The 127,105-nt window shown below is 37.5% G+C and overlaps 16 protein-coding genes and 3 long non-coding RNA genes across 53 annotated transcripts; 6 read left to right on the forward strand and 13 right to left on the reverse strand.

Annotated features, from left to right (window-relative positions):
• The first annotated feature begins 1,916 nt into the window (after positions 1-1,916).
• On the forward strand, positions 1,917-4,393 carry LOC116187005 (exosome complex component RRP42). Its single transcript, XM_031515574.1, has 8 exons — positions 1,917-2,138; positions 2,342-2,468; positions 2,580-2,636; positions 2,748-2,840; positions 3,168-3,246; positions 3,337-3,461; positions 3,752-3,895; positions 3,992-4,393. Exons 2-8 carry the CDS (start codon positions 2,343-2,345, stop codon positions 4,229-4,231), a joined length of 864 nt encoding a protein of 287 aa, XP_031371434.1. The 5' UTR covers positions 1,917-2,138; position 2,342; the 3' UTR covers positions 4,232-4,393.
• Positions 4,394-5,442: 1,049 nt separating this feature from the next.
• LOC116188318 (phosphoglucan phosphatase LSF2, chloroplastic) lies at positions 5,443-7,845 on the forward strand. 2 transcript variants are annotated; one of them, XM_031517593.1, is made up of 5 exons: positions 5,443-5,902; positions 6,456-6,661; positions 6,760-6,930; positions 7,056-7,269; positions 7,545-7,845. In XM_031517593.1, exons 1-4 carry the CDS (start codon positions 5,584-5,586, stop codon positions 7,254-7,256), a joined length of 897 nt encoding a protein of 298 aa, XP_031373453.1. In that variant the 5' UTR covers positions 5,443-5,583; the 3' UTR covers positions 7,257-7,269; positions 7,545-7,845. The 2 variants fall into 2 exon arrangements, with proteins under 2 accessions (XP_031373453.1, XP_031373454.1); XM_031517594.1 differs by having other exon boundaries at positions 5,448-5,857; positions 7,545-7,833.
• A 94-nt stretch (positions 7,846-7,939) lies between these two features.
• Positions 7,940-12,003, reverse strand: LOC116188317. Of its 3 annotated transcripts, XM_031517589.1 has the most exons (13): positions 11,765-12,003; positions 11,492-11,656; positions 10,522-10,617; positions 10,297-10,434; positions 10,131-10,199; positions 9,959-10,055; positions 9,762-9,864; positions 9,215-9,425; positions 8,967-9,080; positions 8,734-8,865; positions 8,545-8,625; positions 8,304-8,420; positions 7,940-8,184 (listed from the first exon to the last, which is right to left on the reverse strand). In XM_031517589.1, exons 1-13 carry the CDS (start codon positions 11,867-11,869, stop codon positions 8,098-8,100), a joined length of 1,515 nt encoding a protein of 504 aa, XP_031373449.1. In that variant the 5' UTR covers positions 11,870-12,003; the 3' UTR covers positions 7,940-8,097. The 3 variants fall into 3 exon arrangements, with proteins under 3 accessions (XP_031373449.1, XP_031373451.1, XP_031373452.1); XM_031517591.1 differs by lacking the exon at positions 11,492-11,656; XM_031517592.1 differs by lacking the exon at positions 11,765-12,003 and having other exon boundaries at positions 10,522-10,597; positions 11,492-11,628.
• A 3,097-nt stretch (positions 12,004-15,100) lies between these two features.
• LOC116187202 lies at positions 15,101-16,765 on the reverse strand. Its single transcript, XM_031515834.1, has 3 exons — positions 16,350-16,765; positions 15,906-15,969; positions 15,101-15,544 (listed from the first exon to the last, which is right to left on the reverse strand). The coding sequence occupies exons 1-3, from the start codon at positions 16,644-16,646 to the stop codon at positions 15,372-15,374; spliced, it is 534 nt and encodes a 177-aa protein (XP_031371694.1). The 5' UTR covers positions 16,647-16,765; the 3' UTR covers positions 15,101-15,371.
• A 5,048-nt stretch (positions 16,766-21,813) lies between these two features.
• Positions 21,814-27,296, reverse strand: LOC116188635 (potassium transporter 2-like). Of its 2 annotated transcripts, XM_031518111.1 has the most exons (10): positions 26,691-27,296; positions 25,616-25,852; positions 25,301-25,535; positions 24,925-25,170; positions 24,786-24,839; positions 24,193-24,453; positions 24,037-24,089; positions 23,809-23,926; positions 23,449-23,703; positions 21,814-23,263 (listed from the first exon to the last, which is right to left on the reverse strand). In XM_031518111.1, the coding sequence occupies exons 2-10, from the start codon at positions 25,649-25,651 to the stop codon at positions 22,143-22,145; spliced, it is 2,379 nt and encodes a 792-aa protein (XP_031373971.1). In that variant the 5' UTR covers positions 25,652-25,852; positions 26,691-27,296; the 3' UTR covers positions 21,814-22,142. The 2 variants fall into 2 exon arrangements, with proteins under 2 accessions (XP_031373971.1, XP_031373973.1); XM_031518113.1 differs by lacking the exon at positions 26,691-27,296 and having other exon boundaries at positions 25,616-26,065.
• A 5,860-nt stretch (positions 27,297-33,156) lies between these two features.
• On the forward strand, positions 33,157-37,398 carry LOC116187322 (alpha-galactosidase 3). Of its 2 annotated transcripts, none has more exons than XM_031515978.1 (15): positions 33,157-33,559; positions 34,553-34,611; positions 34,988-35,044; positions 35,123-35,157; positions 35,230-35,333; positions 35,420-35,492; positions 35,599-35,657; positions 35,768-35,833; positions 35,921-36,004; positions 36,164-36,228; positions 36,330-36,415; positions 36,510-36,600; positions 36,701-36,759; positions 36,844-36,984; positions 37,119-37,398. In XM_031515978.1, the coding sequence occupies exons 1-15, from the start codon at positions 33,339-33,341 to the stop codon at positions 37,227-37,229; spliced, it is 1,311 nt and encodes a 436-aa protein (XP_031371838.1). In that variant the 5' UTR covers positions 33,157-33,338; the 3' UTR covers positions 37,230-37,398. The 2 variants fall into 2 exon arrangements, with proteins under 2 accessions (XP_031371838.1, XP_031371839.1); XM_031515979.1 differs by having other exon boundaries at positions 33,159-33,559; positions 36,333-36,415; positions 37,119-37,397.
• A 320-nt stretch (positions 37,399-37,718) lies between these two features.
• Positions 37,719-47,730, reverse strand: LOC116187855. 3 transcript variants are annotated; one of them, XM_031516853.1, is made up of 9 exons: positions 47,353-47,730; positions 43,656-43,858; positions 41,787-41,879; positions 41,314-41,496; positions 41,128-41,230; positions 40,595-40,774; positions 39,285-39,814; positions 38,459-38,862; positions 37,719-38,027 (listed from the first exon to the last, which is right to left on the reverse strand). In XM_031516853.1, exons 1-9 carry the CDS (start codon positions 47,525-47,527, stop codon positions 37,967-37,969), a joined length of 1,932 nt encoding a protein of 643 aa, XP_031372713.1. In that variant the 5' UTR covers positions 47,528-47,730; the 3' UTR covers positions 37,719-37,966. The 3 variants fall into 3 exon arrangements, with proteins under 3 accessions (XP_031372713.1, XP_031372714.1, XP_031372712.1); XM_031516854.1 differs by having other exon boundaries at positions 43,656-43,838; positions 47,353-47,729; XM_031516852.1 differs by lacking the exon at positions 47,353-47,730 and adding an exon at positions 45,111-45,690 and having other exon boundaries at positions 43,656-43,838.
• Positions 47,731-48,262: 532 nt separating this feature from the next.
• Positions 48,263-50,638, reverse strand: LOC116187856 (40S ribosomal protein S26-1-like). Its single transcript, XM_031516855.1, has 5 exons — positions 50,482-50,638; positions 50,291-50,383; positions 49,847-49,931; positions 49,628-49,761; positions 48,263-48,769 (listed from the first exon to the last, which is right to left on the reverse strand). The coding sequence occupies exons 1-5, from the start codon at positions 50,482-50,484 to the stop codon at positions 48,698-48,700; spliced, it is 387 nt and encodes a 128-aa protein (XP_031372715.1). The 5' UTR covers positions 50,485-50,638; the 3' UTR covers positions 48,263-48,697.
• A 5,519-nt stretch (positions 50,639-56,157) lies between these two features.
• LOC116187811 (plant intracellular Ras-group-related LRR protein 4-like) lies at positions 56,158-56,671 on the forward strand. The gene is made up of 2 exons (XM_031516758.1): positions 56,158-56,470; positions 56,571-56,671. Exons 1-2 carry the CDS (start codon positions 56,158-56,160, stop codon positions 56,669-56,671), a joined length of 414 nt encoding a protein of 137 aa, XP_031372618.1.
• A 1,142-nt stretch (positions 56,672-57,813) lies between these two features.
• On the reverse strand, positions 57,814-59,921 carry LOC116187983. Its single transcript, XR_004152173.1, has 2 exons — positions 58,546-59,921; positions 57,814-58,385 (listed from the first exon to the last, which is right to left on the reverse strand). It is a non-coding gene; the product is annotated as an uncharacterized LOC116187983 (long non-coding RNA).
• Positions 59,922-60,820: 899 nt separating this feature from the next.
• LOC116187972 (TMV resistance protein N-like) lies at positions 60,821-62,589 on the reverse strand. Its single transcript, XM_031517045.1, has 2 exons — positions 61,973-62,589; positions 60,821-61,740 (listed from the first exon to the last, which is right to left on the reverse strand). The coding sequence occupies exons 1-2, from the start codon at positions 62,452-62,454 to the stop codon at positions 60,945-60,947; spliced, it is 1,278 nt and encodes a 425-aa protein (XP_031372905.1). The 5' UTR covers positions 62,455-62,589; the 3' UTR covers positions 60,821-60,944.
• A 5,166-nt stretch (positions 62,590-67,755) lies between these two features.
• Positions 67,756-69,596, reverse strand: LOC116187973 (TMV resistance protein N-like). The gene is made up of 2 exons (XM_031517046.1): positions 68,871-69,596; positions 67,756-68,646 (listed from the first exon to the last, which is right to left on the reverse strand). Exons 1-2 carry the CDS (start codon positions 69,350-69,352, stop codon positions 67,851-67,853), a joined length of 1,278 nt encoding a protein of 425 aa, XP_031372906.1. The 5' UTR covers positions 69,353-69,596; the 3' UTR covers positions 67,756-67,850.
• Positions 69,597-72,704: 3,108 nt separating this feature from the next.
• Positions 72,705-88,109, reverse strand: LOC116187980 (superoxide dismutase [Mn], mitochondrial-like). Of its 2 annotated transcripts, none has more exons than XM_031517056.1 (5): positions 87,550-88,109; positions 87,360-87,485; positions 74,369-74,425; positions 73,760-73,837; positions 72,705-73,227 (listed from the first exon to the last, which is right to left on the reverse strand). In XM_031517056.1, exons 1-5 carry the CDS (start codon positions 87,649-87,651, stop codon positions 73,096-73,098), a joined length of 495 nt encoding a protein of 164 aa, XP_031372916.1. In that variant the 5' UTR covers positions 87,652-88,109; the 3' UTR covers positions 72,705-73,095. The 2 variants fall into 2 exon arrangements, with proteins under 2 accessions (XP_031372916.1, XP_031372917.1); XM_031517057.1 differs by lacking the exons at positions 72,705-73,227; positions 73,760-73,837; positions 74,369-74,425 and adding exons at positions 85,597-86,026; positions 86,571-86,648; positions 87,098-87,253.
• LOC116187970 (TMV resistance protein N-like) lies at positions 75,292-81,218 on the reverse strand. 7 transcript variants are annotated; one of them, XR_004152171.1, is made up of 9 exons: positions 81,045-81,217; positions 80,417-80,453; positions 79,106-80,186; positions 78,683-78,982; positions 78,353-78,581; positions 76,440-77,018; positions 75,992-76,248; positions 75,791-75,860; positions 75,292-75,563 (listed from the first exon to the last, which is right to left on the reverse strand). XR_004152171.1 is itself a non-coding variant. In XM_031517037.1 (8 exons), exons 1-7 carry the CDS (start codon positions 81,130-81,132, stop codon positions 75,832-75,834), a joined length of 2,343 nt encoding a protein of 780 aa, XP_031372897.1. In that variant the 5' UTR covers positions 81,133-81,218; the 3' UTR covers positions 75,292-75,563; positions 75,791-75,831. The 7 variants fall into 7 exon arrangements, 6 of the variants coding, with proteins under 6 accessions (XP_031372897.1, XP_031372903.1, XP_031372899.1 ...); XM_031517037.1 differs by lacking the exon at positions 75,992-76,248 and having other exon boundaries at positions 81,045-81,218; XM_031517043.1 differs by lacking the exon at positions 75,992-76,248 and having other exon boundaries at positions 76,440-76,877.
• Positions 88,110-90,253: 2,144 nt separating the features above from the next.
• On the reverse strand, positions 90,254-91,774 carry LOC116187812 (leucine-rich repeat protein soc-2 homolog). The gene has a single exon (XM_031516759.1). It carries the CDS (start codon positions 91,772-91,774, stop codon positions 90,254-90,256), a length of 1,521 nt encoding a protein of 506 aa, XP_031372619.1.
• Positions 91,775-93,035: 1,261 nt separating this feature from the next.
• On the forward strand, positions 93,036-97,492 carry LOC116187984. Its single transcript, XR_004152174.1, has 2 exons — positions 93,036-93,105; positions 97,312-97,492. It is a non-coding gene; the product is annotated as an uncharacterized LOC116187984 (long non-coding RNA).
• LOC116187969 (TMV resistance protein N-like) lies at positions 93,838-120,906 on the reverse strand. Of its 19 annotated transcripts, none has more exons than XR_004152166.1 (15): positions 120,109-120,813; positions 118,785-119,925; positions 118,308-118,580; positions 117,978-118,206; positions 115,447-116,743; positions 115,251-115,297; positions 115,040-115,088; positions 114,856-114,958; positions 114,622-114,753; positions 114,421-114,495; positions 114,220-114,289; positions 113,745-113,997; positions 113,319-113,637; positions 112,571-112,648; positions 111,584-112,125 (listed from the first exon to the last, which is right to left on the reverse strand). XR_004152166.1 is itself a non-coding variant. In XM_031517036.1 (7 exons), exons 1-6 carry the CDS (start codon positions 120,594-120,596, stop codon positions 94,384-94,386), a joined length of 4,224 nt encoding a protein of 1,407 aa, XP_031372896.1. In that variant the 5' UTR covers positions 120,597-120,868; the 3' UTR covers positions 93,838-94,242; positions 94,350-94,383. The 19 variants fall into 19 exon arrangements, 1 of the variants encoding a protein (XP_031372896.1); XR_004152164.1 differs by having other exon boundaries at positions 115,251-115,355; XR_004152165.1 differs by having other exon boundaries at positions 115,251-115,331; positions 120,109-120,812.
• LOC116187977 (toll/interleukin-1 receptor-like protein) lies at positions 104,928-108,273 on the reverse strand. 3 transcript variants are annotated; one of them, XM_031517053.1, is made up of 4 exons: positions 107,638-108,273; positions 106,566-107,432; positions 105,659-106,501; positions 104,928-105,215 (listed from the first exon to the last, which is right to left on the reverse strand). In XM_031517053.1, the coding sequence occupies exons 1-2, from the start codon at positions 108,117-108,119 to the stop codon at positions 107,153-107,155; spliced, it is 762 nt and encodes a 253-aa protein (XP_031372913.1). In that variant the 5' UTR covers positions 108,120-108,273; the 3' UTR covers positions 104,928-105,215; positions 105,659-106,501; positions 106,566-107,152. The 3 variants fall into 3 exon arrangements, with proteins under 3 accessions (XP_031372913.1, XP_031372912.1, XP_031372910.1); XM_031517052.1 differs by having other exon boundaries at positions 105,659-105,736; positions 106,271-107,432; XM_031517050.1 differs by having other exon boundaries at positions 105,659-107,432.
• Positions 109,101-109,936, forward strand: LOC116187982. Its single transcript, XR_004152172.1, has 3 exons — positions 109,101-109,174; positions 109,416-109,499; positions 109,831-109,936. It is a non-coding gene; the product is annotated as an uncharacterized LOC116187982 (long non-coding RNA).
• Positions 120,907-127,105: the final 6,199 nt, after the last annotated feature.

Consider the following 127,105-nt stretch of genomic DNA (forward strand, 5'->3'; position numbering starts at 1 on the left):
TTTCTTCCCCCACCTTCAGTGTTTTGATCTGACATCAAGCATGTCTTTTGTCCCTCTTTTTTTCATAAATTTTTCCTTCTCTTTTGGTCATCTCTGAAAAGATAATATTTGGAGCTTTTTATGCATTTTTTTGTGTGTTTATAATTAATAATAAGGGGATAAGAGGTCAGAATCTGTCTGCCATGGAAATAAAAGTGAGCCTTGAGGATTATAATGTTCACTATAAATGACGAAAATCCTACTATATGTACTTGCTCAATTATTATTGCAAGCAACTATATATATCTCATTAATTAGTTTAGCAATAAGATCCAAACTGTAATAAATTATCATAAACTTAGCAAAATAAGAGCATGGTTATCAAATTTACATATGAATAAATAATATGATATTTCTAAAAGAGAAAATGATGGATGTAATAGAAATATAGAGAAAAATATTAAAAAGGAGGACATATCAAAGTTTATGATAAATTCGGAAAAACAAACCCTGAAAAAGAGGAAAAGAAAAAGGGAAAGATGTGACATGTGGCATATTAACTTGGGGATGGACCCATTTTCATTCTTTTAGTATCGATCGACATTTTTGAGGTGGACAATCGGCATAATTTCAAAACGAATTAGCCTATTATATATCAAGAATGAGAACATTCAAAAATTCTATACTTAAGTGTTTCATCTCTCTGAATTGCGCTGTCACAGCTTATGTCTCATCCGAATAATTGCTTATGCATCATGTCTAATAGATAAATAGAACAAAGTGCAAGAGGTTCCTTATGGGAGAATCTTCCAAATGGGAATCTCATTGGTATATGAGAGGCACAGTGCTGACGTCAATAATGGAGAAGATAAACAATTCTTGTATATAAATTATATAGACACTCACCCAAATATACATATATCTATACATGGCAAGGAGATCAAGTTTTAGGCAATTTAGTAAGTGTTACTGTATCTAAGGATTATGTAGATATGAAGTAATTCCTTTTGGACTACTTTTTGTCGGTATATGAATCATTAATTCTGTCTTCGTAGGTCATGGAAATAATCCAAATATTTTGTGGACTATGATTTCTAATTTTCTATAAGATCCAAACATCTGTACTTGTTATAGTTCTGAATGGCCATTGATCAGCATCTGTGAATCCGATGTATCAATATCACATCCCTCGTTTCAATATATTCCAAGATTATTACTACATATATCAAGTGCTCAATTAGAATCACGAATTCATATTCTCATTTTGTGAGAGATTTTTAAGCGGTTAATGGTAATAAATATCGTTGATAACTCAATACAATCCCATAAGCCAAACACTTAAAAATGAGAAAATTTATTGCAAAAGGTAGTAGAGAGCCTCTGTGATATGTTTCCTTCTTATGCTGGTAGTTATTATGCCTTGGTAGGAGATTGCGCCTTGTGAGGGTAGTTATGCATGTCAAAATTATCGAAATTCAGAGAGTGTGACCGTCAATTAATCTAGACCCCTTATTTTTATTTGAAAAATGTCATAGGGTAAAAAAGATTTTCATTCGTTAAAAGTAAGGTAAAAAAATATGATTTCTCACCTTCCTCATTTTGACGATATATGGAAAAAAAGAAGAATGAATAAATAACTGAAAGCCCAACCCATGAAATGTGATCCATATATATTAAATGGAAATGTGGATTAAGAGCCCATCTAAAGTGCCAATGTATTAATGCAATTTGTTTGGGCTTCTCCGTAAAAGTATTTTTTATTATTTATTGATTAAAATACCACGTCAAGTTATGTGGACGAAAAAGTTAACGATAGGACTAAAATGAGCAGACCGTGTAAGTTTACGGGTCATGTCGGAAAACAATATTTGGATAAAAGTGAAAAATAAAGTGAAGATTGAGGACTAAATTTCATGATTTGTATTCTTCATCTGCTGTCGGGTGCCCTAAGCCCCTTTCCCGCCGCTCCCCATCACCCGCGCCGGCTGTCAGCGTCAGCTCTTGATCGCCGTCTCAACACCGACCAGACTACTATAAGCGCAGTCCCTCAGCCCTACTCCTCCTCACCTCACCGAACCGGCGAGCTCCGAGCACCGTCCGTTGGTCACTCTCTTCCTCACCTCACCGACCACCGGCCGGCCCTGAAGCTCCACGACCAGGTTAGACACTCTCCCCCAGCTGTTGCTGTTCTTGCTGGGGACATCCCATGAACGATTTTCAATTTATCTCAATAATATATGTTTTCTCCAATGATTAGAGTTCAATTGTGCGAATAGAATGCAAAAAGGTGGACGCTTGTAGTTCTTGAGAACTATTCTACGAAAGGTTGATAAGAGAGATCTTTGATTTGTTAACTATGCAGTATGACGGGATTATCAGTCGGAGAGAAGCTTTTCATACAGGGCGGCATTGCTCAAGACCTCCGCACCGATGGTCGTAAACGGCTGACTTACCGACCCATTTACGTTGAGACCGGAGTCATTCCTCAGGTAGAGTTAATATCCGGTTTCATGATGCCTTCGCAGTTGCATGTATGTTCTTTGTGTTTACAATTGAATGCCTTTCTCTGATATTAACTTTAATATTTGCAAGCTTGACAGGCTAACGGCTCTGCTCGAGTTCGGTTGGGCGGAACAGATGTTATTGCTAGTGTTAAGGTACTCTTTATTTTCAGAAATTCGAGCAACGTATCGAATCAATGCAATGAAGTCCCATTATTGATGTTGCGAAGCATTCTAGTGATTGCCCACTGATCCATTTGACTGCAGGCTGAAATTGGACGGCCGAGTCCCATGCAACCTGATAAAGGGAAAGTTGCTATATATGTTTCTTGTAGTCCGACTGCTGCTCCAATGTTCGAGGTACTACAATTTCATTATGCTTCTTCGTGCTTCTTTTCTCTGTTTTATCTTTTTGCAAGTTTCTTTATCGATTCCATTTTTATACCAACTAAATCAGTGATACCTTGTACAATAATGATGTGGCTCTAGATGAGAATTATTGCTATGAATTTGCAAATTAGGGAAGTAACACATAATTCTTTGGGTAAGTTTTGTTATCTTCATATTCGACTATATTTTTCTTGTCCAGCATATCCGACTATATTGAATGTGCCTCCATTCTATGTTTCTCTATCTATTGCTTTGATTTCTGGATTTTGATTCTCTATGTTACATCATTGTAAACAGGGAAGAGGGGATGAGGAGTTGTCAGCAGAACTCTCAATTGCTCTCCAACGGTGCCTCTTGGGTGGTAAAAGTGGAGCAGGTCTGAATTTCCCTAGGATTCATAACCGTTATAGCTGTCGCTTCTGGTTCAGTTTTCAACCTTGACCTCTTCTTCATGTATATTTCACAGGAGCTGGGATTGATCTCTCTTCTCTAGTAGTTGTCGAAGGAAAAGTTTGTTGGGATCTTTACATTGATGGTCTCGTTGTCAGTTCAGATGGAAACTTACTAGATGCTCTTGGCGCTGCAGTCAAGGTATTTGAAATTGCTACTGTATTCTCTTCTTTTTGATATGCGAGGTCCCGCTCTGCTACAAGCACTTCAAACTACTACCAAAGTTCAACTGTTTTATCGTTTTTGTTTTTTGTCTGTCATACCTGTGAAGGGGCCGTGCTAATCCTCTGTCATAAAATCGAACATCAAGAGAAGGAACTAGCAAAAAAAGTTAATGCTTAGGCTACTCCATTACTCACCTCACCTTTAATCGCAATCTTGAAGGGAAATGCTCAACTGGAATAATGAGATTGAATTTCTGTATTTCTTAGGCGGCCTTGAGCAATACGGGCATTCCTCGAGTCCAAGTTGCAGCTGATACAACAGGCGAAGATCAGCCTGAAGTCGACATAAGTGACGAGGAATTTCTACAATTTGACACTTCTAATCTTCCTGTCATAGTGACACTAACGAAGGTTAATGATAATTTCATAATCTCCAATAAATTACAATTTGAAGATGTAGGCCCGCTTTTTAGCTGATATCTGCAGTTTCTTTTTTCTCATTTCCAGGTGGGTAGGCATTATATCGTGGATGCCACCTCCGAAGAAGAATCCCAGATGAGCTCTGCAGTTTCAATTTCCATAAACAGGAGAGGGCACACCTGTGGGCTGAGCAAAAGGGGAGGTGCGGGGCTTGACCCCAGTGTTATACTCGACATGATATCCGTGGCAAAACATGTAAGTGAACAGCTGATGAACAAGTTGGATTCTGAGATATCTGCTGCTGAGGCTATTGAAGATGATTCTTAAACTTTTGTATTTAGAATTAGACCTGCTTCTACTTACCGACCCAGTTGCAATGGAGATATGTAGTCTCATCATTCGCTACTCGAGATGAATTTTGTACTCTTCTCTGCAATGTTTGGATTTCCTCTTTTATCATCATATAAGGAAAGAGCACCCGCTTCACTATTTTTTCAAGTGGCGATCGGGTGCAAGAAGAAAAATAGCACGTACAGCTACACAATAGACGGGCAATTTCAGGGCGTAATCAGGTCACGGATTCTACACGTGCTCATATGAGTCCCTAGCCACGAGCATGACATGTAAACCGACTTAATGTGGGAATAAGAGGGGCAGTTTATAGAGTCGGTGGAAGTAATTTATGGCTGATCCAACTCCATAATCTGGCATCTTATCTAATGCCAGGGGTGGAGCTTGGTTGGGGGTGTGTTGGCTTGTTTGGCAGTGGAGAAAGACTATCAGTTCAGTTCCCCTTTTATCTTCAAGGTCTTTACTGATCAGAAGCTCTCCCCCATCCGAAGCCCCTTTGCTCATGTGACGAGTACATGGGCCAGGCTGGTTCGAACTTTAAACTCGGGATGGTGTGGCATCTATGAAATAAACTCGGAATCATCGTCTCGCTTTAAAAGTTAGTAGTAACCCAATTTATTAAATTTCAGCTCGGGCTGTCCAGGTTTATCGTTGAGCTTATAGAGATTCGCGACGTTGCCTACCCCCAACCTATAAAAGATCAAAACCTGTGGGCTGTCTCGTTCTTGTAAAACTGTGAGAAAGAAGGGGGAAGATATTTTAATAGGGCTGGCTCTAAGCAAAAAAAGGGGAAAATATAATATATATTAATAGGGCAACATGTCCCCATCAAATACTGCCCGATTGAAAAGGAACGGCGTCATGATATGTTGGACATGTATTGCCAGCCATCATGATACGTATTACGTTGGACATCACGTGGAGCATAGGGACTTCTGCAGTTCTGCTGATTGCCAAGCCTAACTTACTGTGAATAAATATTTTTTCGGATGAGCCAACATTCGGTGAGTATCTGCTACTTGACCGAGTAAAATTCAATAAAAATATATTTAAGTGATAAACAATATCCACAAATTTACCGAATACTTGCTACTCTATCTCCTTTTTCCTTATGTCTTTGTAAATATACCTACCCCTTTATAACCGAAAAAATATCTAAAAAGAAAATCTCGGACTAAGTTTTTTCATTAAGATATCAGAAAGAAAAACATGGGAAGTGGACAGAGTTAGAGAGAGAGAGGGAGAGGGAGAGAGAGAGAGAGAGGGCGCTATAAAATCTATCATCCCTCTCCCTGGAGAGAGATTTCAGCACCAAGCAGCGCTCAACAATGGCGGCAATTACCAACAGCTGCTCCTACTCCTCCGTCTTCATGTCCCAACTTCAAAAACATTCCCTCGCAATGCCCAGAAGCCATGGCCCAGCTCTCGCTTTCTCGAGAAATCCCCACAAAGCAGGCAGGATCACTAGCAAACTGCCCGAAACCGGGGTTCAGAAGCAGAGCCCCCCTGCCGCGGGTGGCGGCTCCAGGCACAAGATGGACGAGTACAACGTTGCCATGAAGAGGCTCATGAGGAACCCTTATGAGTATCACCATGATCTCGGTCAGCTTCCTCGGGAAAAAAAAAATCGTTTCTTCGGGCATTCGGGTGCTATATCGATTTGACTGTGTTTGTGATGGTGATTTAGATTGAACTGGTGAAGGAAAGTTGGCCTTTTTTGTCTGGTCTGATGATAATGTTCTTGCGGCTTCTTTTGGCTGTACTGTTTCCTTTTACATTCTACTGTAACATCAGACCCTGCAACTATTCGAAAAAGGAGCTTGCTTTATCTACGATGAATAGAACAATAGGCTTTTGTCTGATTAATGTTCTTGCTTAAAATATAGGTAGACAACCGCAAGTACTTGCTCTATCGAGTGGCGATTGTTCTTGCCCTTCCTTTACTTATATCTTAATCCGTTGACATATTGGCTGCAAAGTATGCTCCTCCTTGTAAGGAAGTTAGTTATCCACTCCTTTCATTGTACCTTTCTGCCTTTTTCTTCCGGAATATTAGCGGGACCTTGCTTATTTTGCTTTTCGGGATACTCTACTATATGAAACAATATTCTGTAATTTTTTTTTTTTTGCATTTAGCAAGATAGGAAAAGAAAAATGATTAGGATTAACGAAACTGATGCGCTTTCTGTGATGTGTTCAGGCATGAATTACACACTGATAACTGATAATTTGATCGTGGGCTCGCAGCCTCAGAAACCAGATGATATTGAACACCTCAATCAGGAAGAGAGTGTGGCTTACATATTAAACTTGCAGCAGGATGGGGACATCGAGTATTGGGGAATTGATTTTCAGTCCATTCTGAAGAAATGCCAAGAACTTGGAATCCAGCATATCAGGAGGCCTGTAAGTGCATTTTGGATAAAAGATGTAACTAAGTCATTCATCAGTGGCATATGCCCATCAAATTGAATATATATCTTAATGTTATAAGACGTTCATAGGCGAGAGATTTTGATCCGGACTCCTTGAGAAGTGGTTTGCCGAAAGCCGTCTCTTCATTAGAATGGGCCATCTCTGAGGGGAAAGGAAGAGTTTATGTCCACTGCACCGCTGGACTTGGAAGAGCCCCTGCTGTTGCAATTGCTTACCTCTATTGGTTCTGCGACATGAACGTGAGTCTCGGTCTTCCTCGCTTGTCTATTTGTATATCTTCAACCACTATGCAGTTTTGTATTTACATCTCACTCAGAAGCAAAATGAATTTAGCAACGCTCGGCATCTTATGTGAATGGTGCAGCTGAACAATGCCTATGACATGCTTACTATAAAGAGACCTTGTGGACCTAACAAAAAGGCCATCCGTGGAGCTACATATGATTTGGCTAAGAATGGGTGGAAGGAGCCTTTTGAGAGCCTTCCCGAATATGCTTTCGAAGATATTGCAGATTGGGAGAGGACCTTAATCCAAGACCGAGTTCGATCTCTCCGTGAAACGTGAACTTACTGATAAGGTGAAAATCATCTTACCAGTAGACGTAACACAGCAGCTTTTGTATACATCCTGGCTTCTCTTCCCTGATGTGATGGGCATGATAGGATCTAGAGCCTTCCTGGTTTCAATGATTTTGGGGTTTATGGTCTGAACTTCTGCACGCTTAAGCGTGTTACATGCTTAAAACATTCAGTGCATTATCCAGTATTTATAGATTCTTCTGAAACTGATCCAAATACATTTATAGAGTCGCTCATCATCTGCAGTTCTAACAGTTCAGTGCATGCCCAACAGGTATCGACTTGTTAAGACCCAAAGAATCTAGCAGTTACAGAGGTATACCATACAATAGCAGGACAGTAGGAAGCAAGTGACAGCAGATACTATTTTGAGGGAAAAGGTTCAGTAACAGCAGTTGGAGTGCGAGATCGAAGAGACTGATTATCATTTGTAATAAACAAGCTTATCGGTATTCTTTCCCACATAGGGAGCTTCATTTCATGCCCCATTATACCAAACAATTTTAAATCTGCTACCCTGAAGTTGCAGGCGATGCTTAACAGACATTTTCGCATTATGTTTAGATTTTATGTTCTGGACTGGCAACTCGTTTCCCTTTCATGCAATCAGAGCTTACATCTGCGGAAGTTGTAGCACCATAAGCATTAAACACAAGAACAGTGACTCACTAGCAGCAATTACTTGTTGGTTGAATTGAAAATACAAAATTTTGATCTAATGTGCTCATGTGATCCTTGCATGAAATAAATCGTTTCTATATGTTACATTTTCTTGATGTATATCCATCATTGATGGGTCACAAATGACCCCTAGTGTAAACGGCGAATTAGGAACTTGTAGCATTCTTGAGTCTTGCTAGCTGTTCTTGTCGACGTCCTAAATGAAATGCCGTGATTATCCACATTAAGCAAACCTACAATGTTAACAGGAAAAAAAAATTGAGTTACGATCAGCTACGAAGCTCATACCGAGCAAAAGTTGAACTACAATTTAAGAACTCATCGAAAGACTAAATCATCAAATCGCACACACCGGCAAGGCGTAAAGGGAAACTGCTGAAATTTTTCCATTGAAAGAACTGAAGAGTAATTTAAACATCCCAGCTGCAGTAGCATCACCGAGTCTCTGGACAATGACATCTATGCAAACCTGCCAAATCATGCCAAAGAGAAAATTGTGTTGTCAGTCTAAAAGGAAAAATCTAATAAGTGCTGACTGTTGGTAAGAAGAATAACATGATCTGAATTTACGGGTAAGAAAAGAGATCCATAACCTTAGCTTTGTACTTCTCATCCTGTGAAACAACAGTAAATAGAAGCTCTCTTCCCGGCCTTGTAACAACATATGTGACAACCTGCAGAAATAAGCAGATGCTGCATAGATCTTTCACAAGAATTGACGAACAGTTGAAGGCACTTTCTATTCTTCACATAGAAACGAGGAGCATATTATATTTCAAAACCTTTCTAAGGGTCTCAGAGACAGCAACTGCTACCCACGTGGGCCAAAGTGCAACAGCCACCAAGTTCAACAATGCAACAAAGGGAGCAGAGCAAATAGCCATGGTGACCCCAGCAACAGCAAGAATTCGACCCTGTTAAGGACATAGAAAGTGTGAGATGGGAGCATAGATATACCACCATTTATACTCAGTTGGATCATTTTCCCTATAGAAAAAACAATAAGAGCACTTACTGTTAAAGTCAGTTGCCCGGCAAGTATAAATACGGCGATGAAGCTATTTATCTGGGCAAATAATCTTCTCCGGTCGGTGGAGCTTATTACAGCATTTGCTATCACAGTAACTTTCTGCATAAAAAGAGACAACAAAGATTAAAAAATATAACAAAATCGCAAAAGCATGAACCTTGTCCACAAAGCCTTGCAACTGCTCATGGCCAGAACATTGCATGCATCATGGAGAGAAAAATGTGTTACCTAACCTGGAAATAAAAGAATGACGAAACAACCGCACTCAGCCAGAGGAATAGTGACACATATATCAGGTAGGTGGAGGACATAATAAGCCATAGTCCGTCTAAGATGGCCCAAATTTGAGGCTTTGACTCACGGGCTGGTGATTTGGGAGAAGGCATTTTCGTGCCAGGTGGTGCTTGCCCATCTGCATCCTTTTGTTGATCAGCATCACCTTCACTGAATGCAAACAGAAACGGATTAAAATCAGTCTCAGTTTTTAGGATCGATGGTTTCTTTCTAAGATGGAAAATAACCATAAACCAGTCAAAAGACTCCAAATTGAGATGAGAAAATTAAGCAATGTGAAGGAAAACCCAAAATGCGAAAAACTAAACATCAAGAACAAGATTCAGATTGCAACCCTAATTCTTTTCCCAGGCCCAAATTTTCAACAGAGTATTGGTTTTTTCCTTCTCAAATATGTATTGAGAGTCCCATTATATACTCACAGACCAAAGAATGATGATCATAAATATATAAATCACGAAAATGGATGAACGCATAAAAACATACATGATTGGAGCTAATTCTTCAGGAAGATGAGGTAACTCTTGGTTGATCCCCCTCGATGATTGTGCAGCAAGTTCCAACAAGAGAGCAGCCAATAGAAGTAGATCTGCAGTTTATCCAGTCAATAGTGTACCTTAAAAGAGCAATGGAAATGTAGCATGTTAAAATTCCAGAGTTGGGATCGTGCAAGCTTTACGTACATGGCCCTACCCAAGCCATTAATGTAGCAAACAGGGACCCAAAAAGCTGGCCCAATGTAGCGCCAGCACCAATGAAGCCGAAGAGTCTCGAACCTGACTGAACATAAGAACCACGTAAGATGATGTAAATGTGCCTGCTTCTCAAAACATAAGCTGTGGCAATTATAGAGACCTCATTGTCCATCACATCAATCACTCTTGCCCATGTTGATGAAATAGTGATAAGATTGAGCAAAGCAACCTGTCAGGGTATCCACAAAAGTGGAAAAATGCTCAGATTTTCAACAAAAGGTCACCAAAAACAATGACTAACAATTGCAATAAATTGAAGACTATACCCAAAGGAAAAATCCCATTCTAACAGATATGTAAAACCATCCATAGTTTTGGCCACTAAGTGACGACGATGGACTAGCATGATCAACATCGACTTTTAGATCCGTCTTTATTGAGGAAGAATTAGAAACGGCTAATCCCTTCAAGAAAAACAAAAGGAAGAATCAGCTCCGCGGATATCAATATGAAACTCAAATTGAAAAAATGCTCAGAAGCTCCTATTTTACCTTCATTTGAGATGAAAATCCAGGAGAAGAAGAATTCCATAGCAGAAAGAATATAACCAATGATATACTGAAAAACCTGTGTATCAAAACCAAGGCCTGGAATTTCAAGAAACATCCATTAAAAGACGATATATCAGAGTGAAAAATAAATCCACCAAAGGATCTGCTTACGTGAGATATTAAGCTTGTGAAGAATAACTGGAAGCAACAATTTTATTCAAGTTATAGCATATTCGCTGGCACCTCAGATTCTTCAAAATTATATCTACATTAACTCCCAGAATTGTTTTGTGAATGGAAGATTTTATAGTAAGCTAAGAAGCCTCATTCCCTCACAAAGACTGAAAATACTGTCTGTCGGGATACTCTCTCTCTCTCTCTCTCTCTCTCTCTCTCTAGTTTCATTTAATCTTTTTTCACAAGAAAATGATGAAGATGGAATTGATGGGTCATAAATCAATGCGGATTAACATTAGAATTCAGACTCTAGAGCACAAGAGAGAAGACCGCACAGAAAATATCAGAAGGATGTTGCAAGCAGCTAAACATAATCATACTGCTATGGTTATTGACGACCTGCAGACAACTTAACTTTCTTCAAACACCATCATTGCCAGTTACTATCTTTTGATCAAACTTAAACCAACAATACTAGAAACAACAGAAATTATAAAACAGAAGAGGAAAGGTCATCACACAAGTGGAGTCAACATCAATGATGTACTCCAAATTACTCATGTTAAAAGGTTGAGTCCTTCCGTCATTCATATGATGCTCAAAATATTTCATGCTGGAGTTCCCGACATTCAAAGTCAGCATAACTCGAAGCCCATGTTTACGGGCAAAAGGATCTCACTTTCATATCATATTCAAGTTTCAACATTTTTAGCCATCAGAAATGGGTAATGTGCATGAGTAATAGTAAAGCATCAACATTTGAGGCTCACTCGCAGGACTACAGTGCATTCACCTTGCGTTTAGAGAGATTGGGCAAGGAAAAGATTAGGGTGGAAACCGGGGCGGCGATCAGGGTGAGCACCAAGGACCCGACAAACAGACCCGGGAGATTCGACAGCCCCAGAGAGATTGCCCCTTCATCACGCAGCGGAAGCACCACGAAGTACGCGCTCAAAATCTACCAATCCCCAGGGCGTTTCCAAATCAAGATCACGAAGCTCATGTCCAATCAAATGTTGGGAAACGATCAAGTCAATGGATGGTATCAGATGGAAATTGAACTTACGCAGAAGAAGCAGGAGGAAGAGTGGATGAGCGCAGAGGTCTCTTGCGGGTGTACGGTGACGAAGGCGGAGAGGACCGCGTGCGAGCGAGACCTGCCAATCGCCATTGCCGCTACCGGGTTTCCCTTTTCCTTTCCTCAGCTACTGGTTCTCACTCCCCACCACGGCTCAGATGGAGAGCTCGTGGGAAAATACAATGGTGAATTCTGCCAGTTTGTTTGTTTGTTTGGGGGGGGGGGGGGGGGGGGGGGGGGGGGGGGGGGGGGGCTGCGATTGGCTGCGGGTTTAACTTTTTGGTCAGTCAGTCGGTTCGTCCGAGCTCCGAGCTGCAGGAACGAAGAAGAGGACTTCCTGATGGCGGAAAATAAAAACACCTTTTTAATTTTTTTCCCTTTTTTATTTTCTTTTTTAATTCAGTTATTGCTAAGGAGAATAACTTTAATATTCGATCACCTAAACCGAATTAGCCAGAGTTGTTTGAACTTATGGATACCGGAGTGCATATCCAAAAAATTTCTTTTTAAATTTTTATTTTTATTTTGATATCATCCAAAATGACATCATTTTGATTATTTTATAGGGATTTTTGCGTTACATATCCTATCATTTTATTATTTTTTCAAATCTATAACTTACTTTCAAAATTACTCAAAAAAACTTATGGTTTATATCATGTTTCAAATCCATTCGGGCATCAATTTGTCCATCAATAAAACGTAAGTGAACCTCAAATCTATCAAATAATTTTAATTATTTATCAAATCTATCTCATGATTTTAATTTTTTTTCTAAAATTTATCTCGGGCAAAGAGCTACAGTGACAAGAATGGGCCTTCTTACGTTCCACGTCAGCGATACCGTTAAAAGTTGATACCGGGATAGATTTAGAACAACATATAAATCATGAGACTTTTTTGATAATTTTTAAACTATAAAATAAATTTGTAGAAATGGTCAAATCATGAGATATATGGCGTTAAAACTCATATTTTATATTATCTAGTGACGGTGTTAGTCCAATTGTGTCTCCATATTAGATTTTCGTCACGTCCGTTAACAGCTAGGCTAATCTGACAGAGGAAATCGAAATTTAAAGACTATTTTATTGGCAAAAAATTTTGAGGGACCAAATTATTGGTAGATGAATCTTTAGATGACTAAATTGTTAGTTTTCTCAAATTATTTTTCTTTGAGAAAAGCATACTGGTTCTTTTCAAATCCGATCCAAACAGTCCGAGTTAGTTCTATTTCAATTCTTGGTTCAAAATCAAGTTCATGGGATCTCGATCGACATTGAATTCAAAGAATTCTTATATAGTTTTGAATCTACCAAACTTATCGTTTTCAAGTTAAACTGTCAAACCTATCATTTGCGAGTTGAACCGATATGATATATGATTCTGCAGGCTGACTCACTGGCCTTTCTGAAAGAGTGATTCGAGTGAACATGCTCTGCCTTGGCTCATATCAGGCAACCAAATCTTAGAAATTCGAGAGTGTAACGTCAGGTGGTTGTTCTTTACATGCAGGACATTGCAGTCGAATCGAACTGTGCAGGAGGTGGAGGAGGTGGGAGCATTACGCTTATATGGACTCCTAGCACGGAGTGATTCTAGCAGGCAGTCCGATCCTCATTGTCTCTTCACTTTCAGCCAAGATGATATATGCTGTAGCTGCTGCTAGTTCATATGCTTATGATATATGGTCCCGATAAAATGCTAAATATGAGTACATGAAATTTCAGGTATTCGCATGTCACTGCTAGTCTTTATATTGCAGGAGGATTACACGAAATGAGTTAGCTAACCTATATAGATTATGAGTTAGATAACATAAAGATCGAGCATTATGAGGACTTGAGTGGTCTTGTAACCCAGGAATTGGAGACTGAAGTTGGCTCGAGTAGCTCCTGTGGTCACAATACTGCCGATGAGCATCACGAGCAAGTGTGTAAAGAGATGGCCTTATGAGAGTGCAGATGACAGAAGTTATCACACAACAAACAAAGGAATTCACGGAACAGATAACGGGACTGAAACAGATTATTTCATCGATGGCTGCAAATATTGCACTGTAAGTGGCCCCGCAGCAGGGCTTTCGTCCTGTGGAGGCACATCGGCATGAGCCTCAGCCATGGCCACAGCCTCAGCATCAACCTCCACATGATACTCCCGACCAAGTTCATTGGCCGCAACCCCCAGACAATAATGGAGACTATAGGCACCAGCAAGGGGATAGTGAGTACGACTGCGAGTGGATTCTTTTAGGTGATAATACTTAGGTTTCACTTTTGCACGTCTCGACAATGATGCGCTGTAGATAGATGCTCTGCTTTGTGCATTAGTTTAGTGTTTTTGTGGTCGATTTGCCTCGCCGGGATCCTCTCTTGAACCCTGATTGGCAGACGCCTTCTGATCCTTCTTAACATTGAATCGAGTAGGATATGGTCTCATGTACTATGACCGCTGAAAATGAAGCTGATGGGAGTCTCGACTTTCTGCTATTGATCAATCGATGTGTTACTTTTCCAGATCGGAGCGGAGTATGCTCTGTACTAAGCATTGGTAACCTACCATTATGTGTGAGACAATACTACTACGGGGCATTAATCAATATATCGGTTAATGATTCATCTCAGATCTGATTCACCACAGAGACGCTGATGCTCTTTCTTTGTCAATAAGAATGCTAACTCCTTTTATTATGTCCTATTGATGTCTATTGATCATTTTTAGCCTCTGAGTGGTCAGTTTCCGGAACATTTTTTTGGATAAGTGATTCAAAACTTTCGTTAATAAAAAAGAACAGACACACACTTATTCGAGAAACCATTAAGAACAATAGATACATCACAACTTATAAGCTCGAGCAGCTAGTGAGGTCTCAAGCTTGGCCTCAAGATTAGGAATAGAACACACTAAGCTTTACAAGGCTCACTATTTGCTACAAAAGGGACTTATTTTAAAAAACTTAAAGATTGCACTCCCATCATATTCTCTTCTGTTGCAGTGAAAGAAGAGGATGTGGCTTACATATTAAACTTGCAGCAGGACCGGAATATTGATTACTGGGGAGTTGATCTTTATTACATTCATATGTCTAATGGGATTCTTTTTACATGAAAGCGCTGGTTTTCGTTCTTGTGTTTAGTCCATTGCTGCAAATTCTCTGCCTGGCGTGGCTATGATATGATTATGCAGGCGAACTCATTGACTCTTTCTATTAGTGTACATTCTCTGCCTCGGTTCCCTAATCATACAACTGAGAATCTTTATCAACTCGACTACTAAATGAGATTCGAATCACCTAAAAAACAGATAAGAGAGAACCGGAAATTGTTCAGCCCGGGTCGGGATTTAACAATGTCATTAATTAGGTCAGATTCCTTGGAGCAGAACGGATTAAGAAACGGGATCTCAATTGAAATTTGAACAACTCCCACTATCTGAAATACAAATCCGTTCCAAGATTGTGTTACAAGATTGTACTTGCCACCACCAAATCCGAAATGGAAGAGAAATGTCCAGTCAATTCCTATCAAGTATAGATGTCGAGTGTAAATGAAGACCAATGATGGACAAGAAAACAGTCCTTTCCCGTTTCCTGTAGTCATCTCGAGAAGAGCCTAGTAAAGAAGTTCCCCGACTTGGATTTCTGCTCCAAGCAAGCCACGTGCACGTACCTCCCAAACTTGTCGACTTGCCTCGCCTCTCCCCTCGTGTCTTTCTTGCAGATCTTGCAGGTCTTGTCGACCCAACCCTCCTCGACGTATTGCCCGTCCACTGGATTGCAACAGAAGGGAATTCAGAATCAGTTGTAAGTTAAAAGAAATTACCCTCAATTTTATGCGCGATCTTCTCTGGTAATCCAATCTAAAGTTGCATCATCAATTCATGGGAAGGGACAGGTAAATTTATCATAGATATAGGGTATGTAAACGACTATCCATCCGTCATCATCCAATGGAAAAACTTGCATTAGATGATTGGAAAATAAGACTTCCGAACACCTAAGGTTCCAGATCAAACAGTCCTCAACAAAATTCTGGTGATGGCCAATGCTCTTGATAGTTATATCAAGAAAACATCAAGATGATCTCGAGAATTGTTCGACTAAATAAGAAGATTGTGCATAGTCTATTACCATCAACGTAGGACTTGAAGAAATCCTTGTATGTCCCTCCAATCTTCCTTCTGAGAGCTCCATACTGCAGCAATGCGGCAAAAACCCAAGTCACCAATAGAATAGACAACAGAACCAATGATAGGATTTGGAACTTTAAGGTGCCCCAGCACCGTGTCAGCTCAAAGTCTTGATGTAACCGCAACAACAATCAGTATGATCACGCGCCCAACAACGAAAAAATAACATGCCTACTTTGGCTAAAATATTCCAGCACGTATTCTCTTGTTGTTTAATGAAATTCACCACGATCCAATATATATTTACACACACACACTTATATATATTCCAGCAAGCAGAGCATTAGAAATAAGCTGCTAGTGCCTATGAGGTTTGAGAACCAAAAAAACCTGCTCCATCTATAAGGTTGCATCGACAAACTGAAGAGTCGAGAAAGAAATTCACCTGCTCTCGGGACATTCTGCTGCCGGAACTAGTGGCATCCCTGGCCTCTTCGAGGAGTGCGGCATCCTCCGCCGACCTGACCTGGGAAAAATCAAGAGCCTCCGTCACGCTCCCGAACAGGGACTGCTTCCTCTTATTGGGCTCTCCCTCTTCCTTCTTGTCCTTCTCCATCTTCGCCGAAACCGCAACCCGAGGGACGCAACCCCTGTTGAGCCCACCATAACTAGAGAAGCTCTTTACTGCAGCTCCCCCGAAGCCAGCGTTGGGGGAAGGCAGGGGAAGTGCCCGCATTCCCATGTTTCAGTGTGTCCCGAGAAATGTTATCGTTTTCGTTGATACGAAGGGGAATAACCAGTGAGTTCTTAATATATGTTGCCATGGAAGTGGCTGGAGTGGTGCGGGGAGGAGAAGGGCTTCTGGCCACAGAGACGGGCATGGTGGTGAGTGAAGAAGCTACGTGGCCCATTGAAGACTTGAGAACAATCACAGGAAAGCGTTAGCTTATTGTTCTATTCATGCAAATTCTCAGCCAGTAAATAAATACTTGATTTTTTCCAATGGAGAAAAATAAATAAATAAATATCTTGGCTTTGACTGAAAAAAAATGATAATTATGTCCCTATCAAGATTTTGTCATGATTTTCGGTATTACTAGTAGAAAATGCACTAAAAAGTAAAAACTATGTACAAATTGATACTATATATCCGTTAGTTCTCGAAAAATCTTATATTGCTTGCAAGATATGCACATGTACATGGTGGTCTAAAGGCTGAACTCAGAGGAGTAATGATAATTCACCATATTTGCGCGATTCGCTTCAACAATTAAAATTGTTGACAACTATTTATAGTCTAAATGGCAAGACAAAAGAAGAAATAAAAAGTCTAAACAATACTCCTTATTTATATAATTTTAATATAAAGCCAAATCTATATATCTAAACCTAAAATGCTATCTTCATTTGATCCAACATATATTGTTTTCTAATAATTAACTTGGGTTGATTCAGGTGGTTAGATACAGTTTTCCTTAAATTAAGTCTTGAATTCGAATTTAAATGGGAAAAGACACAATTGAAAAAGTTTTACTTCTTAATCGACCGACCAAACACGAATTTGGATTAGTTGAGCGCATTAGATTTTCGAATATCAGATGATGATGATGATTGAAAATTATATCTTATAATAAAATAGAATAATACCTTCTACAGTTTTTTCTTTTTAGATATAGAGTAAACAATTGATTAATTTGCAGAAACAAAAATATACGCATTTGCACTGTTAAATTACATGCAAAGTCGCGTGCTTTCTAAATTATTTTAGATTTACCGTGCACTTTCAAAATTTTCAATGAAATCACAACATTTCATATTTGCTCTATATCTAGCACACTGTCAATCTCTATCTATTTTTTTCCATCAAAATGCTATCGCAGCAATTCCACATGATTAATTTTTTAAAAGTTTGAAAAAATAAAAAAATGATTAATATTTACTATTTAATAATTTTTAAAAAAGAAACTGTAACGACCCGACCCAATCTACGGGACTGGCCTAGCAACTTGTCTAGCCCAATCACAAACCCAAAATGCTCAAGCGCAAGTTATTAGTAATCCTATACGCAGGTCTTAATTAACCACTTCACTAACTCTTCTCCTACCAATATGGGATTTGGGGTGTTACAGTATCCCCCAATAGAAGGCTTGATGTCCTCATCCAGGACACTTCATCAGGCAGGTAGAATTCTAGAGGTGGCTTCTGCGGTTCAAGAGGTGGCTTCCACCTAGTTCGTCGGGTGTAACACTTTGTCCGCATAGAACTTAGTTCCCACACTCTCGGCTTGTGTACTGCTTTGATACCATTTGTAACCACCCGACCCAATCTAAGGGACTGATCTAGCAACTTGTCAAGCCCAACCACCAGCCCAAAATGCTTAAGCCCAAGTTAGTAATCTCATAGGCGGGTCTTTATTAACCACTTCACTAACTCTTCTCCCATTAATGTGGGATTTTGGGGTGTTACAGAAACCCTAACAATCACCCCCACAAGGACCAAAGGTAGGCGCTTGCCAGGGCTACTACCCTCTCTAGCCACTATTATCAGAAACCTTATCGAACTGGCCGTTGAAATGGTTTGTTTAGGAATCTGGACAGCTGGACCTTGCTCGAGCCGATTCTGCTCAAGGATAGAAGTTGTACAATTAAGCCGGTAATTCTTTAAACCCATATGAACCGGACCGAACTATGGTTTTCTTCTATTAAGAAAAATTAATTGGGTGAAAGGAGACTCAAACCAAGGACCTCTAACTCTCTAATAAATGCATGCATACACCTTAAACCATTTAGGAAAAACCATGTTTTATTCTTTTTGGGCCTTTTTTTTTTGTTACTACAACATAACAAAGGGAGAAAATACTTGAGTAGAATTTTTTTATTCAATATTTTCAATTATTTGACTTAATGTCTAGGTATATTTAATTTATCATCAATTTTGTAATGATGTGTGGATTATTTAATATTTAATTAAGCACGCGGTCCGACCTATCGAACGGTTGGTTGGACCCATAGACCCATGTACACATACCCTGGCCAATGTCCGGTCTTGTTCTAGTAACATTGTCGCTAGTGGCCACTATCCCCTTAGATGAGGTCGGTGGCCAGTCGATAACTTGCCTGGCACCACCCCATAATAAAAAATCCTAATTCTAGACCAAAATTAAGAGGGTATTGGCCTCGTCGATGGCCATCAATCCCCATAAATGAGGTTGTTAGCGATTTTTGAATTTGCCGACGACCTTATTTAATTCTCAGCCAAAATAACAAGGGTGGCGATCTCGTTGGCAGCAACCACTCCTAACAATGAGTTTGCCAGCAAGTTGTGGATTGGTTGGCGACCTCATTCAAGGAAGTGTTGGCTGTTGGCGGTGCCACTACCCCGGCAAGCACCCACCCTTGTACTGGGGGTGGGTGTTTTTTTTTTTAATGTCTTGCACTTTATTTTTTATATATATATTTTTTTATTTTCACAAAAAATTTAGTTACGTGGCAATGCCACATCAGCATTTGACAAAAATAGTTAACAAAAAATTGAGAGCGTGCTAGTTATGGATCAATATAAAAAGTTGTTATTTTACATAATATTTTGAAAAATATGTGCTAAATGTAGAACAAGTTGGAAAGTATGTGACTTTAGATGCAATTTTTTTAGATAAGTATTTTTACATGTAATTTACCCATTTGTAAATTATATTATACTTTGAATTAATTTCAAACTTTAGAATAGAATATAGTTTGGTATATATATATATATGTACGTGTTATACTAACCATATATATGTGTGGGTAAATATGTATAAGCAATTAAGCATCAAGGAAAGTGTCTTAATGCAATGGCATCAGGTGCCGACGCGTAATCAAGAGGTCATCGGTTCAATCTTCACAATGGAATTTATGTACCATTATATTCTATTTTATTTAGGAATGAGTCTTAATGGAATTGTATAAGATGGTGACGCGAAATTAAGAGGTCATCGGTTCAATTTTCACCAGTGAAATTTATGTATCATTATATTTTATTTTATTTCTTTTCATTTTATTTAGGAAAGAGTCTTAGTGCAATAGCATAAGTTGCTAGCGTAAAATCAAGCGGTTCTCAGTTCACTCTTTATCAGTGACATTTACGCACTCTTATACTCTATTTTATTTCTCATCATTTTATTAGGCCTAGGAGCTCTCATGGCTGAAGGTGGTGCCCTGGTGTTTGTTTTATTCTTGCTGAAACTACGACTCTATATATGTGTCTTTGTATAGCCATCTTACCCAAGAGGCACCACTGCGAACACTCCTATTAAAAAATGTCACGTCTATTAATACCGTTCTTTTTGTCAGTTATCTAGTTTGTGTCACGAATTTGTTAGATCCCGTTAAGGTTAAAACAAAGAATAGAAAAGTTCGGAGGGACTGTGACTATATATGACGCCGGACTTCGTCATAAGACGCAAAACTTAATATGATTAGTGCTTATAACCAAGTGCAATGCACTTCCCTAATCAACAACGGACAAAGCTACAAACAGAAAATTTCATTTTGTTATAAATTTTCTTCATCATCTTCTAAGTTTTTTTGGGTAATTATCATTTTCTAAGTTATTTTTAACAAACAAAATAAAAGACGGTTCACACACTTACCCATTTGTTTGAGTCAAATATATGCAGGGATTGAAAGATGTCCGTTTCTGACCAGCAAAAAAAGGGCGAAGGGTTCCATCCCGACCGTTAGTCATTCCATTTCTCCTTTTCCTCTCTTCCCTATTTTCCCAATCGGCAAGTAGAATAGAGGAAGCGGTTACCACACACACATATAAATATATATATATGAATTCATCCATGATCCAATACTGAACATAATATTGATACATAAAATAAGATAATTTATACAACAATACAGTCAGTACAAGTATATAAAATTTTAAATTAAAATTATATTTTATTGTGCACGTAGCTCGAGTAATATTATTGTTTATTAATTAAAACACCTTTCATCAACGTGAGTTGATTTAAACGGTTCAACATTTGTTCCGTTTAATCAAGATTTTGGGTTCGAGTTCTTATGAATGAAGAAAATTCATGCTGAAGAGTTTTACTTCTTAGTGGATAAACCCAACTCGACTAGATTAGTCGGGATCCAATTAAATTTTCGAATATTAGGGTTCATACCTAAAAAATTAAAACACCTTTCTAATATCAAATAAAGAATATGAACCCACACATATTCTGAAGAATAATTATTAATTATGCTTTGATTAGATATTTCAAAAGGAAAAAAAAAAAGATTGCATGGAGCACGGCGTGTAGCGCAGGGTATGATATAGCAAGAATTAAAGGAAAGAAACAACATGTTTATAAAAAAAAAAAAGTAAGAGATAAATAACATTAAATTGAATTAATCGGGACCCATAACCATAAAGGTCCTGAATACCATGATAAAAAAAAAAAAAAAGTAAGAGACAAACCGTTACCCGGTCCATGAACTTTAATTTAGGTTTTCTCTTCATTCTTCTTCGCCGAAAAGAATTTTTGAAGGTAGAAACACAGGAAGACCAACATAAAAGCTTTTACTAACAACGACGAAGCTTTTGTTGGAATGCTCAACGGTCGGATGGACGGCGTTTATTGGTGGCATGTAGAAAAAGAATAGGACAGGGTAGGAGATTACGAAACATAGGGAAACTCCGTGGAGAAAAGAAGTGGACGTAATGTGGGGGAAATGCTTGGAGGGTGAAAATTAAGAAGATTAGAGAGAGGAAAAATGTATAGGTGAGAATGAAGAACAAAGGCCAGAAATGTCGGTCGTTGGCGGTGGCTTGCAATAATGTTTCTTCACATTTACTTTTTCTAAATACCCTTCCAAACTTTTTAAAGTATGCAGTTACATCCCCATGAGTATCTCTTCGATCGTAATCGTTTATAATATAACTATACGTACATTTTCATTTAAGTTAAATCCTCTGCACCAATTCTGCATATGTTTATGGTCTGCAGATGTTGTCATGAGACACTGTCGATCAAAAACTTTCAGCACGTCTTCAGTAATTCAGAAGAATTCGTGTTTTCCAGTTTGATCATGAATTACAGTACCGTAATCGCTACACGCAATATGGATTGATCAGCTATGCCCGACCCTTAATGCGAATCTTGATCTGCACGCTTGAAGTTTATATATACTGGATACCTTGCTTTTGCACCTATCTATAGTAGACATAAGTAACTATTTGATTGTCTACTTTCTCCTCTAGCCTAGACAACATAAACCATCCCGACCTCGAGAAGAGACGCAGGGGGCACCCTGAAAGCCACATCTGGGCCCCGGCAGTTCCTCCTCAGGAAGTTGTATCCTATGTTGATGGCCAGTCTCTTTAGAAGGCTCGACCCCTGCTTTGCCTGGACATGGGAGTGCCCGAGAATGAATGCAGTTCCCGCCTGCTGAGCATTTGATAAGTCCTCCAGCTCTTCTTGCAAGCCCAACTCCATCTCCCTGGGTGTGTCGGTCTCGGAGCTGTCTTCGATGGAGAACCTGACTCTTTTTTGTGCAGTCCTCATAGGTTCCATTTCAATGGCATCTGTCATGCTTCCCACGCTCGAGAAGCCAATGGACACGCTCACTGGCTCTGGGTTCTCGTCTATCTCATACATTGGTGGACCTTTCAGGTCCACCATCCCGATCACTGCCAGCCTAAATTCACTCGAGGACCTGTTTGAGCGAGGTCCTTCATCTTCGGCCCTAGAATTGGCTGCCTGACCATGACTCCATTCGTAACGGATGTAGTCTGCTAGCTTAGCCACGAGCTCGGACTCAAAAGAATTCACGTCCTGATGAACATCACGGTACCCATACCTAACAATGCATCGGTAGGACCGGTGGGTTGCAGGGCCAACGCGGCCGACAAGGTACCGCTCAGCTGGGGGAACATAGGGGACGGGAACGGACTTCACACACACAAAAACAAGGATGCGGTGGAATGCAGGGAGATTGGTCACAAACCGAGAGAAGTTAGCAGGGATCCCTGATGTCAGATCTGTGAAGACTACTCCTATTCCAGGGACTCGTGCAATCCCCAGACTCGGGCCCAAGGCTAGGAGCCATTCTAGAGAGACCTTGTTATGGAGGTCAAACTCATACTTCTTGATTGTGGCATAGTGCCAAACGAACATTATGGTCATCAGGAACAAGGCCAAGAGGATTGGGAGCCAAGCACCTTCAGTGAACTTCGTGAGGGATGCCGAGAAGTAGAGTAGCTCGACAGAGCCAAAGAAGAGGAGGAAGCACAGGGCTACAACAGGCGGTTTGTGCCAACAAAGAATGATCACTAAGGAGGTGAGGCATGTGGTCACTAGCATCACAGTCATCACTGCCAGTCCTGTTGCACATTAAAATCAAGCACTTGATGAGAAAGCTTTTTATCCAGTGATTGAATAGCGGGTCTTCCCGATGATGTGGTAAGACGCGAACAAATAGATATCTATGAATATGAACTTGCATCCTAATTGGCGGGAGGATGACTGCAAATTCTCATGAGCTAGAAATGAGAAACTATAGTGGTACCTGAGGCATTTCCCATGTGTTTGGTGTCCCTAAAACCGATCGTGACAGCAATGCACAGAATCATTAGTATCCAGTTGATCTCCGGAATGTAAATCTGCCCGTGAATCTTGTCTGAGGTGTGAATGACCTTTACTCTCGGGAAGCACCCAAGAGATTGGCTCTGGTTTATAATAGAGAAAGTCCCGCTGATGATCGCTTGGCTTCCAACAACAGAAGCAAGGATTGCCACTATAAGCACGGGCCACCTCACAGTTTCTGCATGAGAAATTTTATCGGTCTCAACCCAGTAAGAATATCATAATGGAATTAGTGCCATACACAATTTCCCAGGCTACATCCAACTTCAATAAGAAGACATACCTGGAACTGAGACGTAGAAGCTGATCTGGTAAATCGTGTGGTGATGCTTTGAGAGGTAAGCGGCTTGACCCATGTAAGCCAATATGAGGGCAGGATAAACGAGAAAGGTGAAAGCAATCTGTGATTTGGAAGTGGCAATTAAGTGCAAGAGTAAATGCGTTCAAAGGACCATTCAGAGGAAACGTGCCAGTATAAAATCCACAAAAAGAGAACAGAGGGTGAATTTACCTGAATAGCAATGTATGAGAAGTGGCCAAGATCAGCAAACATCGCTTCCGAGCCTATGTAAAAGTGTCGGTTTTTATTAATCAGATTAGTTAGAATTTTTTTTTTAAAAAATAAAAATAAAAGGGAGAAATCGATCTTTCAAAGATTTTGGAGTACCTGTTATGCACAACAAAATGCCGCCTAGAGACATCCACCCGCTTATTCTCGTCTTCCTCAGGAACTTGAACATGTAGTATGGGGAAAGAGCCTTATAGACTTGAGGGTTCCACTTGAATATGTTGTATAAGCCAAGGGTACTGATGCAGAGTAACCAAGTCAAAACTATGGGGGCAAAGAAGAATCCAACCCGATGTGTTCCGTAGTGTTGAAGAGCGAAGAGGCACACTAGTATAAAGCATGTAATTGGAATCACAGCATCTGCCAGAGATTGTAAAAGAATTAGTTCGAACAGGTAAGGAAACCTCTTCATGCACATTCTTTCTCTATGGGCAATAAGTGCTACGAGCTTTTTTTCCATGTTCAGTTTCAGAAACAGGAAGAAGCAACATGAAAATCTTGTAAATTGCATATTTTGTTTAAAGCATGTGAACCTTTGTCGGTATTAAATACACTTTCGTGTATGATAACACAGAATTGGAAAAACTTTTCCACAACTAAATGAAGTTCTTGCTTCCTTTTCCACGAATTACCTATGACATCCAAATGTGCAATTATATAATGAACCTCATTGAAAGATAAGAAAAGCTTACACTCGTGGTGGTAATTAGACATGGATAACTCGAGCCCTGAAACTGCAGAAAAAACTACACCAGAGCCAAGGACGAAATTATTTAGAGCTTGCCATAAATTAGCTTTTGGCTTCAATGGAAGGTAAAGCTGAGATAATACCTGAAATAGCTGGAGTGAGCAGCCCATCCCCAATAACCATACAAGTCCCAAGGAGAACCACTATCAGCAAAGCCGTATGCAAGCACTTGTACTTCTCGAGCAACATTTTCACCTTCGAGCTATGTTTATTTTCGGGAGGATGCTCTAGTTTATATGTCGAGAGAGCCTCATCAGACACCTGCCTGTTGGGCAGAAGGCTTACCTTGGCATGTCGACAAATCAACGAATAAAGGGCGAAAGTACCCCCTGCAAATTCAAGCCCACAAAGTGCAGCAGGATGCATTATTTCTTTTATCTTCCAATATGACAAAGCAAACATCTGGGAAACTTCCACAAACCGAACAAATCCTATCACAGTAATTGTCAAATGGCTTACCTTCTCCATTGTCATCGGCGCGGAGCACAATGAAGACGTACTTGAACAGCGGAACCAAAGTGAGAGTCCAGAAGACAAAGGACAGAACGCCAAATATCTCTTCATTGGTCTCAGAATGCTGAATGTCTTCGGCGAATGTGCTCTTGTAGACGTAGAGAGGGGAAATGCTCAGGTCCCCATATACCACGCCAAGGCTCTGATATGCCAACACCAACACTGACCTCCAAGACTCCTTCTGAAAATGCCATTGAGATCGAAACATTAGGAAAGAAAAACCGAATTACTCCGGCAAACAATCGAACCGAACTCACTCACCTTCGTGTTCCAGCACTTCCCATAATCAAGATCCATATTCCGGAGACGAATCAAATTTCACCAGAAGTTTCTGGATGTGGAACAGGGAGACCTGCTGAGAACTTCGCTGGACATTGACGGATATTTCTAGTCCTGCAACTGGAGGGCATGAACAGAAGCGTAGGCCTCATTAACCCACTTTAAACACTCCCACATGACCTCCAAAGTCCCATCACATGCTCACCAATTCCTCTGATTCTTGAAAACGAGAACAAAAGGAGTAAATCAGAAATCAAATTCCCCTCGAGAGCTGGAGATACTGAGCATGAAAAGACATTTAATAAATATGCTGATGAAATGAAAGCCCAATAAATGTCAAAGGGCCCTAAAATTAACTACTCCCTAGTACTTCCATTATTGCACTGCAAGCGCAAAGCTACAGTAGAAGGTGAAGCCCATGCGTTTGAAGAAGAGGGGAGATAAACAGTCATTGGCAAGTAAAAGATTATTATCGAACAATGGCAGTTGGAGCAGCATAATCACGTGACTCAAACGGCAGTTACATTTTGTAAAATAAAAGAACAACCTTTGCTCTTTTCTTTTTGAACAACCTTTGCTCTTTTCACGCCATTAACAGTCATATACCCAAGATTGTTGTCGTCACGTTTTTTTGTTTATTCAGGACTAACAAAGCCCAAAATCAAGAAAAGCTTTCGGGTACCCCCACCTACATCTAGTCTGAGTGGAGCCGTTGTTATTGTTGGGTCATGGTTTTGATGCCAATGGAATTCATTTATGGGCACCCATTTTTCTTTGTTTTCCATTTTTACCAGAAAATGAAAACAAAGAACAGGACTTTATACGAACAGGGATGTGCACATTTAAGTTTACCTTCTTCCAAAATCGTCAAAATCACACCTAACCCGGTGAGACCCTTTCACCCATTCTTTAGCTTCTCTTAGTTGGCAAAGCTTTTTAAAGCTAATGATTATGGATGACTGATTTTGCTAGGAAAAGAAACACTGCCAGAAGGTGAAGTGTTGCCCACAATGCCAAAGTGTAACATAACTCCACGAGTTAGGAGAAGTAGACTTACCAGACAAATCAATCGAGATTCAAAACTCAAGAACAGGAAAAGAGGTGACTGTTGGAGATTGATAGCATCAAGATGAGAACTTTTTCACTTCTTGTGGCCCAAAACAGGAGGTGGGTGGTGAACAGAGGAATCAAGTGGAAGGAGCTCCATGCCCTTCGTTTTTAAATTTTTGGCCTCCATTTTAGCCCTTTTCCCCCCATTAACTATTATCTTCCCACTGAGCCACCCGCTGTTTGTCGTTTTCACCTAGTTGAGCAGAGCAGCCTTTGTCCTGCTGCTTTTTGCCATCTCGCAGTTCTGAGAGAATAAAAAAACCTGACCTTCACACTCACCACCACCATGAACGAACTGCTAATTGAGCTTCAGATTCGACGTCGAATGATCAATCATCAAGAACTGCGTTTTAAGGAAACAATCAAGATCGAAGCTTTACTAGAAAGCTATACCAAAAATCTGAGCTTTATATGCCCAGACTAGATCTCAATAAGGTTTCCTGCAATATAGGCCGCGCGACAACGAGTCGCGTCGGAGGAAGCAAAGAGATATATGAAGGATTAAAATGGGAAGCTTCATGGGATCGGATTTTATATTATTGTCCTTGGAAAAACCAGAGCTTTGTGACTCGTTCATGCATGGAAAGTTAGGGACATGTGATGGATTCGACATGGGGGTTAGGAATGGGAGAGTGATGAGGATTCCTGAGGACAGACGCGATTAATCTAAGCCGGTGATTTTCCCTTTTCTTGGGAATTTGGATATCAAATTATCAATTTTGGATTAATTAAATTAAATAATCAAAGCAAAACAGTACTGTTGCTTGAGGTCTGCAAACACCGACAATGGCGAATGTTGCTCAGTAGAGAGAGAAAAAGGAGGAGAGAATCGCTAAATTGTTATTATTATTATTATTTGTTGGAGAATTTTGAAGAACATGGGCAAGCTATGGACGTGATTCGAGGAAGAAAGATTGGAATTTGGAAGGAATATCTCGATTTGTAATTTTATGAGTGCAGACTGCAGAGATAAAAAATGAATATTTATATGAGGAAAAAGGAAATTAGATATCTTTATTCACGTGTAATGTCCCATGTTATACTTCCAAATAATTTTCATAGGAGGATTAGACCGGGAGTGGACCGGGAGTGTACCCTCCATTCACTTTCGACTCTCGGATTAACATCAAGCAGAAAGATAGAAAAAATTAAAAAAAAAAAAATCTAGCATTAAGTAGATGATCCATAAGATGGTGACTAATTCAGCTTGAATTAACCAACAATAGTTTATTTAAATAGTTTGATATTTGTTTTTCTTAAATAAGATCTCGAATTTAAGTCTTGTGAATGGATTGATTGAGAGAAATTTACCTCTAAATGAACCGATTTTGTTCGAACTAGATTAGTCGGGATTCTGTTGAGCTTCCGAATATTATGGCATACATTAAAAAAATAGGGACCTATTAGATTGATCACCCACTCCAAAAATTAAATTTAAAAAGAAAAGGTAAATTTATATTGAGATAGCATATGAAACGTGCCTGGACGTAGAAGAGAGAGAGGGGTGGAGGGAGTCTTCTATGTTATTAAGCATTTAGCTAGGTGCTTAATTAATGAAATAAAATGGTTTTCCATTAATAGTGATGTTAACGCACTTGAATTCCATTAGCTATTGGTAGCTTTACCAACTGTGGGTTGAGTAAGAAATCCACCGAACCTTAATTATATCCACAATTAATACTTTGCCTTCCGACTGTATAATTACAATCTTACAAGTTCTTACTTATATAATGGCTAACCAAAAGCACATAAAATGAACACACATATTTAATGGCAATATCGCCTCGGCATCACTATCAATATATATATTAGAAACCACAAATATGCTCTTGTTGTTGTGTTGTTGCATGTTGATCGCACGTAGAAAGAAAAACCGGGAGTGAGTTCGTCATAGATAAAGTAGACCGAGCTAGAAAAAGCACGATGACAACCCTCTTTCTCTGAGCCATATATATTTCGACGAGTGATTCTATACAATACGGTGGCAAATCATTTTATATATTTTTTTTATGCATATCTCTACTTTTAGAACTCTAGAATGTGATTTTACATTCTAATTAATGCCCCATAAAGTCAATTTAATGGAAGCTTGAGGTTGTTTCTCAGAGCTATCAATGTCCAGCTAATTTTAAGATGGTACGTCCACTATGAAGGTTGAGGTGATTTATAATGCAACAATCATCTATAAAGGACTCAGAGGAATGCCATCATCTCATAATTAACCTCAATCGATTCGCAACCATATGCATACTGTACAAAAAGATTAGACGATAGTTTAATCACGATATATTGGAACTTGATTGGTCATCGGAAGTGAAGAAATGGATGTGTTATTCCATCAGTAGAGCTCCTGCTCTCACTAGATCTTTTCTTTTTCGGATACATTAATTCGATATCTTAGTACTGTCAATACGCAGAAAAGAGTGAACTGTGAGTCGAACCGTATTCAGTTTTGAAATTGGGTGACTATTTATCAGAATATCGAGTCAAACGAATATTAGTCCACGGCCAAAGGAAGGCGACATAGTCTAGGGACCGTCCTGCAGCCTCAGACCCTAATGAAAATGGGATGACATTATTAATTTTATGATGTATCGTTACTTACCTAACAAGTAATTATTATTTTTCAGCAACCAAAAAAAGGAAAGAAAAAAAGAAAACTTAATGTTATGCTTTCTTATTATATTTCTAACAAATATACGCATATTTCATCATTTCCTCACAAAGAGAAAAAGACTAAAATATATATTTAAGTTAAATTCTTTTTTCACACCTTATTTATCAACAAAATATGTTTTTTTTGTTACAAGAAAGGCTCAAGGCCTAGTACAATCAAAGAAAAATTCTAATTACTAACTAACAACATGAACAAATATATATATATATATATATATATATACATAATATTATATATATGGGAAGCACACAAAAATATATACCAACAAAAGCATAACCTCTCCAACGGAAAAAAAGGAAAATCACATAACGCTAGCTAGATGTATATCCAAGAAGATAATGTATGCTTTTAAAGAGAGCAGGTTACACTTCAGTGACCCATACCGGGACTCGGGACCTCGCCATGCTTTCTGTAAAAGTCGTAGTCCGGTATCCCATACCCGTCATCATCGTCCCCAGCTCCAGCTCCTCCACCAGGATGACTATAATCTTCAACGGAAATACGCCTCACCAACGTCGTTCTTGCTGCTTCGACTTCTTTCACGGAACAAAACACCAAGCACAGAGCAAAGACGAGCAGAACCAGTACAAGACGTGTCTTGCTAATGACAACCTCATCGCTTCTCCTCCAGATCGCCATTCCCATGAACCCAAAAGTAGCTAGCTCCTCTATGCAGGCAGAGATGATCTCTTGAGCAGGAAAGGCTGTTCTAGACCTCCCTCTTCAACATGTATATAGAGATGTGTGTGTGTGCATATATATATATATATATATAAAATAATGTGGTTATTTTTTCGAACATATGAAAGTTAAGGCACGTCATGGGAATTGATATAAAGTGGGCATTATAACGATGGACCCATGCATGCTTTGTGTTTACTTTTATCATGAGGGTTGAAGAGAGTGTGTGTTCTTAATTAATTTTTATGTTTGTGGGAAAGCAATGATTTTCTTGGTGCTTCTTGTCCCTCAAGTCTTTGACCAATCGGTAAAAATGACAAATGTGTACCCATTGCTTTTGCACCTTAGTTTATTTATATAATATTTGTTGTATGCATGCATGCATTGGTTTTGAGGCAAATTCCCATCAATGAATTCAAATTCGATCTTGTCATTCATTGCATAATACAATGCGAGTGTGACAATGATAACATGTTCGTAGATCTCGTGGCAAACTTAAGATATGGATATAGGTACGTATACTTATGTTTCGTAACTAATGGAATGATAATTCTCTATCAACCCCAACAACTTCGTTGGTTAATTTACTTTTTTTACAATCCATTTGAAATTAATTCTCGCCAAAAAAAAATTTTAATTCAATCAATTGTTACTTAATTATGTTGTTTGGAATAGCAATAGATTTGACTGAAATGAATTGAAATATCTTTTTGAAACACATTAGAATTGAAATAAATTATTTTCAAAAGTTTACTGCCAATTGAATTGAATTCAGGCCAAATCTTATTGGTTTTGGCTCGATTTCAAGTTCAATGCTTCTACTTTTTAAGTGATTCTAGTATCATTTTGATCCCAATTTAAATAGCAAAATTCAATGCAATTCTTGCCAATTGAATTGAATTCTTGTACTTTCATGGATACCAAATAGACAGTTAACTCATTCCATTTGTGTGATTGGGATTCTGCACAGTGGTCTTTCTAATAAACTTGATAATCACTTTTGATAAGTCTTAATTAACTTGGATTAAGATATACAAAAGTAATTTACTGGACATTAAGATGATATTATACAACAAGAACTTAAATAAAGTACGGCAATTAATTTAACGCCGACAATTTTTAGGATAAGTTCGAGAAATCCTATAATGATGAAAAAAACAAGAACATGTTTAGTGGGATTTATACTGTGGGTTTGAACTCGATCAAAAGGGTGAAAGGGTGTAGGGTCCCCGCTGCTTGGCGTGGAGAGAGGCTTCGGGAACCAAAGATATGATGAGGACTTCATCACGTCATCATTGCATCCCAAAATTCTTGTTTTACTAAAAGTTATAATTTGAAAAAAAAAATCCTTTCAAAATTTGCTATCATCGATAAGTCTGGCATGTCGATATATGTAGATTATCAATTCACCCTTTAGATGATGTTGTTTAGATTTGTAACCTCAAAAAAAAAAAACTTTTTCATGATCCAAATTAACTTCAACTTGTCTACTTAATTAATGCATTGATCGATTCATCAAAAAAAAATGTATTGATCGATTGGTCAATCTGACTCAGTAGAATGGTATTTGATGTGGAGAAAAATATCCAAGAAGGAACATTCTCTCACCAAGACGAATCTCACTCGTTGTAAGTTGTACAATTTTCTGCAAGCTCTATCTTACTCGCTTAAACTCTTTGCTGAATACTCGTTTTTGTAATCGCTGCTATAAATATCCTGAACCAAGAAAACAGAGGTTAGCTGGGGACTCGGGAAGGTTTCCCCAAGAACCTCCTTCGACGCTCCAGTCAAGAGTGTTTCCTGGTAGAGGAGTGAAATCACAATAACTTTTATGTGTGATGAACCGGTATTTATAATGGGAGGCTGTTCATGACGGGTTGACAACAGTCCACGAGTATCTTCGGAGTCCCAAGGCCCATTGGGCTTGGATGCATGATGCAAGTCAGGTCGACCGACCCTTTCGAAGGAGTCGTCGGGCCTGGTTGGTTCGCCGGCCCTGGCAGGTTAGCTGGGCTTGGATGGTTCTGAAGGATGGGCCGTTTGGATCCCTCAAGGGCTAGTCGGGCCTCTCAGGTTAGTTGGGCCTCCACGGCTCTTCGAGTGGGCTTCTGGGGACAACTAGCTGGCCGCCGAGAGCTCGTCGGTTCCACATGGTTCACCAGGGCTCGCTAGGTTCGCCGGGCTCACCAGGTGCGCCGGCCGTGGTTAGTGTGCTGGTTCGAGGTCGGAGAGAGGTTCATGGTGGGCCTTGTTTGGTTTGTTTAGTGGGCTAGGAGCTACCCTTATCAGTATTGTTGAGCTCATAAGAGAGAATTAATATCATATATCAGAACTTTTCTTGATTTTCAAACATACATGAAATAGGAGAACGGGAGTGAAAATTGAAGGATAAGGGATTTTATTTTTTACATTCTTAATGAGCCAATGGATAAGAACCCGAAAGACAAAGTGGGAAGAGTAATAATAAACATGAAATGGGGCCGACATTGTTTCCGACGTGTATGGTCATCCTCATAGTGTCAACTCCCTCGAAGACTTTAGCTGAACATATTTATTTATTACATATCACATTAAAGAACCTTATACTGGGAATTAACACATTTTTTTCAATTTTCACATCCCTTATAAACCGATGGACGTAAAGAAATAACGCATCGGAATAACATATTAGAAGTTCCCTACCGAGTTAATGTGGTATGGACATTTGTAACGCTCACTTGGGTTAGCAGGGGATCTTGCGCGTTAAATTTCAGTGAACTCAAAAGACATTGTATCGATAATTTTTGTCTTTTTTGCTTGTAAAAAATTATATCGAGAATTAACCTGCATCGAAAGTGCAAATGCGTTCAGTTTACAGGTTCATTGTTTTGCATGCAAAATTATGATGGGTTCAATGTGGTAGACAAGACAACTATGATCGACCCATTAGAGGCCCATTGGAAGCAAATATTGAAGCCCACATGACACTTAATATTATATATTGCATAGAGAAGACTTGTTTCCTCTGCATGGCCTCCTCGTGGAAAATAAGATTCATAAAATCAACTTTGCATGATCCTATGACTGGTGTAATGACCCGACATTGCTGAATGCTGATTTGTCAAGAACCCAGATGGAAATGTTGTCTGTTTGTGCTGGTAAGGGTGTAAATTTACGAGCTTGGGATCTCCTTCTTCTCCAAGGAGTTAGCCTCAGAAAGTAGGAAGTAAGAACCAGAGCACAGGAAAGGAAACATCAATGGCGTCAGGCAGCATTACCGTTTCCTGGGAGCTTCTGCTGGTTTTTGTGTCCATAGCCGCGGCTTCTGTGGTGGTTTCGGGGACGGCAACGGAAGAAGTGCCTCTTATGCGGAGTCATGACGGTGGCGGTTTCAGCAGATCATTCCATCGGATTTTTGATGCTTCCGAGTATGGGATTCTTCAGCTCAAGAACGGGTTGGCTCAGACTCCCCAGATGGGGTCAGCTCTCTCCTTTTCTTGTGACATGTTTGTGAAATGTTGGATTTTTCAGTCCTGGTTGTTGCATGCCGGTCAATGATTGTGATAACTTCAGTTGCTGTCATGTATGTGCTGAGAAATATTATTTCAGACGAAAAAATTAAAAAATGAACCACAGTCTTATATGAGAGTTGAGTCTAAAAACTTATTAACTTAAGCTTTTGGGTTGTTGATAAACTCAAGTTCGTGTAAGCTCAAGTGAGAATTTTACATGGTATCAGAGCGGGTTATGCTTATGCGAGCTAGTGTGAACTCACACCACACCAAGTCTAATGAGAAATTAGGAACTTAGTAGCGGATATTATCTCTAGCCTTAATCTCTTCTCGGATTGGTTTTGCTCGTGAATCCCTAGGAAAGACAATACCCTTGCCCATGACTTGAGCCAATTTGGCTCAAAGTCAAATTTTCATTCTCTTTGTACTTTTGAAAGGTACCCTTACCTAGATCCATCGACCTCTGTACCTTTTTCTAATTAATGAATTATTTTATTTAGCGAAAAAAAAGTCTAGTTTCGAGGTAGTCAAATTGCGCCTCATCTTAGTCTGGTCTAAGTGTGGCCTCATTATCAAGTATCTCCCCTCCTCTCATCCAAGGTGCAAGAAGAAGTTCACCTTGTGATTAAGTCCCAAACACGGAAGTTCAGTCCCGACTCATAATCAGTTCTTGAGGGCAGGTGTTCAAGTCTACGTGGCACGTCTAGGTGAAGGCCACACATTGCCACGTGAGGATGCGTGTTGAGACATATTGTTCCACATAGAAAAATTAAATATAAATCAATGGGTTTATAAGTGATTGAATACTACAACCTATTGGTTTGAACTTTTGGGTTGGAGATGAGCCAAATCCAATGAAATTTTATAGTATGCTATGTCTATGTGGGATCACCCTAGTTGTTGCTTGTGGCTTCTTTGGAAGCAAATTCGGCTTTTCAGTGATTTTGTTGTACTTGGCAGATGGAATAGTTGGAACTTCTTTGGCTGCAACATCAATGAAACAGTGATCAAGGAAACTGGTATCAATATCATTCTCTTCCCCAGGATTTGGCTCTCTTTTGTACTCTGCTCTGCGACTATTTTGTCCTGCCCAGTGATAGAACTGATTCTATAAACTTTGTGCATTGTTCGAATAGGGAGATCACTGACTGAGTGAATTTGAATTCTGATAGTAGATGGTGACAGATTCACATACTGGACTGGTTATGTGCTTTCCTTTTAGTTATATGCTTTCCATTTTATGCAAATCAACGTATTGAGTTGCTTTTTTGGAGCTCAAGGACAGTCATCTGTTCAATTTAGTACTAATCAAAGTAGCGGCCATCACTTTAGAGTAATACCAAACTTCCAATGATTTTGATTCCGTAATAATATTCTAAGTTTTCTTGTCGTCAGCTAATGCGCTTATTTCGACCGGCCTTGCTGACTTGGGCTACGTGTATGTCAATATTGGTATTCTCCTGCTCTTGCAAATTAGGATTCTGTATCTTCCATTCCTATGGTGGTCATCATAATATATGCTCTTTGCAGATGATTGCTGGTCATCTGCAGCACGAGACTCGAAGGTCTGGTTTTAGTTGTCACTGACACTGCCTTTCTTTGTCAGGAGAGTGTACTCATTTAACTTGGTTCTGCAGGGTCGATTGGTTCCTGATCCAGAGACTTTTCCTTCGGGCATAAAAGCCTTAGCTGATTACGTGCATGGGAAATACCTCAAGCTCGGGATTTATTCAGATGCTGGGTAGGATGGGATTTCCAAACTCGAAGTTATCGCTTCAGATGTTAATGAATGAAGATTGTGCTAACTTGCTCGAGTTCTTCTTGAAGGGTCTTTACATGTGAAGTTCGACCAGGTTCCCTCTACCATGAAAATGATGATGCAGAGCTCTTTGCTTCTTGGGTCAGATTTTCTCTTCCTTGTAAAACATCCGGCTGCTTTCCTATTTGCAAATGATCACGTTGTTCATAAGAAGTCCTTTCATCACCAAGTCCGACTACACGTACAGGGGGCAGACTACTTGAAGTACGACAACTGTTACAATCTTGGCATCAGTCCACTGGAAAGGTTTCTCTTCTCCGTCTTTTTTTCTCTCTCTTAAATCCTTAATTTAGGAAGTTGAAACTGATGTTAACGTGTTGATAAACCAAACAAAATTTGGTCAATTGATGCATCAGATATCCACCTATGCGGGAAGCTCTAAATGCGTCTGGACGCACGATCTTCTACTCTATTTGTGAATGGTAACCCATACTCTTCTCTTTATGCCCAAGTTCATATCATAAGTAATGCCAGTGAAAACAAAATCTTTCTTTTCTTTGGTTTTTCAGGGGAGTTGAAGATCCTGCATTATGGGCACGTGATGTCGGGAATAGCTGGCGCACAACTGATGACATCAACGACTCTTGGGTGAGGTAACACTATTCCACGAGTCAGTACCTTGATACCATTGGGCTTGTTGCCGGAATATGAATCCGGGCTAAGAAACTGTAAAACCTACCATTAAGAATGTTCGACATTCAATGAACAATCTAAGTACTGATGCCAACACGTTTTGGCTTCAATTCATTCAGCATGACCAGGATTGCTGATCTGAACGACAAGTGGGCAGACTATGCAGGACCTGGAGGATGGAATGGTAAATAATTCGATCAAGGCCAAATGGCTCACGGATTCATACGAAGGGGTTTAATTGTAAATTCATGAGTTTGTTCTTCTTTCTATTACTTCCTGTCTCAGCAGATCCAGATATGTTGGAAGTGGGCAATGGAGGCATGAGTTATCAGGAATACCGTGCTCATTTCAGTATATGGGCTTTGATGAAGGTCTATTTTTCAGACCTTCTAACTTCTTTTCCTAGCTGTCCTCGTATATATGGCTTTCCTCGTAGTGAGATATTTGTGTCTCGATTATCTGCAGGCCCCCCTTTTAATCGGTTGCGACATCAGAAACATGACAGCAGAGACTTTCGAGCTTTTAAGCAATAAGGAGGTCATTGCAGTGAACCAGGGTAATGCTAAAATTTATTCTCTTCTAATGCGATTTTCCATTTTTTTGGCAGTCTTATCTTTCAAGAGAATATGCAAACGAGAATGTTACATTTCTTGCAGATCCTCTGGGAGTTCAGGGAAGGAAGATTCAACTTTCTGGACCGGAGGGCTGTCATCAGGTTATGACTACTAAATGACTTCCCCTCATACATGGACGCATTCTTCAGATTCACCACTGGGGTTATTCCTGCATTGGGCTTTAGGTATGGGGCGGGCCTTTGTCGGGACATCGGTTGGTGGTCGCTTTATGGAACAGATGCTCAAGAGCCTCAATAATCACGGCTAGATGGGAATCCCTCGGGCTTGAATCTAGCACCAGTGTTTCCATTCAGGATCTGTGGCAGGTAACAGCCGATCGAGGTTGCCAGGAGCTAGCTTGAAATTATTAAAATATGACTAGGTTTCGTTCCGGTTCTTTGGCAAGTAGCTCCATTTGCTGCTCATTATTGTTCTTTCTTTTTTTTCCCCCACATTGCAGCACGAAGAAGTCGCAGAAAATGCAGTATCATCCTTTAGCTCTTGGGTCGAAGCTCATAACTGTCACATGTATATATTCACGCCTTGGTCGATATCTATCTCCGACATATAGAGCTAGTTTCACCAAAGTTTTGGCCTTCATGCAACTTGATCGGGAACCTAGACCAGAAAACTGGTGAAATTCCGGGCAATTTTCAGCCCAGGGCTCTCATTTCAACGTGAAACGAGTATTATATTGAGATTTGCCCAATATTGTCACCCCTCAAACATGTTCGTTTGGTCTTCCAATTTGCGCTTAGAATCGGGTATATATGACCCCAATATTGCCATCTCCTATCTTCCAATTTGCGCTTGGGACGATGGGCGGCAATTCTCGATTTTTAATTTTGGTTTCTAGTTTCTTTTTCTTTTTAGGTAAGAAATTTCAATTTCACATATTATCGAAACCATCACAATAGTCAACGTCTAGATCCAGGGTTCGATCCTCATTGAACTTTGGTCTAGAAATTACTTCAAGTGCCTCGAGGATTAACCGGACACTTGGAAGGAAGAACTCGGTCGAAAAAACTGGGAGTCTCGTGCAAAGACTAAAAGAGTAGGATTCTGAAACCGTTCAACTTTCAATAGGATCCCTCCATTAACGACAAAAGCATGAGTTGCGGAGTTTGCTCACGAAAGATCGCAAAGATCACAGGACAGGTAAATGGAACAGATCTCAACTGGACATTGCTTTCATAAGATCTTCAAAACCCATAGACAAAACCATGGTAACTCAAGTTTCAGATTAACAGTATAGACTACTGTGTTGGTCTTGATTATTCGGTTTCAAGCATCCACCGGAGAGAGCAGTCACTGAGCTAGGGGTGGGAACTCTCCTTCATCTTCGAGCTGGAAAGGCTTTGCTGAAGTGCTGCAGATCATTGAAGAAGCAAAATAAGTTAATACTTCGCTCTCTTGTGGTCGGAGAGACTGGCAAACAAATTTCCAGACTACGAAAACTATTTTCTGGAAAATGGAAAACATGGAAGCTTTTGAATGCATACTTCATGCAGTCCCTCGGCTTCTAGAGAAACGAAAAACCGACTTACTGGAGAATTTCCCAGGCCAAAACAAAGCCCGCAATTGGTTTTAGGAAATTCTTCTGAAGTATCCTTTTTCCCATGACCATTCACTTGTAGAACAAAGAGAATAATGGAAAAAAACAAGTTTGAAATTGCAGTTCTTTATTTACTTAATTCTTCGATAAGATAGTTGGAAAACCCAAAATCTTTGCAGTGTTCGGAAACCAAATGGGCATTATATTCTCCAGTATGTTTCATAAGCTAGAAACCACCAGCTTACCTTTCATCGGCGCTCTCCAGTGATCTGGGTTCTTTCCCCTTCTCTGATGAAGAACTGCTCATCAAGACTTCCCCAGCATTCTGGCACGACACAACTTTCTTTGCAGTCACTGAAGAAGACTGTCCGACTGAAGACTGAAAACTCCCAAAGCAGATGCTTGGTTCCCCAGCTTTCGGAGGCACGACCTCAGATTGATTGGTGCGAGCTTCCACAACAGCATCAGTCTTCTTGAGGCTTGATAGAAGTGGGAACTGTTCTGGTGAGAGATCAAAACAGCCACTCCCTTCACCCTCCTCTTTCTTCGGAGCCTCAATTGCCTCTGCCTCCATAGTTGACAGTTTCCTGGAAGATCCTGAATTTCCAGCCCTAGACCAAATCTGTGTTCTTTTTGGAGGACGGCGGGCCTGGAGATTTCAAAAGCGCAATCAGCTAAGAAAGGAAAACAGAGTAATATCATGGTTTTACAAATGGGACTAGCCGTTTAACTGATTAAAAGTTGGGCCATTGGGTTCAATCGGGTTTTTATTTGGGTCTAATGGAGCTTTTTAGATATATGGATATTCATTCAAACAAGTGAATTTTAAAAATTTAAGAGCAATAAAACCAATTGAAAGCAAGAACATGCAGGTTGCAGAGAAAACTGACGTGAACTGTCAGACCTGAGCAAGCTGACTGGTTCATCTAGTTCACAGGCAGATCCTTTCATAAGGACCAGACACTTTACGGGTCCATCATCAGTTAACCTGATCCATTCAGCCTATTTGGTCCAACATATAAAACTACTATAGGCAACATCAAGGCTTTTGAGATTGATTATTTCCCTTACCGTGACCGGGATGTAAGTTCCAGTCCCTCTTGACCTCCCAAACTCAATGTAGGAGGCAGCTCTTGGAGATTGTGGGTGCTGGAGATGGGGCCTTGGGACAAAGGCATCTGCGCCTCTCCAGGAAGAAGGCGTGGCTCGGCTCTGGAACTGGAGCCTGGAGGAAGGGCTCCATCGTCCATCGTTCTGATTCCTAGGAGATGGCGGTGCAAGAGCTGGTGCGGTAAGAGCAAGTGATGGAAGAGAAGGCGGTTGATCAGAAGATAGTGCATGTTCTTGGCGCTGCTGTCCATGAAGAAAGTCATTATAGTAAGAGTCAAGCTCTCCATTAAGGCTGAAGCGTTCGAACTTCCCAGTCCCAAATACAGGGACAGGAGCATCCACATCCAGCCTCACTCCCCTACCATTCCTGTTGAGAGTGTTGAGGAAAAAAGTCTCAAGCTCTCGAACCATTTGTTCAATTGGGAGCATGAGAATCGTACCAAGCGTTCTGGCCCCATAAGCAAAGGCACATTTAATCCGCATGGCATTGCCTGAGAGAAATATAAGATTATCGTCATATAATGCAAATATAAAATAAAACAATGAGTCAATGACAATCATAAACGTGAGAAAGCCCAGATTAATATTCTCTTGGAAGCATCAATAGAAGGAGAACCAGTACATGTCAGACTCTCTTTACAGCCCAAGTAATCAGCAAAACTGGCAGAGCAAAATTTGTCCTCCTCGTGTTCCCCAGAGCAGAGTCAGTCTCAGAGTACAGTATTAATACTTATCTCGTGGCTCGGTTGGATTATGAGGTCATAACATGTTGCAAATAATACAAACACCCAAGAACATATTCTGATCATTTTATCTTGAATGGTGGGTTATTATATTAATGCATGTTAATGTACAGATTTATCAAAAATAAAGATCAAGCGCAATACTTAGCAAATTGGCTATCTACTCTTAAAAAAATAAAACCATGAGCAATGTCATTAAACAAGATGCCGCAGACATATCAAACATAGAGAGAAGAGAAAACTCCTAGAAGACAAGTTGATTTAGTGAAACAAGGTCAGGCATGAGTAAGATCAACACATATATCCACATTTTCTTTTCAATCTTTTTTCTATCAACGACTTGGAAATTGACTGCCTCACATCAGAATTGGCCTTCGCTTGGGTAAGCCATCATTAATTAGACACGATAATTCACAGCCAATTAAGCTTCAACTTGGTTTCCCTTGGGAGCAAACAGGCAAGCATCATCTTAGTCTTTCGCAGGCACATTATCAAGCAGGTTTAATAGGAAAGAATGGTCATACTTACCCTTACTCACACTGCGTCCCAGATTGTTGTTCTCCTTTAAAGGATCCACTATGTTCAAGTGCTTAACCGGAAACCTCTTGGTTCGGTCATCAGGGTCCGGAACCGAAAACAGCTCTTTACAGCTTCTAAGGAAGTCCTTGCCAAGCAACAGCTGATCAACATTAATATCCGTGGAATCGACTGCACAGTGAAAAACACAGTCAACTGAAATAAAAGTTTATCAATCCCACGGAAATAGCATCATCTATTACCAATATAAAAGCAGGAGCAGTCCCCTCTATATCTCCTTCAAATTCTGAAAGAATTACTGAAAGAAACTTTCAAAATTATTCATAACAGAATTTTCAATAACCAATTAAAATTTTTTGAAAAAAAAACCTCAAATGATTTTAGAAACCAGTTGTTAATCTATCATTTTTCTCTGGCCATTTTTCTCTGCACAATCTAATTTTGAACTTTTATTTGGCCAAGAACATTTGAATATATCAGAAGTGGCCCAGGCTTTTAGATGGATACCAAGGGACTCCACTTACCCACTAGCCCTGGAAGGGATTCTATAGCAATGGGACCATATATGCTGATACAACGACGTTGCCAGTTGAACTTGCTGAAGTAGTCCAAGAACTTGCACAGGACCTGCAGACAATAATACTCCAATCAAAAGCTAGCTCCCAACATTCGGATTTGTAAAGGAAATGTTCATTCTTGAGAATCCCCACCCCTAAAGGACCGCTGACAGATGCATGGAAGAGATTGATGATACACAGGACCATTATTTCCAGCCCATAGGTGGAAATCAGTCCATTTTGAGAGCCAAGTATACGGCCTTCATAGAAGCACCAGGCTTTGACCAACAGAACACTGCGCTTGAAGAGATGCTCTTTCCCTATAAGTCGGTCAACCTGTGGGAAATAATATACGGCAACAGACAAATAATATGAACTAGGATAGAAACACCACCACCATGTTGGTGTGCGTGTGTGCATGCACATGCACATATGAGAGACAAAGAAGGTTGTTTCAGTTATGTGACCTATCCTTGCATATCTTAATTCAGCTTAATTCAGCAAAGCCCCACTAGTCCCCCACACACAACCACCCCCCCAAGAGAAAGAGAAGTGGGGGAGGGGTGATGCGGGAGAAAATTAGTAGCAAAAAATGCTGAATTTAAAACATGGATAGTAGAAAGTACCTGCTCAAGAAAGCAAAGAGCACCAAGTCCAGCAATTTGATTGAAAGAGACGTCAACTGCAATGTTCTTCACGTTTAACTTAACGATCTTAACCTGCCATCCAACATCGTAGATAGAAACAGAGACAGTTTAAGTCCAGCAAATTCATGAGAACTAGACAACATGTGGCTCATGTCTGTCTGACTAGAGAGACACGACAATTAGGGGCTTTGATTGCCAAAAACATGCTTCTCATAAATTTTAAATCAACTTCGATGAGGTGATAGGAAGAGTGAGTTGATGTATGCATGCAATATAGAAAACCAAAAGAATAAATAGGGTATGCATTGATCGTTCCCTTTATATGATTGCATTAACAGAATAGTGTCAATTTTTTCCTGCAACTAGATTTTATTACCTTGAAAACTGATAAATGATAGGTAAGATCTGAATGATAATGCAATTAATACAAGCACGGCAAGCAAAAAGCAAAATACCTTGCTTCAGAGAAATGCAACAAATAGGGGATTGAGAAGATAACAAAAACTAGACTTGATTGTGTGCATAATTTATTTAGCAAAACCAGTTTACACTTGATGATGTTATTTGGATAGGATGTATTATGTACAACAGTTTAATGGAATAAGGATCCCTCATCTGGGATCCCTAGAGCCGTTGGATGACTTAGGTCCCTTAGTATGAAATTACTAGGATTGACAAGTTATTCTGACAACTTTTAAGTAAGAGCTTCCCATTGGCAAGAAGCTGCAGACTAGGAAAGATTAAAAACCAGTCTGACGGAACATTTTGTGTTTAACATGGTAGCAGAAGGCCACTTAATGTCATCAGAACTATTGAGACCATTCCTTGAAAGATGGTAGCCGATGATAGATTTTAGCTAGAAAAGACTAGATTAAAATACAGGTAATAGACAAATAACCTTGATCCCTTGGCTTTGACCAGAAGAGTGATAATAAAGCATAAGGCGGGAAAGATCTCATTCAGGCATATACACGGAGCTTGATTACTGTAAATTCTCCACTGAATATTCACTATTTTGAGAAACCGACTTGATTTCATAGGTTTTATGGTCCGACTCACAGAACTGACCAATAAATTCATGCACTTTGTATAACAATGAAAAATTGTCTGAACGTTTTTCCGCTGAAAGAAGCTTCACTAACAGGCTTTGGCTACATCAACTTGTGACCATTCAAACATCCGAGTTGAAAACGGAAGTAAGACCCTTCTGGAAGCAGATCTTACTGCAATAGACTAGTTAAATAGGAAAATGGATAAGTTGGTAATGGGACTTCATAGTTGCAAGAACTTCAGTAAGGACCAAAGGTTAAGGTATGTGAAGATAGAAAAAACTAGTTTACATGATCTCTCTACATTCTTGGTCTCTTTTGGATCAAGGCTTGTCTCAAAGGTCTTTGTATTCGCAAGTGCTATTTAAAGTTTATTCCCATACCTTTTAATTTCAATCCATAATTTACAAACAAGCATATATAAGCACCCTAAATCCATGACTTCATAAATGCAACATTTAGGTCTGGATAAGCAGATAAATATTGTGCCATGCATGCCAGTCATGAGTTAAAACAAAAACATGTACATAATCCTACAAATTTTAGCATAGACTGTAAGCGTAATAATCATTCTTCTCACAATACAATTCTGTTATCTATTAAAAAGCAGCACTGCCCAAGTTTGGATTGTTTGTGTAATAACAGTTGGAATTCACAAAGAAACATACCAACCTAATCTAAAATTATGGAACCTACTTTTGTTTTCAATGAGCTAAACAATAAAATAATAGAGGAATAAGTGGATCTATCAAAAAGAAAAGAGAAATAAGTGGTACGTTAGGGGTGAATATAGTTAAACCTGTGCATGAATAATTTGGACGTCCTTCATTTTGAACTCGCCATTGATGCTCCCTCTTTCTTCTACCATACTGCACAGTCCTCTGATCAAATCTTCCACCAAGTTCTGATGGCAGAGTACAGTCACATCAATATCTCCGTCAGGAAGATATGTTCTCAATGGGACTGAGCCAAACGCAAAGACCTGCAAAAAGTGCAAACGATCTGCACATTATTTTTTAACTTAATCAAGATAGTGTTACAATTTCCATAATAAGATGAACGTTTATCTGAACAGTCACTTATTTGCATTTAGTGTCAAACCTAGATCTCATATATATTGGGTAACAGGCTCCCTCACAACGATGAAGGCCCATCGCATGGAATCGAGTATATAAAGTGCATATTGACATCAAGAGTGTGGAGGCTCTAATCCAGAAATGATGTCATGTGAAGGGAGAGAAAGAGATTCGGAGAAGCCATGTGTTTTCTTTTATTGACATGTGGATATGCATATTGACATCAAGAGTGGGTAAGCTTTAGATATTGCCATTATATCCCAGTATATTATGCCTACTATAACAGAAATGAATTTGTAACACGACAAAAGGTGATACATGAAAATCACTGTTCAAGCACAAATAGAAGTTATTGCAATTAAGCTAATGAATTAGTTTTCCAGATAAGATAAATACAAATTGTTGTGCCACAAAATAAATGAAGGTTATCTATGTGGTTACCTATGCTTTGACTTTATGGCATTCTATATAAAGCAGGCTAGAACCGGTAACATATATAATCTCCATTTTCAAAAATTTTGGCAAGCATATAAACTGAGTAGTATCATGGGTCGGCATTTCACTTCATTGTACATTTAAAATTGACAGCATTATCAAGATAAATGCCATGACATAAATAATACAGTACAACTTCGTCTAACAAGTTTAAGTCTAAAATTACGTTAACTTCTCATAGGGTTATGATGGATAAGCCTATATCAACTTGATAGCTTGTCTGGATTGAGGGTTATGACGGGTTATGGAGGGGTGGGTTATGGAGGGTTACCCACCCCTCCATAACACGTCATAACCCGCAACCCAAACAACCACTAAGAGCTGGAGAGAAAACCTAACCGATCCATTTTGCACCATTTAAAGGGAGCTTATACCTCATCAACGTGCCTGTGTAGGCTAACACAATCAGGAGCCCAGTGCATCACAACTGCAATGTAAGTCACATTCTATGCTGGAATCTATCTCATGAGCTATTCTAATTTCCTATATGAGCTAAACTCGCCAAGCTTGAGTTCACCAAATGAGTTCAACGATCTGCACATCTAGTAAGAATTTGAGAAATATGGGCTTTCTTTGGTTGGGTGAAAAAGGGGAAAAAAAACTTTAGTTAAAGGGAAATATAATTTCCCTATCATGCAAACACTCTCAGCCAAGGTAAACAGAGGGTATTTAGTCAAACTCACCTCAAGCCCAAAATACCCACTGATTAGTTGTGCAAGATACTCAATCACCTCTTTCCTCTTGTGCTGAGAAACTACAGTTGGCTGAAAAGTACCTAATATTTCTTCAGTTCTTTGTTCAGCCAATGCCCAAACTTCCACATCGAAAGACAATGGCAGTTGACTAGATGAAGTTTGGGGGACAGACGATATAAAGGAGGAAGAAGGTGAAAATTGTAGATAGAGATTTTCCATCTCTTTATATACAAAAGAATTCTCCTGTTTCTACAAGAACTCTCTTTTCTACAAAAACAAAAAATCCAGAAATGGTTTCTACAAGCGATAGCAACACACACAAAGAGGCCACTTAGGATTTTTGGACATAAGACTGCACTGATGAAGCAGGTTAGACCATTAGGCTGCAGTGAATTCCTGATAGAGGTTTCTAGGTCCTTGCCCCAAAGGAGTCTATGTAGGTCCTTGCCCCCAAAGAGTCTTAGATAGCTAAATGCGTTTTCAGAAGGCTCGTTGAAGAAATCTGAAGAGCTCAAATGAAGATCATACCAAGAAGAGCTTTCATGTGGGTATCATGTCAAGCTGAGAAAATTAGGCATCTCGAGTACTTATAAACTAAGACTAAGGGGAAAAATCTGAGGTTCTCTGAAAATGAAGGGTAAGTAATGCACCTGGTTCTCTAAACTCAGGAAACGGCTGGAGAGGGAGAGAGGGAAAGAGGGGGAAGGGTGAGCGAGAGATTAGGAAATGGGGGAAAAAATGGGGTTACAGAACAGAGATTGAAGAGATGATATATTAATTTGTCAAGGGAAACAAAATTGAAATCCAAAGGAAGGATTTAATCAATTTTTTGCCAAAATGAGAGACCCACTTTGACAAGAGGCATCTTTCAACAACAGGAAGCTATTTCCTATGAGCCAATGTAGAGAATAAAACTAAATTCAGTAAAAAAATAACTTTGCAGTCACAAGACTTCCTTTTATTGAACCACAAAATTGATGGCAAAAGTGAAATCAGTCAAAGAAAATTCTTACTTTGCTCTCTTAATAATTCTTTCCTAAAAAATGATTCTGATAAGAACATATTAAACAACTTTACTACTAAATCTCAAATCCTCGCACAGATTTTCACCTTAAATTACATTAATTAATGTGAATGGGATTTCATAATTATTATCTTCCCAAATATTTAGTCCATTTACCTTTACAATAGAGATGCCAACCCATTCTGTGGAAGTTTTTGTATTTTCTTTACTGGCAATAAGTAGCCCTATTTTCCTCCTTCTCCAAATTTTTAAATCTTCTCCAAAAATAAGTAGCTTATTGTTCTTTCTGTGGCTGTTAGACAATATTAATGAATTTCACCAAGTTTTCTAATGTGCTAATTTATATTTTGAACCGCACACAAACCTATTGACCAAAGAAATAACATTGTACTGAGAAATAATTGAAAATGAAAACTCTCATTATGTACTGAAATTTTGGCCAAAAAAAAAATTATGTATTGAAAATAGGTAACCACTAACATGATCAATCAATTTAGCTGCTAATACAATGTGTCAATAACAAAACGGATTACATGAACTCTGGTTTTCTACTAAAAAACAAACTAAAAAAAGTTTTGGAACAAATCTATTGCTAAAAGCAGGGCATAACGCGAGACAAGAAACTTATCGGATTGCGGAAATTTAGGGTCCTATCACAAACTATCTGAACTAAAATTGGTTGTGCTTCCTTAATCTGCGAAGTGCACGTGGTTACACAGAGGACAGTACAGGGTTTGCTCTCACCGTCCCATTGCATGAAATTCGGAAAACCTTCCATCTTCCTCTCACAATCAATAAAATGATCCAAACTTATTATACAAGTTTCCTCTTAAATTTCCCCGTGTCCGTAGGTTCACCATTCCTGAGTTCCTCATCCCATCTCGAACTATGAGGCATAAAAAACTATGCCTTTTGTACAGGGCAAGAGCAACAATTTACTAGGCCCATCCGCTTCAAATCACTCCGGCTTGTAATAAGCTGTGATTTTGCAAATATGGAAACTTATGCTATGCTTTGCCTAAGGAATCATGATCAGAAGCCCACAAAGCAAGCCATAATTTTCCTCGTTGCCCTATAAAGCAAATCACAGCACACAAATTTGTGGGTTTTGCTTATAATGCATCATCCATCCCTCTAACGTACATCAATCTCCTCATAAACAGCTTAAAAACAGTAAACCATGGCCTGAAAAGAAGGGAACTTTACCATTTGGGGAGTGGCATGCCTGCTTCCCGGGCTTGCTGTTTGGCCCCATTGGTCCGGCCATTGAAGTCAAAGCTCTTCCCTTTATTGCACCAGCTCGGCTCATTCCAAGGGAAAGCGCCAGGAAGCTCCGGTAACGCATCCGGCAGTTTTCCTTTCTTTGTCTTTTATCCCCCATTTTCTCCTTCAGTTTGGACTATGAGAGCCAGAAACCGGTAATCGGAAACCGCCACGACGGAGCCACGTTTCATAATCGGAGCTGAGTAGGGGAAAGCGGCGGAATCCCTGGGGAGCGTCACCGTGGCGTTTCAGCTGCTGGAACGGGCCTCGGTGCAGCTAAGCGGAGTAAGCACAGCCATGGCCGTTCTGAAGTTCACGAGAAAAATATTTCTATTGTTATTTACATTATTTTATATTTTTAATATAGATTAATTTTTCATAAGTAATTTATTTAATAATTTAATTACTATTATATTCCATAAAAATTATTATTATATTAATAGTAAACAATAATAATATCTTAGCTCGGGCCTCATACATAGAGCTTCAACTTTTAAAGCCAAAATCAATTTTATTTTCACAATTTGAATGGTGCTCTTATGCTATCAAGTATTCGATTGACGAGGCATGGATGATTAGGTGACCAGGCAAATTTTAGTCGGATGCCGTATATTAAAATTGAAATTATTGCATCCATGGATGATTAGGTGACCAGGCAAATTTTAGTCGGATGCCGTATATTAAAATTGAAATTATTGCATCCGACATGGTATTAGCACAGGCAGACATTATTGTCAAGATATAAATAGACAATTCAGAGAAACACGAATACTCGACATTTCTCATCCTGCAGCTCCTATTCATCCGGGTGCAAGTCGAGAACAAGGCAGACGATAACATCAGCATCAGCAAGTTTCGGTAATTGCAAATTCATAGTTTCACTGGTTCAAGTAGGGATGAAAGATAGCACAAGACACCATGATCACTCCCTGAAAATTACTTCCTGTCTGGACAGCCAATAAAATGCATCACGGGGCAATCTGTTTCTTCAAATAGGCTGTCAGCCAATTCATGGTCACAGCCCTCTGATGCATTGAAACCAAGTCGAATTTCCAATTAAATAACTGCTGTGAAGACTTCAAAATAACCATAGGGATACGACACTAAGGGAAGGGGTTATGATTTGTGAGTATTGCATTCCAAGGGATTCACTTTCTCTAAACAAGATGCTCCAAACCAAAAGGCTCTGATGCCAGCAACTGGCATACCAAAATCTTCCTACAAAACTCGGGTGCATAAGTCTAAAAGCATAGTAACAGCATAAAGAAAGATTCTTGCTTCAGCTCCTTCAGCTACGAACAGGAGGTGGACCTCCAGTGCGAGGACCTTGTCCAGGCTGGCCCGGCTTCTGCATGTCATCCTGAATTTGTAGAAATAATGGTAAATAAAAGGGTTTTGACAATCAAATGACAATAAACGCACAATAAGATAATAAATTATGGGAACCAATCCGGAAAAAGCAGACTATCCCGGCTCAGCAAGCAAGTTAATTTTAGTAACAAAAGAGATGCAAGAGGAAGATTCGTTCCAAAAAAGTCACAAGATGAAACATAACGAATGAACTTCAAAGAGATATAATTGGTCTAGCCCAAGCTGTTTTGGCAAATATTTGCTTGATCAATTCAGGCTAAACCCCTCAATTAGGAGTCCTGTGGAAACGAGGGACAGCCTCTAATGACTCAATCCAGCGAACTTAGACTTCCGAACATAAGATGACATTAACCCACATGAGCACACATTACCCAAGACAGCCAGCATATGATTTGACAACCAACTATGCAACTCAATCAACCCCATTTTTTCTCAAATTCAACAACATAGTCATTACTATTTTGTCTTTTTTCTCCTATTTAATAATAAGTTCTAACGCATTTTTTTCTAACCATTATTACAATCAATTTTTTAATAATAAATTCCCCCAATATACTCTCATTCTTTCATCGATTCAATAGCATAATCATTACTTTTTATCTTTTTCTCCAATTCAATAATAAATTCCCACACATACTTTTTCCTAACAATCATTACAATCCCATTTAAATATAAACATTAATATTTGGAATAGACATTACCAAACACAACCTAAACGACATGAGCAAACTTCCTCCATGGGTAAATTCCCCATACCCCATGCCATCCAAGGATGAAGGCCTTCTATACGAGGTAAGCAGAAAATAAGAGCAAACATCAGATGAAGCTGAACCAAGCTTAAACGTACCCGGCGCCTCATGAAACGCTGAGGTGGCTGACGGTTCCTCCTGTCAGTGCGGGAGCGGACCCTCACAACGTGAGAGTGAATAGCACAGGACACACAGTACTGCATCTTGGCATAAAGCTTCGGAAGGGTATAGGCTACAGAGAAAATAATAAAGGTCTATGAGGAAAAAGGCCAAAAGACAAGGAATTTGGAAACGAGAGGTACAGAAGAATCCATTACTGTCATAGACGCAAGCTTCCTGGACATCTCTGACTGCAGCTTGCTCGACAATGTTCCTGACAAGGAACCTCTTGATTGCCTTGTCCTGTGGACCACCACCCAAATACAATGAATCAAAGATCTAACACTCAAATCAATTCAAGTTTAGACTAATAGCGAAAGCATCAGTCGTCAAACCTCTTCGTGTTGGAGAGTGCAGCAATTCAATACAATCTCAAGATGAGTAAGGTGGAGAAGGTGCATCCTTTCTCCCCACAATTTCAGCAAACCAATCAATATCTACATCTGAAAACTAATCTAAAAGAGGAAATTTCTCTTTGCCCTCATCTCATTAAATCCCACTCTCACCACTTTGAGCTCAATTCAATCGCACTAATGATTAAGCAATAAAGTATCGATTTTCCGATGACCAGATGCGCCACAGAGAAGCTTCGAAAAGGGTACCTTTGGGCAGCATTTCCCGCAGTTGGAGCAGCGGATGAACTTGACATGGCCGCGGCCGTGCTTGTTGCGGCCTCCATTTCTGCGCTTGAAAGTCTGCAAGAGCCAACATCACAGTGTAAGAAGCATCAGCAGCAGAAGGCAAAGTTGAGGCCAGAGAGACTAACAATTCAGGATTCAGATAGCGATCTCACCATGATTGAATTGGCTCTGGTCCCTTAGGACAGAAGATCTCGAGCTGAGCAGAGTCGTCGGCTCCCTTTCTGTCGCTCGCTTGCTAGGGTTTCTGGAGAATATAATGAAGGGACCGGAAGGAGCGAAAAGATTGAACATGTTCCAGTTTGACCCCAGTAATTTGGACTCTTTCTCGAATCTAGCCGTGTACTGTATTTTGTCTGTTTTTATCCCCTGAAGTGTGCCAAATGTTTCGATTTAGTACTATTCTTCTGCTCACCGAGATGGAGAGAACAGAATGATATGATTTCAAGTTTCCATGGCATGCAAAGCTTTTGTTAAAATGTCCCCTGAAACAGTGGCTTTAATTAGCCGATTCTTCATGCAAACAGATTGTAGAGTCTTCTGCGAATTCTCACTGAATTTATAACACACAATTAATAGCGGAAGCAAGAATTTAGGATTACCTTTAGCTATTGATTTTAACTGTGGTATCTGAGAGATCGGAGTATAACTAGCACGTAGTCACTAAATAATCTATAAGCCTATCGAACAATCACGAGCAGTACTCCGAATTCACCCGAGACTCCTGAAATTCTTACAATGATCTGAAATCTTTCAAGCTCTCGGTAATCTCACGTAGATGGTGCGCGTGACCTCGCTAATCACCAAGCCTGGGGACCTCTGATCAATGTAATATATAACTCAACTGTCTTGCTATCATAATGCCAATGTAATCATGGAATGGGGATAATAAATGGGATAATCATTGGGAGCTATACTAAAATGAGGACCATACATTTCAAGATCATAATTCCAACATAATTCACTTCCATTGTGCTCCTATAAGATATACTCGGATCCCGCCATACTGCAACTACAAAGAGGGAGCATAAAAATGATAAGTTTCAAGGTCTTTAGAGGCCACATGAGCGCAAATTGCATAAACAAAAAAAGAAACTTTCGGATAGTGAGATCGAGACTAGCTTGTGTAATCTCTTTCAAGCTCAAATTATCAAAAGCAGGGCATAATTGAGGAGAGCTTGCTTTGGTAGGATGGTCCCTCATATAGGGGTGTAAGAAAAATACTTATGCTGTAACAGGATGCCCATGCAAGTCATTCTGACAACTTCAACCCACACGAACTCTTCTGAGTTTCTGCTGCAGTTGTATCGGCACAGAGATGTCAAGACCAACTAGATTGGTCCCGTTCTTGGACATTCCGACCACCTTTTCATTGTTTCATCGATTAGAACATCTAATTAATCTAAGATCATCGTTGATTGCTATAATGCCTTTCAAGAAGTTGCTCTATTGTGGCTTTACATGGAACACCAGATACTGCACCTGCTCGGAAGTGTTATGCATTTCGATCTTTGAAGAGATTCTCTTATATGATAAAGAAGACAGGCAGATCATGGCGAGTTATGTTTAATTAAGATAACTAACTTATTCAACGTATGTTTTTCGACATATTTGTAGCTATCTATATACATACCATAGAACATCAGGCTGAACTCGCATGAATCAATATAAGGGTTTGTTTTAATTCTTCTAGTTTTAATTATCGATGTCGATTATGCAGAATTCGCTAAAGAATTTGTTATGAAAGTTTCAATGTAGTTGAAAGTGAAACAGAAATATGTGACAGGAAGCCTAGTTCAGAGGACTGATCAGCAAGATGCTCTCATAAGCTTGTTGGATGTAAAGTCCTCTCATCATGTTCGGTTCGTCTGGGTCCATGGAATGGGGAGCATCGGCTAGACAAATCTTGCCAAGGTTGTTTATAACCAACACTGTTATCACTTTGACAGCTGCAACTTCCCGCTGGATGTGCGAGAAACTTCCTCATGCAATGGCGTTGTACACTTGCAGAGACAACTACTGCAAGATCTCAAATCAATAGAAGTCACTGATGAGGATGTTGGGATCAAGACATTAAGTGAGAAGTTGCAGAGGAAGATGGTTCTCGTTGTTCTTGACGACATATGTGATCAGGAGCAAGTCGGGAAACTAGTTGGAGAGGCTAGTTGGTTTGGAGATGGAAGCAGAATAATCATCACCTCTCGAAGTAAAACCATTCCAGATTTGGAAGGAAGAAGAGTCGAGATAATAGAAGTAGAGTAAATGAGATTCGAAGAATCTCTCCTCCTTTTTAATAGGCATGCCTTCAAGAAGGAGAGTCCACCTTATAACTTCCACATAGTTTCACAGAGAGCTATTACGGTTACTGGAGGACTTCCCTTGGCTCTTGAAGTAATAGGTTCACCTCTTCGGATAAAAGGGCAATGTGAGCTTGGTCGTTGGAGTCGTATGATAGATAGCTTAGCTAAAATACCCCTTGAGAAGGCCCAAGACAGGCTCAAGATAAGTTATGATGCTTTAAGGTCAGAAGCGAAGTGTATTCCTTGATATTGCATGTTTTCTCATTAAGGAGGAGAAAACAAAACTGATTTACATGTGGCAAGCCTGTGGCTTTGAAGCAGATTGGACACTGGAAGAGCTTGTCGATGAGTCCCTAGTAAAAATTGTGGAGGAGAATAGGTTTTGGTTGCATGATCAACTGAGGGACCTCAGTAGAAGAATTGTCCGTGAGGAGATGTTAAAGGGCCACAGAAAGTCTAGCAGTAGAATATGGTATCGTGATGATGCTCTGAAAGTGCCACAGGAAGAAGAAGTAAGAGTAAAACCAAGAGGCAATGGGAAAACTTGCAATCCAATCTTTTTTTTTTTTTAATTATCCGGCCTCGTCGACTGCACTATCACGTTTCTGCAGAATAACAAATTGAAATGGAGTTCTTTTCCCTAATAATGCCGAACTGTTTCAAAGAGATATTCTCTTAATTTATTAGATACTTTTAATGTATGTTGTTCTGTCACCCCAAGCAAGATTGCTCCTGTTGACAGGGCAGAGAAAATGTCGAGATGCTTTGTGTTCCGTCCAGTGGTACGATCTTCCAGGAGCGCAACCTTACGCAAAAGGAATTGGAGAATTGCACAAGCTTAAGATTTCTTAAGGTCGATAGAATAACATTTTCAAGAGATCATGTGGAGCATATTTTCCGCAAGTTAATATGGCTTTCCGGAGCTTGCCAGAAAAATTATGGCTTTCCGAAGATTGTTGTCCTGAAGAATTTGGTAATCTTTGCTTGAAGAATCTGATCGTGCTTGACCTCTCAAATAGTTTGCATAAGGGATGTTATAATGAGACGTTTGGTTTCAGAGTTAAAGTAACTTTGATTTTGATTGTGGAAAATTACAAATGTTGTATAGTGTGTTGAGTTAAAGTTAAAGTTAAAATTTTGAACTTGGGAAATGTGTATTTTTGTTGTGTAGTGGGTTGAGTTAAAGTTAAAGTTAAAATTTTTGTGATTTTAACTCTAAAAACAAACGGGCCATTAGATTGCATGGTTCCAAATTGTGGTAAGAGTATGACTAACTGCTTGCACATTTGATGATTATACCCGTTGTCTCTCGAACTCTTCCAATTATAATCTTTTCTCTCTTTTTTTTTTGGTAAATGTTCCAATTACAATCTTACTTACTAATGGAATTTCGTTGTTTCACAGATGTGCAATGAGTTGAAAGTTTTGGATCATCTCACCGCAATGCATGACTTATCTTCATGCGTAAAATTGGAATAATTCAGCACTGAGAAAGCCTGGCTGAGTTCCAAATCGGGGTGAGACTAGCTGTTGGCACATATGGTGTTCCGAGATGCTACGTATCGACAACCTCTTCCTATTATGTACTTTTGCTTATAACATAACCGAAGTTTATTGTTCGGCAGGCACGTAATGAGCTGAAAGTTCTGCATCTCACGCATTGCGAAAGGCTGGTTAAGTGCAAAATCGGGGTGAGATTAACTTCTGGTGATCCTAGATGCTGTGTCTCGACATGCTTTTCCAATGATATAATATGCTTATCTAATCTATTGAAAGTCTCTTGTTCAGCATGCGTGCAAGGAGTTGAAAGCTCTGCATCTCACACATTGCGAAAGATTGGTTAAATGCCAAATTGGGATGAGATTATAGCTGCTAGTGGTCTTAGATGCTGTGCCTCGACAAGCTCTTCCAGTTATGTATTTCTGCTTATCTAACCTATTGGAAATCTGTTGTTCGGCAGGCATGTAAGGAGTTGAAAGTTTCTCAATCTCGTGCATTGCCCAGACCTGGTTGAGTGCCAAATCGGGGTGAGACCAGCTGCTGGCGCATTTCGTGATTGTACATGCTGTGTCTCGAAGCTCTCTTTCAATTATGTAATTTTGCTTATTGGAAGTTTGTTGTTTCCAAGGCTTGCGGGGAGCTAAAAGTTCTAGATCTGACGCATTGCTTTCAATTGCGCAAAACGCCCGACTTATCTGTGTGCGTCAAATTGGAAAGACTAACACTCCAAGAATGTTATCGGCTGGTTGAGTGCCAAATCGAGGTATGATTACCTGCCAGCACATTTAGCATGTGTCTGGTTGGACTTTAATTTTAAGCATTTTTCATGACCCTAAAAATTGACATAAATTTTCCTGAAATTCTGATAATCCAAAACCTGCTAAATATAAAAATTGTATCCATAACTTCCCCAACGCAGCAATTCTTTCAATCAACCATTTTTTCTCGAATAAGACCATTCCTACAATCTGAATTCGACATGGAGAGAAAATATATCTTGAACTTTGATTTAATTACTCATTAGCGCCATGCCCACACCCCATTGCATCCAATTCATCTCCATAAACATCACATATTCTCCGTTAAAACAAATTCAGCTGCAAACTTCACCAAACGAGCTTCCATTTGATCGATTAAGCATCAACTAAGAACTCGGGATGGGATTTACACTTTAATCTTGCTCAAATTAGTAGTCTAACTATCTCATACTTTTCAATTTACCATGGTGAAGATATGATTAAAGAAAGATGAAAGCTTAAACGAATGAATTAATAATGTGGGAACCAATGAAAACATACCTTCCTTTACTTCATAGGACCTTTTTTTTATAAAAAAAATACCAAGGAAAAACCTCTCTTAATGATCACCTCCAGCCACTTTCCCAATCGAAGTGTACGTAAGGTCCGCAAGTGAGCTGTGTCCGACACGTTTCCATCCAATCATAATCATTGAGCTGTGCCCTAATTGACATTCATTCTGTAATTTGGCAATCGTGCGGGGAGTTGAAAGTTCTTGATCTCACATGTTGCTCGACTTATCTGTGTGCACAAAATGCCCGACTTATCTATGTGCACAAGATCGGAGACACTGATACTTCAAGATTGCTATAGGCTTGTTGAAATGGGTTGCTCTATAGGTACATTGAAATGCCTGAAGTACTAGCATGCCAAGAAGTGTCGTCTTGACTCACTTCCGGAATTATTTAGTTTTCCATATGGCATCCTTGCCTCCACAGTGAGATTAATGAGATTGTTCTTGGTGCGTTTGCGTGTGAACAGACTTCCGAACTTACTTGGAGATCTAATAAGTTCATTAGCTAAGTTGGATCTGTCAGGGCCGCATGTGGTTGCATTGCCTGAGTCTGTTGGAAGATTCGTGAAACTTGAGTTTCTATCCTTACACACATGTAGGGATTGGGATCTGAAATCACTGGTTGAGTTGAATATTTTATTGTTAGGATTTGCTCAGCTGCCCGGTACAAATGGGAATTTGAAGAAATTTGAAGTGATGAAAATGGTAGGGTGTTGAATCATGAAGCTCCCGGATTCTATCGGGGATCTGAAATCGTTGGTCGAGTTGAGTATTTCAATGAAGGAAATTGCTGAACTGCCCGAGAGAATTGGGAACTTGAAGAAGCTGGAAGTGATCAAAATGTTAGGTTGTTCAGTTACAAAGCTCTCGGATTCTGTTGGGAATCTGAAATCGCTTGTTGAGTTGAACATTTCACTTTCACAAATTGCTGAGCTGCCTAACACTCTTAGTCATTCAAAGAAACTAGTGTTTAAAATGAAAGATTGTGGTATTACGAGGCTTCTGGATTTAATTGGGGGACCTCAAGTTGCTGGTTGAGTTGGACATTTCAATGTCGGAAATTCCTAGACTGCAGAAGATGCTGGAAGTGTCGAAATGTTGGTGTCGCTGATTAAACTACCATGTTCCATCAGAAGCTGGAAAAGTCAATGCCGAGCATGGCGATTACTTCCTACAGGGGTGTAGGAAGATGAGGCTTGAGAGCGATAGAGAAGCACAAGAGGAAGCTCGGTAGCAACAGAAAGAGTTCAAAGAGAATATTTTAAATGTCCGACCTTACAACAAGGTTGCGAAAGGGGTCTCCCTGAGACTTCGCATGGCACCCCCAAAGTTTTGGATATGTTGGTATTTCGGGTAACTGACAGGTAAAACTTTCAGGTCTGTCATGGCTTAGTATAGACTACCAATATCTGTTTTTGTTGCCCTGTACATGATGTGAGCAGAGCCCCTGAATTTCTGTGTCTAAAATCTTGTAACTTTTCACAGCATCACCTGATGACCTGATATCTTCCGTTTCAAGAATCTTTTGGAATATGACTAAAATGGTTTCATCCGTATTGGAAGAACTTCAAAATTGGACCGAAATCGGTAGAAATGGAACCATACTGACGGAGAGATGAAATTTTGAATTGTTGCAGGTTTGGCCGAAGGGCTATTGACAGCGTTTTCAGAAGACAACTTGAAACTCATCTAAATCTTGTTTCTTAATTGAAACGCATAAAAATCATCATGAACCGAAAAAGGCGCCACAAATTAGACTAAATAGCACTCCGTATGAGCAACGGACCCAATTGATGCAATTTGCATCTCTCAAGGATGAAATAATCTATTTACTCAAGACTAAATGAAGCTTAGATGGTGTTTGATAAATTAAGTGCTTAAAAATTAAGCATTTAATTAGTTAAAGGAAGAAATGTATGAGAAGAAGGGAGGAATGAATAAGGATGCGAAAAGTTTTAAAGAGTATCAATAAGTGAAGAATGGCTTATTTCATTAAGTCAAAATTTTCTACTTATTTCATTAAGTGATTTTTGCTTAATGATTAAGTAGTTTAGATCTTTATATCTCATCTTTCCCTATTTCTTACATTCACTTTCTCTTATAACTAACTTATAACTAACTTTTAAGCACTTATTTAATTAAGTTGAAACAAACACACCCTAATCATGATTAGGTGTTAGTGCAATTTACGCAATAGATCTCACATGATCCTAGGATGTATGTCCTTTTTCTGTCTCGTACATCTGTTTACTCATTTTGGGTAAGAAGTAGAGCAAAATCGGTGGACTCAAAACTAGCTGTTCTCACATGTCTCAAAAGTTAACTCGTAAAACAAAACCTATGCACAAAAAATATGTATACAGCAAGGAGACAAGCTTCGGAAATAAAACCGTAAACATTCCAAAAAAATTTCCTCTTTAAAAGATTTGAGAGGCGAAAAGGGCACTAAACCTGGAATGATTAAGAATTGTGTATCAAATTACCAGTAGATCACAGGCATCTTATTCCGATTAAAGGCACCAAGCTAGTTCCTTTCATCACCAGTGGATCCTGCAAAATTGTTCAGAGCCAACAAATCTCCATTATAAATACTATTTTCTAATACTCATAGCTCAATCTAGATGCTTAGTTGCTCGAGTTAGTGAGACAGCTCAGAACGCCACACCATGTGTATTTTCCGATTTAGCACACAATACCACATCTCACTAATAGAGGAGCATGAAAACATGAGCTGTGGTTCCTAAACTTGAAACTCATGTCCAACAGCTTCTGTATCAACTCTGTAGCATCCCTCGATTAAGAGGTGACTGAAAATATTATCATCCTTTTTTAGAGTGTAAATAAATGCACGTCAATTAGACCGAGATCTTTTGAAAATTCATTCTAGAGACTTAAATCTCCTGATTCGCAGTGTCTTCCAGTGACGACCATTTCTTCAACTCTTCCTCCTGCATCCCAATTCAAAAGAAGGAAAAGGAACATATGAGTTCCACTATTGATCTTGCAGCTGATTCAACTAAAGCCATCCTCAGGAGAAACGAAAAAATAGAAAGCACTCTCACTCCAATTAATGGAGCCCTAGGAAGATAATGAGATGGAATCCCGTACCTCCTTTGTTGGACTTGATAGTGCCTCTAGAACTTGATCAGCTACTCAAGGCCTTGTTGTATAGTCGATGATGCAGACCCAGTGGTGCAACTTCATGACCTCACTTGCTGGTCGCTAGATCCAAGGCGCCGCTGATGGAAGATCACCAGACAATGGAGCCCGATAGAAGAGCTGATGGGTATTAAATGTCAAAAATTTACTACCTATGGACGTCCTCATGAGTACTTGCCATCATCTTTTGAACTGTCTGCACGGACATTGTGGATCACTAAGCAGCAAGTCTGGATGAATAAAGGAAGTATGACCTGCATGTCAGGTACAGAACATACTGCAAGATAGAGATTTGTTGTGTTTCTATATCCACTCTTCATTCGTAAGTTGAGTTCAGAGTTGCTGAATTCAATCACCTCAATCCAAATCTTCAAAGCGCCTCTTCCTAGAACATTGGCTGATTTCGCCTGATGATGTTTACATCTTCGCAATCACAACCTTGTATATGAAGATCTATCAGGGATTCCAATTCTCTGATGTCGTCAATGCCTTTGAACTTTTGACAATTCCTTATCGTAATTGTTTCTAGCCTTTTCAACCTCGACAGGTTCTCTAATCTCTTCAAGCGATCACAAAAATTAATATTTAACATTAGCAAGGAATCCAATTCCCCCAGCTCTTGGATCTCGACTAGCTTTGTTGCGCCCGAAACATCCAATGTTAGCAACTTCTTTAAATGTGATAGAGCAGATATAGTCTTGAGAGAGGAACAACAAGTTATATTCAGTTGACATATACTTTCTGGCAGGTGAAACCCATTGAGATTTCTCAACTTGCAACACGAGAAACCGATGTAACTCAAGGAGTCCAACTCTGCGATTCCAAGGTTTCCAACAGTGTCGTCTTCCATAGAGCATCCGCAGAACTCTAACCATGACAGACTTTTCAAATTAGAAAGTTGTGGCAGTTTGGTCCTTTCTTCAAGTCTATTAAGAATCAACGTTGACAGGCTGGATGGAAGAGGTGGGCAAGACTGCAAATGTGCGCACCTCAAGTCAAGTTTCCGTAGCTGAGAAAGGGAACTGAACTTCTTAGAAATGGGAGTGATGTTCATATGCAATATCAAATATGCTAGTCTGTGTTGCTTCCCGATCCCCCTCAACTTGGAAGGTTGTATTTGGCCCGACTTATCGCAATAATGACCCAAATCTGATGGATACAATGTAACTAAATTCCGCAGCTCTAACAATTTTGGAACTCTTTGCAGTGAAGTGGATGAGACTTCTGGTAGGTTCAAACTGGTGGGAAGCTTTGGTGGCAATCGGCAGACACGGGTGTCTTTTAAATTCAAGACCTTCAAGCAGGTGAACCCCTCGATTTGATGGAATCTCTGCGAATGATTTTCACAACCCAGCATCCGGCACTTCAAGCCTCTTTAGCGTCCCAACGGAGGATGACAACTCCTTCATCTTAATTTCTGTCATTCTGATCACTTTCACCTTCTCTAGATTCCCAATAGAATCAGGTAGTTCAGTAATTCTTGTACATGATAGATCCAACTCAGCCAGTGATCTTAGATTCCCCAGTGAATCTGGAAGCTTCTTCAGTCCTCCACATCTACCTAAATTGAGGACCTCAAGCTTCACTAGTCGTCCAATTCTTTGAGGTAGTTCAGTAATTCGTGTCTCCAATAGATCCAACATAGCCAGCTTCTTTAGATTTACAATAGTATCAGGTAGTTCAGTAATTCCTGTCCTTGATAGATCCAACCTAGCCAGCTTCTTTAGATTCCCAATAGTATCAGGTAATTCAATAATTTGTGTCCTTGATAGATCCAACCTAGCCAACAAATGATTTCATATGTAACTCAACAAATGACTCCACCCTCTTGCATTGATTCGCGAGTTCTCCATGGAAATTGTTAGTCTTAATCATCTCTTTCTGTTTTGTTTGCTATTCAATGTCTATTATTGATCACTGATGGTTCTTGAAGATGAGTTGCCTATATTCTTTTTCTTACACTTGATTAGTACGTAGTCCATCAATCTTATATAGTGCTTTCATACTTTCCTCTTGCCATGCTTGAAATTTTTCTTTTTAATTTTTTATTCATAATTTATTTCCTAGGTGGATCTAATAAATATATTTTTATACTTGTGAGACAACTATATGTTTTTACTTACTTTATCAGTGAAATTCAATTAACATTAGTCATATATACCTAATATAATATATATCTTTATTGATTGTAAATTGTGATTTGTAATAGTTTGAAATAAGCATATGGCATATAATAAAATTGACCAGATGAAAAAAGAGAAGTCCTATTCTAATCCGTGCACGTAAAACTTCAAGATATTAGTGCACTGAAAAAATATTTGGGATATTACATTGCCTAACAAGACATATCAAACAACAGCAAGGATTTGTTGGACATCTGGGTGAAGTATCCTCTCCAACCTCTTGATTGTGTCAACCCATTCTTTACTACGCTTGTCCCGAAGAAGCGAACCTATGAGCTTCAAAGCCAAAGGAAGTCGGCCGCTACTTGCAACAGCCTTCTGTGTGAGTGTGAGGTAGCGGTTCGGAGGGGAGTCCTTGTCAAAGGCATGCAAGCTGAAAAGTCGAAGAGCTTCTTCAGGATTCATTTTCTCCACTTCCAAAATGTGAACTCTCTGCCGTCTGATCTCTAGAACACTCTGGTCCCGAGTAGTGATAAGAATTCTGCTTCCAGAACCGAACCAACTAGCATCCCCTGCTAGATTCTGGATCTGATTACTGTGATCTACATCATCAAGAACAATTAGAACTTTCTTATGGGCAAGTCTTTCTCTCATCCTTATGATCCCATCATCCACATCCATAATTTCCCCTAATCGGAGACCAAGATCGCCCAACAGTTTTTTCTGCAAAAGTTCAATACCCTTATGCTGCCGGCTTGATTCTCGAACATCAGCAAGGAAGCTACAACTATCAAAACGATCGCAGAGCTTATTGAAGACAAGCTTGGCTAGAGTAGTTTTCCCAATACCGCCCATCCCATGGATCCCAACAAAACGTACGTCAGATGATTCAATATCTAAAAGCTCCATGAGAGCTTCCACTTGATCATCCCTTTGAACTAGATAGTCCGTCACACATTTATGTTTCACCTTCAACTTCATGGAAACCACTCTGGCAAAGGACCTAGCAAATTCTCCATAGCTGCCAAACACACACACACACACAGAGAGAGAGAGAGAGAGAGAGAGAGAGAGATGTCTTAATTTTATATTGAGATCAACAGCTCGAATCGATAGTTTTCTGTGAATTATTTTTCTCTTTTTCAGAATGTTCTGGAACAAGAAAAAAGGAACAACTGTGTTTACATATGTCTAGAAAGCCAGAAAACAAAAACAGTTAGAAGAATTAGAAAGTTCAGTGATAAGAATTTTACCCTGTATCCTTCAGTTCCCATCCCTTGATTGTTCCAGCTTTTCGAAGAGCCATCTTCCATTGCTTCACTTCTCTGTGACTGCACTTCTCCCCGTGTATCAACAGAGCACCTTTGTACAACTCCGTCTTAAGCTTGACATCCCGGGCGCCCACGTCATAGAAAATGGGCAGAATGATCTTCTTGCCAATCGATGCCTTCTTGGACTCGAACATCTTGGCGAGTTCGATCAGGCACCACTTACTGGAAGCATAGTTGGTGGAGAAGATTGGCACGAAGATCCTGGATTCCTCGATGGCTCTCAGGATTTCTTCACCAATATCCTCGCCTTTCCGGATCTCCTCATTATCCCTGAAGACATGTATTCCTGCATCTGTGAGAGCCCAATACAGGACATCCGTGAAACCCTGACGGGTGTCGGGTCCTCTGAAGCTCAGGAAGACCTGGTAGCTTGTTCCGGATGTTCTCTTCCTCTTCGGAGCCATCAACGAGATCTGTCTCAGTTGCGTCTCAAGAGAAACTCAGGAAGACTTTCAGCTGACAGGAAGAGTTCTGAGCCAAAGACTCAAAATAAAAGAATGATTGGAGAGAGAGAGAGAGAGGAATGATTGACAGGATGAATGACTTTCTTTTTAAAAAAATTTCCATTAATTTATATAGAAAAATGGAGCTTCATCCGTTCAAAATATTCAAAATAGCAATTTAAGTCGCAAACCCATTTCCTAGAAATTGTTGGTTGGGAGATGATGTAAGAGCTGGGCAATTTCACGGAAGTCATAACGATGTCAGAGCTAATTTAAAAGATTAATCAGTTGTTCCGTTATGATGGATGAAAAAACAGACAGATGGTTCAAGTCGGCCAATCCATCGGCTGGTGCCGAGGTCAGGGTATAAGGCAATTTCGCGCGATTATGTTTTTTTTACATGTCATTATCATTCATCCAACAAGCCATATTAGTTATAGCTTATTTGTTGGCCTAAATTTTATATTTAATTATGTGAAAAACAACATTTCAAACAGCTCTGAATTTTATAAAACAAGTCAAATCTAGTTTCATAAAAAAAAAGTAATAGAAACAGAAAAATGTTTTGGAAATTGAAAAATAAATAAAATGGGCCCTAAGGTTTTTCAATCATAGCAATGGAAACAATCTTATGATCATCAATAAGTTCATCTTTGGAAGTATAGAGAGTTTATTTGCACAAATGGTAATCAATTAACAAAAATCAAACTCGCAATTGTTGAAAAGCATATCAACTACCAAATTTACCAACTACTAATGTTATCAATTGCATCTATCGATTAGAATTTATCAGCAGATAGTACGCGTGTTCCCAGACATCTATTCCAATTAAAGGAACCAAACTTTGTCCTTTTGTCAATAATGGGTCCTGCAAACATATTTAGAGCATTGATTATATAATCAATAGACATTAATAAGTTTTCTGATTCTTTTTTCACTCTTTTTCTTTTTTTTACCGATGATCAGAAAACTCCTTTTTATATGCATAAAATTTAATTTTATAAATTATTTTTATTAGGTATGGCCTTTTATTTTTTACTAGTGATCCATTTTTCCTTTTCTGACAATTTTAATATAATATAGATCAATGAAAATGTATTATATTATTATTAAATATACATGACTGGTGGTAATTGAATTTCACCAATTAAGTAATCAAAATTATCCCTTATTCTTAATTTAAATATGATATGATTTGGTCACTAAAAAAATGATATGATTTATAAAAAAAATAAGATTTGAAGGATAATACTGCATAATCACTATTATTCTCTCCCCTCTCTTTCCCAACACGTGTCAACATCTCTTCTCTCTTAAGCTTCGGATCCCACATTCTATCACAATATACTTGACGAAAATTTGCGCATTGCGATGGAAATTTTTATAAATAATAAAATTTAATAGTTATACAAAAAGTAATTATTTTGTAAAAAATATAAAAAGTAATCAACATCTAATATTTCGTGCTATATTTTCTCATTTTTTAATATACTTATCGATATCATTCATAAAAAAATATATAGTAATTGACATCCTTACAAAACCCCTAAAGAAAATTTAAAGTGTCTAAAAATTTCTAACCAAAATATATAAGAAAAAAAATTGATCCTTTCTTGCATAAGAAGTTATCTCATTTTATTATAGCATATACTGACTTGATCAAATCTTTTGGCACTTGAACTTGGAGCACTATTTGGGGAGATCCGAACAAATAGTGAAGAAATAAAAGAAATTGTGATAATTCGAGTAACAAAATATTGTTGCTTGCTGAAGAAATTGAACGGTATAAAATATATATTTATAGTAAACTAAAGAGATATATAAGTTTAATAAAAATAAATATAATATCAAAATTTTCTATAAGAATATATGTAATTGGAATAGAAATATATGCATCATTATATATTTTATTGCAATTCTTTTACCATTTATATGCTATTTAAAATAACCAAAAGATACATCAAGTATAAAGATTTCCTATAATTAAGTCCAAATAAGAAATTCGATATATGTTTTTGAATATATTATTCACATAATTAAACTGAAAATGTGGCGTCGCGAGAGGGCCTGTAAGAGATTATGTAACTTGAGAGTGGGCATGAATGGCCGTGTGTGTAGTTTTGTATATGCATATCATGCGTATGAAACTATAGGCATATGTGTACAATATATATATATATATATGGGTGTGTGTGATATATATATATATATATATATATATAAACATATGATGCTTAGTTGCCGTATGTGTGTGTGGTTTCATATATGTGTATATGATACATATGGAGCACTATACATATATGTGTATGAGTGTAAAGAAATTCAAATCGGAAAGTCCGATTTGAATAGATCTGTTGGTCCGATAGTCTCGAGAGTTGAACCAGTGTTTCTTTCAAGCATTGGCCTCTAGCACCGCCGATCTCGAAGACTCATCGACGAAGTCGGTATGGATACCGGTAGAGGCACGACGCTTGGAGCACTTAATTAGCGAACCGGGATCAGCACATCGGGATAAGATTGCAATCAGATACATATGAAGTTTTCTAGATTTTTTGGATTTTTTATTTCTAGAATTTTGTTTAATAAAAATATTTTTTAAAGATATCTCATCATAAAATCTAATTTTTGATTTCTTTAATTTTTCTAATTTATATAACATAACGTATTTGAAATAATGAGAAGATTTTATTATATGTATAGATATTATTTAATAATCTTGAATTTTTAAAATAAAAATTTTTATTTCATAAATAAATAGTAACATCAAAATAAGTATATATATTAGCATATATTCATACATAATATAAATATGTTAATATATGATTATGTGGACAACCTTTAGTATATGTAGTAAGAACAAGTATATATGAATTATATGTTTTTACATATATTTGTTTTCACAAATTGATGAGATAATATTTAAAGATATATATATTTTTTCTTTTCTTTTCTTTTCTTTTCAAAAAATAAATCAAATTTGTTCACCAAAAAAAAAAGAAAACAAATCAAATTATATTTTATCTATTTTTTGTATGATAGTTATAAATATTAATTATCACACACATAAATAGAAGTCTATTCAGCTATCAAAGAGCACGTCCACAACTAAACGCAAGCTCTCGAAACTATGTCTCTCTCTAGATGCAAATGAATTGATTAAATTTATACTTTGATTTTTGTCTCATTTTCAATCGAAAATTTTCATTCTTTTACTTTTCTCTAATTTTTTGCTTTCTTCATATTCTTTTTCAACTCTCCAAAGGTATTGCTACCCTTATATAAGAGCTCTCAGAAAGTAAGTTCTTCTACCACTAAACGCGAATGTTGTTTGTTTATTTTATTATTTTTGTTTCACTTTTGATTCTCCAAACAATTTTTCTTTTTAGTTTTTATTTATATTGGTGAAACTATTTCGTGCAACGCACAGACTTCACGATTAGGCATAATATTTGAGCAAATTACTTGCAAATAAAAATTATTTAATTTATGCCCAGTAACGCTCGGATCTTCAACTAAATATTTTAAATGGCGAGTAAAGTCACCATGACAAGGCCAAATTCTTCCTCTTTGCTCCTTTCAGGAGAAAGGAAAACGCGAGTACTCGACTTTTAAGTGTGGCTTTTTTTGTCGAACCCATTTCCCAGAAATTGCAGGTTGTGGGATGATGGTGTAGGAGCTGGGCGATTTCGGAGGCAATTCCTAGGAAATTGCTGGTTGTGAGATGACGATGTAGGAGCAGGGCAATTTCATGGAAATCGCGATAATGTCAAAGCTAACCTAGAAGATTAATGAGTTGTTATGTTAAATGACTCAACAGACAGATGGTTCAAGTCGGCCAATCGACATTGTGCCTATTGGTTATGTTTTTTACACGTCATTGCCATTCATCCAATAAGCCATATTAGTTATTTTTAGCTCATCTGTCGGCCGAAAGCTAAGTCCCAACATCATCTTAATGCACATGGGCACAAGCTATTGAACCCTAACCCAAAAGCAATATGTCAGACGGGAAAATCAAACCTGAAACATACATCAGATTAAGGCCAAACTCATGAGATTACAGAACACCTCAAGTCAAGTTTCCGTAGCTGAGAAAGGGAACTGAACTTCTTAGAAATGGAAGTGATGTTCATATGCAATATCAAATATGCTAGTCTGTGTTGCTTCCCGATCCCCCTCAACTTGGAAGGTTGTATTTGGCCTGACTTATCGCAATAATGACCCAAATCTGATGGATACAATGTAACTAAATTCCGCAGCTCTAACAATTTTGGAACTCTTTGCAGTGAAGTGGATGAGACTTCTAGTAGGTTCAAACTGGTAGGAAGCTTTGGTGGCAATCGGCAGACACGGGTGTCTTTTAAATTCAAGACCTTCAAGCAGGTGAACCCCTCAATTGTTGATGGAATCTCTGCGAATGATTTACACGACCCAGCATCCGGCACTTCAAGCCTCTTCAGCGTCCCAACGGAGGATGACAACTCCTTAATCTTAATTTATGTCATCCTGATCACTTTCACCTTCTCTAGATTCCCAATAGAATCAGGTAGTTCAGTAATTCTTGTACATGATAGATCCAACTCAGCCAGTGATCTCAGATTCCCCAGTGAATCTGAAAGCTTCTTCAGTCCTCCACATCTACCTAAATTGAGGACCTCAAGCTTCACTAGTCGTCCAATTCTCTGAGCTAGTTCAATAATTCGTGTCTCCAATAGATCCAACATAGCCAACTTCTTTATATTTACAATAGTATCTGGTAGTTCAGTAATTCCTGTCCTTGATAGATCCAACCTAGCCAACAAATGATTTCATATGTAACTCAACAAATGACTCCACCCTCTTGCATTGATTCGCGAATTCTCCATGGAAATTGTTAGTCTTAATCATCTCTTTCTGTTTTGTTTGCTATTCAATGTCTATTATTGATCACTGATGGTTCTTGAAGATGAGTTGCCTATATTCTTTTTCTTACAGTTGATTAGTACGTAGTCCATCAATCTTATATAGTGCTTTCATACTTTCCTCTTGCCATGCTTGGAATTTTTCTTTTTAATTTTTTATTCATAATTTATTTCCTAGGTGGATCTAATAAATATATTTTTATACTTGTGAGACAACTATATGTTTTTACTTACTTTATCAGTGAAATTCAATTAACATTAGTCATATATACCTAATATAATATATATCTTTATTGATTGTAAATTGTGATTTGTAATAGTTTGAAATAAGCATATGGCATATAATAAAATTGACCAGATGAAAAAGAGAAGTCCTATTCTAATCCGTGCACGTAAAACTTCAAGATATTAGTGCACTGAAAAAATATTTGGGATATTACATTGCCTAACAAGACATCAAACAACAGCAAGGATTTGTTGGACATCTGGGTGAAGTATCCTCTCCAACCTCTTGATTGTGTCAACCCATTCTTTACGACGCTTGTCCCGAAGAAGCAAACCTATGAGCTTCAAAGCCAAAGGAAGTCGGCCGCTACTTGCAACAGCCTTCTGTGTGAGTGTGAGGTAGCGGTTCGGAGGGGAGTCCTTGTCAAAGGCATGCAAGCTGAAAAGTCGAAGAGCTTCTTCAGGATTCATTTTCTCCACTTCCAAAATGTGAACTCTCTGCCGTCTGATCTCTAGAACACTCTGGTCCCGAGTAGTGATAAGAATTCTGCTTCCAGAACCGAACCAACTAGCATCCCCTGCTAGATTCTGGATCTGATTACTGTGATCTACATCATCAAGAACAATTAGAACTTTCTTATGGGCAAGTCTTTCTCTCATCCTTATGATCCCATCATCCACATCCATAATTTCCCCTAATCGGAGACCAAGATCGCCCAACAGTTTTTTCTGCAAAAGTTCAATACCCTTATGCTGCCGGCTTGATTCTCGAACATCAGCAAGGAAGCTACAACTATCAAAACGATCGCAGAGCTTATTGAAGACAAGCTTGGCTAGAGTAGTTTTCCCAATACCGCCCATCCCATGGATCCCAACAAAACGTACGTCAGATGATTCAATATCTAAAAGCTCCATGAGAGCTTCCACTTGATCATCCCTTTGAACTAGATAGTCCGTCACACATTTATGTTTCACCTTCAACTTCATGGAAACCACTCTGGCAAAGGACCTAGCAAATTCTCCATAGCTGCCAAACACACACACACACAGAGAGAGAGAGAGAGAGAGAGAGAGAGAGAGATGTCTTAATTTTATATTGAGATCAACAGCTCGAATCGATAGTTTTCTGTGAATTACTTTTTTCTTTTTCAGAATGTTCTGACTATGTTTACATAGAATGGTAGAATGTCTAGAAAGCCAGAAAACTACAACAGTTAGAAGAATTAGAAAGTTCAGTGATAAGAATTTTACCCTGTATCCTTCAGTTCCCATCCCTTGATTTTTCCAGCGTCTCGAAGAGCCTCCTTCCACTGGTGCACTATGTCGGTACTGAAATTCTTCCTGTGTTTCGACAGGGCTCTAGTGTACAACTTTGTCTTAAGCATGACATCATCGACTCCCACGTCATAGAAAATGGGCAGAATGGTCTTCTTCCCAATCGATGCCTCCTTGGACTTGAACATCTTGGCGAGTTCGATCAGGCACCACTTACTGGAAGCATAGTTGGTGGAGAAGATTGGCACGAAGATCCTGGATTCCTCGATGGCCGTCAGGATTTCTTCACCAATATCCTCGCCATCCCGTATATCCTCATTGTCTCTGAAGACACGAATTCCTGCCTCTGTGAGAGCCCAATACAGGACATCAGTGAAACCCTGACGGGTGTCGGGTCCTCTGAAGCTCAGGAAGACCTGGTAGGTTGTTCCTGATGTTCTCTTCCTTTTCGGAGCCATCAACGAGATCCGTCTGTGAGTTCAGTTGCGTCTCAAGAGAAACTCAGGAAGACTTTCAGCTGGTAGGAAGAGCTCAGAGCCAAAATGAACGAAGGATTGCGGAGAGAGAGAGAGAGAGATAGAGAGAGAGAGAGAGAGAGAGAGAGAGAGAGAGAGAGAGAGAGGGAGGAGGAACACTTGATAGGGAAACGCAAAAGTAAGCTACTGGGACAGGAAGAGTTCAGAGGGAAAGACTCAAACCCATTTCCTAGAAATTGCTGGGAGAATGGAAAACGTGTGTAGTCAACTTTCGAAAGAGTGTGGCGTTTCAGCTGAACCCATTTCCCAGAAATAGCAGGTTGGTAGATGATGTAGGAGCCAAGCAATTGCACGGAAGTCATAACGATGTTAGAGCTCATCTTACAAGATTAATCAGTTGTTCCGTTATGATAGGTGAAACAGTAGACACATGTTTCAAGTCGGCCAATCCAATGGCTGGTGCTGAGATCTGAGTATAAGACAATTTCGCGCATTTATGTTTTTGCATGTCATTATCATTCATCCAACAAGCCATATTAGTTATTTCGTAGCTTATTTGTCTGTCTAAATTTCATATTTTATTATGTGAAAATAACCTTCCAAACAATTTCGAATTTTATAAAACAAGTAACATCTAGTTTCTTAAAAAAAACAGTAATAGAGTCAGAAACAAGTTTTGGAAAAAGAAAAAAAATAAAATGCACCCTAAGTTTTTTTTCAATCATAGCAATGAAAACAGTCTTATGATCATCAGTAAGTTCCTCTTTGGAAGTATAAAGAGCTTATCTGCACAAAGGGTAATCAATTAAGAAAAATCAAACTCGCAATTGTTGAAAAGCATACCAGGTACTAAATTTACCAGCTACTAATGTTATCAATTGCATCCATCGATTAGAATTTACCTGCAGATAGTACGTGTGTTCCCAGACATCTATTCCAATTAAAGGAACCAAACTTGGTCCTTTTGTCACTAATGGGTCCTGCAGAAGTATTTAGAGCCAAGACATTCTATTGATTATAAAATCAACAAACATTAATAAGCTTTCTGATTCTTTTTTCACTCTTTTTTTTTTACCGGTGATTAGAAAATTCCTTTTTATATGCATAAAATCTAATTTTATAAATTTATTTCCATTAGGTATGGCCTTTTATTTTTTACTAGTGGTCCATTTTTACTTTTTTGACAATATTAATATATATATATATATATATATATACTTTTCAAACTGTTATAAATCGTAATTTACAGATCAATGAAAATGTACTATATTATTATTAAATATAGGTGGTAATTGAATTTCACCAATCAAGTAATTAAAATTATCCCTTATTCTTAATTTAAATTTGATATGATTTGTTCACCCAAAAAATGATATGATTTATATATTCATACATAATATAGAAATATTAATATGTGGTTATGCGGACAACTTTTAGTATATATAATAAAAAAAGTATATATGAATTATATTGTTTTATAGATATCTATTTTTTAAAAATAGATTATATAATATTTCATAGATACATATGAAGTTTTCTAGATTTTTTGAATTTTTTATTTCTTAGAATTATTTTTAATAAAAATATTTTTAAGGATATCTCATCATAAAATCTAATTTTTTGATTTCTTTAATTTTTCTAATTTATATAACATAATGTATTTGAAATAATGAGAAAATTTTATTATATGTATAGATATTATTTAATAGTCTTGGATTTTAAAAAATAAAAATTAGCATTTCATAAATAAATATTAACATCAAAATAGGTATATATATTAGCATATATTTATACATAATATAAACAATGTTAATATATGGTGATGTGGACAATCTTCGGTATATGTAGTAAGAAAAAGTATATATGAATTATATGTTTTTGCATACATTTATTTTCACAAATTGATTAGATAAAATTTATAGATATATATATATATATATATATATATGGTAAATTGCACTGGTGGTCCAAAATATTTTACAAATATTTCATTATGGTCCAAAAAGTTTTTTCTGCTACATGATGGTACAAAATGTTTCAAAGTTGTTTCATGATGGTACAAACCGTCAACTGGAGCTTGACGCCGTTAAGCCGACGCTAACGTGGCTACTACGTGTCACCTCCTTGCTGACGTGGCCGAAAAATTTTAAAATTTTAAAATTTTAAAAATAATTTTAAATTTTAAAAACTTTTAAAAAGAAGGGGAACTTTTAATATTAAATTTAAAATAATTTTAATATTAAAGGGAAAAAATAAGAATTTAAATTTAAAATAATTTTAAATTAAATTTAAAATAATTTTAATATTAAAATAGGAATTTTTTTATACAAGGATTTTTTAAAAAAAAAAAAAAAATTTTAAAAAATTTTTGAATAATTTTGAAAAAATTTGAAAAAATTTTAAAAAATTTTAAAAAATTTTAAAAAAAAAAAAAAAAACTTTAAAAATAATTTTAAAAATTAAATTTTAAAAAATGATTTTAAAATTTTCAAAATTTTAAATAATTTTTTATTTTTTTTTCTAAATTTTTACTCTTTTTTTTTGTATTTTTATTATTTTTTATATATTTTTTAAAAAAATTTAAAATTTTAAAATATAATTTTAAAATATTTTTTTTTTTTGAAAATTTTACTCTTTTTTGTATTTTTTAATTATTTTTTTGTATTTTTTTTGGACTTTTAAAAATTTTATTTTCTCTTAAATGATGTAGCGCACTATGATTGATTCCACGTAATAAAAGTGACACATAGGACGTGCCACGCCAGCAAAATGTTAACTGCGTCATGGCCAATTGACGGTTTGTACCATCATGAAAACAACTTTGAAACATTTTGTACCATCATATAGCGAAAAAAACTTTTTGAACCATAATGAAATATTTGTAAAACATTTTAGACCACCAGTGCAATTTACCCTATATATATATTTTTTTTTTTCTTTTCAAAGAACAAATCAGATTTGTTCACCGAAAAAAAGAAAACAAATAAGATTATATTTTATCTATTTTCTATATGATAGTTATAAATATGATTTATCACACACATAAATAGAAACCTATTCAGTTATCAAAGAACACGTCTACAACTAGACTCGAGCTCTCGAAACTATATATCTATCTAGATGCAAATGAATTGATTAAATTTATATTTTGATTTTTGTCTCATTTTTTATCGAAGTTTTTCATTCTTACATAATATCCAGCAATTTCAGCAACGCAGTCATTGATTAACTAACCAAAACTTGATTATATCCTGCAAATAAAAATTATTTAATTTATGCCAGTGCAACGTTCAAATCTTTAACTAGTTATTTTAAATAGCGAGTAAAGTCATCATTTCAAGGCCAAATTCTTCCTCTTTGGTTCCTTCCAGGAAAAAGGAAAACGCGTGTACTCGACTTTTTGACAAAGTGTGGCTTTTTTGCCGAACCCATTTTCAAGAAATTGCTGGCTGTGAAATGATGATGTAGGAGCTGCGCGATTTCCTAGGAAATTGCTGGTTGTGAGATGATGATGCAGGAGCTGGGCAATTTCATGGAAATCGCGATAATGTCAAAGCTAACCTAGAAGATTAATGAGTTGTTACGATAAATGACTCAACAGACAGATGGTTCAAGTCGGCCAATCGACAACACGCCTATTTGATTGGTGCTGAGATCCTGGTATAGGCACTCTCGCTTGATTATGGTATAGGAACAGCTCTTCTATCACAGCACATCACTTTGTTTTACAATGGGCAAGAAGCTCCAGGTAATGCGTCGAGTCTCAAGGGGCATTCTTTCTCGAACACTTCACTGGCATACTTCCAGTTGATGACCTTCCATATGTTCTTCAGATAATCGGGCCTCACATTCTTGTACTTCAATGTAAGAGAAGCTTTAACTAAACAAGAGATCGATCAGACATTTGTGCAGCAGAGAATCCGAGTCATTTCCAGTACCAGCCTTGACAAGTATGATTTTGATGTTTAATTATGTGAAAAACAACCTTCCAAACAGCTCTGAATTTCATGAAACAAGCAACATCTAGTTTCTTAAATAAATAAATTATAGAAACATAAACAAATTTTGAAAAAAGAAAATGTAAAATGCACCCTAAAGATTTTCAATGATAGCAATGGAGACAATCTTTGATCATCGGTAAGTTTTTCAATCATAGCAATGGAGACAATCTTATGATCATCGGTAAGTTCCTCTTTGGAAGAATAAAGAGCTTATCTGCACAAAGGGTAATAAATTTAGAAAAATCAAACTCTTTGGAAGAATAAAGTGCTTATCTGCGCAAAGGGCAATCAATTTAGAAAAATCAAACTCGCAATGGTTGAAAAGCATATCAGATACCAAATTCACCAACCACTAATGTTATCAATTGCATCCATCGATTAGAATTACCTGCAGATAGTACGCATGTTCCCAGACATCTATTCCAATTAAAGGAACCAAACTTGGTCCTTTTGTCACTAGTGGGTCCTGCAAGCAGATTTAGAGCCAAGACATTCCGTTGATTATAACATCAACAGACATTAATAAGCTTTCTGATTCTTAAATATCAAAAGTGCAGTGAAAGGCATGTGAGTGCTCACATGAGCTAATAACTACTCGTTTGAACCAGTTTAGAACTCAAAGCACCCAATGTTTTTAAGAATTAGAACGCGATATGGCACTCAAGAGAAAGTGAAACTGAAAAGCATGGATCGCTTCCCAGACTTCTTACATAATATCCAGCAATTTCAGCAACGCAGTCATTGATTAACTAACCAAAACTTAATTATATCCTGCAACCAATAACTAACAAATGACCTAGGAAATTCTTACCCTTTTTCCCTGTAGTAAATGAACATTAACCTAACGGTCAAAACAGATATCACAGACTGCTCAAGAATAAATTGAGACTATATGGATATCTAGCCAACTCACCGATGCCCTAGACAAGAATATCATCAAGGACAGTATTATGATGTCTATTCCAAAGACTGATATCAGATGTCTTTTGAAAATTACCTGATTGGCAGTGGTTTCAACAACCAGTTTCTTCAATTCTTTATCGACGCCAAGCCACTGGACAAAACACAACTAGAAAAAAAACAGTGAATGAGATGGGCAGTAGAGGACTTAAATCACCGGAGTCACTCATCATGCGAATGGGGAACAAATTGAAATTATAATATGCAAATCTTACCACCCATCCAGAGACCTGCAAAGCTCCACCTTCTGCGCTCATTTTTTGAGCCAATGCCTCCAAGGAGCCAAAATGTGTATGGCCCAACCTAGAGAACCTTGTGGTGGTTCACCACCTTCTTCTTGCAAAGCTTAATGCTTTAGATCGGGATATCCTAGACATTGGTGCAGAGCAAATTTAACTTACACGAACATTAATGCCCCTAATGCCACCATTACAGAAAACAATAAAACTCAGTAAGCAGATTATTCTTGTGCCGGCACAACCGACACCTCCGTAATCGACCTTTGCTAGAAAAGCAAAAAAGGTTACATTTTTTAAGCGAAATTTTTTAGTAAAGCAGTTTCTTTCAGCTCTGTTAACGAGAACGTCTTAGCATTCGGATAGTTCAGTCGAACATTCCCTGTCATCCTTTCCTCGGATTTTGTTTGTCCATCTCAGCTCAATAGAAAGATAAGAAAACTGTAACTCCTATGATTGGCACTATCCTCGGTTGAACTATTTAGGCTCTTGAGGCAAAATTGAAAAATTGAGAACACGCTGAGTCAAACAAACGTAGGCCTAAGAAGATGGGAATCCGAACCTCCTCCGTTGAACTTGATGGCGCTCTGGAGCTTGACGACGGAGGGGGCATCGCCCTTAGACATGGCCAGCTCGAGCTGCTCAAGGGCCTTGTTGTAGTTGGTGATGTATGCCTGGTGGTGCTTCTGGTGGTGGAGCTGCATGATCTCGCCGCTGATCGCCGGCTCCAGGGCACTGTAGTCGTAGGGTCCAGGGCACCGTAGTCGTAGGGAAGATCGGGGAGCAAAAAAGTCACCAGGCTGCAGAGCCCAACAAGAGCCAATCCGTGATTATTCACTAGTTCTGCACTCATTGAAACAGAGCACGAGGAGCTCCTCTTCTTCAATACACGGCCAATCGGTCCATGATGAGCTATCCATTTTAATTCTGAAGAAGCTCCTTTGCTTTGCTTGACCAAGCATCATAAATCTCGTCCGAGAACAGAACAAAGTGCACCTGCAAATAAAGATTCTTCCATGAAATTGCAACGAGTTGCTATCCCCCCAGTAATCATATCGTTCATCACAGCTAAGAGGGAAAAAGGGGAAAGATATCTCATCAAGCAGATCAAACACAGGTTAGCTTTATCGGCGAGGAACATAAGATCGGCGGAGTCACTGCAGGGGAAAGAATTGGTACTAGAATGTTGGAAGCAATTGAAGCCTTAAAAGGTTACCAGATACCTCTTTCAAGCCATCCGAAAACTCCTTTACAGTAGATATAGCTACCGCGGCAGCTTCATCATGTGGATATCTACAACATAGGTAAACAGACAACACCTCATTAGGTTCTTTCAAGTAAGTTTCCAGGCAGAGCAGCAAGATAAAAATCGCCACGATCTGAAAAGGCGAAGCAAAATACACTACTTGTCACTGTCCCCATACCCATATACACCGCAGGATATAACCGGAGATACAGTCTTGAAAGGATATAATCCTTTCAAGTTCTTTAAATGTGATAGAGCAGATACAGTCTTGAGAGAGGGACAATTAAATATATCCAGTGTACATAGACTTTCTGGCAGGCGAAACCCATCGAGATTTCTCAACTTGCAATACTGAAAATAGATGTAACTCATGGAGTCCACCTCTGCGATTCCAAGGTTTCCAACAGTATCATCTTCCATAGAGCAAGTGTACAACTGTAAACATGACAGACTTTTCAAATTAGAAAGTTGTGGCAGTTTGGTCCTTTCTACAAGTCTATAATGAGTCAAGCTCAACAGGCTGGATGGAAGAGGTGGGCAAGATTGCAAATGTGCGCATATCAAATCAAGTTGCTGTAGCTGAGAGAGGGAACTGAACTTCTTAGAAATGGAAGTGATGTTCATACCCAATGTCAAATCCGCTATTTTGTGAAGCTTCGCGACCCCCCTCAACTTGGAAGGTCGTATTTGGCCTGATGGATACAATCTTGGCAGTGAAATTGATGAGACATGTAGTTCGATCAAACTGGTGGGAAGCTTTGGCGGCAATCGACAGACACTGGTTTCTTTTAAATTCAAGACCCTCAAGCAGGTGAGCCCCCCGATTGTTGATGGAATCTTTGCGAGTGATTCACACCGCTCAGCATCCAGCACTTCAAGCCTCTTCAGCATCCCGATGGAGGACGGCAACTCCTTAATCTCAATTCCTGCCATCTTGATCACTCTCAACTTCTTTAGATTCCCAATAGAATCAGGTAGTTCAGTAATTCGTGTCTCCGATAGATCCAGCCTAGCCAGCTTCTTTAGATTCCCAATAGTATCAGGTAGTTCAGTAATTCGTGTCCCTAACATATCCAAATCAGATAGTGATCTTAGATTCCCCAGTGAATCTGAAATTTCCTCCAGCGATCTACATTTATATAAATTGAGGATCTCAAGCTTCCCTAGTCGTCCAATTCTCTGAGGTAATTTGGCAGTGTCTATATCTAAAAAGAAAGATACAACTCAACAAATGATTTCATATGTAACACACGTGTAATGATATGCGCCGAAGTCTCACAAGCATATCAAATTTTTATGTATAAAAAAATATTGCGAGAGCAATGCAAGTGTCTCTCTATTTCATGGATCCACCATCCAACGTTTTCCCTCCACCTGACTCCTCACAATTTATAACATATATATATATATATATATATATATAAATAAGTGTCTGCTTTTATGAACAAGTTTTTCTATTTTTTAAAATTAATGAGATCAGTGGTTTAGACCTATATTGTTGGGCGATATTTCCAGGGTCTCCATACCCCGCCATCGTAGTAGCTAATTTTCATATAGGGCTTTAACCCTATTAACCCATCAATAATAATAATAATAATTATAATTATAATAATAACAAGATAAGCTTGAAGTTTAACTTTACAAGTGTCAATATTTCTCTTAATCTCATTAGCTCATCAGCATATATCACCGCTTCACTTTTGTGCTTTTTAAACGTGACGATCTTCAGAAATTTTTTGTGTGTGTGTGTGTGTGTGAGAGAGAGAGAGAGAGGGGTCAAGGAATAGAGAGGAAACGAGAGCTTTAAGTACAAAAAACTGAAAATTATTACAAAAAATTAGAAATCAATCATTCTTCGATATTAGAAGTGAAGATGAGTTGTTCAATACTTTTAGTTTTTTTTTCTTTCACTTCTAATTCTCGATCTTCAAAGTACGAAAAATAACCTACCAAATCTCAGGTTTTTTCCATCCTCTTACACTGATTCGCGAGCTCTCCATGGAAATTGTTAGTCCTCGTCATCTCTTTGTGCTTTGTTTGCTATTCAGTGTCTATAATTGATCCTTGATAGTTTCTGTAGATGAGATGCCCGTGTTTTTTTTTTTTTTTTTTTTTTTGCTGACAATTGATTAGCACGTAGTCCATCAATCTCATATATTGCTTTTATACTTTCATCTTGTCATGCTCGGAATTTTTCTTTATAATTTTTTATTCATAATTTATTTCCTAGGTGGATCTATTCAATATATATTTATACTTATGATACAACTATATGTTTTTACTTACTTTATCGGTGAAATTCAATTAACATAGTCATATATACCTAATATAATATATATCTTTATTGATTGTAAATTGTGATTTATTATAGTTTGGAATAAGCATATGGCATATAATTTAATTGACTAGATGAAAAAAAAGACATCACATTCTAATCTGTGCACGTAAAAATTCAAGATATTAGTGCACTGAAAAAATATATGGGATATCACATTGCCTAACAAGATATATCAAACGACAGCAAGGATTTGGAGATTACCAATTAATTCTGGACAACACAATTCTTCGGGCAAGCCTTCCAGAGAAAAGCAAAACTCGAGATCCAATTCTTTTAGGCATCTCAACTTACCGATCGATGGATGTATTTCAACCAGGTTCGTGCATTGGCAAAGAATCAACCTCTCTAGAGTCGAATACTTAGACAAATCGGGCGTTTTTGTCAAGCAATGGCAATTGCGAAGGTCGAGAACTTTCAAGCTGTTTCCCGTCTGCAAAACAAGTGAATATCATAACGTCAGATAGGCAATTGTACATTGTACTTAGGAGACAAAATGAGTGGATGTACCGACTGCTATATGTGAGACTTTACCCCAATCTGGTTCCATCCACCCCAAGTTTCGCTTATAGAACTGCACGAGAGGTCAAGAATGACAAGATTCCCCAAGCATAAACCAGTTCCCATGAATTTCTCAGGACAACGTCGCCAAGAAAGCCACATTAGCTTCGGCAGAAGATGCTCCAGGCGTCCTGAAAAGTTTGCTCCAGAGCATTCCAGATATCTCAAGCTTCGGAGACTTGAAAGTTCTTTCTGCGTTAAGATGTATCCATCTCCCGCATCTTCTGAGTAATCAAAAGAGCGAACGCGCAGCATCTCAATGTTTGGTTTGTCCTGTGAAGAATGTGAAGTCAGTGAGGAATAGCAAAGAACCATTGTTGCAATAGCAAAGCGGGAAGTCTACTCAGAAAATGTATCTAAATTTAATTTTTTTTGCTTTCTCCAATTTCTTTTTACCTCGTCTTGCTGGAGCACTTTTAAAGCATCCTCGGGCCTCCATAATCTGCTGCGCCTTACAATGTCCTTGAGACTCTCATTAGTGATGATTTTCCTTCCGAGGTCCCACAGCTGATCGTGCATCCATAATTTTTTCATTCCGAAGTATTTTATGATTTTTACCATGGACAGGTGGACGAACACTTTCAGCTCCATCTTTGGTTCGAAATCACAAGCTTCCCACATGTAACTCGGATATCTTTTGTCATGGTCGATGAAAAAACACGCAATGTCGAGAAATATCTGTTTTGTCCTATCATCTAAAGCGTCATAGCTAATCTTTAGCTTTTCTTGGACATCTGGGTGAGGTACCCTCTCCAACCTGTTGATTGTGTCAACCCATTCTTTAGGACGCTTGTCCCGAAGAAATGAACCTATGACCTCCAAAGCCAAAGGAAGTCGGCCGCTACTTTTAATAGCCTCCTTTGCGAGTCTGAGGTAGTCACCGTTCGGAGGGGAGTCCTTTTCAAAGGCATGCATGCTGAAAAGTCGAAGAGCTTCTTCAGGTTTCATTTCCTCCACTTCCAAAATGTGAAATCTCTGTACAACACGCTGGTCCCGGGTAGTGATAAGAATTCTGCTTCCAGAACCGAACCAACTAGCATCCCCCGCTAGCTTCTGTATCTGATTCCTGTGATCTACATCATCAAGAACAATTAGAACTTTCTTATGGGCAAGTCTTTCTCTCATCCTTATGATCCCATCATCCACATCCATAATTTCCCCTGATCCGAGACCAAGATTGTCCAGCAGTTGTTTCTGCAAAAGTTCAATACCCTTACTTCGAACATCAGCAAGGAAGCTACACTTCTCAAAACGACCCAAGAGCTTATTGAAGACAAGCTTGGCTAGAGTAGTTTTTCCAATCCCGCCCATCCCATGGATCCCAACAAAACGTACTTCAGTTGATTCAATATCTAAAAGCTCCATGAGACCTTCCACTTGATCATCCCTTTGGACTAGATAGTCCGTCACACATTTATGCTTCACCTTCAACTTCATGGAAACCTCTCTGGCAAAGGACCTAGCAAATTCTCCATAGCTGCCAAACACAGAGAGAGAGAGAGAGAGAGAGAGAGAGATGTATTAATTTTATATTGAGATCAACAGCTTGACCCATCAGTTCCCATCCCTTGATTTTTCCAGCTTGACGATCATCGATAGTTCTTTGTGAATTATTTCTCCCTTTTTCAAACTGACTGTAGAATGTCAAGAAAGCCAGAAAACAATAACAGTTAGAAGAATTAGAAAGTTCAGTGATAAGAATTTTACCCTTGACCCATCAGTTCCCATCCCTTGATTTTTCCAGCTTTTCATCCGAACCCATTTTCCAGAAATTGCAGGTTGGTAGATGATGTAGGAGCCAAGCAATTTCACGGAAGTCATAACGATGTCAGAGCTAATCTTAGAAGATTAATCAGTTGTTCCGCTACGGTAGATGAAACAATAGACACATGGTTCAAGTTGGCCAATCCATTGGTTGGTTCCGAGATCTGGGTATAAGGCAATTTCACGCGATTATGTTTTTACGTGTCATTATCATTCATTCAACAAGCCATATTAGCTATTTCGTATCTTATTTGTCGGTCTGAATTTTCTATTTTATTATGTGAAAATAACCTTCCAAACAATTTCGAATTTTATAAAACAAGTAACATCTAGTTTCTTAAAAAAAAAAGATAATAGAGACTGAAACAAGTTTTGGAAAAAGAAAAAAATAAAATGCACCCTGAGTTTTTTTCAATCATAGCAATGGAAACAGTCTTATAATTATCAGTAAGTTCCTCTTTGGAAGTATAAAGAGCTTATCTGCACAAAGGGTAATCAATTAAGAAAAATCAAACTCGCAATTGTTGAAAAGCGTACCAGGTATCAATTGCATCCATCGATTAAAATTTACCTGCAGATAGCACGCGTGTTCCCAGACATCTATTCCAATTAAAGGAACCAAACTTGGTTCTTTTGTCAATAATGGGTCCTGCAGACATATTTAGAGCCAAGATATTCCATTGATTATAAAATCAACAGACATTAACAAGCTTTCTGAATGGTTATCAGTGGCATTAGCTACTTACCGAGGTCTTAAAATATTTTGGTGGTGATTTCTCTTTGGTTTCAATTTTGGTGCATAACTACTATTCTTTGGGTCGACCGACTTTCCAATGGAACGCCTCTCTACTTGTCAACTGAGCTGCCAGTGCATGTCATGTATATGGTACGTGCGTGTGCGCTTTGACTCCCACTTCCTTTTCTTAGATCTCGCCTCTACACTTCCCGGTTATCTATCTTGCACGAGCAAGAGACTACGATCGGTTGTGCATTCGGTTAATGGGAGACAGTAAGAGACATTCATCGGAACAACATCCATACGTAGTGTTTGGTTCCGGGACATATAACCTATCGCATGCGTTTTCCCGTGTCCAATGATGGTGATATCCGATAACAATGAATATCACTGCAATATACCATAACTCCAGTAATCCCATTTACCTACCCAATGCCTATACCAAGCATAAAAATAGATAACATACCAGACTGTTATATTTACCTCCAAGTCTAACTTTTTAATTAGAGCAAACAATTATAGTAATCTTTAGTTTCACATGCACGTAATAAGACCAAGATCATGCATGCAAAAGCCGCCGTGTTTCGTGAGGCGGGCCAAAAGAACTCGACCTCCCTTGGCCGTCCTAGCAAAACTGGAGTCACTTTACGGCGGATGAGGGGCCAGGGATCTCTCAGACCAATCGGAGGTGCCTTCTCTTTGCTTGGAACACTTAACGGTCGGATTGTATGTAAGGGTCGGGATGTCCTTTCCCGAATTAATTATAGTATTCAGTTCAATGTCATGCAGCATTTTGATACGAACCATTGAATTGGGGTTGAGAGGTCAAAATTTGGAGGACCTACCTTTCGTGTCTATTGTTCTTGATGTGGGACTTGGAAGAATAAGAAGACTTACTGATATGGAAACGGGCTTTTGCGTCAATAATTGTTCTGTCCCTCAAAGATTCCTTAAAATAGGATTTCAGTTAATAGACGGGACATTCATGCTAATGAAATATAATTGTTATGTACTATATTATTATTAAATATACATGATTGGTGGTAATTGAATTTCACCAATCAAGTAATCAAAATTATCCCTTATTCTTAATTTAAATATGATATGATTTATTCACCGAAAAATGATATGATTTATAAAAAATAATAAGATTTGACGGATAATATTATTTATACACTATTATTTTCTCCCCTCTCTTTCCCAACAAGTGTCAACGTCTCTTCTCTCATAAGCTTCGGATCCCACATTCTATCATATCATACTAGACGAAAATTTGAGAGTTGCGACGGAAATTTTATAAATAATAAAATGTAATAATTATACAAAAAGTAATTATTTTGTACAAAATATAAAAAATAATCAACATCTAATATTTCGTGCTATATTTTCTCATTTTTAACATACATATCGATATCATTCACCAAAAAAAAATATGGTAATCGACATCCTTACAAAACCCCTAAAGAAAATTTAAAAGTGTATCAGAATTTCTAACCCAAATATATAAGAAAAAATTGGATCCTTTCTTGCATAAGAAGTTATCTCATTTTATTGTAGCATCTATTGACTTGATCAAATCTTTTGACACTTGAACTTGGAGCGCTATTTGGGGAGATCCGAACAAATAGTGAAGAAATAAAAGAAATTGTCGTACTTCGAGTATCAAAATATTGTTGCTTGTTGAAGAAATTGAACGGTATAAAATATATATTATAATTAACTAAAAAGATATATAAGTTTAATAAAAATAAAAATAATATTTAAATTTTCATAAGAATATGTAATTGAAATAGAAATATATGCATTATTATATATTTTTATTGTAATTCTTTTACTATTTATATGCTATTTAAAATAACCAAAAGATACATCAAGTATCAAGATTTCCCATAATTAAGTCCAAATAAGAAATTTAATATATGTTATTGAATATATTATTCACATAATTAAATTGAAAATGTGACGCGGCGAGAGAGCCTGTAAGAGCTGATGTGACTTGAGAGTGGGGATGAATGGTCGTGTGTGTAGTTTTGTATATGCATATCATGCATATGAAACTATAGGCGTATGTGAACAATATATATATATATATATATGGGTGTGCGTGATATATATGGGTGTGTATGATATATCTATATATATATATATATATATATAAACATATGATGCTTAGTTGCCGTATGTGTGTGTGGTGTCATATATGTGTATATGATACACATGGAGCACTATACATATATGTGTATGAGTGTAAGGAAATTCGAATCGGAAAGTCCGATTTGAATAGATCCATCGGTCCAATAGTCTCGAGTGTTGCACTAGTGTTTCTTTCAAGTATCGGCCTCTAGCACCGACAATTTCGAAGACTCATCGACGAAGTCGATGTCGATACCGATACAGGCGCGATGCTTGGAGCACTTAATTAGCAAACCGGGGTCAGCACATCGCGATAAGATCGCAATTAGGTACGCTTCACCTGTCTTTATTCTTCTAGTAGGTCACATACATCTATTCTATTCAATTCTGAATTATTCCAAATATATAGATTATGCTAAAGATTCAAAGCCCATTTCATCTTTTTTTCTTATTTTTATTTTCGAAATTATTTTTAATAAAAATATTTTATAAAAGATATCTCATAATAAAATATGATTTCTTATTTTTGATTTTTATCATCTATATATTATTTAATAATCTTGAATTTTTGAAAATAAAAAATAATATTTCATCACATAAATATTGACATCAAAATAAGTATATATTATAATATATTCATACATTCTATAGATATATTAATATATGGTTATGTGGACAACTTTTAGTATATACAATAACAATGTATATATGAATTATATTGTTTTATAGATATCTATTTTTAAAAATAGATTAGATAATATTTTATAGATACATATGAAGTTTTCTATATTTTTTGAATTTTTTATTTCCAGAATTATTTTTAATAAAAATATTTTTTAAAGATATCTCATCATAAAATATAATTTTTGATTTCTATAATTTTTCTAATTTATATAACATAACGTATTTGAAATAATGAGAAGATTTTATTATATGTATAGATATTATTTAATAATCTCAAAATTTTTAAATAAAAATTTGTATTTCATAAATAAATATTAACATCAAAATAAATATATATATTAGCATATATTCATACATAATATAAATATGTTAATATATGGTTAAGTTGACAACCTTCAGTATATGTAGTAAGAAAAAGTATATATGAATTATATGTTTTTACGGATATTTATTTTCACAAATTGATTAGATAATATTTATAGATATATATATATTTTTTCTTTTCTTTTCTTTTCAAAAAAACAAATCAGATTTGTTCACCAAAAAAAAAAGAAAACAAATCAGATTATATTTTTTTCTATTTTCTATATGATAGTAATAAATATTAATTATCACACATAAATAAAAGTCAATTTAACTATTAAAGAGCATGTCCACAACTAGACACGGGCTCTCGAAAATGTCTCTCTCAAGAAAAATGAATTAATTAAATTTATGCTTTGATTTTTATCTTATTTTCAATCGAAATTTTCCGTTCTTTTGCTTTTCTCTAATTTTTTGCTTTTTTCATATTCTTTTTCAACTCTTGAAAGGTATTTCTACGGGCAAATTACAAAAAAAAACCCAAGTTTTGTTTTGTAACAAAAAAAACTATAAGTTTTCTAAAATGTCTCAAAAATGACCTCCGTTATAACTTCCGTCAATTTTTGCCTACGTGTGACCTACGTGGACTGTTAAAGGGACCCACCATCAGCAGCAAAAATTGACGGAAGTTATAACGGATGTCATTTTTGAGACATTTTAGAAAACTTATGGTTTTTTTTACAAAACAAAATTTAGGACAAAATTGAGACATTTTACAAAACTTGGGTTTTTTTTTGTAATTTACCCTATTTCTACCCTTATATAAGAGCTCTCAAAAAGTAAGTTCTTTTACCACTAAACGCGAAAGTTGTTCTTTATTTTATCATTTTTGTTTCACTTTTGATTCTCCAAAAAAAATTCTTTTTAATTTTTATTTATAATGGTGGAACTATCTCATGTAACGCACGGACTTCACGATTAATGCATAAATATTTGAGCAAATTGCTTGCAAATATAAATTATTTAATTTATACTCGGATAACACTCGAATTTTCAACTAATTATTTTAAATGGCGAGTAAAGTCATCATGACAAGGCCAAATTCTTCCTCTTTGGCTCCTTCCAGCAGATAGATGGTCAGAGCTAACCTAGACGATTAATGAGTTGTTATGATAAATGACTCAACAGATAGACGGTTCAAGTCGGCCAATCGACATTGCGCCTATTTGGCTGGTGCTGAGATCCTGGAATAGGCACTCTCGCTTGATTATGTTTTTTACACGTCATTGCCATTCATCCAATAAGTCACATTAGTTATTTTTAGCTCATCTGTCGGCCTAAAGCTAAGTCCCAACATCATCTTAATGCGCATGGGCACAGGCTATTGAACCCTAACCCAAAAGCAATATGTCAAGCCAAACTCATGAGATTACGCAACACAAAACATTGGTGCAAATGCTCGACTTTATTCAGCAACGGCTACATCAGAACAGGGTAGTTTTTGTACTGAGAGCACCTCCACCAGGGACAAGGAACAGCTCTTCTATCTCAGCACATCACTCTGTTTTACAATGGGCAAGAAGCTCCAGGTAATGCGTCGAGTCTCAAGGGCATTCTTTCTCGAACACTTCACTGGCGTACTTCCAGTTGATGACCTTCCATATGTTCTTCAGATAGTCGGGCCTCACATTCTTGTACTGCAGCAAGATAAGGAGAATAGATCAATGTAAGAGAAGCTTTAACTAAACAAGAGATCAGTCAGACATTTGTGCAGCAGAGCATCCGAGTCATTTCCAGTACCAGCCTTGACAAGTACGATTTTGATGTTTAATTATGTGAAAAACAACCTTCCAAACAACTCTGAATTTTATAAAACGACCAACATCTAGTTTCTTAAATAAATAAATTATAGAAACATAAACAAATTTTGAAAAAAGAAAATGTAAAATGCACCCTTAAGTATTTCAATCATAGCAATGGAGACAATCTTTGATCATCGGTAAGTTTTTCAATCACAGCAATGGAGACAATCTTATGATCATCGGTAAGTTTCTCTTTGGAAGAATAAAGGGCTTATCTGCACAAAGGGTAATCGATTTCGAAAAATCAAACTCTTTGGAAGAATAAAGAGCTTATCTGCACAACGGGTAATCAATTTAGAAAAATCAAACTCGCAATGGTTATCAGATACCAAATTCACCAACTACTAAGTTATCAATTGCATCCATTGATTAGAATTACCTGCAGATAGTACGCATGTTCTCAGACATCTATTCCAATTAAAGGAACCAAACTTGGTCCTTTTGTCACTAGTGGGTCCTGCAAGCAGATTTAGAGCCAAGACATTCCGTTGATTATTAACATCAACAGACATTCATAAGCTTTCTGATTCTTAAATATCAGAAGTGCAGTCAAAGACATGTGAATGCTCACATGAGCTAGTAACTACTCATTTGAACTAGTTTAGACCTCAAAGCACCCGATGTTTTTAAGAATTAGAACGCGATATGGCAACTCAAGAGAATGTGAAACTGAAAAGCATTGATCGCGCTTCCCAGACTTCTTACATAATAGCCAGCAATTTCAACAATGCAGTCATGGATTAACTAACCAAAATTTATTATATCTGCAATCAATAACTAACAAATGACCTAGGAAATTCTTACCCTTTTTCCCCATAGTAAATGAACATTAACCTAACTGTCAAAACAGGTATCACAGACTGCTAAAGAATAAATTGAGACTATATGGATATCTAGTCAACTCACCGATACCATAGACAAGAATATCATCAAGGACAGTATTATGATGTCTATTCCAAACACTGATATCAGATGTCTCTTGAAAATGACCTGATTGGCAGTGGTTTCAACAACCAGTTTCTTCAATTCTTTATCGACGCCAAACCACTGCACAAAACAAAACTAGAAAAAAGACAGTGAATGAGATGGGCTGTAGAGAACTTAAACCACCGGAATCACTCATCAGGGGAATAGGGAACAAATTGAAATTATAGTATGCAAATCTTACCACCCACCCAGAGCCCTGCAAAGCTGCACCTTCTGCGCTCATTTTTTGAGCCAATGCCTCCAAGGAGCCAAAATGTGTATCAATGGCCCAACCTAGAGAACCTTTCAGTGGTTCACCACCTCCTTCCTGCAAAGCTTAATGCTTTAGATCGGGATATCATAGACATTGGTGCAGAGCAAATTTAACTTACACGAACAGGAGCCAGGTTCTTCCAGAAGATTGAGTGGTTGACATGACCTGGGGATAAGAATTTATTTTCCAAATACATCTCAATAACATATACGAAATTCATAGGTTCAACAAAAGCAGAGCAAAGAACAATGAAAGAGAACACACTATCAGAACTTCTACTTTAATGCCCCCAATGCCACCATTACAGAAAACAATAAAACTCAGTAAGCAGATTATTCTTGTGCCGGCACCACCGACACCTCCGTAATTGAGCTTTGCTAAAAAAGCAAAAAAGGTTATATTTTTAAGCGAAATTTTTTAGTAAAGCAGTTTCTTTCATCCGAGAACAGAACAAAGTGCGCCTGCAAATAAAGATTCTTCCATGAAATTGCAAGAAGTTGCTATCCCCTAGTAATCATCGTTCATCACAGCTAAGAGGGAAAAGGGGGAAAGATATCTAATCAAGCAGATCGAACACAGGTTAGCTTTATCGGTGAGGAACATAAGATCAGCGGAGTCACTGCAGGGGAAAGAATTGGTACTAGAATGTTGGAAGCAATTGAAGCCTTAAAGGTTACCAGATACCTCTTTCAAGCCATCAGAAAGCTCCTTTACAGTAGATATAGCTACCCCGGCAGCTTCATCTTATGGATATCTACGACATATGTAAACAGACAACACCTCATTAGGTTCTTTCAAGTAAGTTTCCAGGCAGAGCAGCAAGATAAAAATCGCCACGATCTGAAAAGGCGAAACAAAATACACTACTTGTCACTGTCCCCATACCCATATACACCGCAGGATATAGCCGGAAACGCGATGTACTGGATGTTGTTCTCTTTGGCCACGGCAAGGCTGTTCCTGTAATTGCAAAACAATAAAAACACCCCATCAGAAGAAACACCAAAAGCGAAATCACTCGACCGATGGAAAAGACAACATTTTAGGATGAATATAACTATAGGGAGGCAGACAGTAATATTGTACTTGTAGGCACTTCTAAGGGATTCTTGGGGATTTTTGTCGGTGTCATAGATCAGGCCAACCGTGTGTATAAAGTGGGATGCAGGCAATTTGAATCCTCTGCACATTGCAAGCATATATTCAGTGCTACAAGTACTGAAGTAGATCTATCAGTATCAATTGCAATGCTGCATTAAAGTTGCTAGTGAAATATGAGAACAAATACAACACGCAGAGATCCATCTGGGAAACACTTTCTGATTGATCCTAGCTTCACCAGTAGGGCACCAGATTCCTGGGCGGACTTCTGGGACCTACAACAAGCTTCTAAAAGCTCCGGTCCTGCAGCTCGGTGTATGGCTAATACAAAACCCAATCAGTTGAGGTTAGTAGAGCAGCTTGTAATGATACAGCGAGTAGACCAAGCTATCAGACAAGTACCGCCATCTGCACCACCGCTTTTCTTACATCATACGATTATCATATGGCTGAGACAAATCAATCCACAGAGCAGAACTATGTTGTCTCCGAAGCTAACGATACTGCAGAAACATTACGAACTTTTCTTCATGAACAATAAAACCAATTAGGCAAACGATTCATCGCAATCGGTACCATTCTCCAGAACTTCACCAACAAGTAATGATCAGAAAGAGAGTGGGAGAGAAAGAGTACGTACGATTGCGTTGGAGGATCCATCAACGGACCACTTGGTGATGTCGCCTTGCTGAATGACCAGAGCGCTAGCCGGCGACAGCGAGAATGGTCCTCGCGCCAGCTGCATTCCCTGCTTGGCTCGACACCCTTGCGGCTTTAGATGCTGAGGCGCTCAGGGAGTGGAACTGAGGAAGGGCTCTGCGATGGTGAAAGACGCGGACTTCGCTCGGCCTTGAGATGGCGGAGGAGGAGAGGGTTCCAGATGTCGTCGAAGCTCCGAGAAAGAGAAGCTGAGCTCGAGCTCCTCCAAGTAGGTGACTCCTCATTTGGTCAAAAAGTCAGCGCCGGTTTGCTGATCGGAGTTATGCTTTCCGGACCTTCTCTGAGCCCAAAATCGGAGGATGAGCTCATGTGCCGACTCCGACCGCCGCATACAATCTCAGCCGCTGCTATTTTCGTTCCCGCAATGCTCTGTTTCCTTGGTTGGTCACCCTCTTCGGTCGTCTGCTCTGCTCGGCTCCGCTCCTCTCTCTCTCTCTCTCTCTATCGAACAGTGAGGAGCAGAGGTTAGCGCTATGGGCTACGGGAGAGAGGAGAGAGGAGAGAGGGACTGTAGCCTCACCTCCTGATACTGGGAAATCGCCTCTTCACCGCATCTTCAAAGACGCAATATCCGATACAAGGCCTTGTTGTATAGTCGATGATGCAGGCCCGCTAGTGCTGCCTCATGACCTCCCTGCTAGTCGCCAGCTCCAAGGCGCCGCTGATGGAAGATCACCAGGCCATGGAGCCTGATGGAAGAGCCGATGGGTATTAAATGTCAAAAACTTACCGCTTGTGGACGTCCTCATGAGTACTTGCCATCATCTTTTGAACTGTCTGCACGAACATTGTGGATCACTATGCAGCAAGTCTGGATGAATAAAGGAAGTATGACCTGCATGTCAGGTACAGAACATACCGCAAGATGGAGATTTGTTGTGTTTCTATATCCACTGCTTCGTTCGTAAGTAAGTTGAGTTTAGAGTTGCTGAATTCAATCACCTCCATCCAAAGCGCCGTTTATCTGAAGAACTTCCAGGGATTTCAATTCCCTGACGTCGTCAATGCCTTTTCAACTTCGACAGGTTCTCTAATCTCTTCAAGTGATCACAATCACTAATATATAACGATTCCAAGGACTCCAATTCCCCCAGCTCCCGGATCTCGACTAGCTCTGTTGCGCCCGAAACTACCAATTTTTTCAATTTCTGTAAATGTAATAGACCAGATACAGTGTTGAGAAAGGAACAACTTTTTATAACCAGTTGACATAGACTTTTTGCCAGGCGAGACCCATCGAGATTTCTCAACTTGCAATAACAAAAAGAGATGGAAATCAAGGACTTCAACTCTGCGATTCCAAGGTTTCCAACAGTATCATCTTCCATAGAAAGTCGAGGCAAATCCGCTAGTCTACTTTGTTTCCCGATCCCCCTCAACTGGGAATGTGGTGTTTCGCCTGATTTATTGGAACAATCACCCATATCTGATAGATACAATTCAACTAAATTCTGCAGCTCTGAGACTTTTAGAACTCCTTGCAGTGAAGTTGATGAGACACGCAGTTCGGTCAAACTAGTGGGAAGCTTTGGCGGCAATCCGCGGACACTGGTGTCTTCTAAATTCAACACCCTCAAGCAGGTGAGCCCCTCGATTGTTGATGGAATTTCCGCGAGTGATTTACACTCCCAAGCATTCAGCACTTCAAGCCTCTTCAGCATCCCAATGGAGGATGGCAACTCCTTAATCTCAAGTCCTGTCATGTTAATCAATCTCAGCTTTTCTAGATTCCCAATAATATTAGGTAGTTCAATAATTCCTATCCCTGATAGATTCAACTCAGCCAGTGATCTCAGATTTCCCATTGAATCTGGAAGCTTCTTCAGCCCTATACATCTACCTAAATTGAGAACCTCAAGCTTCACTAGTCCCCCAATTCCCTGAGGTAGTTCAGTAATTCCTGTATAGTATATTTTCAACCTAGCCAGCTTTTTTAGATTTCCAATACTATCAGGCAGTTCAATAATTCCTGAATATGTTAGATCCAACTCAACCAGTGACCTCAACTTTCCCAGTGATTCTGGAAGCTTCTTCAACTTTATACATCCATATAAATTGAGGACCTCAAGCTTCACTAGTCGTCCAATTATCTGAGGTAGTTCAGTGATTCCTGACTGTTGTATTTTCAACCAAACCAGCTTTTTTAGATTCCCAATAGTATCAGGTAGCTCAATAATTCCTGTCATCCATAGATTCAACTCAACCAGTGATGTCAAATTTCCCAATAAATCTGGAAGCTCCTTCAGCTCTTTACATTCATATAATTTGAGGACCTTAAGCTTCAGTAGTTGTCCAATTGTTTGAGGTAGTTCAGTAATTCCCGTCCATGATAGATTCAACCTAGCCAGCTTTTTAAAATTCTCAATAGTATCAGGTAGTTTAGTAATTCCTGTCCCTGAAAGATTCAACTCAGCTAGTAATATCAGATTTCCCAGTGAATCTGGAAGCTTCTTCAGCCCTCTACAATGATCTAAATTGAGGACCTCAAGCTTCATTGTCTGAGATGATTCGGCATTGTCCATATCTAAAAAGAAAGATACAACTAACAAATGATTTCATATGTAACACGTGTAATGATAGGTGCTGAAGTCTCACAAGCATATCAAATATTTATGTATAAAAAAATATTGCGAGAACAATGAAAGATACAACTCAACAAATGATTCGGCATTGTCCATATCTGAAAAGAAAGATACAACTCAACAAATGATTCGGCATTGTCCATATCTGAAAAGAAAGATACAACTCAACAAATGATTTCATATGTAACACATGTAATGATAGGTGCTGAAGTCTCACAAGCATATCAAATTTTTATGTATAAAAAAATATTGTGAGAACAATGCATGCGTGTGTGTGTTTGTTTTTATGAACAAGAAATAAGTTTTCTAATTTTTAAAAGAAATGAGATAAGTGGTTTAGACCCTATATTGTTGGGCAATATTTTTAGGGTCTCCATACCTATTAGTTAATTTTCTTATTGGGCATTAACCCTATTTACCCACCACCAACAACAACAATAACAACAACAATAGCAGCAGCAACAATAATAATAATAATAATAATAATAATAATAATAAGAAGAAGAAGAAGAAGAAGAAGAAGAAGGAAGGAGGAGGAGATAAGCTCGAAGTTTAACTTTACACGTGTCAATATTTCTCTTAATCTCATTGGCTCATCAGCATATATCACCGTTTTACTTTTGTGCCTTTTATATGTGACGATCTTCAGAAATGTTGAGAGAGAGAGAGAGAGGTTAAGAAATAGAGAGGTAACGAAGAAGAAAAGCTTTGAAGTTCAACTTTACAAGTGTCAATATTTCTCTTAATCTCATTAGCTTTTTATACGTGACGATCTTCAGAAATTTTGTGTGTGTGTGTGTGAGAGAGAGAGAGAGAGAGAGAGGTCAAGGAATAGAGAGGAAACGAGAGCTTTAAGTACAAAAAACTGAAAATTATTACAAAAAATTAGAAATCAATCATTCTTCGGTATTAGCGGTGAAGATGAGTTGTTCAATACTTTTAGATTTTTTTTTCTTTCACTTCTAATTCTCGATCTTCAAAGTATGAAAATTGAAACCTACCAAATCTCAATTTTTTCTATCCTCTTACATTGATTCGCGAGCTCTCCATGGAAATTGTTAGTCTTCATCATCTCTTTGTGTTTTGTTTGCTATTCAGTGTCTATAATTGATCCTTGATAGTTCCTGTAGATGAGCTGCGTGTGTTTTTTTTTTTTTTGCTGACAGTTGATTAGCACGTAGTCCATCAATCTCATATATTGCTTTTATACTTTCATCTTGTCATGCTCGGAATTTTTCTTTATAATTTTTTATTCATAATTTATTTCCTAGGTGGATCTATTCAATATATATTTATACTTATGATACAACTATATGTTTTTACTTACTTTATCGGTGAAATTCAATTAACATAGTCATATATACCTAATATAATATATATCTTTATTGATTGTAAATTGTGATTTATTATAGTTTGGAATAAGCATATGGCATATAATATAACTGACCAGATGAAAAAAAAGACATCACATTCTAATCTGTGCACGTAAAAATTCAAGATATTAGTGCACTGAAAAAATATTTGGGATATCACATTGCCTAACAAGATATATCAAACGACAGCAAGGATTTGGAGATTACCAATTAATTCTGGGCAACATAATTCTTCGGGCAAGCCTTCCAGAGAAAAGCAAAACTCGAGATCCAATTCTTTTAGGCATCTCAACTTACCGATCGATGGATCTATTTCAACCAGGTTCGTGCACCCCTGAAGAATCAACCTCTCTAGACTCAAATACTTAGAAAAGTCGGGCGTTTTTGTCAAGCCATTGCAACCTCTAAGTTCAAGAACTTTCAAGCTGTTTCTTTTCTGCAAAACAAGTGAATATCGTAACGTCAGATAGGCAATTGTTCATTGTACTCAGGAGACAAAATGAGTGGATGTACCGACTGCTATATGTGAGACTTTACCCCGATCTGGCCCCATCCACCCCAAGTTTCGCTTATAGAACTATACGAGAGGTCAAGAACGACAAGATTCCTCAAGCATAAATCAGTTCCCATGAATTTCTCGGGACAACGTCGCCAAGAAAGCCACCTTAGCTTCTGCAGACGACGCTTCAGGCGTCCTGAAAAGTCTGCTCCAGAGCTTCAGGCGCCATTTTCGTTCCCGCAATGCTCTCTTTCCTCGGTTGGTCTCCCTCTTCGGTCGTCTGCTCTGCTCGGCTCCGCTCCTCTCTCTCTCTCTCTATCGAACAGTGAGGAGCAGAGGTTAGCGCCAGCTCCAAGGCGCCGCTGATGGAAGATCACCAGGCCATGGAGCCTGATGGAAGAGCCGATGGGTATTAAATGTCAAAAACTTACCACTTGTGGACGTCCTCATGAGTACTTGCCATCATCTTTTGAACTGTCTGCACGAACATTGTGGATCACTATGCAGCAAGTCTGGATGAATAAAGGAAGTATGACCTGCATGTCACGTATAGAACATACCGCAAGATAGAGATTTGTTGTGTTCCCATATCTACTGCTTCGTTCGTAAGTAAGTTGAGTTCAGAGTTGCTGAATTCAATCACCTCAATCCAAATCTTCAAAGCTCCGCTTCCTGGACTACTTGCCAAAATTCACCCGATGAATGACGGACACATCTTCGCAATCACAATCGCCTATGCGAAGAATTTCCAGGGATTTCAAATCGCTGATGTCGTCAATGCCTTTGAACTTTCGACAATTCCATATCTCAATTTTTTCTAGCCTTTTCAACTTCGACAGGTTCTCTAATCTCTTCAAGCGATCACATCTAGCAATACTTAACGTTTGCAAGGACTCCAATTCCCCCAGCTCCCGGATCTCGACTAGCTCTGTTGTGCCCGAAACTATCAAATGTATCAATTTCTGTAAATGTGATAGACCAGATACAGTGTTGAGAAAGCAACAACTTTCTATTTGCAGTTCACATAGACTTTCTGGCAGGCGAAACCCATCGAGATTTCTCAACTTGCAAGACCGGAAACGGATGGAACTCAAGGAGCCCAACTCTGCGATTCCAAGGTTTCCAACAGTATCATCTTCCATAGAGCATTCGCGGAACACTAACAATGACAGACTTTTCAAATTAGAAAGTCGTGGCAGTTTGGTCCTTTCTTCAAGTAAATAAAGAGTCAACTCCGACAGGCTGGATGGAAGAGGTGGGCAAGACTGCAAATGTGCGCACTTCAAATCAAGTTTCTGTAGCTGAGAGTGGGAACTGAACTTCTTAGAAATGGAAGTGATGTTCATACGCAATGTCAAATCCGCTAGTCTGCGTTGCTTCGCGATCCCCCTCAACTTGGAAGGTCGTATTTGGCCTGATGTATCGTAAAAATCATAATCCATATCTGATAGATACAATTCAACTAAATTCTGCAGCTCTGAGAATTTTGGAACTCTTTGCAGTGAAGTTGATGAGACACGCAGTTCGGTCAAACTAGAGGGAAGCTTTGGCGGCAATCGGCAGACACATGTGTCTTCTAAATTCAACACCCTCAAGCAGGTGAGCCCCTCGATTGTTGATGGAATCTCCGCGAGTGATTGACATCCCCCAGCATCCAGCACTTCAAGCCTCTTCAGCATCCCGATGGAGGATGGCAACTCCTTAATCTTAACTCTTTTCATCCTGATCACTCTCAGCTTCTTTAGATTTCCAATACTATCAGGTAGTTCAATAATTCCTGAATCTGATAGCTCCAACTCAACCAGTGATCTCAGATTTCCCAATGAATCTGGAAGCTTCTTCAGCTCTTTACATCCATATAAATCGAGGTCCTCAAGCTTCTCTAGTCGTCCAATTCCCTGAGGTAGTTCAGTGATTCCTAACTGTTGTATATTCAACCAAACCAGCTTTTCTAGATTCCCAATAGCATCAGGTATTTCAGTAAATCTTGTACCTGCTAGATACAACTTAGTCAGTGATCTCAGATTTCCCAATGAATCTGGAAACTTCTTCAGCCCTCTACAACCATGTAAACTGAGGTACTCGAGCTTCACTAGTCGTTCCAAACTCTGAGGTAGTGTAGTAATTCCTGTGACTGGTAGATTCAAGCTAGCTAGCTTTTTTAGATTCCCAATAGTATCAGGTAGTTCAGTAATTCCTGTCCATGCTAGATTCAAGTTAGCCAGTGATCTCAGATTTCCTAGTGAATCTGGAAGCTTCTTCAGCCCTTGACACAGACATAAACAGAGGCCCTCAAGCTTCACTAGTCTTTCAATTCCCTGAGGTAGTTCAGTAATTCCTGTGTCATATAGATCCAACCTAACCAGCTCTTTTAGATTCTCAATAGTATCAGGTAGTTCAGTAATTCCTGTCCCATGTAGATTCAACTCAGTCAGCGATCTCAGATTTCCCAGTGAATTTGGAAGCTTCTTCAGCCATCCACAATTTTCTAAATTGAGGACCTCGAGCTTGACTAGTCGTCCAATTCTTTGAGGTAGCTCAGTAATTTTCGTCCATGATAGATCCAACCTAGCCAGCTTTTTTAGATTCCCAATAGTATCGGGTAGTTCAGTAATTCTTGTATATGATAGATTTAACTCAGCTAGTGATCTCAGATTTCCCAGTGAATCTGGAAGCTTTTTCAGCCCTCCGCAATGACCTAAATTGAGGACCTCAAGCTTCATTGGTCGTTCAGTTGTCTGAGGTAATTCGGCATCGTCCATATCTGAAAAGAAAGATACAACTCAACAAATGATTTCATATGTAACACACATGTAATGATTGGTGCTGAAGTCTCGCAAGCATATCAAATTTTTTATGTATAAAAAAATTTTGCTAGAACAATGCATATGTGTGTGTGTGTTTGTTTTTATGAACAAGAATTAAGTTTTCTAATTTTTAAAATAAATGAGATAAATGGTTTAGACCCTATATTGTTGGGCAATATTTCTAGGGTCTCCATACGTATTAGCTAATTTTCTTATTGGGCATTAACCCTATTTACCCACCAACAACAACAACAATAACAACAACAATAATAATAATAAGGGAGGAGGAGGGGATAAGCTTGAAGTTTAACTTTACAAGTGTCAATATTTCTCTTAATCTCATTAGCTCATCAGCATATATCACCGCTTTACTTTTGTGCTTTTTAAACGTGACGATCTTCAGAAATTTTTTGTGTGTGTGTGTGTGAGAGAGAGAGAGAGAGAGGTCAAGGAATAGAGAGGAAACGAGAGCTTTAAGTACAAAAAACTGAAAATTATTACAAAAAATTAGAAATCAATCATTCTTCGGTATTAGCGGTGAAGATGAGTTGTTCAATACTTTTAGATTTTTTTTTCTTTCACTTCTAATTCTCGATCTTCGAAGTATGAAAATTGAAACCTACCAAATCTTAGTTTTTTCTATCCTCTTACATTGATTCGCGAGCTCTCCATGGAAATTGTTAGTCTTCATCATCTCTTTGTGTTTTTTTTTTTTTGCTGACAGTTGATTAGCACGTAGTCCATCAATCTCATATATTGCTTTTATACTTTCATCTTGTCAATATATATATTTCCTAGGTGGATCTATTCAATATATATTTATACTTATGATACAACTATATGTTTTTACTTACTTTATCGGTGAAATTCAATTAACATAGTCATATATACCTAATATAATATATATCTTTATTGATTGTAAATTGTGATTTATTATAGTTTGGAATAAGCATATGGCATATAATATAATTGACCAGATAAAAAAAAAGACATCACATTCTAATCTGTGCGCGTAAAAATTCAAGATATTAGTGCACTGAAAAAATATTTGGGATATCACATTGCCTAACAAGATATATCAAACGACAGCAAGGATTTGGAGATTACCAATTAATTCTGGGCAAAATAATTCTTCGGGCAAGCCTTCCAGAGAAGAGCAAAACTCGAGATCCAATTCTTTTAGGCCTCTCAACGTACCGATCGATGTATCTATTTCAACCAGGTTCGTGCATTGGCGAAGAATCAACCTCTCTAGAGTCGAATACTTAGACAAATCGGGCATTTTTGTCAAGCAATCGCAATAGTGAAGGTCAAGAACTTTCAAGCTGTTTCTCGTCTGCAAAACAAGTGAATATCATAACGTCAGATAGGCAATTGTTCATTGTACTTAAGAGACAAAATGAGTGGATGTACCGACTGCTATATGTGAGACTTTACCCCGATCTGGCTCCATCCATCCCAAGTTTCGCTTATAGAACTGCACGAGAGGTCAAGAATGACAAGTTTCCTCAAGCATAAATCAGTTCCCATGAATTTCTCGGGACAACGTCGCCAAGAAAGCCACATTAGCTTCTGCAGACGATGCTCCAGGTGTCCTGAAAAGTTTGCTCCAGAGCATTCCAGATATCTCAAGTTTCGGAGACTTGAAAGTTCTTTCTGCGTGAAGATGTATTCATATCCCGCATCTTCAAAGTAACCATAAGAGTTATCATAAGAGCGAACGCGCAGCATCTCGATTTTTCGTTTGTCCTGTGAAGAATGTGAAGTCAGTGAGGATAGAACATATAATAAATCTTAATCAACTACAAAAACATATCAGGGGAGATGTTACACTTTTTTTTTTGATGAATTTCATGTGGGCCATTTCTAAGAACCAGTGTTGCAATAGCAAAGCGCAAGCTCTAATCAGAAAATGTATCGAAATTTAATTTTTCTTTCTCCAATTTATTTTTACCTCGTCTTGCTGGAGCACTTCTAAAGCATCCTCGTGCTTCCATAATCTGCTGCGTTTTACAATGTTCTTGAAACTCTTATCAGTGACGATTGTCCTTCCGAGGTCCCGCAGCTGATCGTGCATCCATAATCTTTTCATTCCGTCTTTATTTATGATTTTTACCATGGACATGTGGACGAGCACTTTCAGTCCCATCTTTGGATCGAAATCACAAGCTTCCCACATGTAACTTGGATATCTTTTGTCACGGTTGATGAAAAAACACGCAATGTCGAGAAATATATTTTTTGTCTCATCCTCTAAAGCGTCGTAGCTAATCTTTAGCGTTTTTTGGACATCTCGGTGAGGTACCCTCTGCAACCTCTCGATTGTGTCTTTCCATTCTTTACGACGCTTGTCCCGAAGAAGTGAACCTATGACCTCCAAAGCCAAAGGAAGTCGGCCGCTACTTTTAATGGCCTTCTTTGTGAGTCTGAGGTAGTCATCGTTCGGAGGGGAGTCCTTTTCAAAGGCATGCATGCTGAAAAGTCGAAGAGCTTCTTCAGGTTTCATTTCCTCCACTTCCAAAATGTGAAATCTCTCTACAACACGCTGGTCCCGGGTAGTGATAAGAATTCTGCTTCCAGAACCGAACCAACTAGCATCCCCTGCTAGATTCTGGATCTGATCCTTGTGATCTACATCATCAAGAACAATTAAAACTTTCTTATTTGGAAGTCTTTTTCTCATCGTTATGATCCCATCATCCACATCCCCAATTTCCCCAGATGGGAGACCAAGATCGCCCAACAGTTGTTTCTGCAAAAGTTCAATACCCTTATGCTGCCGGCTTGATTCTCGAACATCAGCAAGGAAGCTACAACCATCAAAACGACCCAAGAGCTCATTGAAGACAAGCTTGGCTAGAGTAGTTTTTCCAATCCCGCCCATCCCATGGATCCCAACAAAACGTACTTCAGATGATTCAATATCTAAAAGCTTCATGACATCTTCCACTTGATAATCCCTTTGAACGAGATATTCCGCCACACATTTATGTTTCACCTTCAACTTCATGAAAACCTCTCTGGCAAAGGACCTAACAAATTCTCCATGGCTGCCAAACAGAGAGAGAGAGAGAGAGAGAGATGTCTTAATTTTATATTGAGATCAAGAGCTCGAATCGATAGTTTTCTGTGAATTATTTTTCCCTTTTAAAGAATGTTCTGATTATCTAAGTAGAACAAGAGAAAATGAACAACTGTGTTTACAATATGATGGTAGAATGTCTATTTTACCCTTTACAACTATAACAGTTAGAAGAATTAGAAAGTTCGGTGATAAGAATCTTACCCTGTATTCTTCAGTTCCCATCCCTTGATTTTTCCAGCTTTTCGAAGCGCCTTCTTCCATTGCTCCACTTCTATGTCATTGCACTTCTTCTTCCGTTCGAGTTTACTCAGAGCTTTAGTGTACAGCTTCGTCTTGAGCTTGACGTCGTCCACGCCCACGTCATAGAAAATGGGCAGGATCTTTTTACTGCCGCTCGATTTCTCCTTGGACTCCACCATCTTCGCGAGCTCAACGAGGCACCACTTACTGGAAGCATAGGTCTTGGAGAAGATTGGCACGAAGATCCTGGATTCCTCGATGGCTGTCAGGATTTCTTCACCAATATCCTCGCCTCTCCGGATCTCCTCATCATCTCTGAAGACATGAATCCCTGCACCTATGAGAGCATGATACAGGACATCCGTGAAACCCTGACGGGTGTCGGGTCCTCTGAAGCTCAGGAAGACCTCGTAGGTTGTTCCTGGTGTTCTCTTCCTCTTCGGAGCCATCAACGAGTTCTGTCTGTGAGTTCAGTTCCTCTCTAGAAGTATAAAGAGCTTATCTGCCCAAAGGGTAATCAATTAAGAAAAATCAAACTCGCAATTATTGAAAAGCGTAGCAGGTACCAAATTTTCCAACCACTAATGTTATCAATTGCATCCATCGATTAGAATTTACATGCAGATAGTAAGCGTGTTCCCGGACATCTATTCCAACTAAAGGAAACAAACTTGGTCCTTTTGTCAATAATGGATCCCGCAGACATATTTAGAGCCAAGACATTCCATTGATTATAAAATCAACGGACATTAACAAGCTTTTTTATTCTTTTTTTTTCACTCTTTTTTCTTTTTTTACCGGTGATCAGAAAACTGCTTTTTATATGCATAAAATTTAATTTTTTAAATTTATTTCCATTAGGTATGGCCTTTTATTTTTTCAGTAGCGATACATTTTTCCTTTTCTGACAATTTTAATATAATATATATATTATATGTACGCACTTTTCAAACTGTTATAGAATTACAGATCAATGAAAATGCACTATGTTATTATATACATGATTGGTGGTAATTGAATTTCACTAATTAAGTAATCAAAATTATCCTTTATTCTTAATTTAAATATGATATGATTTGTTCACCGAAAAAATGATATGATTTATAAAAAAAATTATAAAAGTTAAAGGATAATATTGTTTATTCACTATTATTCTCTCCCCTCTCTTTCCTAACACGTGTCAATATCTCTTCTCTCTTAAGCTTCGGATCCCACATTCTATCATAGTATACTAGATTTTTTATAAATAATAAAATGTAATAATTATACAAAAATTAAATATTTTGTACAAAATATAAAAAATAATCAACATATTATATTCCGTGCTCTATTTTCTCATTTTTAATATATTTATTGATAACATTCGCCAAAAAAAATATCGTTATTGACATCCTTACAAAATCCTTGAAGAAAATTTAAAGTGTCTTAAAATTTCTAACTAAAATATATAAGAAAAAAATTGGATCCTTTCTTGCATAAGTAGTTATCTCATTTTATTGTAGCATCTACTGAGTTGATCAAATCTTCTGCCGCTTGAACTTGGAGCACTATTTGGGGAGATCTGAACAAATAGTTAAGAAATAAAAGAAATTATCGTAATTCCAGTATCAAAATATTATTACTTGTTGAAGAATTTGAATGATATAAAATATATATTTACAGTCAACTAAAGAGATATATAAGTTTAATAAAAGTAAATATAATATTTAAATTTCTATAAGAATATATGTGATTGAAATAAATATATATGAACTATTATATATTTTTATTGTTCTTTTACCATTTATATGCTATTTAAAATAACCAAAAGATACATCAAATATAAAGATTTCCTACAATTGACTCCAAATAAGAAATTTGATATATGTTATTGCATATATTATTCACATAATTAAACTAAAAATGTGGCGCCGTGAGAGGGCCCGTAAGAGATGATGTGACTTGAGAGCGCGGAAGAATGGCCGTGTGTGTAGCTTCGTATATGCATATGAAACTATAGGCATATATGTATCAATATATATATGGGTGTGCGTGATATATGTACACACACATATATATATAAGCATATGATGCTTAGTTGCCGTATGTGTGTGTGGTGTCATATATGTGTATATGATACACATGGAGCACTATACATATCTGCGTATGAGTGTAAGGAAATTCGAATCGGACTTTCCGATTCGAATAGATCCATTGGTCCGATAGTCTCGAGAGTTGCACCAGTGTTGCTTTCAAGCATTGGCCTCTAACACCGCCGATTTCAAAGACCCATTGACGAAGTTAGTGTGGATAGCAATAGAAGCGCGACGCTTGGAGCACTTAATTAGCGAACCGGGATCAACACATTGCGATAAGATTGCAATTAGGTACACTTCATTTGTCCTTATTCTTCTGATAGGTCTTGGGATCTTATCTCATGGGTAGAAAAATTTTAAATTTCTCCTTCTTCAACTCCCAATGAAACTAGCAATATCTATGTACATTTCCCCTCAAAAAAAATTTCTTGGATTTTATTTTGATCTATTGTTTATAATTGTTAGAGATTATTCTATGTTACATATAAATGTTTGTCTTATACGCTGTCGGATGCAACTAATTATTTTAATGGAATAATTTATATGTAGTTGATATGAATGATTTGTTGTAATATAATATCTATATATATGAAAGCAAGATACGAGGTAGCCCCAACCAGATGGTCTCAAATTGCTCCATTTCTGGATGAAATTTTCTCGATATTTTTTAGCTTTTAAAATTTTAAATTATCTTTTATTATAAAAAACAAAATCTTCTTAAATAATATTCCATTTAAAAACCAAGAATACCGTAAAATCTTTTGGATACTACGGTGATCTTCAATTGAAGGCAATATGAATTTTCTAAATGGACTTTGTAGATTTTTTAAATATTTGGAATTATTTTTAATAAAATAAATTTAAAAGATATCTCATTATAAAATATGATTTTTGATTTCTTTAATTTTTATAATTTATTTAATAATCTTGAATTTTTAATATAAAAGTTAATATTTAATCTCAAATAGCCTCAGAACACTCAGTTTATAAATGAAATCTTCTTGGTCTTTTAAATTTTTAAAATTTTAATTATACCCAGTTATAAAATTAGCAACAAAATCTTATGAAGTAATATTCCATTTAATTAATTCAAAAATATCATAAAATCTTTTAGATAAAACGGTGATCTCCGTTGAATGCAATATGAATTTTCGAAATGAAACTTTCTAGATTTTCTTAAAAAAATTTTAATTTTCGAAATTATATTTAATAAAAATTTTTTTTTAAAGATATCTCATCATAAAATATGATTTCTTATTTTTTAAATTCTTATAATCCAAATATTATTTAATAATCTTCAATTTTGAAAATAAAAAATAATAATATTTCATCACATAAATATTAACATCAAAATAAGTATTTATTATTATATATTCATACATAATATAGATATATTAATATGTGATTATGTGGACAACTTTTAGTATATATAATAAAAAAGTATATATGAATTATATTGTTTTATAGATATCTATTTTTAAAAAATAGATTAGATGAAGTTTTCTAGATTTTTCGAATTTTTTATTTCTAGAATTATTTTTAATAAAAATATTTTTTAAAGATATCTCATCATAAAATCTAATATTTTGATTTCTTTAATTTTTCTAATTTATATAACATAATGTATTTGAAATAATGAGAAGATTTTATTATATGTATAGATATTATTTAATAATCTTGGATTTTTTAAAATAAAAATTAGTATTTCATAAAAAAATATTAACATCAAAATAAGTATATATATTAGCATATATTTATACATAACATAAACAATGTTAATATATGGTTATGTGGACAATCTTTAGTATATGTAGTAAGAAAAAGTATACGTGAATTATATGTTTTTGTATATATTTATTTTCGCAAATTGATTAGATTATATATATATATATATTATTTTATTTTATTTTATTTTCAAAGAACAAATCATATTTGTTCACCGAAAAAAAAAGAAAACAAATCAGATTATATTTTTGTATGATAGTTATAAATATGATTTATTACACACATAAATAGAAGCCTATTCAGCTATCAAAGAACACGTCCACAGCTAGATGCGAGCTCTCGAAACTATATATCTCTCTAGATGCAAACGAATTGATTAAATTTATATTTTGATTTTTGTCTAATTTTTAATTGAAAATTTTCATTCTTTTACTTTTCTCTAATTTTTTGCTTTCTTCATATTCTTTTTCAACTCTCGAAAGATATTGCCACCCTTCTATAAGAGCTCACAGAAAGTAAAAAGCGAAGATTGTTTGTTTATTTTATTATCTTTGTTTCACTTTTGATTCTCCAAATAATTTTTCCGTTTAATTTTTATTTATAATGGTGCAACTATCTTGTGCAACGCGAGGACTTCACGATTAGTGCATAAATATTTGAGCTAATTACTTGTAAATAAAAATTATTTAATTTATGCATGTGTAACGCTCGGATCTTCAACTAGTTATTTTAAATGGCGAGTAAAGTCATCGTGACAAGGCCAAATTCTTCCTCCTTCCAAGAGAAAGGAAAATACGTGTGCTCGACTTTTTGACAAAGTATGGCTTTCCTGCGGAACCCATTTCCGAGAAAATTGCTGGTTGCGAGACGATCATGTAGGAGCTGGGCGATTTCCTAGGCAACTCCTAGGGCCTAGGAAATTGCTGGTTGTGAGATGATGATGATGTAGGAGCTGGGCAATTTCATGGAAATCGCGATAATGTCAAAGCTAATCTAGAAGATTAATGAGTTGTTATGATAAACGACTCAACAGACAGATGGTTCAAGTCGGCCAATCGACAACACGCCTATTTGGTTGTTGCTGAGATCCTGGTATAGGCACTCTCGCTTGTTTATGTTTTTTACGTCATTGTCGTTCATCCAATAAGCCATATTAGTTATTTTTAGCTCATCTGGGGGCCTAAAGCTAAGTCCCAGCATCATCTTAATGCACAGGGGCACAAGCCATCGAACCCTAACCCAAAAGCAATATGTCAGCCGGGAAAATCAAACCTGAGACATACATCAGATCAAGGCCAAACTCATGAGATTACGCAAGACAAAACATTGGTGCAAATGCTCAACTTTATTCAGCAACGGCTACATCAGAACACAGTAGTTTTTGTACTGATAGCACCTCCACTGAGGACAAGGAACAGCTCTTCTATCACAGCACATCACTCTGTTTTACAATGGGCAAGAAGCTCCAGGTAATGCGTCGAGTCTCAAGGGCATTCTTTCTCGAACACTTCACTGGCATACTTCCAGTTGATGACCTTCCATATGTTCTTCAGATAGTCGGGCCTCACATTCTTGTACTGCAGCAAGATAAGGAGAATATATCAATGTAAGAGAAGCTTTCACTAAACAAGAGATCAATCAGACATTTGTGCAGCAGAGCATCCGAGCCATTTCTAGTACCAGCCTTGATAAGTATGACCTTGATGTTTAATTATGTGAAAAACAACCTTCCAGACAGCTCTGAATAAAACAAGCAACATCTAGTTTCTTAAATAAATAAATTATAGAAACATAAATTAATTTTGAAAAAAGAAAATGTAAAATGCACCCTAAAGTTTTTCAATCATATCAATGGAGACAATCTTATGATCATCGGTAAGTTCCTCTTTGGAAGAATAAAGAGCTTATCTGCACGAAGGGGAATCAATTTAGAAAAAATCAAACTCGCAATGGTTGAAAAGCATATCAGATACCAAATTCACCAACTACTAATACAATTGCATCCATCGATTAGAATTACCTGCAGATAGTATACATGTTCCCAGACATCTATTCCAATTAAAGGAACCAAACTTGGTCCTTTTGTCACTAGTGGGTCCTGCAAGCAGATTTAGAGCCAAGACATTCCATTGATTATAACATCAACAGACATTAATAAGCTTTCTGATCCTTAAATATCAAAAGTGAAGTGGAAGACATGTGAGTGCTCACATGAGCTAGTAACTACTCGTTTGAACTAGTTTAGAACTCAAAGCACCCAATGTTTTTAAGAATTAGAACGCGATATGGCAACTCAAGAGAAAGTGAAAATGAAAAGCATGGATCGCACTTCCCAGACTTCTTACATAATATCCAGCAATTTCAGTAACGCAGTCATTGATTAACTAACCAAAACTTGATTATATCCCGCAATCAATAACTAACAAATAACCAGGAAAATTCTTACCCTTTTTCCCCATAGTAAATGAACATTAACCCAACTGTCAAAACAGATATCACAGACTGCTCAAGAATAAATTGAGATGATATGGATATCTAGCCAACTCACTGATGCCCTAGACAAGAATATCATCAAGGACAGTATTATGATGTCTATTCCAAAGACTGATATCAGATGTCTTTTGAAAATTACCTGATTGGCAGTGGTTTCAACAACCAGTCTCTTCAATTCTTTATCGAGGCCAAGCCACTGGACAAAACACAATTAGAAATTGAAATTGTAATATGCAAATCTTACCACCCATCCAGAGCCCTGCAAAGCTGCACCTTCTGCGCTCATTTTTTGAACCAATGCCTCCAAGGAGCTAAAATGTGTATCAATGGCCCAACCTAGAGAACCTTTTGGGGGTTCACCGCCTCCTTCCTGCAAAGCTTGATACTTTAGATCGGGATATCCTAGACATTGGAGCAGAACAAATTTAACTTACACGAACAGGAGCCAGGTTCTTCCAGAAGATTGAGTGGTTGACATGACCTGGGGATAAGAATTTATTTTCCAAATACATCTCAATAACATATACGAAATTCATAGGTTCAACAACAGCAGAGCAAAGAACAATGAAAGAGAACACACTATCAGAACTTCTACTCTAATGCCCCCAATGCCACCATTACAGAAAACAATAAAACTCAATAAAGGAAGTCGGCCGCTACTTGCAACAGCCTTCTGTGTGAGTCTGAGGTAGTCGCTCGGAGGGGAGTCCTTTTCAAAGGCATGCAAGCTGAAAAGTTGAAGAGTTTCTTCAGGTTTCATTTCCTCCACTTCCAAAATGTGAACTCTCTGTCGTATGATCTCTAGAACACGCTGGTCCCGGGTAGTGATAAGAATTCAGCTTCCAGAACCGAACCAACTATCATCCCCTGCTAGATTCTGGATCCGATCCCTGTGATCTACATCATCAAGAACAATTAGAACTTTCTTCTGGGCAAGTATTTCTCTAATCCGTATGATCCCATCACCGACATCCATAATTTCCCCTGATCTGAGACCAAAATTGTCCAACAGTTGTTTCTGCTAAAGTTCAATACCCTTACTTCGAACATCAGCAAGGAAGCTACACTTATCAAAACGATCGCAGAGCTTATTGAAGACAAGCTTGGCTAGAGTAGTTTTTCCAATCCCGCCCATCTCATGGATCCCAACAAAACATACGCCAGATGATTCAATATCTAAAAGATCCATGAGATCTTTCACTTGATCATCCCTTTGAACTAGATAGTCCGTCACATATTTATGTTTCACCTTCAACCTCATGGAAACCTCTCTGACAAAGGACCTAGCAAATTCTCCATAGCTTCCACAGAGAGAAAGAGAGAGAGAGTGAGAGAGACGTCTTAATTTTATATTGAGATCAACAGCTCGAATCAATAGTTTTCTGATTATCTAAGTAGAACAAGAGAAAAGGAACAAGTGTGTTTACATGTGATGGTAGAATGCCTAGAAAGCCAGAAAACAATAACAGTTAGAAGAATTAGAAAGTTCAGTGATAAGAATTTTACCCTTGACCCTTCAGTTCCCATCCCTCGATTTTTTCAGCTTTTCGAAGAGCCTCCTCCCACTGGTGCACTATGTCGGTACTGAACTTCTCCCTGTGTATCAACAGAGCTTCAATGTACAGATACGTCTTGAGCTTGACATCGTCCACGTCCACGTCATAGAAAATGGGAAGAAGGGTCTTCTTGGCAATGGATGCCTCCTTGGACTCGAACATCTTGGCGAGTTCGATCAGGCACCACTTACTGGAAGCATAGTTGATGGAGAAGATTGGCACGAAGATCCTGGATTCCTCGATGGCTCTCAGGATTTCTTCACCGATATCCTCGCCTTTCCGGATCTCCTCATCATCTCTGAAGACACGAATTCCTGCATCTATGAGAGCATAATACAGGACATCTGTGAATCCCTGATGGGTGTCGGGTCCTCTGAAGCTCAGGAAGACCTGGTAGGTTGTTCCCGATGTTCTCTTCCTCGTCGGTGCCATCAAGAAGATCTGTCCGCGAGTTCAGTTGCCTCTCAAGAGAAAAGAGAAGAAGACTTTCAGCTGACAGGAAGAGTTCTGAGCCAAAGACTCAAAATGAAAGAATGATTGGAGAGAGAGAGCGAGAGAGGAGGAATGATTGACAGGAGGCATGACTTTTTTCTTTAATTGCCATTAATTTATATAGAAATATAGAGCTTCGTCCGTTCAAATCGCGCGTAGTCAACTTTCCTACGGTAACGGGAGACGACTGGATGATATAAAGACATTGGCTGAACTAAGTTTCCAGGTTTGATTACTTGGATGTGGCCATTCTCTGAAGAAGCTTTTCATGCTTAGAGCTCTTGCACGACAAAGACAGTCAATGTAATTGTCGATGTACTGGTTTACTATGATGCAGTTTCTGCATGTATTGGAAATGATCTGTCATGTGATAGCAAACAGATCATTCTGAATTGTATTGTGAGGTGATGTTTATGCAATTGTCGCCCTAGTTAGCATAGAACTCTGTGTTGTTTGATTACTTGCTTTCATTTTTCATCAGCCTACTATCCTTTGCATTTTTAATAGGTCAACGTATGAACAGGGAAACAGCCCGTGAGTTAAAAGCATAATGCCTTGCATTTGATGATGAGCTGGGTACATAATTTAATTTGTTCTGATTTGTTTCAAAATTAATACTGTCTTGTGGTTGATGTATCCAGTCACTGATTGGCAGGTCCTCCTCCAGTAGCTGATGTTAGATCTTTGACTCATTACGGGGAACCCTATGATGGAAATACTAGGCCTGTTTGGTTTTGGAGTTTGATTTTAGAATCATGATTTTGATTTTAACTCTACCCACTACACAATAAAAACACACATTTTCCAAGTCAAATTTATAATACCATCTCATTTGTCATTTTCCACAATCAAAATCAAAATTAAAATCATAGTTACTTTAACTCTGAAATCAAACGCACTCTAGATATTTCAAGAGCACGTTCTTTGTTGCTGCAGTTAGATCTTGTTATGGTGAATCCAGCCTGCTCCGTGGTGTGGATTGGATGCCACCCAAGGTGAGGTTTTGGGAAATTATTCATCTTGTTATGAACTTTGTTTTTCATCGCGGGCCATTTATATAATCTCAGAATTGTTGTTAGAATAGATTATGACATAATGAAAGCTTCGGGATAAAACTATCCCACAATTTGTTCCCATATAGCTCTTCAGTTATACAACTGTATATGTCAGTGCTTTTATGTGGTAATTCTGACTTTATACTGCCAAGAGTCACTCCAAGTTCCTTTGCATCTTTAGGGAGGTGTGACTGAAGAGCAAATGTTGAGGTTCATGGGGGCAAATACAAGGCTATCTGTCTCGCAGGCAAAAGAACTTCTCGAGGTCAATGGTGTTCCTCGTATTAAAATTCCCCGAGGGAATTAGGCCTTGTTTAGTTTTAAGATGTTATTTTAGAATCACAATTCTAACTTAATCTTATTCACTACAAAACAAAATAACTTATACAAAGTCAAATAGTTGGTCCCATTTATATCACTTTTTTCCACAACAAAACAACTTAACTCATACAAAGTCAAAGGGTGAATCCCATTTATACTATCATTTTTCAAAATTAAAATCTGATTTTAAAATCATACTATAAAACCAAACACAACTTTACTATTCATCTACATTTGTTTTGTTTTGTTGAAACTCACTTTATATCATTTTTCAGGCTGACGAAGTTGGTTTTGCATACGTAAGTCAGCGTGAAGCTCGCCCATCTCTGTATGTGTCCTGTTTCTTGTTTTCTATTCATTTACATGTTCGTTATTCTTTCAGTTAATATAATATATAATATAACAATTATTAGAAATAGACTAATAGGCTAATAATTGTTATGACTGTGACTTATGACATGAGCGATGCGGGTGAATCGGTCTGAAATCCTTCAACTAAGCCCCTGAGTCACATCTTATCGTTTACATTTTATTATTTATAGGAGTCGAATGCCTTGCAAGACGATGAAAAATACTGTACAGTGATAGTCTGTAGAGTTTGTCATTCACAAATGAATTGGGAATACAATACACATGAAGTGGAGTATGTATACTCTCACGAAATATAATGGGAGGCTCAAAAAGTGTTTGAGTTTTAGTTTTAATTGGTTTGTAATAATTATATTGTTAAATTATGATGAAAAATATGAAAAAGTAATAATTAAATAATGATCATGTCGTTAAATTGTGAAAAAAAATAATAATGAATAGTTGAGAGAATTTAATATTAAAAATTAAATTGAATGATTAAAGATATTTTAAAAAAATGAAAAAAGTAATGATTGTGTTGTTGAATTGAAGGTAAGTAAAATTAAGTTAAGTAGTGTTGAAAATTTTTTAAAAACCAAACACACTCTGAGTGACTTGATTCGGGAGCTCTGGTGAATCGGCGGCCGAGGATCTCGGTCGACAAGGAGGAGGGACACGTGTCCCGAGAAAAGATAATTGTCCGAATTTTATTTATTAATTATTTATTTTGTTTTAATCTTTTCTGCGTTTTTCTTTTTCTTTTCGGAAATTGCTGGTTGGGAGATGACGTAGGAACTGGGCAATTTCACGGAAGTCATAACGAAGTCTGAGCTAATCTAGAATATTAATCAACTGCTCCGTTATGATGGATGAAACAACAGACAGATAGTTCAAGTTGGTCAATCCATCAGCTAGTGTCGAGATCCAAGTATAAGACAATTTCGCTCGGTTATGTTTTTTTTATATGTCATTATCATTCATTCAACAAGCCATATTAGTTATTTCGTACATTATTTGTCAGCTTGAATTTTATATTTAATTATGTGAAAACAACCTTTCAAACAGCTTCAATTTTAATGAAACAAGCAACATCTACTTTCTTAAAAAAAAAACAAAAATGTAATAGAAACAGAAACAAGTTTTGGAAAAAAATAAAAAATAAAAATGCACCTAAGTTTTTTCAATCATAGCAATGCAAACAATCTTATTATCATCATAACTTTCACTTTACAAGTATAAAAAGCTTCTCCGCACAAAAGGTAATAATTAAGAATTTCTTTTTAATTTTTAATTAAGGGTAAGCTTATGATAAAGTTCCTCTTTGGAAATAATTTTTATTTTATTTTTAGTTATAATTTTTTTTTTCAAATTAGTAAAAGTACGCTGTGCAACGCACAAATTTTACGACTAATGCATAAATATTTGAGCAAATTACTTGCAAATAAAAATTATTTAATTTATACCTAGATAATGCTCGGATCTTCACCTAGTTATTTTAGATAGCCAGTAAAGTCATCGTGACAGGGCCAAATTCTTCGTCTTTTGTTCCTTCTAGGAGAAAGGAAAAAGTGAGTACACGACTTGTAACAGAGTCCGCCTTCCGCCGAACCCATTTCCTAGAAATTGCAGGTTGTGAGCTGATGAAGTAGGAGATGGGCAATTTCATGGAAATCACTATAATGTCAAAAGCTAATCTAGAAGATTAATGAGCAGTTACGATAAATGACACAACAGATAGATGGTCCAAGTCGGCCAATGGACAACGCGCATATTTGGCTGGGGCTGAGATCCTGGAATAGGCACTCTCGCTTGATTATGTTTTTTACACATCATTGCCGTTCATCCAATAGGCCATATTAGTTATTTTGTAGCTCATCAGTCGGCCTAAGCTACGTCCCAACATCATCTTAATGCACATGGGCACAAGCTATTGAACCCTAACCCAAAAGCAATATGTCAGCCGGGAAAACATTGGTGCAAATGCTGGACTTTATTCAGCAACCGCTACATCAGAACAGGGTAGTGTTTGCACAGAAAGCACCTCCACCGGGGACAAGGAACAGCTCTTCTACCGTAGCACAACACTCTGTTTCACAATGGGGAAGAAGCTCAGGGTAATGCGTCGAGTCTCAAGGGCATTCTTTCTCGAACACTTCACTGGCGTACTTCCAGTTGATGACCTTCCATATGCTTTTCAGAAAGTCGGGCCTCACATTCTTGTACTGCAGCAAGATAAGGAGAATAGATCAATGTAAGAGAAGCTTTAACTAAACAAGAGATCAATCAGACATTTGTGCAGCAGAGCATCCGAGTCATTTCCGCAATACCAGCCTTGACAAGGATGATTTTGATATTTAGTTATGTGAAAAACAACCTTCCAAACAGCGCTGAATTTTATAAAACAAGCAACATCTAGTTTCTTAAATAAATAAATTATAGAAACACAAATTTTGAAAAAAGAAAATGTAAAATGAACCCTAAAGTTTTTCAATCATAGCAATGGAGACAATCGTATGATCATCGGTAAGTTCCTCTTTGGAAGAATAAAGAGCTTACCTGCACGAAGGGGAATCGATTTAGAAAAATCAAACTCGCAATGGTTGAAAAGCATATCAGACACCAAATTCACCAACTACTAATACAATTGCATCCATCGACTAGAATTACCTGCAGATAGTACGCATGTTCCCAGACATCTATTCCAATTAAAGAAACCAAACTTGGTCCTTTTGTCACTAGTGGGTCCTGCAAGCAGATTTAGTGCCAAGACATTCCATTGATTATAACATCAACAGACATTAATAAGCTTTCTGTATCTTAAATATCAAAAGTGCAGTGAAAGACACGTGAGTGCTCACATGAGCTAGTAACTACTCGTTTGAACTAGTTTAGAACACAAAGCACCGTATGTTTTTAAGAATTAGAACACAATATGCAACTCAAGAGAAAGTGAAACTGAAAAGCATGGATCGCGGTTCCCAGACTTCTTACATAATATCCAGCAATTTCAGCAATGCAGTCATTGATTAACTAACCAAAACTTGATTATATCCACAAACAATAACCAACAAAAGACCTAGGAAATTCTTACCCTTTTTCCCCATAGTAAATGAACATTAACCTTCGCTAAGAAAACAAAATAGTTACATTTTTAAGCGAAATTTTCTAGTAAAGCAGTTTCTTTCAGCTTTGTCAACTAGAACGTCTCAGAATTCGGACAGTTCAGTCGAACATTCCCTGTCATCCTTTCCTCGGATTTTTTTTGTCCATCTCATCTCAATAAAAAGATAAGGAGACTGCAACTCCTATGATTGGCACTATCCTCGGTTGAACTATTTAGGCTCCCAGGCAAAATTGAAAATTGAGAACACACTCAGTCAAACAAACGTAAGCCTAAGAAGATGGGAATCCGAACCTCCTCAGTTGAACTTGATGGCGCTCTGGAGCTTGACGACGGAGGGGGCATCGCCCTTAGACATGGCCAGCTAGAGCTGCTCAAGGGCCTTGCTGTAGTTGGTGATGTACGCCTGGTGGTGCTTTTGGTGGTGGAGCTGCATGATCTCGCCGCTGATCGCCGGCTCCAGGGCCCCGTAGTCATAGGGAAGATCGGGGAGCGAGAAGGTCACCAGGCTGCGGAGCCCAACGGAGAAGCCGAGCTCGGGCTTCACGGCGGCGGCTAGGGTCCGGCAGCTGAGAAGAATGCGGAGGGCCATCGGAAATTGGTGAGGAGGTTTCTGGGTCAATGACTCAATCGAGAGAGTGCCAAAAGCGAGAGTGAGTAAAATATGGGAAGGAAGAACAGGTAAGATGATAGGATATGGATCTGGAAACATAAGATGACCTGTTCCACAATATCACAACACACACTGCACGGATTCGAACTGCTTTAGCTTTAATTTACACAGCTCCATCAATGGCGAATCCGTGATTATTCACTAGTTCTGCATTCATTGAAACGGAGCACGAGGAGCTCCTCTTCTTCAATACACGGCCAATCGGTCCATGATGAGCTATCCATTTTATTTCTGAAGAAGCTCTTTTGCTTTGCTTGACCAAGCATCATAAATCTCGTCCGAGAACAGAACAAAGTGCACCTGCAAATAAAGATTCTTCCATGAAATTGCGAGAAGTTGCTATCCCCTAGTAATCATCGTTCATCACAGCCAAGAGGGAAAAAGGGGAAGATATCTAACAAAGCAGATCGAACACAGGTTAGCTTTATCGGCGACGAACATAAGATCGGCACAGTCACTGCAGGGGACAGAATTGGTGCTAGAATGTTGGAAGCAATTGAAGCCTTAAAGGTTACCAGATACCTCTTTCAAGCCATCTGAAAACTCCTTTACAGTAGATATAGCTACCGCGGCAGCTTCATCATATGGATATCTATGACATAGGTATACAGACAACACCTCATTAGGTTCTTTCAAGTAAGTTTCCAGGCAGAGCAGCAAGATAAAAATCGCCACGATCTGAAAAGGCGAAACAAAATAGACTACTTATCACTGTCCCCATACCCATATACACCACAGGATATAGCTGGAAACGCGATGTACTGGATGTTGTTCTCTTTGGCCACGGCAAGGCTGTTCCTGTAATTGCAAAACAATAAAAACACCCCATCAGAAGAAACACCAAAAGCAAAATCACTCGACCGATGGAAAAGACAACATTTTAGGATGAATATAATTATAGGGAGGCAGACAGTAATATTGTACTTGTAGGCACTTCTAAGGGATTCTTGGGGATTTTTGTCAGTGTCATAGATCGGGCCAACCGTGTGTATAACGTGGGATGCAGGCAATTTGAATCCTCCGCACATTGCAAGCATATATTGAGTGCTACAAGTACTGTAGTAGATCTATCAGTATCATTTGCAATGCTGCATTAAAGTTGCTAGTGAAATATGAGAACAAATACAACACGCAGAGATCCATCTGGGAAACACTTACTGATTGATCCTAGCTTCACCTGTAGGGCACCGGATTCCTGGGCGGGCTTCTAGGACCCTATAACAAGCTTCTAAAAGTTCCGGTCCCGCAGCTCGGTGTATGGCTAATACAAAACCCAATTAGTTGAGGTTAGTAGAGCAGCTTGTAATGATACAGCGAGTAGACCAAGCTATCAGACAAGTACCGCCCTCCGCACCACCGCCTCCGAGCATTCTCTCATTCGCGGGATTAACCTGTAGAAGACCACCCACTACTATGTAGTACAAGTACAATACATCGAAGCTTCTGAATCCAAAATGAATAATAAGCATCAAAGGAAAAGTCTTTCCAGAAATGAGAAAAAATCAAAATCAAACAAAACATCAATTGATGGGTATTAAATGTTAAAAACTTACCACTTATGGACGTCCTCGTGAGTACTTGCCATCATCTTTTGAACTATCTGCACGAACATTGTGGATCATTATGCAGCAAGTCTGGATGAAAAAAGGAAGTATGACCTGCATGTCACGTATAGAACATACCGCAAGATAGAGATTAAACCAAATTGTTCGTAAGTAAGTTGAGTTCAGAGTTGCTGAATTCAATCACCTCCATCCAAATCTTCAAAGCGCCGCTTCCTGGACTACTTGCCTATTTCGCCTGATGATGTTTACTTCTTCGCAATCACAATCTTGTATGTGAAGAGCTTCCAGGGATTTCAATTTGCTGCTGTCTTTAATGCCTATGAAATTTCGACAATCCCTTATCAAAATTGTTTTTAGCCTTTTCAACTTCGACAGGTTCTTTAATCTCTTCAAGTTATGACAACGAATAATACGTAATATTTGCAAGGACTCCAATTCCCCCAGCTCCCGGATCTCGACTAGCTCTGATGCGGACAAAACATCCAATTCTTTCAAGTTCTTTAAATGTGATAGAACAGATACAGTGTTGAAATTGGAACAAGCAGATATTCCCAGTTTACATAGACTTTCTGGCAGGCGTAACCAATCGAGATTTCTCAAGTTGCAATACTCGAAATTGATGTAACTCAAGGAGTCCAACTCTGCGATTCCAAGGTCTCCAACAGTATCACCTTCCATAGAGCATTCGCAGAACTCTAACCATGACAGACTTTTCAAATTAGAAAGTTGTGGCAGTTTGGTCCTTTCATGAAGTCTATAAAGAGTCAACTTCGACAGGCTGGATGGAAGAGGTGGGCAAGACTCCAAATGTGCGCACTTCAAAGCAAGTTCCTGTAGCTGAGAGAGGGAACTGAACTTCTTAGAAATGGAAGTGATGTTCATAACCAATGTCAAATCCACTATTTTGCGAAGCTTCGCGATCCCCCTCAACTTGGAAGGTTGTCTTTGGATATCTGATTGATATCCAGAGAGCTCCAAGAGTCTTTGCAGTCGAGTTGGGGAGACATGGAGTTCGGTCAAACTGGTGGGAAGCTTTGGCGGCAATTGACACACATTCGTTTCTATTAAATTCAAGACCCTCAAGCAGGTGAGCTCCTCGATTTCTAATGGAATCTTTGCGAGTGACTTACACTGCTCAGCATCCAGCACTTCAAGCCTCTTCAGCTTCCTGATGGAGGATGGCAACTCCTCAATCATAATTCCTGTCATCCTGATCACTCTCAGCTTCTTTAGTTTCCCAATAGAATTAGGTAGTTCAGTAATTCGCGTTCTCGATATATCCAACCTAGCCAACTTCTTTAGTTTCCCAATAGTATCAGGTAGTATAGTAATTCTTGTATCCAATAGATCTAACTCAATCAGTGATCTCAGATATCCCAGTGAATCTGGAAGCTTCTTCAGCCGTTCACATTTACCCAAATTGAGGACCTCAAGCTTCATTGGTCGTTCAATTGTCTGAGGTAATTTGACGTTGTCTATATCTGAAAAGAAAGACACAACTAAACAAATGATTTCATATGTAACGCACGTGTAATGATAGGCGTCGAAGTCTCACAAGCATACCAAATTTTTATGGATAAAAAAATATATACGTGTTTGATTTTAAGAAAAAAAAAGTTTTTCTATTTTTTAAAATTAATGAGATAAGTGGTTTAGACCCTATATTGTTGGGCAATATTTCTAGGGTCTCCATACCCCGCCATCGTATTAGCTAATTTTCTTATGGGGCATTAACTCTATTAACCCATCAATAATAATTATAATTATAATTATAATAATAAGAGGATACGTTAGAAGTTTAACTTTACGTGTGTCAATATTTCTCTTAATCTCATTAGCTCATCAACATATATCACCGTTTTACTTTTGTGCTTTTTATATGTGACCTCTTCCATTTGTTCACTCATTTCAAACAATCGTCAGAAATTGTGAGAGAGAGAGAGAGAGCGCGAGAGAGGTCAAAAGATGGAGAGGAAACGAAAGCTTTGAGCACAAAAAATTGACAATTATTACAAAAAATTAGAAATCAATCATTCTTCGGTATTAGCCGTGAAGATGAGTCGTTCAATACTTTTAGATTTTTTTTTCTTTCACTTCTAATTCTCGATCTTCAAAGTATGAAAATTGAAACCTACCAAATCTCAGTTTTTTCTATCCTCTTACATTGATTCGCGAGCTCTCCATGGAAATTGTTAGTCTTCATCATCTCTTTGTGTTTTGTTTGCTATTCAGTGTCTATAATTGATCCTTGATAGTTCCTGTAGATGAGATGCCTGTGTTTTTTTTTTTTGCTGACAGTTGATTAGCACGTAGTCCATCAATCTCATATATTGCTTTTATACTTTCATCTTGTCATGCTCGGAATTTTTCTTTTAAATTTTTTATTCATAATTTATTTCCTAGGTGGATCTATTAAATATATATTTATACTTATGATACAACTATATGTTTTTACTTGCTTTATCGGTGAAATTCAATTAACATAGTCATATATACCTAATATAATATATATCTTTATTGATTGTAAATTGTGATTTATTATAGTTTGGAATAAGCATATGGCATATAATATAATTGACCAGATGAAAAAAAAAAAGACATCACATTCTAATCTGTGCACGTAAAAATTCAAGATATTAGTGCACTGAAAAAATATTTGGGATATCACATTGCCTAACAAGACATATCAAACAACAGCAAGGATTTGGAGATTACCAATTAATTCTGGGCAACATAATTCTTCGGGCAAGCCTTTCAGAGACAAGCAATAGGCGAGATCCAATTGTTTTAGGCCTCTCAACTTACCAATCGATGGATGTATTTCAACCAGCTTCGTGCACCCCCGAAGAATCAACCTCTCTAGGCTCGAATACTTAGAAAAATCAGGCGTTTTTTTCAAGCAATGGCAATTGCTAAGGTCAAGAACTTTCAAGCTGTTTCCCGTCTGCAAAACAAGTGAATATCATAACGTCAGATAGGCAATTGTTCATTGTACTTGGGAGACAAAATGAGTGGATGTACCGACTGCTATTTGTGAGACTTTACCCCAATCTGGCTCCATCCACCCCAAGTTTCGCGTATAAAACTATCCGAGAGGTCAAGAATGACAAGATTCCTCAAATATAAATCAGTTCCCATGAATTCCGTGGGACAACGTTGCCAACAAAGCCACATTAGCTTCGGCAGATGCTTCAGGTCTCCTGAAAAGTTTGCTCCAGAGCATTCCAGATATCTCAAGTTTCGGAGACTAGAAAGTTCTTTCCCATCTTTTAAGTAATCATAAGAGCGAACGCGTAGCATCTCGATTTTTCGTTTGTTCTGTGAAGAATGTGAAGTCAGTGAGGATAGAACATATAATAAATCCTAATCAACTACAAAAACATATTAGGGGAGATGTTACACTATTTTTTTGAAGAATTTCATGTGGGCCATTTCTAAGAACCAGTGTTGCAATAGCAAAGCGAGAAGTCTACTCAGAAAATGTATCAAAATTTAATTTTTCTTTCTCCAATTTATTTTTACCTCGTCTTGCTGGAGTGCTTCTAAAGCATCCTCGGGCATCCATAATCTGCTGCACTTTACAATGTTCTTGAAACCCTGAGCAGCGATGATATTCCTTCCGAGGTCCCGCAGCTGATCGTGCATCCATAATTTTTTCATCCATAAATTTTTATTCCATAATTTGGTCCACACTTGGTATTCTTTTATGATTTTTACCATGGACATCTGGACGAGCACTTTCAGTCCCATCTTTGGATCGAACTTGCAAGCTTTCCACATGTAACTTGCATATCTTTTGTCATGATCGATGAAAAAACACGCAATGTCGAGAAATATCTCTTTTGTGCTATGATCTAAAGCTTCGTAGCTAATCATTAGCTTTGCTTGGACATCTGGGTGAGGTACCCCCTTCAACCTCTTGATTGTGCCAACCCATACTCTACGAGGTTTGTCCCGAAGAAGTGAACCTATGACCTCCAAAGCCAAAGGAAGTCGGCCGCTTCTTGCAACAGCCTTCTGTGTGAGTTTGAGGAAGTCATCGTTCGGAGGGGAGTCCTTTTCAAAGGCATGCATGCTGAAAAGTCGAAGAGCTTCTTCAGGTTTCATTTCCTCCACTTTCAAAATGTGAACTCTCTGTGGTATGATCTCTAGAACACGCTGGTTCCGGGTAGTGATAAGAATTCTGCTTCCAGAACCGAACCAACTAGCATCCCCTGCTAGATCGTGGATTTGATCCCTGTGATCTACATCATCAAGAACAATTAGAACTTTCTTATGGGCAAGTCTTTCACTCATCCTTTTGATCCCATCATCCACATCCATAATTTCCCCTGATCCGAGACCAAGATCGCCCAGCAGTTTTCTCTGCAAAAGTCCAACACCCTTATGCTGCCGGTCTGATTCTCGAACATCAGCAAGGAAGCTACAACTATCAAAACGATCGCAGAGCTTATTGAAGACAAGCTTTGCTAGAGTAGTTTTTCCAATCCCGCCCATCCCATGGATCCCAACAAAACGTACTTCAGTTGATTCAATATCTAAAAGCTCCATGAGACCTTCCACTTGATCATCCCTTTGGACTAGATAGTCCGTCACACATTTATGCTTCACCTTCAACTTCATGGAAACCTCTCTGGCAAAGGACCTAGCAAATTCTCCATAGCTGCCAAACACAGAGAGAGAGAGAGAGAGAGAGATGTATTAATTTTATATTGAGATCAACAGCTTGAATCGATAGTTCTTTGTGAATTATTTCTCCCTTTTTCAAACTGACTGTAGAATGTCAAGAAAGCCAGAAAACAATAACAGTTAGAAGAATTAGAAAGTTCAGTGATATGAATTTTACCCTTTATCATTCAGTTCCCATCCCTTGATTTTTCCAGCTTTTCGAAGCGCCTTCTTCCATTGCTTCACTTCTCTGTGACTGCACTTCTTCTCGTGTTCGAGTGTACTCAGAGCTTCAGCGTACAGCTTCGTCTTGAGCTTGACATCGTGCACGCCCACGTCATAGAAAATGGGCAGAATGGTCTTCTTGCCAATCGATGCCTTCTTGGACTCGAACATCTTGGCGAGTTCGATCAGGCACCACTTACTGGAAGCATAGTTGGTGGAGAAGATTGGCACGAAGATCCTGGATTCCTCGATGGCTCTCAGGATTTCTTCACCAATATCCTCGCCTTTCCGGATCTCCTCATTGTCTCTGAAAACATGAATCCCGGCATCTACGAGAGTATGGTAAAGGACATCTGTGAAACCCTGACGGGTGTCGGGTCCTCTGAAGCTCAGGAAGACCTGGTAGGTTGTTCCTGATGTTCTCTTCCTCTTCGGAGCCATCAACAAGATCTGTCTGCGAGTTCAGTTGCGTCTCAAGAGAAACTCAAAAAGACTTTCAGCTAGTAGGAACAGCTCAGAGCCAAAATGAACGAAGGATTGCAAAAAAAAAAAATAGTGGCTATAGTCTTGCAAGCTGAATTGAGCTCAGAGGGCCACCGTACCCGATAAAGCGAATGATATTATTCGTGTGCTCTAATTCCGGTTCCTGCTGGTGAAGGTTGATATAGGCTTGTCAAAATGAAGCTCTCGTAGGGCTTTTCTCTGTTCGGTGCACAAAAATAGAATGGAATAAAATAAAGATAAATGGCAAGTGCAAATTGAAAAAGGGCACGTAATTGACCAAATCCATTATTAACGTCGGTGTTGTGAGCTTAAATTGGGCCGAGGCCCAAATGCACCACTTCCCGCATTGTTGGCCGTCCGTCCACGTTCTGTCGGCGGTTGGTATATCATTCCAATCAATCAATTAATTTTTTTTTTTTATGAGCGATGTCCAAAGTATACTATAACAAAACAAAAATTATAATAATTAACAAATGAATGTAAATGTGGCTCTTTATTAGGTATTTATTATTTCTATTTCAATGCACTAGGTTCATGGGTATCCATTGTAACCGAAAAAAAAAACAAATGAATATAAATAGTCTTATTATGAATATCAAACACGAAATCTTTTGATTAACAGACGAAAGCATACGCCACTGCTATACACTAATTTTACCAATTAGTTAAATATCAGGCCTATATATCCTGTATTGGATTGAGATGTTCGCCCCCACCTGGAACAAGGTTAGTGGAGAAATGGACAAGGTTTAGTCCGACGCATTCAAACCAGCAAGACGGCAGCTATTGAATTAAGCCGCCTCGTGCGGGAAAAGAAGCTTTAGTCAAGTATGTCCCAAAAAAAATAAAAATAGAGTCAAAAGCTAATAAACATGGGCAATCCTATCTAGTCAAAACTAGTGAATAATAGAGGGTAATCAATTAAGAAAAATCAAACTAGCAATTGTTGAAAGCGTACCAAGTACCAAATTTACAAACTACTAATGTTATTCTCTCTCCTCTCTTTCCTTACATGTGTCAACATCTCTTCTCTCTTAACCTTTAGATCCCACATTCTATCACAATATACTAGACAAAGGCAAAAAAATTTATAAATAATAAAATGCAATAACTATACAAAAAGTAATTATTTTGTATAAAATATAAAATAATCAACATCTAATATTTCGTGTTATATTTTCTCATTTTTTTAAATATACTTATCGATATCATTCACCAAAAAAGAATTATGGTTATCGACATCCTTATAAGAAAAAATCCTAAAACCCTAAAAAATTGGATCCTTTTTTGCATAAGAAGTTATCTCATTTTGTTGTAGCATCTACCGAGTTGATCGGATCTTCTACCACTTGAACTTGGAGCACTATTTGGGGAGATCCGAATAAATAGTGAAGAAATAAAAGAAATTGTCATAATTTGAGAATTAACAGATTGTTACTTGTTTAAGAATTCGAACAGTATAAAATATATATTTACAGTCAACTAAAGAGATATATAAGTTTAATAAAAATAAAAATAATATTTAAATTTTTATAGGAATATATGTAATTAGATTAGAAATATATGCAATATTATATATTTTTATTGTAATTTCTTTTACCATTTATATAATATTTAAAATAACAAAAAGGTACATCAAGTATAAAGATTTCCTATAATTAAGTCCAAATAAGAAATTTGATATATGTTATTGAATATATTATTCACATAATTAAACTGAAAATGTGGCGTCGCGAGATGGCCTGCAAGAGACGATGTGGCTTCATGAGGTTTTATCTTTAGGATGTCGCTGTGCGAGAGACCCGTAAATAGTTTGTAATTACACATATATATCTATATATTGATTGTTATTACTTTTTATTTTTCTTACCCTTAATTTTTTTTCTTCCTCTTTCAATATAATCAATCCACGAGAGTACTGGAAAATATCATTATACCAATATTATATCTCATACGTTGCACGGGTTCATTATCTTGTACCTATTAATAGTTTATATGAGAACTATTCACATTTTTAAAAGTAATTTTTCTTATTAGTAAAAATAAATTATTAATTTGAAACTCAAAAAAATAATCTTCAATCATATTTACAAATGATTCAATAAAAATTTTGTAACTAATTTTCTTATACAATGTGAATCGTGCATCGATTAATGATCGATATATTGATTTATCACGAATATTTCATTCATATTTTTACACAGTCACAAACTTTATTTTTGCTCCAAAAAAATTATTTTGTGAGATTGTAATTTTCAAATGTTAGATTTTTCTAATGAATCATAAGCTCATAGAATTTGAGATAATTAATGTTTCAAATAACCTTAATTCCATTAAATTAGTGGCTTGTGATAATCTTTATCTTTTTCTGAAAATCGCCCAAATAATAATTAATTGTTTCTTTTAGTGTTCTATCTTTTTATTATAAAGTTACATTATTTAGATTTTTTAAATAAAAAACTTCCTTTTAAGTCATTTAATTAATTAATTAATTATATATCTCGTTGATAATTTGAAATTTTTAAATTTGAATATTTTTATATTTATGAAATTATGCAATTGTCATTTATATAGACCAACTTCTAATTCAAATATATATATATATATATATAATCCACATATTATATTCTATATAGAAACTGATTTTTATTTTTATTATTACTTCTTATAAGATAGTTTTCTAAATTATATTAGTTCGATGAGCTTTCTCATATGTATTTTTAGTAAATGGATATATGAATACTATAATTAAAATATATTTTATAATTATATATAAATAATCTCAAATTATGTTATAACTTCAACATTAATTGAAAAAAAATAAGTACAGTGGCTAAAGTGCTAGAAACATATAGTTTTTTTGTATTTATTTTTAAAATTCAATAATAATAATAAATTATAAAAATTAATTAATAAATAAAGCAAATTGTTATATCTAACCCTATTAAATATAGGCCTATTAATTGCTTGTATAAGTCAATTTTAGTATATATAGGATTTATTTAATATTTAATATATACTTGTTTGGATGGAACATACATATTTATTTTGATATTAATTTTGATGTGATTAGCTTTTTCCTTAAATATAAAAATCAAGATTATTAAATATTACGTGGATAATAATATCTTCTCAAAATTTTCAAAATATATTATGTTATATTGATATCTTAATATTCATTGAATTACAAAAAAAATGTGATTTCTTAACAGAATCCAATAAAAAATAGAAAATCTTTGTTTTATTTGAATCGTATCATAAAATGGTTTTGAAATTTTTTATTAAAAATTATTTTAAGAATTTAAAATAACTAAAAAATTGAGAGAATTTCTAAGACCATCAAGCAAGGCCCACCATGTCCCTACTTTCACTCTCATGCATACATATATATAATGTATGTATGTAGATTATAACACATTTATATTATATATGTTAATATATATCTGTTTTAATATTAATATCAATGTGATTAGCTTTGAATTTTTCTTAAATAAAAAAATCGAAAATATTAAATATTATATGATTTCTTAATAGAATCCAATAAAAAAATCTTTTGTTTTATTCGAATCGTATCATAAAATCGTTTCTAACATTTTTATTAAAAAATATTTTAACAATTTAAAATAACTAAAAAATTGAGAAAATTTCATGTAACAATCGGACCTTCTAAGACCATCAGGTAAGGCCCATCATGTTTCTACTTTCACACACATGCATTCACATATATACATGTCTGTACGTATGTAGACTATAACATATTTCTATTATATATGTTAATATATACATCTGTTTTAATATTAATATCAATGTGATTAGCTTTGAAATTTTTATTAAATATTATGTCACTAATAAAACCTTCTCAAAAAGATTTTAAAATATTATGTTATATTGACATATTATCAAAAGGTATTCATTTGTAAATAAACTTCATAATTTATTAAATGTTATGTAATTGATAGCATCTCTCCAAAAAATTAGAAATATATAATGTTTTATATCTTATCACAAAATATATTTTAAAAATGTTTAAAAAATAAAATTCTTGTTATTAAAAATATCATAAATTCAAAATTCAAAAGCACTAGAATATTTTATTCAGCAACTTGGTGTTTACGAGGCCATCAAGCCGAATCCACTAGGATTGTAATTTCATATAGATATATAGATCAAGTATGACTTAGGAGTCCAAGTTGAATCTTGTAACATCCCAGATTATTTCACGTGCTCATACACGTACATTTCCAATTTTTACAATTTACTAAATTTACAGGAGAATTACAGAAATGGTCCTTAAGTTCGACTCTTTTGATATCGAGTCCTATAAGTTACATTTTGATTTTTTCAGTCCTAAAAGTTTGTTCGGTTATAAACTTATCTCTCTATCGATGCTGATCTGGACAAAAACGATGATAAATTTTTTACATCTGGCATTAAAATAATTACATGGAATAAAAAATTTTAAAATATTAACAGAAAAAATAATTATATATATATATATATATTAAAAAATCAGCTGAGCTCCCTCCCAACCAGGCCGCCGGCCCTTGTGTCCAGCTGAGCTCTCGCCATTACCTTCCCTGCAAGTCTAATCCGACATTTTCTTGCTTTGTGCTGATGATTTAGAGAATTTGATTGGTTCTCTCCCCTTTCTCCTCCGAATTAGGGTTCTTGTTTGTTGTTCTCTTCAATACTCTGAATCACCGAAATTAGGGTGATTGACTTCTGGTTTCTCACAAAATATGCACTTGTTGAAGGATTGTTTTGCTAGGCAATTGACTAAGATAATTAGCATATGGTCTATCACTTTCACTATAACTCGATTTTCCTATGTTTCTCTAGTGTTCAGTTTTGTAGAGGACGGCAGCGATGAGCTAGGCTATTGTTTCAACTAATGAATCTACCAATAAAAATTGGATCTTTTTTTCACCCAAAAGTGTAATTCCGTTATGTTTCAAGCAAGCTTTCTCAACTCTATTTCAAGGAATGTTAATCTCATCTAAATGAAACAGACCCAATTAAGAACATAGAAGAACTGCGATGATCTGCGAAATAGATAGCCAAGAGAGATGGAATAGTGGATAAAGAACCAGCAGAGAGAGAAAGATCGAGGAAGAAAAGAGGAAGATATGAAACATCTATTTTTTTTTCTTTTTTGTTTTATATTTTTTAATTTTGATGGGCATTTTAAATACTCATGGAAAAAATTTAACGTTGTTTATGTCCATGTCAACATCGTTTAACGATCACTCACGATTTAAACCATAGATGTCTGACGGAACAAATCATTAGGACTGAAAAAATTAAATTAAAACTTATATGACTTGATGTCAAAAAATACCAAATTTTTAGGACTATTTTTGTAATTTTTTTCCCAAATTCATTAATTGATTAATGCTGTAATTTTTTTTCCCCTAGGAGATAAACTTCCAGTTTACTTTCCATGTGCCCGTTTCCCTTCAATATTTCACTTTCCCACGCGGGCCCCTGAAATGCATCAATTTCCACCGTCATGATCTTTTCCCCTTTATAAATTTCCTGCTTTGTTGATTCTTCTCGGCCATCCATCAATTTGCAAGTTTTGACAGTTTGAAATATTTACTTTTATATCTTGACAATTTACTTTGAAAATTATGCTTTTATTGGAAATTAATAGATGTCATGAAATATTAAAATATATATAATCATTAATATCTTGGTTGGCATACAAAATCTTATATAAGTACCTATCATTAAATTTTTTAACATCACCAACTTTTTATTATTTCATTCATATTTTGACTCGGTAAAATTTTTTCTTTCTCTTCACTTATATATCTGTTGAGAATTGATTATGCCCTAAAGGCAATCTGTCATCAGTTCTGTAATATGACATGTATTTCTTTATAATACGAGACATTTCTGTTATTGTGTGGGTTGCGCTAAATATTCCTAAACGTCCTTAGTCGGAGTATTATTGTTAATTAGGACAGCGATGATGCAATTAGACTACAGTGGGTGTTGATTGATGACCAAGTCTCACGGATCATGGATGCGGAGACATCGAGTCACACCGCGAGTATACATTAAGAGTAAGGTATACTGGACTAACCTACCATGAGATTGCTACGTAGGTTGTTTCGTGACTGTTATTAGCAGATCTCATAGTAACTATGATGCAGTGGTCTTTTGACTTGAGGTCACTATGGATTCTTACATGTAATGTCATGTACTTTGATACTATCAAACGCCACCGTAATAAGCTGGTAATAAAGACAACTATTGGGTATGCCACAAAGTATGGAGAGAAATGTGAGTGACCAAGATAGGATTTGTCTCTCCTACTTAACGGGAGAGATATCTCATGACCGCTTGGTGTGTAGAGTCTAAAAGTATATGCATACCCAAATGAGTCGATATAGGGATGCGAGCTCATTTGTTCTGATAGACTTATCCGGTAAATCAAGAAA

This window comes from Punica granatum, chromosome 8 (genome assembly GCF_007655135.1).
Source record: "Punica granatum isolate Tunisia-2019 chromosome 8, ASM765513v2, whole genome shotgun sequence".
Lineage (NCBI taxonomy): Eukaryota > Viridiplantae > Streptophyta > Magnoliopsida > Myrtales > Lythraceae > Punica > Punica granatum.

Excerpts from the sequence above, each read along its gene's own strand:
- LOC116187812 (XM_031516759.1), bottom strand. The coding sequence starts at position 91,774 with ATGGACAATGCCGAATCATCTCAGACAATGAAGCTTGAGGTCCTCAAT.
- LOC116187973 (XM_031517046.1), bottom strand. The coding sequence starts at position 69,352 with ATGGCTCCGAAAAGGAAGAGAACATCAGGAACAACCTACCAGGTCTTC. Across the intron at positions 68,647-68,870 it reads TGGGAACTGAAGGATACAGG|CTATGGAGAATTTGCTAGGT; the intron begins GTAAAATTCTTA and ends TGTGTTTGGCAG.
- LOC116187977 (XM_031517053.1), bottom strand. The coding sequence starts at position 108,119 with ATGGCACCGACGAGGAAGAGAACATCGGGAACAACCTACCAGGTCTTC. Across the intron at positions 107,433-107,637 it reads TGGGAACTGAAGGGTCAAGG|CTATGGAGAATTTGCTAGGT; the intron begins GTAAAATTCTTA and ends TCTCTGTGGAAG.
- LOC116187855 (XM_031516852.1), bottom strand. The coding sequence starts at position 45,341 with ATGGAAAATCTCTATCTACAATTTTCACCTTCTTCCTCCTTTATATCG. Across the intron at positions 43,839-45,110 it reads GTGGGTATTTTGGGCTTGAG|GTCTTTGCGTTTGGCTCAGT; the intron begins GTGAGTTTGACT and ends CACTTTTTGCAG. Across the intron at positions 38,028-38,458 it reads CTGGAGAGCGCCGATGAAAG|CACTTCAGCAAAGCCTTTCC; the intron begins GTAAGCTGGTGG and ends AATGATCTGCAG.
- LOC116187856 (XM_031516855.1), bottom strand. Across the intron at positions 49,932-50,290 it reads GCGGGAAATGCTGCCCAAAG|GACAAGGCAATCAAGAGGTT; the intron begins GTACCCTTTTCG and ends GGTGGTCCACAG. Across the intron at positions 49,762-49,846 it reads GGAAGCTTGCGTCTATGACA|CCTATACCCTTCCGAAGCTT; the intron begins GTAATGGATTCT and ends TTTTCTCTGTAG.
- LOC116187970 (XM_031517037.1), bottom strand. The coding sequence starts at position 81,132 with ATGTCTGCAGGACCCATTATTGACAAAAGAACCAAGTTTGGTTCCTTT. Across the intron at positions 77,019-78,352 it reads GTGTTGTCCAGAATTAATTG|ATATAGACACTGCCAAATTA; the intron begins GTAATCTCCAAA and ends CTTTCTTTTTAG. Across the intron at positions 75,861-76,439 it reads AATAGCGGATTTGACATTGG|ATATCCACATGATGAAGCTG; the intron begins GTATGAACATCA and ends CCTATGTTGTAG.
- LOC116187969 (XM_031517036.1), bottom strand. The coding sequence starts at position 120,596 with ATGGCTCCGAAGAGGAAGAGAACATCAGGAACAACCTACCAGGTCTTC. Across the intron at positions 119,926-120,108 it reads TGGGAACTGAATGATAAAGG|CTATGGAGAATTTGCTAGGT; the intron begins GTAAAATTCATA and ends TGTGTTTGGCAG. Across the intron at positions 96,471-97,620 it reads ATTTTGCCCAGAATTAATTG|ATATGGACGATGCCGAATTA; the intron begins GTAATCTCCAAA and ends CTTTCTTTTCAG.
- LOC116188317 (XM_031517589.1), bottom strand. The coding sequence starts at position 11,869 with ATGGCGATTGGCAGGTCTCGCTCGCACGCGGTCCTCTCCGCCTTCGTC. Across the intron at positions 10,200-10,296 it reads GAATGGGATTTTTCCTTTGG|GTTGCTTTGCTCAATCTTAT; the intron begins GTATAGTCTTCA and ends ATACCCTGACAG. Across the intron at positions 8,626-8,733 it reads TCTCTGAGACCCTTAGAAAG|GTTGTCACATATGTTGTTAC; the intron begins GTTTTGAAATAT and ends TTATTTCTGCAG.
- LOC116187005 (XM_031515574.1), top strand. The coding sequence starts at position 2,343 with ATGACGGGATTATCAGTCGGAGAGAAGCTTTTCATACAGGGCGGCATT. Across the intron at positions 2,469-2,579 it reads AGACCGGAGTCATTCCTCAG|GCTAACGGCTCTGCTCGAGT; the intron begins GTAGAGTTAATA and ends CAAGCTTGACAG. Across the intron at positions 3,247-3,336 it reads GGGTGGTAAAAGTGGAGCAG|GAGCTGGGATTGATCTCTCT; the intron begins GTCTGAATTTCC and ends TATATTTCACAG.
- LOC116187972 (XM_031517045.1), bottom strand. The coding sequence starts at position 62,454 with ATGGCTCCGAAGAGGAAGAGAACATCCGGAACAAGCTACCAGGTCTTC. Across the intron at positions 61,741-61,972 it reads TGGGAACTGAAGGATACAGG|CTATGGAGAATTTGCTAGGT; the intron begins GTAAAATTCTTA and ends TGTGTTTGGCAG.
- LOC116188635 (XM_031518111.1), bottom strand. The coding sequence starts at position 25,651 with ATGGATCTTGATTATGGGAAGTGCTGGAACACGAAG. Across the intron at positions 24,840-24,924 it reads GCTCACTCCAGCTATTTCAG|TTTTTTCTGCAGTTTCAGGG; the intron begins GTATTATCTCAG and ends GCTCTGGTGTAG. Across the intron at positions 24,454-24,785 it reads GTCTAATTACCACCACGAGT|ATGCTGTGATTCCAATTACA; the intron begins GTAAGCTTTTCT and ends AATCTCTGGCAG.
- LOC116187202 (XM_031515834.1), bottom strand. The coding sequence starts at position 16,646 with ATGGGAATGCGGGCACTTCCCCTGCCTTCCCCCAACGCTGGCTTCGGG. Across the intron at positions 15,970-16,349 it reads GCAGAATGTCCCGAGAGCAG|TATGGAGCTCTCAGAAGGAA; the intron begins GTGAATTTCTTT and ends GCATTGCTGCAG. Across the intron at positions 15,545-15,905 it reads CTTCAAGTCCTACGTTGATG|TGGACGGGCAATACGTCGAG; the intron begins GTAATAGACTAT and ends GTTGCAATCCAG.
- LOC116187322 (XM_031515978.1), top strand. The coding sequence starts at position 33,339 with ATGGCGTCAGGCAGCATTACCGTTTCCTGGGAGCTTCTGCTGGTTTTT. Across the intron at positions 35,834-35,920 it reads TTCTACTCTATTTGTGAATG|GGGAGTTGAAGATCCTGCAT; the intron begins GTAACCCATACT and ends TTGGTTTTTCAG. Across the intron at positions 36,416-36,509 it reads GTATATGGGCTTTGATGAAG|GCCCCCCTTTTAATCGGTTG; the intron begins GTCTATTTTTCA and ends GATTATCTGCAG.
- LOC116187980 (XM_031517056.1), bottom strand. The coding sequence starts at position 87,651 with ATGAATTTCGTATATGTTATTGAGATGTATTTGGAAAATAAATTCTTA. Across the intron at positions 74,426-87,359 it reads TGCAGGGCTCTGGGTGGGTG|TGGCTTGGCGTCGATAAAGA; the intron begins GTAAGATTTGCA and ends TGTTTTGTCCAG. Across the intron at positions 73,838-74,368 it reads TTGAAACCACTGCCAATCAG|GACCCACTAGTGACAAAAGG; the intron begins GTAATTTTCAAA and ends ATCTGCTTGCAG.
- LOC116188318 (XM_031517593.1), top strand. The coding sequence starts at position 5,584 with ATGGCGGCAATTACCAACAGCTGCTCCTACTCCTCCGTCTTCATGTCC. Across the intron at positions 5,903-6,455 it reads TCGTTTCTTCGGGCATTCGG|GCATGAATTACACACTGATA; the intron begins GTGCTATATCGA and ends TGATGTGTTCAG. Across the intron at positions 6,931-7,055 it reads ATTGGTTCTGCGACATGAAC|CTGAACAATGCCTATGACAT; the intron begins GTGAGTCTCGGT and ends TGAATGGTGCAG.
- LOC116187811 (XM_031516758.1), top strand. The coding sequence starts at position 56,158 with ATGAAGCTCCCGGATTCTATCGGGGATCTGAAATCGTTGGTCGAGTTG. Across the intron at positions 56,471-56,570 it reads TGGGGGACCTCAAGTTGCTG|AAGCTGGAAAAGTCAATGCC; the intron begins GTTGAGTTGGAC and ends ATGTTCCATCAG.